General features: G+C 43.9%; 2 protein-coding genes across 5 annotated transcripts; both read left to right on the top strand.

Moving 5' to 3' along the window:
• The first annotated feature begins 2,006 nt into the window (after nucleotides 1-2,006).
• EPHX2 (epoxide hydrolase 2) lies at nucleotides 2,007-42,189 on the top strand. Of its 3 annotated transcripts, XM_051831867.2 has the most exons (20): nucleotides 2,028-2,268; nucleotides 6,771-6,885; nucleotides 7,734-7,818; nucleotides 11,154-11,313; nucleotides 13,918-14,108; nucleotides 15,504-15,626; nucleotides 18,635-18,709; nucleotides 19,850-19,945; nucleotides 20,430-20,508; nucleotides 22,091-22,125; nucleotides 26,958-26,984; nucleotides 29,515-29,600; nucleotides 30,086-30,197; nucleotides 33,952-34,023; nucleotides 36,579-36,612; nucleotides 38,506-38,608; nucleotides 39,342-39,411; nucleotides 41,177-41,257; nucleotides 41,603-41,661; nucleotides 41,789-42,189. In XM_051831867.2, the coding sequence occupies exons 4-20, from the start codon at nucleotides 11,280-11,282 to the stop codon at nucleotides 41,865-41,867; spliced, it is 1,356 nt and encodes a 451-aa protein (XP_051687827.1). In that variant the 5' UTR covers nucleotides 2,028-2,268; nucleotides 6,771-6,885; nucleotides 7,734-7,818; nucleotides 11,154-11,279; the 3' UTR covers nucleotides 41,868-42,189. The 3 variants fall into 3 exon arrangements, with proteins under 3 accessions (XP_008247510.1, XP_051687827.1, XP_069925755.1); XM_008249288.4 differs by lacking the exon at nucleotides 6,771-6,885 and having other exon boundaries at nucleotides 2,007-2,268; XM_070069654.1 differs by lacking the exons at nucleotides 2,028-2,268; nucleotides 6,771-6,885 and adding an exon at nucleotides 2,323-2,721.
• A 4,565-nt stretch (nucleotides 42,190-46,754) lies between these two features.
• On the top strand, nucleotides 46,755-116,994 carry ADAM2 (ADAM metallopeptidase domain 2). 2 transcript variants are annotated; one of them, NM_001082677.1, is given in 23 exon segments: nucleotides 46,755-46,847; nucleotides 47,410-47,486; nucleotides 50,955-51,010; nucleotides 55,043-55,121; nucleotides 59,617-59,693; nucleotides 60,018-60,186; nucleotides 65,822-65,875; nucleotides 75,065-75,136; nucleotides 76,197-76,363; nucleotides 77,845-77,926; nucleotides 85,195-85,331; nucleotides 86,951-87,134; nucleotides 89,123-89,221; nucleotides 89,335-89,530; nucleotides 95,263-95,317; nucleotides 95,319-95,324; nucleotides 95,327-95,368; nucleotides 97,539-97,722; nucleotides 105,173-105,250; nucleotides 105,470-105,653; nucleotides 113,133-113,295; nucleotides 116,184-116,258; nucleotides 116,661-116,987. In NM_001082677.1, coding segments are annotated over 22 exon segments (2,250 nt in total). In that variant the 5' UTR covers nucleotides 46,755-46,792; the 3' UTR covers nucleotides 116,218-116,258; nucleotides 116,661-116,987.
• The last annotated feature ends 4,902 nt before the right edge of the window (nucleotides 116,995-121,896 follow it).

The following is a 121,896-nucleotide window of genomic DNA, read 5'->3' as shown; positions in this document are numbered from 1 at the left end:
TACACATAGTGGAAGACCACGAGATAGGCTGAGCTCAGTGAAATGCAATTGAGACCTTCAATCTGTGTCTTAGCAATTCAGCCAGGAAGTCTTATAACTTACAATTACAGAATAATCCAGGACAGAGCTATTCGTCAGTTAACTGCTCCTGGAGGAACTAAAGAGTCTTGATAGCGTCATAGCTTCCTCTTCACAAAAGACGATTCCTACCTGAAAAGGGAGCCCCCATTTCTAAATTTCCGTTTTCTTCTCAAAAGGGGGATTTATCAAATCCTGTTCTGTAGGTTTGTCTTCACTTTGCTACTTCTATAAACATATTTATGTATTCACAAACAATACTGTATGTATCCGAATTTGCATGTAGGCACCAGAAATCATTATAGCTATTTTCAATAGAAAGAGAAGAAAGGGATTTAATAGGAGAGATTAGGAGTCAACAAAATCTTTGAGAAGAATGGAGGAGTGAGCTCCAGGCTGGGCTTTTAAGAAAGACTCCCAGTGGAAGCTGCAACCAACCTTTCCTCCAGTTAGCTGGCTGCCACGAGGTTCAAGGACATAGTGATTAGCTACCGGGAACCAGGGATCAGGAGTCAGTTCCAAGTTCTTTGGACTAAGCAACTGAACTGTGGAGATGCCACTTAGGAAGATGGGGAATGTTCTGGCAGGATTCGATTCTGGCCATGACAAATTCAAAATGCTCATTAGACATTCAGCAGACATTGGGTAAGAAATTGGGGATGCAAGTCCGGAGCTCCAAGGAAAGTCAAATCTAAGACGTTTCATGCTGTGTAAGTCAGGCCACAACTTGCTTTAAAAAAAAAAAAAAAAGGAAATTCAACTTCTTGAGCAACTACTTCACTATACTTTCCCTTCTTTTTTAGTCTTCAAACCCAGGGTGATCTGGCTTCTTCCTGCCAAATCTCCACCGACAGTGTTTCCTGAGGGGTCACTCAGTGTTAGCCAATTGCAAAATAAAGTCTTTTTTCTAGCTCTTGTTGCAACATCTGGCACTGCTGCCTACTCCCTGCTCCTTAGGAAGGACTCTCAGGAGTCACTGATGGCCATCTGACCCAGGATCCTAGAAGAGGCTAGGACAGGGACGCGCTGGCTCGCCCTCTGAGGACAATCACCCCCGAGTGAACTCATCTCTCTTGTTGATCTGGTGAGGATTGCTGGATCCAGAGACCCCGTAAACCTCGACTTCAGTAAGGCGTCTGGTACCCTCTGCAGCTAAATGGCAGGGGAGATCCTGCATAGATTCAGATAACACAGTCAAAGGCCAGATCTCCCTGTCTGTGTCCTGAGCCGCGCACTTGGCTGGTGCCCCCGGGGCTAGCAGGCCAACAGGCACGGTTTTTACATCGCGGAGGGACACTAGAAGGCGTGAGGGCGCCAAGCAGCCTCAGCAGGCACATCTGGGGCTTCCAGTCCTGAAACAGAACTGAGCCAACAGTAGGGAAATCCTCGATCGAATGCAAACCTCGCCTGCTTTCCGCAGCATCCTTACAAGCAAAATGTACACAGGGGAAACAGCCCAGATGCATTTCCTCTGGGCCTCATTTCCGCAAGAGACTGGCGACCAAGCAGCATGGCGCTGGCGCCAGGCCTGGAGCCTTCTACTTATTCTAGAAATGCTTTTGCCTGGCAACCAAGAGCTGGGGGGAGCAGGCAGCGCAGTGAGGGATCAGTAAACAAGTAGGAATCCAGCGAAGCTGTTTAGTGAGCAGGCCCACAAGACCGAATACTGAATGAAAAAGCATTTGCGCGTTCTCTGTCTCTGCCTCTGTCTCTCTCTCTTTCCTCCTGACTCGACTCAAGAGGCTGTAAAGTCTCTTCAATTGGTGTTAAGCCAGGGATTCAGGGGTGAGGAGACCTTTGCTCTGCAAATTGACGCAACCGAAGAATTTTCCTTTAGAGCGGAGTTCCAGGTCAGGGGCCTTGGGCCCGCCCAGAGGCGGGAGGCGAGGGACGCAGACCTGGAAATGCTCCCGGGCGGGCGCCAGGCCGGGGGCGGAGCGGAGGCGGGGTCCCGGGGCAGGGCCCGGACTGGGAATCAGAGCTGGGGCCTGAGCCGGCCTCCAGCCGAGAAGCCCCGCGGCGCGGAGCTCCAGTTCCCGGCAGGGCCTTGCGCTTTGCGTCTCTGCGCGAGGCTGCGGCGCAGAGCGCCATGGCGCTGCGTGCGGCCGTGTTCGACCTGGACGGGGTGCTGGCGCTGCCCTCGATCTTCAGCGCCTTCAGCAAGGCCGATGAGGCCCTGGCGCTGCCCAGGTAAGGGCCCCCGGCGCCGCGGGCCGCTCGGTGCCGCGGGGGCAGGTCCCTCTCTGGACTCCGCGCCTGGTGTCTGGTCGCTGCAGGGTGAGAACTCTGCAAAAGGTTAGAATAATTAGCTGGCCCTAAAATACCTGGGTCTGTGAGTGGAGCCGTTGTCTTCTAAATACTAAGTAATTAAACCTTGCAGAAGACTCCAAAATTGCTCTCTCAATAGCAGTATTGAAAGCTGCTCCAAAAGGGAAAGTAATTACTGAGCTGTCCGGGGCCAGTTTAATTCTGCTGGAATGAATCCTGGCGACTCACGGCGGCGGCCAGTTCGCTTGGTAGCATAGCAGCTGCAGAGACCTCCGACGCCTGATCCCTGGGAGATGGGCGCCCACCAACTACTGGGACGCGCAGAGACCCTGAGTGATGCTGCAGATGACCGTGTTAAATGCGTGCTTGAAAGAGGTAAACCCATCAGAGCGAGAGACGACGTATGCAGTGCAGTTGCAGCTCTGGGAAATACCTGGAAGAACCTTCCCCAGCCATGCTGAGATTCTGAGTGATTTCCTGTGCTTTCAATTTTGGCGGTGCCTTTGTTAGGAAATCGAGTGACTGTATTCATGTCTATTTCTGAATTCCCAGTTATGTTGATTCATAGGTCTTTGCCATGGTACCACTCTTTCCTGAGCATTATGGCTTTAAAATAAACCTTGGTTCGGCGCCGTGACTCAATAGGCTAATCCTCCGCCTTGCAGCGCCGGCACACTAGGTTCTAGTCCCAGTCGGGGCTCCAGATTCTGTCCCGGTTGCCCCTCTTCCAGGCCAGCTCTCTGCTATGGCCTGGGAGTGCAGTGGAGGGTGGCCCAAGTCTTTGGGCCCTGCACCCCATGGGAGACCAGGAAAAGCACCTGGCTCCTGGCTTCGGATCAGCGCGATGCGCTGGCTGCAGCGCACCTGCCGCGGCGGCCATTGGAGGGTGAACCAACCGCAAAAGGAAGACCTTTCTCTCTGTCTCTCTCTCTCTCTCACTGTCCACTCTGCCTGTCAAAAAAAAAAAAAAAAAAAAAAAAAAAAAAAAAAAAAAGATAAAACAAACCTTAAAGTATGTCAGTGTAAATGCTTCGAATTGTTTCAAGTGTTTTGACTATTCTGTGTCTTTGAGTTTCCAAATAAATTGTATAGACAGTGTATCAATTTACCTCCATACACAGAGAGCCTGCTGTGATTTTGATTGGGATTAAATTAAATCTTTTTTTAAAGATTTTTTTTTTTAGATTTATTTTTTATTTATTTGAAAGACAGAGTTAGAGAGAGAGGCAGAGACAGAGAGAGAGGTCTTCCATCTGTTGGTTCACTCCCCAGATGGCCACAACGGCCGGAGCTGCGACGATCAGAAGCCAGGAACCAGGAGCTTCCTCTGAGTCCCCCACGCAGGTGCAGGGGCCCAAGGACTTGGGCCATCTTCTACTGCTATCCCAGGTCATAGCAGAGAGCTGGATCAGAAAAGGAGCAGCCAGGACTAGAACTGGTACCCATATGGGATGCTGGCGCTTCAGGTCAGGGCTTTGACCCTCTGCACCACAGCGTCGGCCCCAAGGGATCAAATTAAATATTTAATCTAATTAATTGAATATTTAATTTAATTTAAGAACTTTTGCCCAAATACTATTGTCTTCCAATCCTTGAACTTGACATAAATTCCCATATGCTGACATCTTTAATTTCTCTTAGTTTTATAGTTTTCATAGTAGAGCACTTAAACATCTTTCATTAAATTTATTCCTGGTGTTTTGGGTTTTTTCTAAGCTATGGTGAATGGAATTTTTTGATACCTCATTTTCCAGCAATTTGCTGTCTTAAAACCAACTTTCCTGTTGGTAAGGTTTTTTTAACCTTTGGTCTAAGTCAACTGGGCATCTTTTTTTTTTTTTTTTTTTTTTTTTCCTAGAGAGGCATGTGATGGTAAACTGTTAGTTTTATGTGTCTTAGAATCTTTCTGCTGCCATCACACACATAAAATAAGTTGAAAGACTTTTGCTCGTTGCATTTTTATCTCAGCAGTGAAGGCGAATCTTCTGATGTTTGAAGATACAGAACAGAAGCTTAATATCAGTCTGAATTTTGGTTTTTCTTTGGTTTATAATTTGCTTTTCTTCCAGGTTGACTTTTCTACTTTTGTATCCTAGGAATTGAGACATTTCTCCAATACTTGGCGAGTGCTTTTTTTTTTGAAATATTATTTATTATTTGGAAATTAGGGAGAGAGAGAGAGACACAGAGAGCGAACTTCCATCTGCTGGGCTACTCCCCAAATGCCCACAACAGCTGGTGCTGCACCAGGCCAACATGCAGAGCCTGGAACTCCATCCAGGTCTCCGATAGAGGTGGCAAGGACCCCAGTTCTTGAGCCGTCACCTGCTGCTTCCTACGATGTGCATTTAGCAGGAAGCTGGATAGGAACCCAGGCACTCTTGTATGGAATGCCGATGTCCAAAGTGGTGTCTTAACAGCGGAACCGAATGGCCATCCCTTGGCAAGTGCTTTTAATCTAAGGACGAACTCCTTCAGTCCAGAGAGGTTTTCTGCCCTTGGCGCTGTGACCGAGTGCATCTCTGGTCTGTTCTAGAATCCTTATTGTTTGCTTATTGAAGGAATTTGCCCTTCACAGATCTTCTTTTCATTGCTTTATCATTTTACTCTTTGTTCTTAGATATTTTCTTGTGCCTTTTGATTCATCACTTTTTATTTTATTAATTTTCCTTATTTTCATTTTATTTTAAAGAGGAAGGGTGGGTTCTTCCTTTTTTTTAAAAAAAAAAAGGATTTTTAATTTATTTGAAAGGTAGAGTGTTGGGGGGCAGGGGAGAGAGATCTCCCATCCACTGCTTAATACCCTGAATAGCTGCAGCCACTGGGGCTGGTCCATGCCAAAGCCAGGAGCTCAGAGCTTCCTTGGGGCCTCCCACCTGAGCAGAAGGGACCTAACTACCTGGATAATCCTCCAGCGCCTTCCCGGGCACCTTGGCAGAGAGCCGGCTGGGCAGCAGAGCAGCTAGGATTTGAACCTGCACACTGATGATGGCATAACTAGCTTAGCTCACTGCACCACGACAGAGGGAGAGCTCTTCTTTCTATCTCCTGGTTCACTCCCCAGAAGCCTGCCACAGCATAGTAGCCATGGTGAGGCCAGGACAAATCCAGGAGCCTGGAATCCAACTTGGGTCTACCATGTGGGTGTCAGCAGCCCAGGTTCCTGAGCCATCATTTACTGCCTCCCAGGGTGCATCTTAGCAGGAAGCTGGATTGGAAGTGGCATAGCCGGGACTTGACCCAGACCCTTTGACACGGCCTGCAGGAGAACCAACTACTGTGCCAAATGCCCACCAGAGATTCACCAGTTTTTAAAAATTCTATTTACTTATTTGAGAGGCAAAGAGAGACAGAGAACAAGCTTCTTGTACTGCTTTATTCTCCCAGTGCTTCCAGGGACCAGGCCTGGGGCCTGCTGAAGCTGAGAGCCTGGCACTCAATCCAAGTGGGTGGCAGAGACGCAGCTTCCTAGGTTCAGCACCTGCTGCCTCTCAGGGTGTGCATTAGCAGGAGGCTGGAACTGGAACAGAGCCGAGACTTAAACCCAGGCAGCGTCTTCACTGCTAGGCCAAACACCTGTCCCAGATGCTCCAATTTCTCGTCCTGTAATAGCCACTTTACACTCACTGCCTTTGTGAGGCATGCAATTCCTGTTTCCCAGTGCCAAGGATGTTTTGGTTATCTCAATGTCTTCTCCTTCTCCTCCCCTCCTTTCCTTACCCCTTGCTCTTGTTTTACAGATGCAGTGGCATCTCCTTCCTCCCTCAGTTCCTCTTCTTCCCTCAGCCCTTACTCTCCAGGCAGAAAGAGTGAATTCCCTTTTGCTTTTCTATGTCAGGCAGCCAAGGCACTGTAGCTATTTGTTTGCATATTGTCTCCCTCATCCCCTGGGAGCTCCTTAAGAGTAGAATCACATTTTCCCGTTACCGTATCACAACATGGAACACAGTGCCTTGTATACCTTAGGTACTCAATGAAAGGCTGTTGAGTTGACTTGTGTAGTGCTCTTCCCTGTGTCTTCACACAGTTCTTTCTGTGTGGGTCTGTGTCAAAGGTCCTCTTAGGAGGACACTAGTTAGGGCCGGCATTTTGGCATAGGAGATTAAGCTACCACCTGTGATGCTGGCACCATATGGGCACCAGTTCGTATCCTGGCTGCTCTACTTCCAATCCAACTCTATGCTAACAGCCTGGGAAAAATCACCAGAAGATGGCCCAAGTGTTTGGGCCCCTGCTCCCCATGTGCAAGACCTGGAAGAGGCTCCTGGTTTCTGGCTTCAGCCTGGCCCACTGTTGGCCATTGTGGCCACCTCGGGGGTAAACCAGTGTGGAAGATCTCTCTCTCTCTCTCTTTCTGTAACTCTTACTTTCAGATCAATAAATAAATCTCTCTCTCTCTCTCTTTTTTTTTTTTTTTTTGACAGGCAAAGTGGACAGTGAGAGAGACAGACAGAGAGAAAGGTCTTCCTTTTGCCGTTGGTTCACCCTCCAATAGCCGCCGCGGCCAGCGCACCACGCTGATCCAAAAGCAGGAGGCAGGTGCTTATCCTGGTCTCCCATGGGGTGCAGGGCCCAAGCACTTGGGCCATCCTCCACTGCACTCCCAGGCCATAGCAGAGAGCTGGTCTGGAAGAGGGGCGACCAGGACAGAATCCGGCTCCCCGACCGGGACTAGAACCCGGTGTGCCGACGCCACTAGGCGGAGGATTAGCCTAGTGAGCCGCGGCGCCGGCCCCTAAATCTCTTTTTTTTAAAGGACACTAATCCTGGTGGATTTGAGCGCACCCGAATGACATCACTTAACTCAATAACCCCTATCTGCAAACACATAGTCCCCATCCTGAAATACTGGGGGTTAGAACTTCTACATAGGAAATTGGGGGAGTGACATTGTTGATCCCTTCTCACAGGAAGCTTTTTAAAAAACTGGAAAATGGTAAAATAGAAACTATATGTGTAGAATGAAAACCAGGGAGAAAACTGTCATTCTTTTAGAAGAATGTGAACTGATGAAAGGCCCTTTGGGACAGTGCCTTGTGCAAAGGAGAGCGGAGAACAGTCATGCGGACAGTCCAGTCTGGATCGTGTCCCTTAACTGGCAGAGCAGGGAGCACCTCCAATGGCGAGCCAGCTAGGTGGCCTCCCATGAGCCACCTCTTCTGGGAGCACTAACCATGTCGTTTTTGGCTCATGTCCTAGTCTGAGTGGCTCCTTGCAGGCAGACTCCATGGTCACAGTTGACAGCTGCGTTTGGCAGTCCCTGGCAGCATGCCTTTGTCACAGCACGCCTCTCTGACTATAAATAGTACCTGTCGCCTACCTGCAGCCCCCATGAAGTCATCAGAGAGTTCATGATGACGTCATCGTTGTTTCTTGGTGTTTTCTAGAGGCTTCCTGAATGAATCTTTCAAGGAAGGAGGCCCGGATGGGTTCAGCACCCGCCTCCTGAGAGGAGAGATCACGCGTTCCCAGGTGAGGGACTCCGCACAGCCCCCTGGGGAGGCGTGCTCTGCCTGCCTGTCCATCTCCTGCGTGACTGTGGGCTGACTGTGGGCAGGGCTGTGTCTTCTTCACCCACGTGCCCTTGGTGGCACGTCACTCACAAGACTGACCTGGGAGACCTGGAGACAGATGGGGATGAAGCTGAAGTTACCAGTGGTTTGGGTCCCCCAGAGGGAAATGTCCAGTCCTTAAAGATCTATGCCAGGAGCTACTATGGCCAGAGTGGCTATTCTAGGGCAAGGACACAGGGACCTTTAATTCAGTGATGCTATAGCTGGGTGAACTCTGCAGCCAGAGATCAGGACTGGAATCTTGGCTCCCACTTCCAGTGTGACCATAGCAAGTTACTTCACTTCGTAAAGCCTTAGCTTTGCCATTTGTAAAATGGGCATGATAATACTGTGTGTTTCATCTGTTGTGAAGCCTGCAAGGTGTTTAGTGCTGTACCTGGCACAAAGCAGGTGCTCAGCCTATTCCTGTTACCGCAGCCACAGTTATTTTTTTCTAACAGAGTAATCAGCATCTAACACTATTTGAGTTCTAATACGTTTCTCAGAAGGCGATTGATAAGAATCTACTTGCAAGCACACACATACAACATCCTATATTTAAAAACAAATTTTTTAATTTGCGGGCACTTACCACTCTAGCTGAGAACTTAGGAATCACCATGATCAAAAACAAAAGCCCAACTCTTCTGTGAAGGCAAATGTGGTATTAATGTGGTGAGCATTGCGGTCGCTTTAACACACACGTGTACACACACGCATCATGGCAGCCAGTGAATGAAAACCGGGGTGATGCTGTGGGGAAGAAGCATTACAAAAGCTTTGATTAGTAAAACAGCTTCAGAGCGCCGTATGTGTTAAAGGAACAAGGGGTGATGGAGTGGGTTTCCAGTAGTGCTGTTCTGGCTTCTGCTAGCCTGTGTGTGGCTCCCAGGAAGCTTGCATGGCTAGAGGAAGAGGTCTGAAAAACTGAAATTTGCTGTGATGAAGGCTCCTTCCATTGCTTTGTTAGCAGGAAGAGTCCCTTGGGAATGAATGTTTTCACTTTTCACTGATGTGTACTAGCCAGCCAGAAAAATACACCTGGTGTACATCCTGATGGATTTTCACAAACTGGACATCCTCGTGTCACCAGCACCAGGTGGAGAAGTGAAACATTGCCAGCATTGTAGGCACCTGCCCTATGTCCCCTCTACAAGTAACTTCATCTGGACTTCCAGCTGTAGAGATCCCTCTGCCTGCTCTGTGCTTTATGGAGGTGGAGTCGTGCAGATGCATTATTCTGTGCCTGGCTTTGGGTACTCCACACTGTACTTTAAGAAGTCATAGATGTTATTGCATGCAGTTATAGGTAGTTTTATTCTCATTGCTGCACGGTATTCCATTGTGTGTCTATATACCAGTCTGTTATCCATTATGCAGTTGATCGGTGTTTGGGTAGTGTTCCATTTGGGGATATTACAAATGGTCATGCTCTGATGATGTGTGTATACAATCCATTATGCTATTGGTTAGTGTATTAGTTTGCTAGGCCTGTGTCTTAGCTTGTACTGCTATAACAAATATATTGTAGACTGGGTGATTTAAACAACAAACATTTCTGTTTCACAGTAGAGACTGGCAAGTTGAAGATCAAGGTAGGTTCAATGTCCAGTGAGGCCCATCTTCCTGATTTCCGGATGGCATCTTCTTGCAGTAGCCTCACACGGTGCAAAGCAGAGAGAGAGAATAAAAGCAAGCTGTCTCATGTCTTCTTTACGAGGGCCCCTAATGCCATTCATAAGGGGTCTGCCTGCCCCTGGAGGCCCACCTACAAATACCATCACCTTATGGGTTAGGATTTCAACATGGAAATTTCAGAGTGACACAGGTACTTAGTCCATACCAAAAATCGTTCCCTAAGATGAGTGGCTTACACTCTAGAAATTTCTCACAGTTCAGGAAGTTGGATGTCCCACATTAAAGTGTCAGCAGGTTTATTCCTTTCCTTTACTTTTTTAAAAAATATTTATTTATTTATATATATTTGAAAGGCAGAGAGAGAGAGATACATCATATACTGTAAGAGCCAGGACTGGGCCTGGCCGAAGCCAGGAGTCAGGAACTCATCTGAGTTTCCCACATGGGTGAAGGGACCCAATTGCTTAAGCCATTGTCTGCTGCCTTCCAAGGTGTGCTTTAGCAGGAAGTTAGACTCGAGAACCCTAAAGGATGTACTTGGGTGTCCCAGTTGGCGTCTTAATTGCTATGTCTAACGGCGCCGGGTTCGGTTTCTTTTGAAACAGCCTACTGTTTCTTCTTTTGAGACAGCCTACTGTTACTGTGCCCGCACATGGTCTTCCCTTTCTGTGTCCTTAACTCTTCTTATTGGACTAAGACAGTGCCTAATGGCCTCATTTTACCCTAATGGCCCTTTAAAATATGTCTCCACATAAAGTCACATTGTGAGGTCCTGGGAGTTAAGACATTAACATGTGACTGTAGAAGGCCTACGGTTCAGCCTATAATAATAAACACTGGGTAGTTTCCAGTTTGGGGGGCTTGATGTGCTTGTGTGTGTGTCCCCCTCCCCCCACCCCCACTTCCCAAATTGATAGATTGAAACCCTAACCCACGGTGATGGTACTGGGAGGCGGAACCTTCAGGAAGTAATTAGGTCCTGAGGTAACAGTCCTGGAGTGCGAATGAGATTAACACCCTCGTAAAAGAGGCTTCAGAGCCCAGCTCGCCTCATCCACCACGTCCATCACGAGGACAGCGAGAGGACCCCAGCTAGGAGACAGAAAACGCATCCTCACCACACAGTGAGGCTGCTGGCGCCTTGAGCCACCCTTCAGAACCATGAGAAGTACATTTCTGCTGTTGTTGGCTGCCAGGATTCTGTTCTTTGGCCACAGCAGCCCGGACAGTCTAAGGACATTCAGAGATCATGCTGCTTTTATAGTGTGTACTATAGGTATACTATATACTGTAGTATATATAGTACATACATTACATAGTATACTATATATTCTATAGACTATAGTGTGTATACTATACATTGTATATACTATAGTGTATGTAGTATATAAGTGTACTATCCAGATGGTTAAGTAGTTTTTGCTTTGAGACTCTTAGGATTGGTGCAGCTATGAACACTTTTTATCCATGGTTTCTGGAGGAACATGCATTCGTATATGTGTCCAGTGATGGGACTGCGTGGTCATGGGAATGCATATGTTGGGATTCAGTAGACACTGCTAAAGCTTTTCTGAACGTTGTTCCAACTGGCAACGCCCCATCAACTCACTTTTACAGTGGGAGCCGCTCCTGGAAGGACACTGCCGGCAACGTTCCAAGGCCTCTGGACTCTGCCTGCCTGAGAATTTCTCTATACATCAGATCTTTGGCCAGGCGATCTCAGCGAGGAAGATCAACTACCCCATGCTCCAGGCGGCTGTCGCTCTCAGAAAGAGGGGTAAGGGTGCAGCACTGGCCACTCTCTGGCCTGACCACACCAGAACCCTCGAGAGGGTTAAGTTCAGGGTACAACTAAGCATGATTTGAGATCACACATCTTCTGGGTCTTGATGGAAAGCAAGCTTAAAGCCTGGCTCTAAGGCAGGATTTATCAAATGACAAGAAATAGCACTATTAGAATGGACAAACAACAGGATTTTATCTAACAAATAAGAACTTATGCCAGGGACTGCCTGGTGAACAAAATGTTCTCTTTCCAGTGGTAGCAATAATGACATGAATGCCCTGACTTCTTGTCCCAGCACTTGGAAAGCAAGGCCTTCCAAGCAGTTAGGACTTTCTCCTCCTCTGGGTTCAGAGTGGCTCATCGAGGAGTTGACTGACATGGGCTCAGATTGTGTCTACTGGTCCGAGGCCTGAGGTCACGTTCATCCGCAGTCATTGATATAGTATCGGTGCCCAGCTTTTCTTAGTGGGCATATTGTGCAGTTGTGGTTAAGCCATCAGTCTCGTTCTTTTCTGGGCTTCAGTAACAGAATAGCTGAACGTGGACGGTTTATAAAAAACAGAGGTTAATTTCTTGCAGGGCTGCAGGCTGGGAAGTCTAAGATTGACAGTCCCACGTCTGGCAAGGGCCTTTATTCTGTGTCATCCCGTGGTTGGAGGTGGAAGGACAAAGGAGGGTATGAGCCAGGGGAGAGAGTGAGAGAGAGAGAGAGAGAGAGAGAGAGCCAGATATCCAATTTACAGGCTCAAGGTCTTCTATAATCAGCAGTAATCCATTCATGAAGGCCAAACCCTCACTGCCTAACCATCTCTCATGAGGCCCCACCTCTCAACCTATCACCCTGTAGCACCACGGAAGCTTTGCTGCTTAGTTTAATCCCTTCCAGATCTCCTAGCTCAGTGCTCTTGAATTCTGCCTCCACAAAGTCCTAGGACATGCACACAATTCTGCCAAGTTCTTTGCAGCTATGTAACATGGATGGTCTTTATTCCAGTTTCCAGTACCTTCATTTCCATCTGAGACCTCATTTGAATGACCTTTATGGTCCATATTTCTATCAGCATGCTATCACTTCCCAAGAAGATTATTATTATCTTCTGAGCACTCACAGGAATTGCCCTTAATGTTCATTTCATGAAAATCTAGGCTTTTTCTACACTGCTTCTCCAAATTCTTCCACCCTCTACTCATCACTCAGTTCCAAACCTGCTTCCACATTTTCAGGCCTCACTTCTCAGTACCAGTTTTCATAGTTAATTTTGTGCTACTGTTACAGAATACCCGAGGCTGGGTAATTTATGAAGAGCAGTGATTTATTTCTCACCGTTCTGGAGGCTGGGAAATTTAAGAGTGAGAGAACTGCATCTGCCAGGGGCCTTCGTGTTGTGTCATGCCATGGAAGGTGAAAAGGCAAGAAAGGGTGCATGCATGAGAGAACAGGAGATAGATCTGCAGCCTCAAGCCTTATAAATTGGCGTTAATCTATCATGAGGGTGATGCTTACACAGCCTCATTATCTTCCATTAGGCCCTGTCTCACAACAGTGTTGCCTTGGGAATTAGGTTCACAACATATGCTTTTGGGGGATTCACATTCAAACCATACCGCATCCCAAGTCTGTAAATTCCTCCCTCATCTTACATGAAAAGGAGTCACTAGCAACTCCTCCGTGTCACATTTCCAGGATTACCTGGTTCTCGCCTTCACTGATGAGGCAAATAAAGCCGGGGATAGGGGCTGGCATTGTGGCACTGTGGGTCGAGCCATTTTTGGCTTGTGACTATGGCATCTTATATTGGAGTGCCTGGTTCAGTCCTGGCTATGCTGTTTCTAATCCAGCTCTCTGCTAATGTATTTGGAAAGGCAGCAGATGATGGCCAAATACTTGGTTCCCTACCACTCATGTGGGAGACAAGAATGGAGTTCCTAGCTCCTGAATTTAGCCTGTCCCAGACTTGGCTGTTGTAGCCATGTGGGGAGTGAACCAGCAAATGGAAGGTCTCTCTCCTTCTACCTGTGTCACTCTGCCTTTCAAATAAATAAATCTTACATTAAAAAAGCCAGGGATAATGCTACCTCTGTCTATATTTCTGGTTTCGTAATGGCAATGCAGAGCGCCAAGGCAGGTGTTTTGAAATAGGACGGAGCAGAGTTTGCAGTCACATGGACCAGAAGGAACTTTGGACCTCTGTGCGTGGCCCCGGGCAGCTTGTAACTTGTCTGCACTTTGGCTTGTTCATCTGTAATACAGGATGTACGGTCAGCCCTGCCTGGCTTGTAGTTGGGGAGGATCCAAGGAGCTGGTAAATAGTCAAACCATTCTTCTGCCATCATAAGAGACTAAGGGATAGTTGTTTCTGCATCTGGGCTTCCGAAAGCCCTTCATGTACACAGTTCACTCCCAGCTCAGTGTCAGGAGGTGCTCATAGATACAGATGGTCCTTTTCCAGCTCATCCATCCAGAGGCCATGGTAGGAAATGGCTGTGAATGAGCAGGAGCCTGCCAAGCCCTGTTATCGGGGTCCCTGGGGGTGTCCGGAGCATGGGAGGGCAGGGTTCTGCAGCTGTGCTGTTGACCTTTAACTTTTGGCTCAGGATTTATCACCTGCATCCTCACCAACAACTGGCTGGATGACAGTGCCGAGAGAGGCGGCCTGGCCCAGATGATGTGTGAGCTGAACCCGCACTTTGACTTCCTGATAGAGTCGTGTCAAATCGGAATGCTCAAGCCAGAGCCTCAGATCTACAAGTTTGTGCTGGACACACTGAAGGTCAGCCCCAGTGAGGTACGTGGATGCTTCTTTCCAGGGGAGAAGTCTCGGAGCCCTGCAGCCAGAGAGCAGAGAGGAGTGAGCGGGGGTGCATCTGGGGCCTGGCAGCACAGTCCAGGTCCACTTCTCCCAGGCGGGACTCCCCTGAAAGGACCAGTCCAGGACCTTCTACTGCAGACTCACATCTGACCTGTTGGTATGGCTCTTACAGGACTTCATTAAAACAGGCAGCAGCATCAAAAGCAATTAGGCTACTAGCCTCAGTTTACATAGGAAGAAGCAGAGACCTTGGGACACTTTGTTGAGGCCTCAAAGTTCGTCAGGATTCCCCCAAACAAAGGATGAAAATGACCCCCATTGCACTGTAGTCGGCACTAGGCACCCTCACCCCTCAAGGCCTCTCTTTTGTATTCTCTCCAGAACTGCCTGTGTTCACTGGGTACCCCTCTGTCATCTGCAGAAGGCAATTGGACCGAGACCAAATTCCTTTGCCACCCGTTTCTGACCCTCTGCTGCTAGCCCTGCCCCACTCCCAGGCTGATGAGAAGCAAGCCTGGGCTCTGGCCATGGGAATCCTGGCCAAGCTCTGCCAGGGCCACCGCCCTTCCCCACGGTGACTCGGCCTCTGCCCTTCTGTGCACCTGCGGTTGGCTTCAGAGCAGCACTGTCAGTTTGAGTGCACTCTGAATCCGTCCAGCCCCCCACTATGGCTTTTGGGGGTGCACGAGCTGCTTAGAATTCTAGGCCGCTCTGTTCAAGGTTATAAATAAACGCACCCTTGCTTTTTCTGTGATGTTTGAGGCCTTAAAAAAAAATCTTTATTTTTAAATTTCAGCCTTTGTTCCATTCAGAATTTATTTTGGGGTGAGATAGGAAGTAAGGACCTGCTTTTGTCCTGCTAACCAGGCATGCCAGCACCATTCAGCGACCTCCGTCTCCCACTGGACATGATACCTTTATTAGCACTAAATTCTCATTTGTACTTGTGTGTTTCTACACTCTTCCGTCTCACGGATGTGTCTGTTTCTTTTCTCCTTCTGTAGCTTCCTGTTTGTTTTATTATCAGTCCCTGGGATGGTTCTTTTCCAGATATTTTTGTCTGTTCATTCAGGTTGATTTTTCCCAGATGAATTTTCATGTGGTCTTGACAAGTTCGTATCCACCATCTAAAACCTTGCGGTTTTAGAATTAACTGAAACCAAGGGGCATGTGTGGGTATATTTGTTTATGTAATTAAATGTTTTTAATTTCAAGAGTAAATAGTTGTAGTGAGAGAGGAAAATTCCTTATGTGCTCATCATAACATAACCCCTGTTTGCATTTTAACGTGTTTCTTACTGGTGTTTTCCATAATGTGAGAGACTTCCTCTGGGTGAATGATGAGTGATGTTCAGGTTGTTTTGGGTCCAGGTTGTTTTCTTAGATGACTTCGGGAGTAATCTGAAGCCGGCCCGTGACTTGGGAATGGTTACCATCCTTGCCCGTGACACCGACACAGCCCTGGGAGAACTGGAGAAAGTAACCGGGGTGCAGGTAACTTTCCGTCCGAGCAGAGTCATCTGTGTTTATGCAGCGAGAGAGGAGAAGCAGGTGGGTGTGGAGTTCTTGCTCCACGCATGATACCTGGGCACCTACGGATGGGGGTCCATTAGTGTCTGACAGTGAGCATAGAGACCTTCAAGGGTGCATTGCTTCTCTCTCTGCAGTCACTGAACTTGGAGACGGTATTCGGAGAGCAAGAATCTAGACTAGCCGTGGTGCAAGGACTGGGGAGACCAAGACCAGAGCGGGGTGGCCAAGGCCACCCCAGACTTACCCTTTGGCTAAATATGGAGAATTTTTACTCTGAGGAGCGTAGATCCTACCTGGGCCACCTGGGCCTACCACTGGCACTCTTACGTGTACTGTTGAGTTCCACCTGGCTCAGGCCCTCTCGGCAGTTTCAGGAAAGTTTAAGTAAAACCCGTGTCCCACCTAGGAAGCTAGGGCAGCCTAGCCCTGGCCCTGGGGCCTGGCCAGCTCCTGCAGACCTGAGGCACCTTTGTGCTTTTGGGCTAAGATCGCTGATGTCACTGAGTCCACAAGGGACAGCTTACTGAAGGCTTTGCCGTGACGCCGTGCCCTGGCTGCTGTCAGCGTGAGGGGCAGGAAAGCAGGAGGAAGCCAGACTCTTGCCTGAGCTGCCCAGACACCCAGGGCTGCACAAAAGTCTGCTAAGGCCGCCTTAGCAAAGTGCCGCAGACTGGGTGCCTGCAGTGACAGACATGTCTCGTCTCTCCATTTCTCTGGGAGGCTGGAAGTCTGGGGTCAAGGTGGCGGCAGGCTTGGCATCCCCTGAAGCCTCTCTCCCTGCTCGTGGGTGACCACACTCTGCCTGTGTCCTCGCGTCCTCCTTCTGTGGCCATCTGGATGCTCATCTCCTCTTCATGTGAGGACACCTGTCAGATTGGAGTAGGGCCCACCCCAAGTCAGCCCACAACAGGAGAGATTCGCCCTTTTTCCTTAAACAACTTGTGCACCTAACAACTCCCAACCTTAGAGCATCTTGCCCAAGCCTAGATGTCCCGTGCAGCAGGGAGGAAGGCACCCCAGGGTGGGGATCGGAGCATGTCCGTGCTTGTTCTCTTTGCTGCGTTCCTATCTGAGGAGACAGGAGGGGCCCGACTTACCTCCCGAGTTTTGCGGGACAGGTGTCTGAGTTTACGCCCAGAAGTGGAGCTGCTGGATCCTGTGGCTATTCCGTGTGTAATTTTTTGGGGAGCACTGCCATGGCAGCTGCAGCATTTTATATGGCCACAGAAAAATCCCCCTTTTTTGAGACAAGGAAGAGCATGCCTCTTTCTCATGGGGAGACTATGGAACTCGGTCATATTGGACTTTTAAAAAAGGTGCACAAACACAGAAGAGGATCATCGCGGTAGGAAATCCCCTCCCTCCCCAACCCAGGAAGTAGTGGCACATCCTGGGGTCTACCCAGGGAGCCAGGGACACATCAGACGAGGGGCCCCAAGGGACCCTGGCCCTGGCTCCCGCGCCTTGACTCCCTCTGACCACACAAGGTCATTACCATGGGAAGGGCTCCAAGATGCCCCAACACCACCACCACCACTCTGAGTCCCTGTCTCCAACCCTGGTCCCTCTCCAGACACCACAGAAGTTGAGGACTCACCTTCTATTCCCCCTTTTGAGGACCCCCAGGTGGTCTCTTCCCTGTTGAAAAGGCAGGTGGATTCATAGTTTGCTTCTCCATTTTAGAGGCCAGAGAACGGAGCCACATAGGACGGCCACTTGTTTCTTAGGTTGCACATCTGGGCTGAAGTTGGTAAGTGGAGCAGTAGGCATCCCAGCATGTGCAGGAGCAGGGTTCAGGCACAATAGAGCATTCCCTCAGGGGAGCTCAGGGTCTCGTGCTGTGTCACTGCTGCCTCGGGGGAACTGATCCCGTAGGTTACAGAAGTCGCCTTTGAAGGCTCATCCTTCAGGAATTTTCCTGTTTACCTCAACCTTGTACAAAGCCAGGGTTAGCTGAAGGTGTGTGGGACTCCAGAGGCCAGGATGGAGACCTGCAGGCCACAGGCTGTTACGGGCAAGATTGTGTTGAAGCCTTAAGCCCTGGCACCTTCGAATGCACCTGGATTTGGATGTGGGGCCTTCAGGGAGCTGCTGAAGCTCAAAGCAGGGCATGAAGGCGGGCCCCTAATCCAGTCTGGTCGGTGCCCTTACAGGCAGAGATGGTGAGCACACAGGTAAGGCCGTGGGAAGGCACAGGGAGCTGACGGCCACCAACCAGCCAAGGGGAGCCAGCCCTGCTGGCCCTTTCACCCTGGACTTCCAGCCTCCAGTCCTGGGAGGAAACAGATATCTGCTATTGAAACATGCTGGCTGGGGGTTTGCCATGGCAGTGTGAGCTGACTTAAACAAAGGCACAGAGAGTTTGCTTTTGGCCAACGTGAGGGAGAAACCTTTCAGCAGAGGTGCCCAATGACAGAATGGCTGTGTTGCAAGTTCGCATCTCTGGTGGTATCCAGCATGAGCCTAGGTGACCACTGGAGGAACTGCTGCATTGAGTTGTATTAAAGTCCTGTGTCTCAGGGGTTTAGAACAAGTGACGTTTCTTTCCTGCTTCTGTAAACTTCCATTGGTGGCAGTCAAGGGCTTTGCTCCTGCAGTCACTTGGGGACTGCAGTTGGCAGAGAAACCGCTGTTTTCCTTTTGTGATTTGCAAGGTCACACCAGACACGCAGCTGGAAGATGGGGGAAAGTGAACAGCGAGAAGGGTGTGTGTGTGTGTGTGTGTGTGTGTGTAGGGGAGGGTGGTCCACAGGTCAGGCTGGGAGGCCATGCTGTTCTGTCTTCTTCCACTGGCTGGAACTCTGCTGGATTGGAAGGGAGGTGGGGAGGGAGTTGGGTTGCTTGGTCACCCAGAACTCAGGAGGGGGGTGGCAAAAGTGACCTCTGAGTGCTTTTCTGGGATTTGTCCACCCACCCTGAGAACTCGGGGAGGGGCCTGCGCTGTCTCACTGGACGTCTTGTGCTTCCAGCTTCTCCATGCTACAGCCCCTCTGCCAACCCCCTGCAATCTGAGTGACGTGAGCCATGGGTACGTACCTATAAAGGTGAGTCCAGACGGCCCTCGGTTTTGCCTGGCTCTGTGTCTGCAGATTCAGCCAGCCGCGTTTCACAATACCTGGATTTGGGGGTGGCAGGTATTCGGCCTCGCGGTCAAGCCACCAGTTAGGATTCCGGAGTCCTACACTGCAGTGCCGGGACTCCTTGCTCACCTTTGGCTGCCAACGCCAGCTTCCTGATTGCGCACCCTGAGAGCTGGCAGTAGCTGGGTTTCTGCCACTCACACGGGAGACCTGGGTTGAGTGTGTTTCATGTGACTTTAACAGGATGTCCCAAACTGGGTGATGAATCAGCAATAGATCCCTCAGGGTTCTGGAAGCTAACAAGTGCACCATCAAGTTGCCGGTGTCTGGCGAGGGCCCTCTTGCTATGTTACCCCATGACAGAGGCAGGAAGACAAGCAAAGGAAAGAGTGCGAGAGGGCGAGGGAGGGCCAAGCCTGCGTTTATTACAAACCTTCCACTGCAGTCGCGAGCCCGCTCCTGTAACATTGATCCATGTATGAGGATGGAGCCCTCACACCTGGATGCCGCTGCCCTGGGGATAGAGGAGCACACATTTCTCCCATTCATAAGCAACTGGCCAGAACTCAGTCACCTGTGTGCAGCAGGTGGCATCTGGCAATTGCCACCGTTGCGCCAGGGAGAGAGGAGAACACAGCCACTGAGCAGCTCTGCATGTCTCAGCCGCACCCACGCAGCCCCGGCAGTGACCTGCCCACCAAAGCCTGCATCGTTATCTTTCGGCAGTGAACAGCCTTTACTGCGATGGTCATGACATTGGGCTCGTTGCTGTGGATATTACACTCATAAAAATCAGCCCCCAGTTCAGACATCGCCACAGCCCAGACACTGACAGCACCAGGCATTTTACAGAGAAAGGCGAAGGTGCTTTTGTTTTTTTCCCAACCTCCCGATCTCTCCGGGCTTACGTCACAGGGAAAACCGCCTGGTTTCTTGGCCCCGCTTGGCCAGTGTCTGCTCTCTGCCATCTTCCTCTACCTGGGGTGTTGAGCTGAGAAGGCTGGGTCAGGGCACATCCAGCAACCCCCGCAAGCAGCCCGCCTGCAGCAGTGGGGCCAGGTTCTGGTCGGCCTCATGCTGCCCGCTCCCCTCTCTCTCCTGCAGCCGGGGCTCCGCCTGCATTTTGTGGAGCAGGGCTCAGGCCCTGCGGTGTGCCTCTGCCATGGGTTTCCTGAGAGCTGGTTCTCCTGGAGGTACCAGGTAAGGGAAACTGGGAGGTGCGGCCCAGTCAGGGCGAGCAGAGGTGGGGGGAGGGGTGCTGTGGCCCAGCCTGGAGGGCGGAAGCTGGGGCCTCACGGGGGCCGTCATCTGCACAGAGTGACTGCGAAGCCTCAGAGACATCGGGCAGCAGTTGGCTGAGACCTCGGGGCTGTGCTGGACTCCAGGGGACCTTTGCAGAGTAGGGGAGGGGGGATGCTTCTAGAGGCTCTACGCCACCTGCTGGGAAACCTTTGTAGAGGATAGAAATCTGCAAGGATTTTGCTAGATAGGTGCTGCTTGGTGGGCTTTTATGCAGTGCACCAACCTCAGGCGTGTCCAGGTGGGGGCGCTCTAGTCCCAGGCTGAGGACACCAGGTGTGTCACAGGCACTTTGGATGGAGCCATCCACAGGAGCAGGGGGCAGGGGAAGATGACCAGGGAGCAATGAGAGCACACCCAGTGCGCCTGAATGCCTCTTTTCCAGATCCCTGCTCTGGCCCAGGCGGGCTACCGGGTCCTGGCTGTGGACATGAAGGGCTATGGAGAGTCGTCTGCCCCTCCCGGTGGGTTGGCCATGCTGCAGGGGTCCTGGGTGGCCCTGCCTTGTCCTGGCTGAGCTCCCCAGCCTCTCTGTGCTTTCCCTGCCCTAGGTCAGAGTGGGCAGCCCTGCGAGGGGGTCTCACAGCACCCCCTGCTCCCCTGCAGTGTCTGGGTGGATACCTTTGGGGCCACAGTGGTCCCTGCTCCCTGCACTCTGAATGAACAAAGGGAACCCCAAGGGAGCCTCCACTGATTGCTGTGGATGCAGGACGCGGAACCATCCATCTCCAGAACTTTGTTTTCTCCAGAGCGTTTGCATCTTACAAAACTGAGAGCCTACGGTCATTGGACAGTAATTCCTCAGTTCTCCCTCACCCTCCCCTGCAATGCAACCACTGTTCTCATTTCTTTCTCTATGACTTTGGCTTCCTAGGTGCCTCATGGGAGTGGGATCTTACAGTGTTTGTTCTTCGGTAACTGGCTTCTTTCACTTAGCGTAGTATCATCAGGGTTCATCCACACTGCAGCATTTGCTATAATCTCCTTTTTCAAGGCTGAATACTATTTCACTGCCCTTGTAAGCCACAGTCTGCTTCTCCGTTCACCTTCGATGAGCCCTTCTATTGCCTCTACCTTTTGGCTGTGGTGAGCAGAGCTGCAGCGCCCCTGGTTTCAGTTCTTCTGGGCACCTGCACCCAGAAGAGTTGCTGGATCCTACGGCCTTTCGTAGGCCAGATTCTTAACCCAGCATCGTGGATGCAGTGGGGGTCTCATCAAGGATGGTGTGAGATGCCCGGGAACCTCCTGGGACCACATGTGGGCTGTCAATGGCTGGGGAGCCCCCTGAGATCACATGTGGGCTGCTGGGCATTTTCCCAGTGTGTAGACTCCTGTGTTCTCTCAGTGTCCGAGGGATCCCCAGCCCCAGTGAAGAGCCCCGGGCACCGAGGCAGGCACGTGAAGCAGCCAGGTGTGGGCAGAATCCCTGGTCCTCTGTCAGCGATGCGGTTGGCAGTGGTGGCCTCCAGGGCCAAGCTGGCTGCTCACTGTTCTGCCAAGCCGGTTCCACTGTCATCACATCCAGCACATCTTGAGAAAGAAGTGCATAGCTGGAGGGTTTTGGCATCGTACTTCCTGAATTCAAATTGTATTGCAAATCTACAGTCACTAAAACAATATGATCCAAACGTTAAGCCACACACATAGACCTGGGACAGAACAGAGAGCTCAGAGCAATCTGTGCGTGTAGGGTAAACCGATCTTATACACAATTGGGAAAGGACAGTGTCTTCAACAAATCGTGAGAAAACACGGACATGAGTGAGACTAGACTCTTACATCATGCACAAAATCGATCCAAAATGGATTAAACACGTAAGATCTGAAACTATAAAACTTCTGGAATAAGACATTAAAAACACTTTATGTTGATCCAGGCAGTGATTTTATGGGTATGACAAAAACACAGGTAACAAAAGCAAAAATAGACATGTGCCACTGCATCATTCTAAGGGTTTACAGTTTATGTGGCAAAGGGGCTCTTTTAGTTTGTTGATGGATTTAAATCATGGGAATCAAATGTGTTTTTTTGTTTTTTAATTCTAGAAATAGAAGAATATTCCATGGAGGTGTTATGCAAGGTAAGAAGGATCTTTGAGTAATATGTATAACATCCTTAGTGTCTTAGATTTCTAATATAAGCCAAAAGCCCAGGTGTGCACTGAAACCCTGGGAAAGCAGTCTTGCCCGGCACTGGGGTATGGTTGAGATGATGTTGGTAAGTGATAGTCGGCAGGTATGCAGCATCCGGTGTGTGTCAAGTCCTGTCCCACGTTTGATGGAAGAGGAATCAGGGTCACAGTAGCTCCCAGTAACTTCTGGGAGCCACACCTCGTGGCACATTTTTGAACCCTGCAGCACCCCACTCTGTCACCTGTCTATCCAGGAAATTTTAAAAATCTCCTCATTTCAGTAAATAATTTGCTAGCCAGACCTCCAGGGTTAGTGTGTGGCCTGGGGACCCTAAGAGGAGTCCCTGTTCTGAGATGGGTATAAGCATCGTCTAGGAGAAGGGACCTTCATTTGGACTTGCACGGGAAGGCGGGGACTGGGACCCACCGCTCCATTCAGCTCCAGAGCGGGTGTGAAATTTGGAGAGACCCGGGGGCAGAGAGAGCCTCTGGTGGGCCAGGAAAATGGCAATGCCACGGCTGGCACTAGAGTTACAGAAAGTCTCTGTGTCAGAGTGACAGCCTCCGGGGAAGCTCTGCCTGTGTGCGAGCCCCTAGCCCTGCACTCGGGCTCCGGCATCTCAGAAGCAGATCTCGGGTGAGAGCTGTTACTCTGCTCAGTTTCCACGTGTTGCCTTTTCTATTTGCTGCTCATTCACTCCCCAAACCCTGCTGAGATCTCAGTGGGGACCTTGCACGTTAACCTGGACCCCTGCATGTTTTTGTTAAAACCCGTTCTCAAGTCAGGTGCGCTGGATTGCTTGAGTGAATGGCTGCCTTTTAGGCAGCCGTTTTCCAAATCAAACAAGAGAAAGTATGATTGTATCCTCCACCTTTTAAACATCACTAGTACATCTACAGCTAGGTGTTTGTCCAAGGGAATTGATAAGCATGTCTACATACAAACATACCTGTACTATTCAAAATAGTCAAAAAGTGAAAGCAACCCATTAGTTGATGGATGAATAACCAAAATATGGTCTGTCTATTCAATGGAAAATTGTGGCTGAAAAGAGGCAATAAGTATTGATGCGTACTTCAACCCGCATGAACTTTGAACATGTGTGTGTATTGAATTAACATAGCAATTTGGGGGTACACTGACATTTTAATACAAATATATATAATTTTCATATCTATTGCCTCAGGCATTTGTCATTTCTTTGTGTTGCAAACATTCAAAGCCCTCTCTTTTAGCTTTTTGAAATATCCACTTGACTGTCAAGCACAGTTCTCCTACTGTGCTGTAGAACACGAGAAGTTATTCCTCCTGTCCCACTGCACCCCTGGTCCCATACGCCAGCCTCTCCGTTCTCCCTCCCTCACACCTGTCCCAGCTTTGGAACAACTTTCCCACTATTTCCTTGAAGTCACCTTTTTAGCTTCCTCATTAGAGTACTTCAAAAAGGTTGTGAAAATAGAATTAAGAGATAAATTACTTTGGTGCAAAAATTTTTGAAATCCATAATTTTTTGAAAATTTTGAAAAAATGCACAATGTTTTCATAAAAATTAATTCAGTTAATATAACATCCTCTGGTTCCATCTGTGTTGCTGTAAATGACAGAATTTTATTCCTTTTTGTGGCTGAGTAGTATTCCATTATGTATATATAGCACCTTTTCTCTAACCATTCATCTGTCAGTGGACACCTAGGTTTGTTCTGTCTTGGCCACTGTGCACAGTGCTGCAGTAGACATGGGAGTACAGAGGTCTCTCCAGCATACTGCTTTCAGTTACCTTTGGGATTATAAGGGGTCTTTAAAAAGTATATAGAAAATGGATATTATGAAAAAAGTAGGCCAAAAAAAGTGACAGACGTCAGCAGTGAAGGCACCTGGTCCTGGGCTTTTCTTTGTTGGGAGACTTTTTATTTCCTTTGCCGTGTGTCCTCACTGGGCAGAGAGAGTGAGCTCTCTGGTGTCCCTTTATGAAGACACTAAGCCTATTAGATCAGGTCCTTGGCCCTATGACCTCATTTAACCTGAATTATTTTATTCTATTCTCTTTTTTTAAAGATTTATTTATGTACTTGAGAGGCAGAGAGGGACAGACAGAGAGGTCTTCCATCCACTGGTTCACTCCCCAAAAGGCTGCAACAGCTGGAGCTAGGCCGACCAGAAGTCAGGAGCCAGGAGCTTCTTCTGGGTCCCCCACGTGGGTGCATGGGCCCAAGCACTTGGACCGTCTTCCACTGCTTTCTCAGGCCATCAGCCAGGAGCTGGATCGGAAGTGGAGCAGTCGGGACTCAAACCGGCACCCGTGTGGGATGCTGGCACTGCAGGCGGATGCTCAACCCACCATACCACAGTGCCGGTCCCACCTTAATTATTTTCATAAAGGCTCTTTTCAGATACATTCCTATTGAGGGGTAAGTCTTTAAAATGTGAATTTTGGGTGGATTAAAAAGATCACCATCCAGGGGCTGGCACTGTGGTGCAGCAGGTTTAAGCCGTGGCCTGAAGCGCTGGCATCCCATATGGGCACCGGCTCTAGTCCCGGCTGCTGCTCTTCCGATCCAGCTCTCTGCAATGGCCTGGGATAGCAATTGAAGATGGCCCAAGTCCTTGGGCCCCTGCACCTGCGTGGGAGACCTGGAGGAGGTTCCTGGCTCCTGGCTTCGGATTGGCGCAGCTCTGGCCATTGTGGCCATCTGGGGAGTGAACCAGCAGATGGAAGACCTCTCTCTCTGTCTCTACCTCTCTGTAACTCTGCCTTTCAAATAAATAAAATAAATCTTAAAAAATAAAAGATCACCATCCAGTAATTGTTCCCTTTTCTTTGAGGGAAAGAAGAAAGTAACTAATAATAATTATGCTAGTATCAGTGTCGGTCAATCTTTTAAAAAAAGATAGTGTATATTTTAAGAGACAGAACCTGTTATTCAAGCTTTCCTTTTTAATTGAGGAACAGTGAGAGGTTTACTCCTTAATCCTAAACCTGAGAGGGGCTCTTACCGTGGCCTAAACCCGAGAGGGGCTCTTACCGTGGCCTAAACCCGAGAGGGGCTCTTACCGTGGCCTAAACCCGAGAGGGGCTCTTACCGTGGCCCTTGAGACTTCGGGGCAGAAATGGGGGTGGAAGAGCAAAAGGAATGAGAGCACCTTTCCCGGGGAAGTGGTTCTGTGACTGGAGACGAAGTCCCGTGTCTTCCTCCTGCCCACAGACGCAGTGTCCCCATTGCTAATTTTCCCTGCCGGAGGACTGAAACCAGTCCGGGGGAACGTGTGAGTGTTTCATGCTTTGGGGGCAGAGAATTCAGAGACTGTGGGAAAACCCTTGACTTGTTCCTGTCTCTCAGGTCCTGGAATTTCTACCTTCTGGCTTAATTTAGAAGAACCAAAAATAGGTCTGGCCCACAGCGGGGCAATTGCCTTCGTGTAGGAAGCACCCCTGGAGGAGGCAGACGTGGAAATGCACATGTTAACTCCTCAGCTTCTTACCACCAGTAATCTCAGCAGTCCCTCGTGGAAGGAATTCATCTGGAGAAATAAAAGCCAAGTAGGATTAGTTCTCGACTGGTGCAAAGATGGGGAGGGTCCAGGGGCTGAGAATTATTTAAAATTAGATTGTTGAGCTACATGGTTAAAAAAAAAAAAAAAAAAAAAGCATGGCTTTGAATGATTGACATCAGCTAGGTCTGGATGGAGTCCCGGCTCTCCCCCTGCAAGAGGTGTGGTCCTGGCTGCCTCGCTGGTTCCACCCGCGCCCTGGTTGGCTCATCTGTAGCCTGAAGGTATCACTGCCTTCCTGCAGCTTTGTGGGAGAGCTGCCAGCAGGTGGGGAGTGCTCAGGCAGATGCAAGGCTGCTTCTCAAGGACTCCATACGTACAGCTCTGCAGGAATAAGCAGAGGCCCCTTCCCTTAGCTCAGGCACATGGGGAGGGGGCCGTCAGCAGGTGAGAGAGGAGTCTGAGAGGACTCAAGCAGGGAGACACAGCTGGCTGTGGGGAGACCCCCTGCAGGGAAGTCCTCCTGTCCTCCCCTCTGCCCTGGCCCAGCAGGATGCTTCTGCCTCCTTCTTGTACGTTGGCCGCCTGGACCCGAACTCTGCCTGACCCTTCCTTCCCAGCATCTCAGACTCCATGACTACTGGCATGTGTGGCCAGCACCTTCTACCTCAGGAACCAGGGAGCAAGGCGAGCAGCCCAAGCCCTCCCTCCAGGGCAGTTGGCTTCTCCTTCCTCCTCCAGGGAACAGCCTAGGATTCTGTTCTACGGTGGGTGTGGCCGCTAACTCACACTGACGGGTTAGGAATCTGCCTGGTTACTGAGAGGCTGCCGGAGAGGGAAGAAGGTTGCCGAAATGACGGAAGCCTGCCTTAGCTTGTTGGGGGCTGCCATAACAAAGTGAACCAATCTGAGTGGTTTCAACAGTGGAAATTTACTTTCTCCTAGTTCTGGAAGCTGCAACCCCAAGATGAAGGTGCGGGCAGAGTTGGTGTCTCCTGGGACCTCTCTCCTTGGACACCGCGTGTCCCCACATGCTTTTCCCCTGTGTGTGTCTACTAGTCTTCTAAGGAGGATGTGGTCATACTGGATTAGGGCCCACCCTGCTAACCTCACTTTACCTTAATTACCTCTTTAAAGAGTCCGTGCAAAAGTGTAGTCACCCCCTGCGGTGGTTAGAGCCTCAGGGGGCAACAACTCAGCCCATGGCAAAGCCAAGTGCACTGACGGATCTCGATGCGTCGGAGGTGGGTGGACATAGCATCTGATTTTATGTGTGTGTTTTCTTTCTCAGGATATGGTGACCTTCCTGGATAACTTGGTAAGTAATTATTTAGAACTGTTTTCTTTGGAGAAGTCCATCTTGGCCTGGGTCATTAGATAGAGGTGTAAACCTTTGAGGTTGTCAACTATGAGAGCAAAGGCACTGAGGGCAGGCGAGGGCGTGTGGAGGGTAAGGGGAGGTGAGCCTTTGCTTTCCAGCAAACAAGAGTAGATACCTCTGCAAGGAGAGCCCTGGGTACCAGGGGGAGAGGACTGGAGCATATCCAATGGGCTAATAGCTCACAACCTCTTAAGTGAACCAGTAGATGAGAGCTCTCTGTCCTCTCTCCTGCTGTCTCATCCCTGCTCTCTACCTCTCAAACAGATTTTCAACTGTATTTTTAAACAAAAATTTTAAATCTAATGCCTTCATTTGACATGGTTGGGATTGTCAAAGTTAATGAGGGGGCCGGCATGGTGGTGGGTTAAGCCACTGCCAGTGACGCAGGCATCCCATATGGGCACCAGTTCATGTCCTGGCTGCTCCACTTCCAATTCATCTCCCTTCTAATACACCTGGGAAAACAGCAGGAAGGTGGTTCAAGTACTTGGGCCTCTGCCACCCATGTAGGAGACCTGGATGGAGTTCTAGGCTCCTGGCTTCAGCCTGGCCCCACTCAGGTTGTTGCAGTCAATCAGGGAGTGAACCAGAGACTGGAAAATTCTTTCTCTCTCTCTCCCTCTGTAATTCTGCCCTTTAAGTAAAATAAAATCAATAAATAAATCTATCTTTAAAAAGAAAGCCAGCGAGAACCAATGAAAGCAGACCAGCAGCGTGGATCTGGCGTGCGCTCTCACAGAGCAGTGCACTTGCCCTGAGACTCCTCTGTGTGCTGTCGGGACAGCAGTGCCACCTCCGCCTGGCCAGTGAGCAGGGCTTGAGCTCGTCCTAGGAAGAAGGACCCAGACATGAGCTCCTCAGCAGGGAACCCCAAAACACTCCATGAAAGAGGCAAGGGCGGTAGTAGATTCAGTGTGGTGCCACAGGAGCCGGGGGGAGGACCTTTCAAAGGAAGCGCGTGTTGCTACAGGACAGAGAACAGAGGAGGAGGAAAGCACACCCGCAGCTGTTGCTGGTGACCAACAGGGGGGTTTCAGTGCATTCAGGGGTGGCGGGGAGGACACCCACCACACGCAGTGACTGAAGAAGGGCTGTTAGGTGGCGGCTGGTGTAGAGTCAGCCAGGGGTGAGGACCGTCGGGTAGGGCCCAGGAAGCCATTTGGTCTGGCCCACCAAGGCAACTGCAGGCAGGACTCCAAATTCCATACACCTACACCTACAGCAGGCTCTTTTTTTTTTTTTTTTTTTTTTTTTTTTTTTTTTTTTTTGACAGGCAGAGTAGACAGTGAGAGAGAGAGACAGAGAGAAAGGTCTTCCTTTGCCGTTGGTTCACCCTCCAATGGCCGCCGTGGCCGGCGCACCGCGCTGATCCGATGGCAGGAGCCAGGAGCCAGGTACTTATCCTGGTCTCCCATGGGGTGCAGGGCCCAAGCACCTGGGCCATCCTCCACTGCACTCCCTGGCCACAGCAGAGAGCTGGCCTGGAAGAGGGGCAACTGGGACAGAATCTGGCGCCCCAACCGGGACTAGAACCCGGTGTGCCGGCGCCGCAAGGCGGAGGATTAGCCTAGTGACAGCAGGCTCATTTTTAAGTCAGTAGTTTTGTATGGCCCACGAATGATGGCGTAAATAGCCAAGTGGCCTTTGGCAGAAGAAAGGCTCCCCATGCTGGTTGGCCACACGAGAGGCTTGACAGTGCAAAGGGGACAGTGCCGCACAGAGCTGAATCAGGGAAGTGCTTTTCCAGGTAGTGGCAAGGCTTGGAGGGACTTCAGGGCCCTCATGTGGCTCACAGGGGCTGCAGAGGGAGAGGAGAGAGCCCGCTGGTGCAGCAGGAGACCTGGCTCTGAACTGTGGCTCCATCTCTTAGCCTTGCTGTGGCCTCTGGGAGATCACCTGACCACCACGGGCCCATCTTCTCATTGGCCAAATGGGTATTGAGTGTTATTGAAAGGAACCTGGGTAATGCATGTAGAGACCTAGCACCATCCTGGGGGTTGCAGCAGGTGCTACTTAAAGGGGAGCTCTCATTGCCATTGTTAGTGAAGGGCAGGAAAGATACTTTGAGCTTTCTGTTAGGCAAGGGAGGGGAGTTCCCAAAAGAGTGGGTGGTAGAATCATAATCACTCAATGAAAGATGAACATGGGACATGGGGGAGGGGAGTCGTATTTCCTTTAAGATAAAAGGGAGAGAAAGAGGTGAAGTAAAGGTTGAGGTGAGGGAAGGAGGAAGGGACTCGTGGCCACCTGCCTCGGTCGTGTAAGAAAACTAAGAAGGCCCAGTCACTGACGTCAAGGGCATATGGGGCTGGGAACACGTGGGAAGGGAGGCTTGAAGAGAGTTTGGAGAAGGCACTGCATGGGTGATGGAGGAGTCCCTGGGCCCAGGGCTGCATGATCCAAATGGGGGCTCTCAGCCCCCAGTGCCCGAAACCCATGTACCTTCCACTCCTTCCTTCCTCCCCAGGGCATCCCGCAAGCCGTGTTCATCGGCCATGACTGGGGCGGCATGCTGGTGTGGAGCATGGCCCTCTTCCACCCAGAGAGAGTGAGGTAGGTCGGCCACCTGCAGCAAGAATTCGGGAAAGACTGGCCTCGAGTTCCTTTGGGAATCGCTCCTCAGATATTGAACCCCAGGAACCTTCTCCGAAGCAAGCAGGTAATCCAGGAGGGTAACCCCTCCGCTCTTCACCTGCTGCCAAGGATTGCCTAGTGAGCTGCTGTGTGAGGAGGCAGTACCCGCCCACGCAGCGGTAATAGGTGATACAAGGCCTTAATGGCCAGTGGCAGGTGCAGGAAAATTGTGGCTGACTCTGAAGGGTGGGGCCGAGGGGCAGGGATGTCTGTCAGCAAACGTGGCCTTCAGTTCTGCCCAAAAGTGTGTGACCAATCACTTCACGTCTAGGCCTTGGTCTCTCAGCCACGGCGCGGCAACAGGAAGCATTTTCTTGTCGCAGCTTTGATAGACAAGGACCTTTCTGGTTTTTATAGACTGTCTTTCCTCAGTTGTTCTGTCTTGGTGCCTCTTCTTTCCACAGGGCAGTGGCCAGTTTGAACACTCCCTTCATACCTGCAGATCCCAACGTGCCTGCCATGGAGAGAATCAAAGCCAACCCCGTGTTTGATTACCAACTCTACTTCCAAGAGCCAGTGAGTGTGGGGCCCTGAGAGCCGTGATGTCAGCATCGCCATTCTCTCCTTCCTGTGTCCTCCCTGCTTATTGATTTCTGTCCACTGTCATTTTCTGTGGCACTGGTTGGAATGATTTCATGAACAGGCACAGGTGAACCAGGTTTCCTGCTGACAGTATGTTTCTGTGTGCTGCTTTGGGTGGTGAGGAGGAAAAGGGGGGACGATGTGCCAGATTTTCCTGCTTCTCTGAACTGGGGAGTGGGGCCCTGAGTGCTTACCTGGAGCTGCTTCCTCTTGGTTCTCTGGCTGTGGAGTTTGTGAAACCCACCTCTCTTCTTGGTGAAAGCTCTTGGCTTCTCACCAGGGACCTGGTACCTCTGATCACTGAGAAGTGAGCTTTGTGATCATAGCAGCCAGGGCCAAAAGGCCTGCACAGGCCTCCGGGTGTGCTTTCAAGAATATGACGGGTTTCCAAGTACCAGCGCACCTGCCCGGGCTGGGGTGGGGGGGGCAGAACTCAGAATCCTGGAGGAGAGGGCGCTGAAGCCCCGGGTGCCAGGCAGCCCCACAAGCACAGAGTGTGGTCCCCGCACGTTGCCAGAGGTCGGCTTGTGTGGCCCCGTACGTGGCTCCCCACCAGGGATCTGGGTGCGCGTGCCGGCAGCGTGGAAGGAAGGGACCTGGATCGCCCACCTGGCAGGCCTGGATCTGTGGCTGTGCTTGTCTGAGGGAAGCCACGTGGGCTTGGTAAATACTCCGCCTCCTGTTTGTCAGATTCAGTGTCCCTGGGGAACCAGCCTGGCTTTCGGCCCCACAGTGAGTGCGAAAGTGAGGGACAGGCATGGTGGGAAGCCTTTAAGAGAGCTGCATGGCCCCAGTCAGCCCGCGTGTGGCCCTGGTCATTGTTATCCAGACCAGTCCATGCACAGGAGGAGTTTCTGCCCCCTGGCCGGCCCAGGGGGCGGCTCAGTGTCTGGAGGAAGCTGAAGAGGCCTGGACTGGGCTTTGCCCTCACATTGGCCTTCACAGAGCCAAAGGGTGTCAGAGGGTCACTGGGGAATCAGACTGAAAGGTAACCCGATCTGTGCCTCACTGAAGGTGCTCAGATGTGCGGGGGACAGGGACCAAGGTGAGGGCCAGCAGGGGGAGGGGACAGCAGCACTTGCTCCAGGCTTCTGTGCCAGGCCTCCCAGGCTGCCGCTCTAATCCACAGAAGCTGAGCATTGCCTACAGGCCCTGTAGTGCCAGATTTGCTATCTGCCCAGCCGTAGGTATCCCCCCCCAACCATGTGTCCCTAAGCACAGAGGTGAAGGCTGCCTCCAGGAGCCCACAAACAGCCCAGTGCCCATCCTTTTCACCTGGGCACCTCGCTTCCCTGGAGTCTCCGCTCTCTCGGGTTTTGAAGGAATTCAATGAGGCAGTGCCTGTTTCATACACTGCCTGACATAGGGACATTAAATAGTCACCATCATCATTATCATGATCCCCGTCCTATAAGTGGTCAGACTGCATCAGGACTGTCTACTTTTGGATCTGGTCCCCTCACCCACCTGTGAGCTGCTGACGAACCAACACAGAGCGTACCGTATTCCTATTTTTATTACCATCACCATAGCAAGGTAATGGTAGATGCCCACCAAAGGCTGGATGGATGGGAAGAGAGAGGATACATGGGAAGGAGAGAGGAGAGGAAGACTGGTGGGTGAGACCAGTGCGCGACAACACTGTTTGGGGCTCTTATGTCTCTGCCTTCCACTGGGGGCTCGTGTTCATCAAACAAGCCAGTCCACCCCCAAAAGATGAGCTGAGCAGTAACCTGCAAAGTCCATGAGCAAATCTGCTCTCCTGTTACCCAAAGCTGTCCTCTGGGGCAGCTGAGGGCAAGACAGCTCTGGGTTCTGCAATGAGCTCTTAGAACAAAGCCTTTGGAATTGGACTTTTGTCTTAAGCCGTTCCCTAAAGTTGTTCCAGGGTGAATTGCTAAGTGCCAGCTTAGAAACATCGTGAAGGACCTGAAGTGGGCACAGCCTTAGGATTCCTCAGCAGGGAATCCAGGGTTTCCCTCGTACTCACTGCTCCTCTGTCCTTTCCAGCCCTCTGTAAACTTGAGATCACAAAAACTCAGAGCTGTAAGGAGACTTCTGGTTCTCACCTCCTTTGGTTTCCGAGGCTTCTAGATTGGTGTCTGCAGCTTTGCCCTTACTCCTGAGACGTGTTTCCCACGGTCTGACACACATGGTCACCTGTACATCTTGTCACACTCCTCAGTGTGACAGGGAACATTAACTTAGGAATTCTTGATTCAGACCTCAGAGACATCACACTGTGTTGTAGTGAGCCTGGGACCACGAAGTTTGAGAATCCTTGCAATAAAGAAACAAGACAGCACCCTCCGTGATCCACCCCGCACAGCCCTGAGTGGCCCTCGCCGCCCAGGGCTCTCTACGCTGCTGAGAACTTGTGTGTCTGCCCCACCTGGACACCGCCTGGCTGGACGAGCCCTTTTCCTGAGGCCGCTCTTATGGTGCCTCTGAAAGGGAGGCTCAGCGCCAGCTAAGCACACCAACTTCCCACAGCTGCTTTGAAATCCGCATTCTTGGTCCCCTACTGAGTCAGGACGCTGGGAGCCAGGCCCAGGGATATGCACTGGAAGGCCATTCCCTCTATCTACCCAGGCTAAGCCACTCATCGGTCTGGCTCCCACTCCAGTGTCTGCCTCTGCTCCCCCAGAGTAGGCTGTTACTTCCATTACAGTCCATTATGCTGGCTGATTCTCCAGGTGCTTGGTACTCGCCTGTGTCCCCCAGAAGTCTTTAAATGCTTAGGAGTTATACTCCTCTCCCCTGCAGACACTGGGACACCATATAAGGTACATGAGTATTTGCTGGATGAATAAGTGAACGTTAGCTCTTCACAGAAGATGAAGGTCAAAACATTTCTGACATGTAAACTCATTTGTAACAGTCACCCCCTTACCGCATTCCGAGCCGGCTGTTTCACAGTTAGCTACAAATCCTGTGAATGTTAAATTCAAAAGTATGAGGAAGAAGAAAAGCAGCAAAAAATGAGGCAGGAGAGGAAGTAGCAGGCATGCAACCAGATGTCTTCCCCGTCTCTCTATTCTCTTCCCTGCAGCCCAGCAGCCAGGCGCCAGGGTGTTGAGGGCCTGCACAATTTACAATAGATTAAGCAACTAAATGTAATAACACCCCTTTGAGGCAGAAGGACCTGGTAGTTTGTCAGCACAGGATATGTGTCCCAGCTCTTTACCCATGGAAATCTTGCCGCCCTGTCCTTGGAAGACAATCTGTTGGCAGTTTGATGGCCCAAGTCAAAGGAGTTGTTTTTGAAGTCACTGCAGCAAAATTGAGATGCATAGATGGAACAGCTTTTGGGTAACCGCTTTTAGCTTTTACCCTTGGAGCTCTTCTCCTCTTACGGCCTGCAGCCCCCGACCTATTCCTGTACCACCCGCTGCCCCATTCCTTTCAATGCATTACTACAGATAATACATTCTCATTGCAAGGTGTTGAAATGCACTGAAGAATGCAGCATTCACAAATCCATCGTCCACTGTTAGCATCCTGTGGTTTTTTCTTAATCTGTTTTAAAATTGTATTTCAATATGAAAGTTCAAATGCATGCTACTCTGATGACCATTGAGCTGGAAAGGACAGAGGGCAGAGACTTCTTGCTTTCAAGCAGCTGGGGGAGCAGGGGGCTTCCAGGACTCCTGAGGGGCTCCTCACTCTGCTGTCTCGCTTGTTTCAGGGAGTGGCTGAGGCTGAACTGGAACAGAACCTGAGTCGGACTTTGAAAAGCTTCTTCAGAGCAAGTGACGAGGTGAGGGGTGGGGGCTTGGGGCGGTGGGAGGTCAGAGGGGCCGCTCTGCAGGAGGAGGGTTACTCCGCGTGTGCCAGGGTCTGGGAATGAGCAACTGGGCCATCTCCCCTGTGACTTGTGCAGTCAGGGGGTTGAGTCGCCGCTGCACTGGTCCCTGGTTAGTAGAGGAGAGGCACATCCGCCCTGTCATACAAGACCGAAGACTATCAGAATAATACTGTTTTTATAGGCTGGCGCTGTGGCTCAATAGGCTAATCCTCGGCCTGCGGCGCTGGCACACCAGGTTCTAGTCCCGATCCGGGCACCGGATTCTGTCCCGGTTGCCCCTCTTCCAAGCCAGCTCTCTGCTGTGGCCCGGTTGTGCAGTGGAGGATGGCCCAAGTACTTGGGCCCTGCACCCCATGGGAGACCAGGATAAGCACCTGGCTCCTGGCTTCGGATCAGCGCGGTGCGCCGGCCGCGGCGGCCATTGGAGGGTGAACCAACGGCAAAGGAAGACCTTTCTCTCTCTCTCACTGTCCACTCTGCCTGTCAAAAAATAAAAAAAAATACTGTTTTTACCATGTTAGATGCATAATTGACTTATTCAAGTCCAAATTTAGTGGATATCTCAAACTCTTTTTTGAACAATCAAGGGCGTTTAGAAAGCTTTAACTCTGAGCTGGCCCTCCTGCCCCTGTCTTGGTCATAGTTGCTCTTGTTTTATGCTCGGTCAGTGCCGGCTTGGACAACTTTCCCATGTTTTCCAGTTTCTTTGCTGATCACATCTTACGTCTCACTTATTTGTCTTGACTCCAGTTTCTTTCTTCCTAAAATACCCCCTGTAATAGTTCTCTCAATGAGTTTGTGGTAAACTCGGGATTTTTTGGTGTGAAAATATCTTTATTTTGCTGTTTATCTTGAGCACTGCCCTATCTGATTATAGAATTCCAGGTTGACAGTTATTTTCTCTTACAAGTTGCTATCATTGCTTTTTTTTTTTTTTTTTTTAGAAATCTGCCTCAGGTGTATCCTCCTGTGTATTAATTGTCTTAGACACTGTGGTATCTAATCTGCAGTTTAACTTATCTGACATCTTCTTAATTTTAATGCAAAGATTTTTTTATTTATGAAAGTTGTATTTGGATTTTCTCCAAATTATCTTGATTTCTTTTTTTATTATTTAATTTTTCAGTTTTTTAAAAACCAGATACAATATAGTCTGTAGATGCAGTTCTAAGAATATAATGATTTTCCCCTCCCTCCCTCCTCCCTTCCCTTCTTGTTTGCTTTTGAGATAATAATTTTTTTAAAGATTTTATTTATTTATTTGAAAGAGTTACAGAGAGGCAGGGGCAGAGTGAGAGAGAAAGACAGATTCATCCTCCAATTCACTCCAGATGGCTGCAATGTCCAGAGCTGCGCCAATCCGAAGCCAGGAGCCAGGAGTTCCTCCAGGTCTCCCACATGGGTGCAGGGGCCCAAGCACTTGGGCCATCTTCTACTGCTTTTCCAGGCCGTAGCAGAGAGCTGGATCATAAGTGGAGCAGCTGGGACTCAAAACGGCGCCCATGGGAGTTGCTGGCACTGCAACCCCCACTACGCCACAGCACCAGCCCCAAGATAACAGGTTTTTAATTGGTGTTGCAGTCCAGGGCTTCATTCTCCACTAAATAAAGTATTCAACAGGTAGATTCTGATTTCTTTTGATAGAATCCTGTTGTGTTAATTTTCAGAGCCTTCTTTTATGTCTTTAATAATCTTAAGCATACTCATGTTTCATTCTCTTTTTGCAAGTTCTTTTATGAATGTTTTTGGAGAGTTCCAGTTTGCTACATTTGCTTTGTCTTCTTATAGAAGCTTGTGTGCCTGTCTAGGGATGAGCTTTGTGATTTGGGGTTGTGAGCTCATCTTTAATCTGAAGCGTCTGCTTCGTTTTGGATTGAGGAAATGACCCTTCGAGTGTGTTTAGTGTTTCTCCTGCCAGGTATCATCCTCGTGGCATTACCAGCGCAGGCTCACCTTGTTGTTATCATTGTTTGCATCACATCTCAGGGCCTTCCCGCTCATGCACAGAGTTTAAGTTCAAATCCAAGAACTTGTGAAGGCAGGCCTAGAGCTATGAATTTTTAGGGCAACTTTTTTGTTGCTGTTGTTTCCTTTTAGTGCCTAGCTGAAAATGCACTCCTTTGAAATCTCTCAGTCATGGTGGGTGGGTTTTTCTGTAGTTCATTTTTAAACTGAAGATGTATTTAGCACATCTGCGCCCCCAAATTTGTGTAGGGCCAGGGAGCATCTCGTCTCTCATTTCCCACCCACCATAGGCCTGAGGTCTCGGGTCTTATTGGATAAACCCAAGTCTCTACATCACCAAGATCTGCAAGTCCTGTGGAGCAGCCCCCGCCCAGAGTCTCAGCTGGGAGCTCCGTCTTCCCCGGGACTTGCGAGGAGGTCCCCACTCCTGGAGTCACCTGTGTTTGTTGGAGTGTAGGTGGCACAGGTTTCTCAGGGCACCTGTCCCAGGGCATTGCTTTCACTTTGCTCATGACATCCTTCCTGGTTCTTTTCTCCTACAGGGTTTTCTCACCGTGCATAAAGTCCGTGAGATGGGTAAGAGACATTCCTGGGGCAGAAGGGAGACAGGTGGGCCACGTAAGGAGCCAACTGAACACGAAATGACTGTTTTCCCTCTGACTGCTGTGGGCAGAAGCCCCGAGCTTTCCCGCCCTGAGCTATGCCTTCCCCAGCAAAGACCCCCACAGAGTAAATAGTGCTCACCCTGACCCCGGGCCTGATCACATGGCCTCAACTTCCTTTGCTCTCGGGAGCTGTGCATTCAAAATCTTAAATAGAGCTGGGAGGAGTCTCAGCATTTATCTGGAACAGTCCTGCCCACCACGGGTAAGAACCCAAACCCAGGATAGAAAACTGACCTCTGCACACTCACCAGGGATCCAGGAGACAGGACGGGCCAGATCCTGGATGGAGGAAGGGGTGCACGGGCGCTTCCTCCACCCAGGCGCTGTGGTCCAGTGATTTCTAGTTTCTTACTGTGATGACCTTCCTGTTCTCATCCCTTGGGTGGGTATCAGTGAGGAGTTAGAGTTAAGATCTGATTGGAGTTCATGCCTCCAGCACCTAGATGCAGTATTCTTCCCCCCATCCCTTACTCTCGTCCCCATGGCCTTGCTATGATTCATTTGTGTCTTCATTAATAATGATGACCGCTCCCACTTGTTTGAGTACCTACTGTATACATCAACCCAGTGCAACCAAGCCTTCAGTCATATGATTTGTAATCCTCATAACATTCCTAAACTTACCAGTATTGTCTCTGTTTTACCAATAAGGAGAATGGGCCCCGGAGGGTTAAGTAACTTGTCTAGTAGAGCCGTGCTGGGGTTAAACTCCTCTGACTTAGAGAGCCATTTGCTCCAAGAATGTCTCCTCCCTTTCCTCTCTTCTTCATCCCTCAATTCATTTATTCCCTTGGTCATTCATTCTTTCATTCATTCACTGCTCAAACATTCCCAGCACACACCTGGTGTGAGGCAGGGGCCGAGTTCCAAAGGGCTGCAGGTGCAGAAAGCAATTTCTGTCCTTGGGGAGTGCATGATCGCAAGGGGAAATGGAGCAGCAGAAATGAAGTGAGGGAAGCAGGTGGCGTGCTCTCAGAGGGGCACGGAGGCCAGGCAGCAGGAGAGCCGGCCTGTCGGGCATGCTCTGGGTGGCTTCAGCACACAGAGACACCTGATCGCACACCTGATGGATATATTACACAGGAGTCTAGGGTGCTGGCTCTTGTACTTCCAAGGCTTTGTGGCTTTGTGAGTGTGAAAATGGTGAGCCAGCCCTGTTTAGGTGGCAGTATTGATACCCCCAGGGTCCCCTGTGTTGTCATCACAGACCCAGGAGTATGGACACACAGTGTGCACCTGCAGACAGGATAGGAATCCACAACAAGGGCACAGTGGCAGGGTCTGTGGCCTGAGAAAGGCAACAGGGCACCTGCTCCCTGGCCTGGATTTTCTTCCTGACCTTTGCGACCACTGATGAAAATTCCAAAAATCTCAGTGGAGATTATCTCAGAAGGGATGTGATTAGTTAAGCAGTTTAGACAAGGTTTAGTGTAGGGCTGGCTGGGTCTACACACAACTGACGCCTGCGGAGGTGGCGTCTTCCTGGAACTGGGAGCACGCGTTTGCAGGAGGGGCACGTGGGTTTGTCCCCCAGCGGGGACAGCAGCCAGGGGAGCTGAGACACCACAGTGCAGGATGCATGCAGGCTGCAGAGTGACAGTGAGGTCACGAGCCTGGAGCTGAGCAGGAAGAAGTGAGCTCAGAGTGGACCAGGAAGGGAGGCCATGATGCAGGCGAGCGGGCGTCTTGGCTCTGAGACCTGGTGAGCTGTGAGCAGCACCCGGGCGGGACCTCAGTGAGGAAACCCAGCTTAGAACGCAGACCTCGGGCCGGGGGTGGGAGAGGAAGCAAGCGGCTTTTGCAGGAGGACTCTTTGTGAAGACCCCAGCAAATCCGAGCCTGAGCAGGATCGTCACCGAGGAGGAAATCCAGTTCTACGTGCAGCAGTTCAAGAAGTCTGGTTTCAGGTAAGGAGAGAGCAGTGCCTCCAGCGCGGGGGGAAATGACCAGTGGAGGGGTCCTTTTCAGCTCCCAGGGCTGGGGCAGGTTCCCAGTTTCCCTCCTCCGCAGTCTCCGTGAGTACCCAGCTGGCCTCTGTTTGAACGCCCCCAATGACAGGAGGCTCACTACCTGCCGGTGCTCAGCCCGCTCCGGTTTGGGATGGCTTAGCTTGCTCTCCCTGGTGCCTGGGGACACCCCACGGGACAGAGGTTTTTGTAAAATCATCTCTGGGTTCAGAAAAACACAAAACCCATATAAACTTGAAAAGTGCAGGCATCATGTTTTTTTTACTGCCTGTGGATGTGCTGTCAGGAGGGGACTTTGCGCTGTGTCCTGGTGCCCCTTCCTCAGTGGAGTCCTGGGGGGCAGTGATGGTGCCTGGAGGGGGAGCTCCTGCTCCACAATTCACCAGCCTGTGGTGCACCATCCCCTGGAGGACATGTCACATCCTGCGGCAGGACCTGCTCCTGGGTGTCCCCAGAGCACTTTGGAGTCTGGCAGCCCTCAGCCAAGTTCCCTGTCTCTGCGGGAGGCCTTGCTGAGTTGGCTTGGTGGGTGTGCTGGGCGCTCAGTGCCTGCCCCTGCCGAAGGCCTTACTCGGCCCCCGTGGCAGCTATGTGCAGGGCAGGGTCCTCTTGAGGCCTGTCGCACAGTCATGTACTCAGAGCTTCCCTGTGTGTCCTCTGATCTGCTCCCCAGGGGCCCCCTGAACTGGTACCGAAACATAGAGAGGAACTGGCAGTGGGGCTGCAAGGGCGCCGGGCGGAAGGTGAGTGCCGTGTGTGGTGTTGTCTGCCTCCCTCACCCCAGTCCCAGGAGCCTCCCAGCTGGCGGGGCCCTGGGTCCCAACTGCTGCCTTCCTCCTTTCCCTCTGGGGTTTCGGAAGTGACTCCACTCAAGGATATCCTCTTAGGACCTCTCTCGCTGCTGCTTCCCCTGGAACGTTCGGGATTTTCCTTGGGGGTGGAGCAGGAGTCTGTGCAGCAGCCCCTGCGGCACTGGTCAGAATGCCCAGGTCAGGGCGGCAGGTGGCCCACGGTAGCTGCCAGAGGTGACATGCATAATGGAGCCCCTGACCATACCGGAGCTCTCGGTGTTCTTGGAGCCACGGGGTTTTGCTGTGTCACCCTGAACACACAGGTCAGACTCCGAGGCTGTGTCTTCATTGTCAAGCAGAAAATGAGCTTCTACTCTCTGCATACACACATTTCAAGTGTTTAAAACCTCAGGGAAATGTATTTGCCCCAAACAGGATCCTGCAGGTAGCCGGGCCTCCATGAGCTTGGGTAGCAACTCTGTCTCATTGCTTCCCTGTGAGCGCCAGGCAGCCTGCAGTGCCTTGGGGCCACCACGGTGAGTCAGATAGGACCCTGGCCTCCTGCAGGTAATTCATAAGGCCACAGAGCCTCCGACCTAGTGGTCGAGAGTCAAGGCAGCCACCTCTGATCGCTGTGTGATGCTGGGAAAGGCACCCAGCCTCTCTGGCTGTCCTTTACCTCTCCCTCAGTGTGGACACTACGACTCATGTCTGACGCATACGGAGGTGGTGGAGGGTGGAAAAGGAAAACGCACGTACACTGCTAAGGGCAGGCCCTGGCACTTAGGAGTTGTTCAGTTAACGGCCATCATCGTCACTCCAATCTGTGACCGACAGAAAGTACCAGACTGCAGGCTGGTAGACAAAATTGCTCAGAGTGTGGCGGGAAATGGTGAAGAGGCAGCGGGAAGGTGAACGCCAGCCATGCTTCCTCTGCGACCATCAGTGAATCTTCCTCCCCCCACACCCTGCCGCAGCCCCCCAGTCTCCTCCAGTGCCCACACTGCCCATTTACGTTTGGGCGTGGAAAATTGTGGCATCCCAAAACCCCAGGACAGCCTCAGGCTTCATTTTAGCAGGGCTTGAGGAGGGCAGGGAGGGCAAAAAGTGACCGCCCAGCGCCTTCCCCAGGGCCGGGTCGGAGCTGCCTAGAATGGATAGTCATGGTAGAGTGCGAGGAAGAAGACCTGGGGGCTGTCTCTACCTTGTTGCATTCCCTTCGCTTGTCAGCAGGCAAAAGCGAAGTCATCTTGGCTGCCTTGACTGTCACGGGGACAGCAGCGGCGGCCGCGCCCTTGCTCTCCGGAATCTTGCCTGCGCTTTCTTCAGGTGTCCATTTCATTCAAAGGGAACCTTGACCTTCACCCAAGGGCATTTTTCCTCCCCTCTGGTGCCAGCACTTCATTTCATTTCCACAAACCTCAGTTCCCAAGCTCGCGGCCACGTGTTGTTGGGCAGACTCCTCCATACGCTTGACTCAGTGCGTTGCTGAATCTGTCATTTTAAGCATCTGCAGTCACCACTCCTTCGTGCTTGGCGAAGCTGGGCAGAAACAGCCCACCCCGCAGTGGCACAGCAGGGGTCTTTGCAGGGGAGGGGGGGGGTTTGTAATGGGGGAAGCCGCACAGCATGGAATGAGGAGGCCCTCTCGTGGGGAGCTGGCAGTAGGAGCACTGAGGAGTGCTGGCCACACTTGTCGCCTGCTCTGCCTCCCCAGATCCTGATTCCGGCCCTGATGGTCACGGCGGAGAAGGACCCCGTGCTCGTTCCTCAGATGTCCAAGCACATGGAGGAGTGGGTGAGGGGATGGCCCTGCCCGGGAGTCCCTGGTGCACCCTGGGAGAGAGCACGGGCTCCCAGAGGGGAGACGGCAGCGCCAGACACAGCTGCCCTGGCAAGGGCTTTGTGGGGTTCGTCACTGCCACCTCTGCAGGCAGCAGTCCCAGCGGAGGCACTCATTCGATGGCTCCCTCCCTCCCTAAGTAGTGCAGGGCTCCTGGGGGGAGGGGTGGCGGATGGGGTGCAGAGAAGGCGACACTCCCCCACCCCCCTGCAGGTGGCATCCCCTGCTTGATTGCACTAATCTGAAACCAGAACTATTTGCATTCTGCCAATTAGCTTTCTGGGTGGGATTTTCTTTCAGATCCCACACCTGAAAAGGGGGCACATTAAAGATTGTGGACACTGGACCCAGATGGAAAAGTAAGGAGATGGGGGTCCCTGGGGTGGGGGACTCCCTGCTCCACCTCCCTTCACTTCCTGCACGTCTGGCTTCGCAGTGTTGAGTGGGGTCCCGACGCGTGTGAATTGCCTTGTATTTCCCTCCCAGGCCCTCCGAGGTGAACCAGATCCTCACTGAGTGGCTGGACACGGACGTTAGGAGCCCACAGGTGGTCTCAAAGATGTAGGGCTGGTGCCAGCACCAGCAGCACCCGCCCTTCCATCACGCACCTCCTGTAAGCAGCGGCGTTGTCCTGAATGGGCTTGCCGCCAAGAGTAGGTTTCTTTAACTGAACTCAATCCAATGTGATGAATTCATGTGCGATTAATTCTGGGTATAAATGGGTCACTTCTTTGTCTCTCTGAGGACAGTGAGTGTGTCCTGGCTGGGGACAGAATGCAGCTGCCGGGTGGTGGTTTCTCTTTGACAGATCAACTCAAAATCGGTTCGTTTGGAAGCATGTCAGTGGAGATGGGAAGCCGTTCCTCAATAAAGCTCACTCAACTGTGCTGCTGCCGCTGGTGTTCTTGGGTAGGCAGCATAATTGTGCTAAGAAGGTGCCTCTTTGGAGGGGACAGCTGCCCTGTGCTGTTGAGCCTTGCTGTGGTCCCCAAGGCACTGCAGCACCCAGGCCAGCGCCGTATAGGGGACTTCTGGGCAGGCACAGTGGTTTGTCTGGTAGAGGAGCCGCTAGCCATGGGCAGCCCACGCTTCCTCAGCACCACTGGCTCACATACACATGCATCCCTTCAATGCCGGAAATGCGCTGGCCAGCCCGAGGCAGGGACTTCTGTGTTCTGCTTAAACTCAATAGCTCCGCCGGTGCTGCGGCTCACTAGGCTAATCCTCCGCCTTGTGGCGCCGGCACACTGGGTTCTAGTCCCGGTCAGGGCGCCGGATTCTGTCCCAGTTGCCCCTCTTCCAGTCTAGCTCTCTGCTGTGGCCCGGGAGTGCAGTGGAGGATGGCCCAAGTGCTTGGGCCCTGCACCCCATGGGAGACCAGGAGAAGCACCTGGCTCCTGGCTTCAGATCAGCATGGTGCGCCAGCCACGGCGGCCACTGGAGGGTGAACCAACAGTAAAAGGAAGACCTTTCTCTCTGTCTCTCTCTCTCACTGTCCACTCTGCCTGTCAAAAAAAAAAATAGCTCCACAGGGCCAGCAGCTGCCTTGCAGCTCAGTGCACATCGACCCCATGTCCTACAGTGTTTGTCTTCCCCCTGAGACCCCATGTCTCATAACAGCAACCTCCCACCCCTGTAGGGTGGAGCCCTGAATGTTACAGAACGACCGCCCACCGTCCCCAGGCACTGCAGCCTGCCTGACCCCTGCTCACCCCCAGCTGGGTGCCTGTGACTCCCTGATTGCTGCCCAGTCTCCAGCGTCATGATCCTCAGGTGCTGCACATGCCACAGTGTGTCCTTGCCCTTGACCCTCTGCCCGTGCCATAAACCCTTTGCTGGGAACTGTCAATTTGCCAGCCCCTCCACCAGGTCCTCTGGCTGGTGCAGGCAGGATCCTGTACCGTTTTCCTGCGCCTCTCCCATGCAGCACTTCCTGCAGAGGAGGTGGTGTCCCCAAGCTGAGTTCCAAATTACAATAAGCCAGGTTGGCCAGGCCGTGAGGGTTTGTGTGAACGCCAGAGGGCCGCTCGACATGTCAGCAGCTGTCATTTCTTCAGTCCCCCGTGTGCCTGAAGTCTTACACCACATCTGATCTTCCAGACGGTCCTTCCCATTAAATGGATGGGGAAACAGGTTCAAATAACTTGCCCAGGGTCACCTGGTGAGCTGAGGACAGAGCCTGGACTCAGACACACATTGGTTCCAAAAAGACAAATATGTGACATACAGGGATGGCTGTATAAGCCAGATAACATTATTTTACTAACCGGATATGTCCAAATACATTCCCTGTAAGGGAGCAGACAGTATAATGGAATAAAGAGGAATCTTAGAACATTTTCCACCAGGAGGAGCACAAATAGGCACACTTGTTTTCCCTGCTGGATAAGGTTCAGATGTCCTATCTAGTCATCTCCAAAACCCCCAAAAATGCCTCCGAAAATCTGCTTTGGAGAATAAATTTCCAAGGAATCAAGTTCATAGCATTGCAGCAAAAATGTAACTAATGACAGAGACTGAAGGTTGTAAAGGCTTTTGGACTGGGAAGGTCTCCAGCTTGTGGATGAAAACACTAGAGCATCAGGAGCCACATTTTCTTGTCTACTGCAAGTTTGTGGTTGCTGTTGCGGCAGGCCGGGGGCGGGGGGGTTGCAGGAATAGACGGGGGAGATGCTTGGATGCTGTTCTAGATGCTAGTTCAAGTCCTAGATCCTTTGCTTCTGACCCAGCTTCCTGCTCTGTGCACCTTGGGAGGCACCTTGCGTTGGCTCAAGTGCTTGGGTCTCTGCACTCATGTGGGAAACCCAAATGAAGTTCCAGGTTCCCAGTTTCAGCCTGGCCCAGCTCTGATTGTGGGGGAGGGGGTGGCGTATTGGGGGGGGGTGAACCAGTGGCTGGAAGATACCCCTATCTCTCTCTCCCTCTTATAACTGTCACTTTCAAGTAGATGAAAATAAACATTTACAATAAATAAAAATAAATATTCACAAGATTATGTTGAGTTTTTTTTTCAAAGAATAGAGGAAGAATTAACATTTCATAATTTGTTTCATGGGGCCATCATGCTTCTGATAGAAAAATTGACAAGCTTATTATAAAAAAATTATAAAAATATTAATATAGATGCAAAAGTCCTAAGCAAATTAATAAAAATAAAAAAGTAAAATATAAAAAGTAATACAGTATGATCAAATATAGTTTATCTCAAGAATACAAGTTTGTTTCAACACTGCAAAATCAGTCACTTTAATTCATACTGTAGCAGAAAGTGGAAAAAATCATTTGTTCACCTTATTTAAGCAGAAAAAGCATTTGCTGAAATTCGATATCCATAACAAAAATGCGTCATGAAAATCCCAGCACATGTGTAATAAAATAAAGTTTATGAATTATAATTATATAAATAAAAATCAATAAAAGTGAAAAAGTCCCAGAATACAATCCCAGAGATTGCAAAATCCACGTTCAGGCTGCTTACTCATTGTTATTTTTCATCCAGATCTGTAAAAACCAAGTCACAAAACTTTAGCAAGTTACCAGGCAATTTTTGAGGCAGTGATCTTTCTAGATTCAAAAGAGAGAAATTTCTGAACATCCACTGAAAAGGTGTCCCCTTAGACTGAGCAGAGCCCACCTTCAATGGAAGGGGCAGAGACTCTGGAGACAAAGGAATAAAGGAGACAGGCAGGATAAGGGAAAGAACTTACCTCCTGGGATTATGGAAAGTGGCCACAAAACAGGAACAGAAACCAGCATATCCAGGAAAGGTCTTTCTTTAACCAGACCAAGCCTCTCGTCCTAATGCCATCGCACTCAAACAGAACAGAGACTGTACTGGTGTCTCATCAGACATGCAGTACCCAGAAGGCGCCACCAGAAAACAGGAGTCGACTTACCAGAGGACCTAAGGCCAACTGGTCAGTGAAGAGGTCGAGCCGAGCCTCCCAGATCGGTGAATCGGGACGCGGGGCCCTGGAACATCATCAGGGGGCACCTCCCCTATGGCCAGAACACCAAGCTGGAAAGATCAGAGCGAGGTCTTCCAGGAGGTGGTCTCCATATCTCGCTGGGGCCTCCAAAATGTTGTACGTGAGGGAGTGCAAACAGAGGGCCCCCACACGTTGATAAAATGTGATTGTCCCTTATTGCTGGCAACCGAGAGTGGGCTCATGCCCCAAAGAACTCTCGACCCCAAAGCCCAAAGCAACAGGGTTTATAAAGGCAAAAACCACAAAGAGGGGAGGGGGAACACATGGTTGAAAGGTCAAGCTGACCTAAGGTCTATGCAAAACTGTTAGCCATTACAATCTGGACAATAGACAAATTACAATCGTCACATTAATCCAGGTACAGCTTATCTGTTTTTAAGCTTGAGCGATCATGCCAGGGGGTTTCTATGCTCTGCCAAATGTGAGGTAGGGGACTGCCGTTGTCTGAGTTCTTTTTGATCATAGTTTCAGACCAGAGTCTCACGGTGGTGGTGGGGGGTGGGGTGGGGGTGTTTTCTCAAGATGGAGTCTCAGGAGCTCCAAAATGGAGTCCCTACTGTCAAGGTGTTACTTCATAACAAGTGCAGGCATTGACAGAGAAGAACTAGAATTTTCATGCACTTCTGGTAGAGGTATAAATTAATACCACAAATCTTAGAAAACTCTTGGTAAGTATCTATTAACACATACCCTGTTGTGATCCAGCAACTTAACCCCAGAAATATACCCAATGGAAATCCCTGCAAATACATACAAAAAGGTATGTGTAAGAACGTTCAAAGCCAAATGTCATTTCAAGAAGCTCAAACTATAAACAAAGCAAATGGTATCACCAATAAAATGGAAAAAACAAATGTTGTTCTACTCATTCAATGCATAACATAGGAAGAAAACAATGAGAAAATAACCCACCACTGTTACTATGAGTGGACCTTACAATCATCATATTGAAAGAAACCAAGCATCAAAGAACACATGGTGATTGGTTGTATTTGTAAAAAGTTCATAAACAGAAGACTAATCTCTGGCTGTGACAGGTGATGACTGTCAAGGAGCAGCTGGGGGCTGTTAGTGGTCTTGGATCTAAATCTGTAGTAATTACACTGGCTTGTTCACCACCTGTGCACCTGCGATTGACTCTCTCTACGTTCAATCACACGTCCATTTAAGAAGTGGGTATGAATTTTCCTGTTCCTTAGTTGTTTCTTTGACCTTGCATTTTGAAAATGATTTTGTCTCTTTTTCATTTTTTTCTGTTTTTTTTTTTTTTTTTTTTTTTTTTCCCCCTCCCCCTTGGGCGTCAGGTCGAGTCAAATGGAGTCCTTCACCTGCAATAACTTTAGGAGCCAAGGCTTCCCGGGTTCAGTAGCCTCTGGTCCTGCCTCTGCGCTCAGCCACCTGCCTCTCGCAGGGGGCGCGGCGAGGAGGGGTCACCTCGCGCTCCAACTGCCCTCTAGCGGCCCAACTGTCACTCCTCGGCCTGGGATCCGGACGCCAAGCCATGTTGCGAGTCCTCTTTCTGCTCTGCGGGCTCAGCGGGCTCAGGACTAAGGAGAGTAAGTGAAAACCCTTCCACTCCCGACTTTCTAAGAGCGACTTTCTAAGGGCGACGGCCGCCCTAGCCCTTTGCCTCGGTTACCCTGGAGGTCCCTGGGAAGGAGCCTGGCTGTGGGGCGCACGCTGCGCAAGCTGAGGCCCATCTGCACGTTGAAAATTCGCATTGGATGGTGCGGTGGGGTGGCGGGTTCCCACTTCTGAGCCCTGGGGAGAGGTGAGAGATTCCCTGGCTTTGGCGGACGCCCCAAGATGGGAGCTTTAGCTCCTGCAGTACATTTTTGGAGTTACTGAAGTCCAAGGCCTGTTCTGTGGTTGGAAGACCCGGATTTGGGATGATTTGTACCTTGGGCCCATCTCCCCAGCGTTACAACATCCTTCGCACCGGACAGCATTCCTAGAGCAATATACCTATTCCCCTCGTAATTCTAGAAAGAAATGCGAAAAGATAGTGAAACTGAGAGGCGGCATTTAGAACACAGGTTATGGATTTAGAGAGGAAATAATGAACGAAGCCTTTTAGGCGATGGGTTGTGTTCTGATGCAACATTTTATACTTTGCAGATTCCGAAAGGCTACACGTCCAGGTTACAGTTCCGGAGAAAATGCGCTCAGTAACAAGCGAAGGATTTGAAACAGAAGTAATGAATCATTACATTGTTCACATTTTAAAAATCACGTGACTATTTTGTTCCCAAGAGGTTAGCCATCTTTCCCCCATGTACAGTTGCTGGATTTTATATTTCTTTTCATGTTTTCTTGAAAGGGCTTTGGAAACTGAACCAGGATTAACAATGTTTCACGGAGGTGACAGGACAGTGGCACTAGCTATCTAGCTGTCCACAGCCCCAAGTCCCACCTCCCAGATGGTTTCCTCTTGGGTGTCTTCAAATACTCATTGCCTGATCCATCTATTGCTCTTCTCACTCACCAGTCTCTCTCTCTCTCTCTCTCTATATATATATATATTTTTTTTTAAAGGGAGCCTTACAGGAGACAATGATCACTTGAATTAATGATGTTATATTAATGATTTTTCCATCTTGATTGCAAAATTTTAAAGATTAAGACCATTCACAAAAATATAAAAAAATGATACAAAACAAATAACAACAATTAGCTTGTGCAGCCATTATTTAGTCAGGCAAAAAGCAATGGCCACATAGAATAAAAGAGGATTATAATAGAGATGGAGATGTGATTATGGTGAGATATGGAGGACAGATTTTTAATTGAACGATCTAAGGATTGAATGTGCCAATAAATTTGGAAACGTTGAGGAGATAGGCCATTTCATAGAAAAACAAATTCATGGAAAACAGAGAAATATGAAATGTCCAAGATTTTAAAAATTTGAAGCTATTATAAAAGCCTCTTCTCCTTCTTCAAAAATACAGAAATATTTAAAGCTAAGAAAAGCATAAGGTAAATAGTTTTACAAATAAAATATTTTATAAATGAAGAATTTTGTAAAAGTTCTTGTGGGAGGAGATAATGCCTAATAAATATGATAAGAGAAATATGTAACCTGATACCCAAAAGAAACTGGGACAACATGAAAAAATTCAAGCCAAATTTATTCATGATTGTATCTGCCAAACATAAACTAATACAGCAAAGTAATCTAATACAATGAAGTATTGATAATGGCCAATGATAAAATGTAATTTATACCTAAATTGATCCAATGATTGAGTCTTGGAATAACAATGAAGTTTACTTAAAAAAAAATCACATGAGAAACTGAATATTTACATAGCAATGAAGCAGATAAATCCCAAAGGTTGAGGGTGGGGGGTTTGAGGAAGGATAGACCAAAGGAAGATGTGTTGACTGAAAGATAGAAAGTTTTAATTAGACTTAAAGAAAAAATTTTAGTGATCTATTGCACTGCACAGTGACCAGAGTTAATGTAAATGTTTATTTCAAAGTTGATAGAATAGATTTCTGAGCTTGTCACCACACACACACACACACACGCACACACACAGTAAGTTGGTAGACAAAACATCACATTGTATAGTCTTGTAAAAACAATGAAAAACAACTAATTAAAAATACTCAAAAGGAAACATAATTGTGCAAGATCCTGTCATAAGACAGAATAAATCTTTACAAATTCATCTTTGCAAAGGCTCCTGGGTACTAACACTGTATGGGAAAAATATCCTGTGGAACAACCTATGAAATCAAAATTGCTGAATTTAAAATGAGCTTGAAGCAAATTTAGAACCTCTTTTATAATTAAAAAGGCCTCCACCTTGAGGAAGTGCTTGATCATCCTACCAACAGAAGGAATGGAATAGAACAGATTAGGAGAGGTGGAAGGGAGTCAATTTAAGAACCTGAATCTAAAAATCTGAAACAGACCAAGCAGGAAAAATTCTTTCAACTAGAGCTGTCTGTTTCCTTAGAGGAGAAAATAAAATGCTAGTCTGAAAATCAATCCTATTCTATATTTCAGTTGTCTGTCTACAGAACAACCATAGTAAATTATATGTAGTTCTATATCTGTAACTATGTTAACTTTTTCACGATGGATCTTTTAGCTGTTAATAAAACACCATTGAGAGTAGGACTGAGTTACCTACTGTGGGTCCTGCTGCACTATGGGCTATGGGTGTATTAGGCGAGTAGTCCTACCTTACAGAATGATGTCTTAACGGTTATTCCAAGGCAACAGTACTTTGATGCCTGATTATATTCCTTCCTTGAAAAACATCCACTGAGCACCTACTGTGTGCACTGCCTTATGAGAAAAGCAAAAATGAGGATTAAGTAATTCATGGGTGGGTAAGAAAGTTGGGAAGGCATAGGAGTAAATGCCAAATGCATGATAGATCCAACATCTCCAGACACCCTGGAAGTCACTAGCTGTTGCTTCCACACATTTCTGTTATGAGTCACTTGGCATGTTCAAGCTGATCTTCCGAGAGTATTCCAAATATGATGGGTGCTTTGGAGAATGCTTTTGAAATGAATTATTGAATTTAGAGGATGGGTACTTTCAGTTCATGTGATGTGGAAAGACTCCAAGAAGAAAGCAACTCGGTAGATCTCACAGAACAAAGGAATTGTGATGCAAAGAATTAGTCGGGGGAAGACACTTATAGGAAAATTTAAAGTCTGGGAAATGGAGCTGGAAGTTTTACATCCTGTCTCCTACTTCACAGTGCCCTTCCTCTATGCTTTTCCTTCTAAATTGGTTTTCAATATGTAACACCTACAATAAAAAGAAAAAATTACTTAAGATAAATACAGCATATTGATTTTTATTTTAAATATTTTTTCCAAGTAAAGTTCAGTGTAGAACGTTGGCTTAAGTTGTCCACACTGTTACAGCTACAGATACAACTGCACTTGTCTGCAGAGTCCTATTGCAATAGAATAGTTTATGTATTGTATACTAGTACTATGTGCTGAATTATCTCCCTCCTTGCCCAAAATTCACATCGAACCCTAATCCCATCATTCCTTAGTGAAACTATATTGGGAGATAGGGCACTTAGAGAGATATGTAAATTAAAATAAATTAGTTAGGGTGGGCCTTAATCCACTATGACTGATGTCCTTATAAGAAAAGGATCCACAAACCTGTAGAGACAAAATTGCCCATTGGTTGGACACCATTTCTTAATCTTCATATTAATAAAATAGATCAATGGGTATTACAATCCAACTTGACAAAAATTTATAAAATGTATACATAGTCAACATGATGTACAGGTAGTTCTTTGTTCTCTTATGTATTTTCCATTGAATAATTTAGTTATATTCTATTTCAAACATGGCCTTTTCAGCGTCCTCAGTCTTTATTAAGTTGTCACAAATGATGGATGAGAGATAATTCAACTTTTAAATTCTATTTTGTTAATAAATTTAAAAATCAGCAAGTAAGAAATTCCACAAATTATCTTATTCTAGCTATTATTCTTACTGTGAAAGCTAGTGACATCAGTTTCCATTGAAATAAACCAACATTAGATTCTAAATTTTCTCCTTTTTTGATATTAGTGTGTTTTAGGATGCAATTCATGTTAAACAGTGGCTTTTCTTCCTAACTTCTTTTTCCTCACTTCCTTTGCCTTTTCAATGTACTCTCCTGCCAGGTGGTCTACAACATTGTCATTGAAGGGAAGACATACACTTTGAACCTAATGCAAAAGTAGGTGGTCTTCACTATTTGATTAGCTGTCTTTATTCAGTTTATAATTATTGTTTGTCATTATCCAGAATGTGATTATTTTGCATTTGAAAATGTTTCTAGCTACTAACTGTTCATTTTTCTCTTATTTGATGCTTTGAAAGACACTTTTAAGTCTATGGAATATATATCCAGAACTTGAACCATAGTGTATGCTCCACCCCATCCCCCTCAGTCCTGGTAGCAGCAGATTGCTATTGGCTATCCAAGAGACTTTATGGAGGATACATTGTAATACTCTTCTATCTGCTTGAAGACACAAATGTGGTTTGCTTTCAAGTTCACTTATTATCAACTTATATTTGAAAGATCATAGCTGATTCTTTGATGATCTGAACCATAGCAATAGTTTTATTAGTGTGCATACCCTGTCACAGAGTATTAAGGACTTAGATTACAGTTGAAATTAGCCATACTCAGTCTCATGCCATCTGATGAAGTCGGAAAAAGCAAGCACAATATATACTAAAGAATAAAGAAAAAGAAAATTGAAATAGTCCCTTTTTAAATGTTAAGAATAGTCTTGTAGAAACAATGGGTCAGGCTGAAACCATGAGCCAGGAGTTCCATCCAGGTCTCCCATGTGGGTGGCAGGGGTCCAAACATTTGGGTCATCTCCTACTGCTTTTCTAAGGCCATTAGCAGGGAGTTGGATTGGAAGTGGAGCAGCCAGGACTTGAACTGGTGCCCACATGGGATGCTGGAATCACAGGTGGTGGTTTTAACTGCTATACCACAACACTGGTCCTTCTCTTCTTTTTCATACATTATAGTTATGTACATTTCTTTAAAAAAAGATTTATTTATTTATTTATTTGAAAAGTGGAGTTACAGAGAGAGGCAGAGGCAGAGGCAGAGCAAGAGAAGTCTTCCATCCACTGGTTCACTCCCCAGATGGCTATGACTGCCAGGGCTGGCTCAGACCAAAGCCAGGAACCAGGAGCTTCATCCAAGTCTCCCACCTGGATGCAGGGGCCCAAGAACTTGGGACACTCTCTGCTGCTTTCCCAGGCACATTATCATGGAGCTGGATCAGAAGTGGAGCAGCTGGGACTTGAGCCGGCACCCATATAGGATGCTGGCACTGCAGGCCTCAGCTTAACCCACTGTGCCACAGTGACAGCCCCAGTTCTGTGTATTTCTAAACCCCAATAATGTATTAGTATTAATTTTCATATGGTCAATATTTCTTAACCAGAACACTTATCACTCTGGTGCTATTCATTTCTCCCTACATTTGTATATTTCTATCTGAAGTTAGTTTTCGTATGACTTGGGAATTCCCTACATAATTCTGTTGTAAAATTACTAGTTTTTAATTATATGTCTTTGCCTGCTATTAAATCTTCTTGTTATTTTTGCCCCAGCTTTATAATGGTATAATTCACAAGGATTGCATGTACTCAGGGTTTATAAAACTATATTTTGAGACTTGCATGCAGTGTGAAATGACTAAATCAAGCTGATTAGCCTATCCATCACCTCAAATATCTATCTTTTGGTGATGAGACTATTTAAGTTCTCATCCCTTGGACACTTCTTAGGAATATTACATTATTATTGATATCACCATGCTGTTCAGTAGATCTCCAAACTTTTTTATCTTGTGTATCTGAAACTTTGTATCCTTTTTTCTTTCTAAAAGATTTATTTATTTATTTATTTGAAAGGCAGAGTTATAAAGAGGCAGAGGAAGTGGAGAGGGAGAGGTCTCTTCCAGATGGCCACAATGGCCAGAGCTGAGCTGATCTGAAGCCAGGAGCCAGGAGCTTCTTCCAGGTCTCCCACATGGGTTCAGGGGCCCAAGGACTTGGGCTATTTTCTACTGCTTTCCCAGGCCATAGCAGAGAGCTGGATTGGAAGAGGATCAGATGTGTCTTGGGGCCAGCGCGGTGTCATAGTGGGTTAATGCTCTGGCCTGAAGCACTGGCATCCCATATGGACTCCGGTTCTAGTCCCAGCTGCTCCACTTCCGATCTGGCTCTCTGCTATGGCCTGGGAAAACAGTGAAAGATGGCCCAAGTCCTTGGGCCCCTGTACCTTTGGGGGAGACCCAGAAGACGCTCCTGGCTTTGGATCGGTGCAGCTCTGGTCATTGCAGCCATCTGTGGGGTGAACCTCTCTCTCTGTCTCTACCTCTCTCTGTAACTCTTTCAAATAAATAAAATAAATCTTAAACAAACAAATAAATAAATGTGCTGATAAGATAAAATGTAACAAAAAAAAAAAAAAAAAAAAGGAGAATCAGCCAGGACTCTAACAAGTGCTCATATGGGACCCCGCACTGCAGGTTGTGGCTTTAACCACTATGCCACAGTGCCAGCCCTGAAACTTTACATCCTTTAACCATCATCTCATCATTCCTCTGCTCCAGCCCCTAGAAGTCACCATTTTGCTCTCACCTTCTATGAGTCTGAAATGTTTAGATTCTGCTTATAAGTGATATCATGCAGTGGTTTTCTTTCTGTGCCTTGTTTATTTCTTTTAACTTAATTTCCTCCACTTTAATTCATGTTCTCCCAAATAACAGTATTTCCTCTTTTTAAAGGCTCAATATTATATGTGTGTATGTGATGTGCGTATATATACATGTGTGTGCATATATGTGTGTGTGTGTATATTTATATATCTCCTTTATTCATTCATTGGCAGATGCATTTGTCTTGACTATTGTGAGTATAGCTACAATGAACATGAAATGTAGATGTCTCTTTGATATATTATTTCCCTTGAATATATACCCAGAAGTGGAGTTGCTGGATTATATGTAGTTCTATTTTTAATTTTTGAGGATCTTCTTTTTTACATAATGACCATATTAATTTATATCCCCACTAACAGTGTGCAAGTGTTTCCTAGTCTCCATGTCTATGTCAACACTTGTTATCTTTGGTCTTTTTGATAACCACCATCTTTAACAGGTATGAGATAATATATCACTGTAGATTTAACTTGCATTTATGTAATGACCAGTGATATTGGGCATTTTTATATTTATATTTATATTTATATTTATATTTATATTTATATTTATATTTCTTTTGAGAAATGTCTATTTAGATCCTTTGCCCATTGCTTCATTGGGTTATTTGTTTTCTTGCCATTGGGTTATTTGAACTCCTTATATATTTTAGATATTAACTCCTTATCAGATGCATGATTTACATATATTTCCATGTTTTCTGTAGCTTATGTCTTCACACTTTTGACTGCTTCCTTTGTTGTTTACAAACTTTTAGAGTTTGTCTACTTCTGCTTTTATTGCAAGTGCTTTTGACTCATATTAAAAAATCATTGAACAGACCAATGTCAAGAAATTTTTCCCTTGTGTTTTCTGTAGAAGTTTCAGTTTCAAGTCTTATGTTTAAGTCTTGAACTTTTGTTTGTATTTTTGTTTGTTTATTTTGTTTTTGTATTTTGTATTTTGTTTATTTTGTTTGTATTTTGTTTGCTTTTGTTTGTATATGATGTGAGATAAGGGTCTAGTTTTAGTCTTCTGCATGTAGATATCATTTTCAAAACACGATTTTATGAAGAGAGACTGTTCATTCCCCATTATGTGTTAATGGCAACAGAGTAGTTGACTGTGAATGTAGGGAGTTGTTTCTCTGATATCTATTCTGTTCCCTTGGTCTATGTGCCTGTTTTTTACACTTGTACCAACACCATTTTGATTACTATAGCTTTGAAGTGTATTTGAATCAGGTAATCTGATGATGCATCCAGTTGTGTTCTTTTGCTCAAGATTTTTTCAACTATTCAGAGAAATAGGTCACCAAGGAGGTAACAAATTCTGTACACTAAAAATTCTCTCTCTGCCAACCTACACACACACACACACACACACACAAATATAATATATATATTTATATAAATAATAAATAATATATTTTATATATATAAATAAAATATATAAATATAATAAACCTTTCTCAAAACCAAAGTTTAGGAAACAAATTTTTCCAATAAATACCTTTTATCTTCATTTTACAGAACTTTTTTGCCTCGTGATTTTAGAGTTTATGGTTATGATAGCACAGGAATTATGAAAGACCTTGAACAACAATTTCAGGTATGTTCATATTGTCTGTTTAACCTTTGTCATATGAGTTTCTATGAACACCTTATTTAGGACCCACATGTTACTGGAGTACAAAGAGTTGATGCTATTTTTTTTTTTTTTGGCCATGAATTTAATCATTTGCTTTTGCTGATGTGTACTGAGTTAATAATGTTAAACAGATGATTAACCAAATCAACTGTGATTTTGATGTTTCTAAACCATTTGTTTCATGATGATGTACATATATATGTGTGTGTGTGTACTGTGGCAGTATGGGACTGGATATGTCATGAAACTCTCAAAATTGGAAATTATGATTTGAGTCAGTAGAGCTCATCCCAGCCATCTCTTTCCCACAAACCAGACAGCTAGAGTGAACCCTATGTATTCACTAAATCTGTAGGTTTCCTACTAATGCTTCTCCTCTCCCCCCACCCACCCCAACCTCCACCATTTTTGAATGTGCCCTTGGGCTTGAACTTCTCTGTGTTGTGTTTCAAATGAAATCCGTTCACCTGGGAAGAAATTAGGTATGTGATAGCCTCTCACACCAGGCAACATCTCTGGGCCAAGGCTGTGGAGTTTGGCTATGCATGGAATGTTTCCATGTATCCCCCCTAAAATTCATACACTGAAGCACTAGTCCTCAAGGCGATGGTATTTAGAAGTGGGGCCTTTGCAGGATGATGAAGTCGTGAAGTAAAGGCACACATGGGAGTGGAATTAGTGCCCTCACGTGGAGAGAGAAACCAGGTATGACCTGCGGGCACGGGGAAGTGTGGGAGAGATGGCCAGAAGCACAGCATTCTGTGGGATTGGCTAGGGGAGCATAGTTTACTTTCTCTGATTGCTCCTAAATTGGAAGCTGAGATAAAAATTATGAAAGCTGGGGACCAGTGTTGTGGTGCAGTGGATTAGGCTGCCACTTGCGACACTGGCATCCCATATCCGAATGTTGATTTGAGTCCCAGCTCCTCTGCTTCCGATCTACCTTCCTGCTAATGCACCTGGGAAGGCAGTGGAAGATGGCCAAGTAATTAGGCCCTTGTCACTCACATGGGAGACTCAGATGAAGCTCCTGGCCCCTGGCTTCAGCCTGGAAAAGACCTGGCTGTTGTGATCATTTGAGGAGTGAACAAACAGATGAAAGATCTCTCCCTCCCTCTCTCTCTCTCTCTTTCTGTCTCTCTCTCTCTCTCTCTCTCTCTCTCACACACACACACACACACACACACATTCTGCCTTTTGTGTAAATAATTAAGTAGATAACTAAATCTTAATTTTTTTTTCAAATTAGAGAAACTGTCAGTTATTCGTCAAGTCTTGGCCACTTTGAATGATTGCTATAGAAATTCTTGTTGAATTGCTTGGACTGTGCCTGGAGATAGCAATCTGGTTTCCTGCAAAGTCTGGCTTCAAACAGGTCGGCTCTCCAGGTCATTCACTGTAGTGAGGGGGTTCATTTCCTGGACAGCTTGCTGCAGGTTGTAGATCAGAGTTCTTCTTTTTGGTTTGGCCTGGCTATCAATAACTTTTTTTAAAAAAGAAAGTTTTTTTTTTTAATTTATTTATTTGAGAGGTAGAGTTACAGACAGCAAGAGAGAGAGACAGAAGAAAGGTTTTCCATCCACTGGTTCACTCCACAAATGGCCACAACAGCCAGAGCTGAGCTGAGCTGAAGCCAGGAGCTTCTTCCAGGTCTCCCAAGCAGATGCAGGGGCCCAAGCACTTGGGCCATCTTCCACTGCTGTCCCTGGCCACTAGCAGAGAGCTGGATTGGAAAAAGAGTAGGCGGGACTCGAACTGGAGCCCATATGGGATGCCGGCGCTGCAGCTGGAGGATTAACCTAGTGTGCCACAGTGCCGGCTCCTCAATCACTTTTATATTCAGTGCTGTGTTCCATATATTGTTTCTCACTAATTGAAGAAAAATGTTAGCCACTATGCTTTCAAATATTGTATACCCCTTTTCCCTTTCCATTTTTATGAAATTCCAATCAAATGTTTGTTAATTAATGTTTCCTCACCTCACAGATTGCTGAAGCTATGTTTGATATTTAAATCTTTTCACTCTGCTTCCTTTCACAGTTGATAATTTTTAAAGCTCTATCTTCTAGTTTATTTTGAAGATTTTAGTTTTATTTATTTTATTTTTTATTTATATTTTTATATATTTATATTTTATTTTATATATTTATTTTTATTTATTTATTTGAAGGGTAGAGACACAGATAGGGAGAGACAGAGAGAGAGGTCTTCCATCCGCTGGTTTGCTCCCCAAATGGCCACAGCAGCAGGAGCTGAGCTGATCCAAAATCAGGAACCAAGTGATTTTTCTAGGTCTCCCCTGTGTGTGCAGGGGTCCAAGCGCTTGGGCCATCTTCCACTGCTTTCCCAGGCCATTAGCAGGGAGCTGGATTGGAAGAGGAGCAGCTGGGACATGAACCAGCACCCATATGGGATGCCAGTGCCACAGGTGGAGACTTCGCCTACTACGCCATAGTGCTGGCACCCTCATTTATTTTGACACTCTCTTTTGTCATCTTCAGTGTGCATTCAAACCTACCCACCCACTGTATTTCACTGTAAATATATGTCATTCCAGTTGGTTTTTTATAATCTATATTTCTCTGCTGAATGTCCTAGTTGATTCCCTTGGAACAAATATCCCTTTAGGTTCTTGGTCACATTTTAATTATCTGCTTTAGAGTAATTTTTTATTAATTTCAACATCTTATTATTAGGAGTTATTTCAGAGTAAATTATCTTTCTGATTTTTCTCTCAACCATGGGCAACACTTTCCTTTTATATATCCAGTATATTTCTAATCTCATAGTGGCCATGTTTAATGATACAATGTAGAACTTGTGAATCTTTCTCTACAGAGTTTCCTTCTTGTTCTAGCAGGCAGTTAACTGGATGGAGCCACCTTCTAAGCTGTGCTCTCCCATGTTGGGAGATGGACAAACACAGGGTTATTCTCATCACTTCTTCAGCTTTTCTGATCTCGATTTCTGCTGGCCTTCTTCAGATTTCCCCACCTTCATGGTTCCAGTGGAAGTAAAGCGGTTACACCTCTGGGGCCTCACGTGGTGCCTCTCTCCTTTCTTGGATAGTGCATGTCACTTTCTGGGCACTTTTGAAACCATGGCCCCTACCGTTAAGCCGTAAGATTGGACTTTCTGTTGGAACATTAGCCACTTGTGATATCATGCTTGGGAGAGTGCTTTCGGATAAAAACTTATAATTAAAGTCACAGCAAATGCCATTGTCTTCTTTAGTCAGTTGCATTCTCTTTTATTTTGCAGTTTGCCTATGTGTCAGTCCTTTTTTAAAAAGATTTATTTATTTATTTGAAAGGCAGACATACAGAGAGAAGGAAAGAGAGAGAGAGATAGAGAGAAGATAAATATCTTCCTTCCTCTGGTTCACTCCCCAAATAGCCACAGCTGCTGGGGCTGGACCAGGCAGAAGTCAGGAGCCAGAAGCTTCCCCTGGGTCTCCCACATGGTGCATCGGCCCAAGTACTTGGGCCATCCTCCGCTGCTTTCCCAGGTGCATTAACAGGGAGCTGGATCGCAAGTGGAGCAGCTGGGACTTGAATCAGCGCCCATATGGGATTCCGGCACCACAGGTGGAAGCTTAACCTTCTACGCCATGGCACTAACCACCCCGTGTTAAAGTTTTTTCCCCCCCCAAAGAAACCGTTTATTTAATGAATACAAATTTCATAAGTACAACTTTAGGAATATAGTGACTCTTCCCATCACGTCTGCCCTCCCACCCCACCTCCAAGTGGTATCTGTGAGAGAGTTAATACTATAATATAAGCTACTCTGCCATTACATTCAAATAATTTTGAAAAAAAATTTCTCCTTTGGATTAATTTTTTCTACCATACAAATTTAAGCCAGAAGAGACTGAAAAAAAAATGGTTTTTGATGCTTTTTACCTTTTCCTAATGACTTAGAATGTCATGATTTACTTATATAGGAAAAAATATAAAAATGTACTAGGGCCGGCACTGTGGCACAGCAGGTTAAAGCCCTGGCCTAAAGTGTCGGCATCCCATATGGGTGCCAGTTCTAGTTCCAGCTGCTCCTCTTACGATCCAGCTCTCTGCCATGGCCCAAGTCTGTGGGCCCCTGCACCTGCGGGGGAGACCCAGAAGAAGCTCCTGGCTCCTGGCTTCGGATCGGTGCAGCTCCAGCCATTGTGGCCATCTGGGGAGGGAACCAGTGGATGGAAGACCTCTCTCTCTGTAACTCTGTCTTTCAAATAAATAAAATAAATCTTTAAAAAAAGAAAATGTGCTTAGTTATTATGAGCCTGTGGGGAACGCTTTGGAAATTTGAGCCATATGCTCATTTAATAATCTTAATTGGAAACAATGAGTATTTGATTCATTCACACACTCAGATAAATGTTTCAGATATTTGAAAATACCATCTTTAACAAGAATAATTCTAGCAGAGATAAATGTGTTTTATCTTTATCTTTCAGAACTTTTGCTACTACCAAGGGTTTGTTGAAGGTTATCCAAATTCTATGGTGATCGTCAGTACATGTACTGGACTCAGGTTGTAATAGATATGTATCATTTTATGGGCTGGAAGGTGGAATATTTACTTGGAAATTATTTTTGGTAATGGCTCCTACCTTCATACTGAATTAAGATTTTTGATGAATTTGGTGACGATGAAATAGGAATAGCTAGGCAGACGGTGGGAGTATGGCTTTTCTGTGTCGCCGAGTGAGTGTGGGTGTTCTGTGACCTTTTCCAACTTTAGCACCTACAGTTAAGGCTGATAGTAATTTTCAGGCCATTACAAAATGAAGTGACATTTAACTGACTTTTAAACTGTGTTATTTCATTTCTTCACTTTTTTTTTTTTAATTTGTAGGGGCTTACTACAGTTTGAAAATGTTACTTATGGAATTGAGCCCCTGGAGTCTTCGATTGGTTTTGAGCATGTGATTTATCAAGTAAAGAATAAGAATGAAAGCATTTCTCTCTATGCTGAGAAGGAGGTGGAATTCAGAGATTTGCCCTATAAAGTACAGAGTGTGCAGGTAGGTGACTAAGTAAGCTGTGTGGTTGTTACAGCAATGTAAACACAAGTTTCTCTGATACATTATTTACATACCTACACACACATATCATGAGCTTCAAACTAGTTGCACAACTTTGCTATATTATCCCAGCCGTGGAGTCTTCAACTGGCATGCGTCTCCAGTTCTGGATAGTCACATATGTGAGTGCTCCGCACAGTGATGGTATTGACTACTTACTCCTAATGTTTCTGGAATAAGTAAGGAAAGAAAAGAGTAAACTCAAATATGTGAATTTCCAGCTCAAGTGCTATATAGATGGCCTGGAAGCTATGAAGGGAAAGAGGGAGACCAAAAGGCAGGGAAGGGGTGGGAGGAGGCACAGAGAGAGAGAGAGAGAGAGAGAGAGACCTGCCATCTAACTGTTCACTCCCCAAAGGTTTTCAACAACCACGGTTGGGCCACACCAATGCCAGGAACCCTGAACCCCAGCTGGGTCTCCTACCTGAGGGGCAGGGCCCAAGCATTGGGGCCATCATCTGCTGCTCCCCAGGATGCATTAACAGGAAGCAGGACTGGAAGAAGCAGTGCTGGTACCAGGATGGGATGCAGCTATTCCAAGCAGTGTCTTAACTGCTGCACCACAATGCCTGCCCCTAAAAATAAATGTAGGATAAAATAAGCAGAACTCTTCATTATGCACTCACAATGCTACTCTCCTTCGTATTCAGGCTTCACGCTGGAATAAGAGGAACTGTCTTTCTTACTGTCTCACACTTCCTTAACTTTTCATTTCACTAGAACTTGATTTCCCTTTCCAAAAATAATCAGTGGTAATACGCTGCTAAATCAGCTATTTGAAATATTAGATGCATTTTTAAAGAGTGAAATTAAATAAAAACTTAATAGAGTTTTGGACTTGATTTACCTCCTCCTTCTTATTCTCACTTTTTTCTGGTTTTGTCCTATGCAAGGGGACTTCAAAAAATTCATCAAAAACCTGGAAGTATATTTTGGTGCAAAAGTAATTGAAATTCTTGCATAGTGTTTTCCTCATAAGCATTTTCCGTGAACATTTTGAGGACCCCTTGCACATCCACATTGTACCTACTGCTACTGCCTGTGTTAATCTCACGTTTTTCTTTGTCTTATTATACATGCCTTCCATGACTTGACCTACAATGCCTTACACATCACCCACTTCCCACTCCACATTTTCTCCTGAGTTACTGATCCCATATGGGACATATTTGTTACCCAGGTTTACAAAAACATACAGACACAAAGACTATCTGTCTATCCTCATGTTTCTTTTCACTCCCTGAATATTCTCACCACTGACCTTGGACATATTTAAATCTTTAATCCATCAACATTGCAACCAGCTGAACCCAGTAGCGTGTTCTCTGATTTTCTTTTCTTTCTCTCCCTACAATTCTTTACTATTTATCTGGTCAGGACAGTCTTCATCCTGCGTTTAGAATTAGCTTTATTATACATCTAAGTACTTTTCTCTCTTCCTATGGCAATTTTCTCTTCCTAAATAAAAGGAGTTTTGAAGTCTTGAGATCTGACACCTGTCCATCTTTCCAACACACACTTGTCCTAGCATTCTCTAATGCACCCTTGTACTGAATTTGTATTTGTTTGACTGAAGTGGACTGCTTATTTGTTCTCCAAACAAGATTGTTTTAAGGAAATAAGTGGACAAATCATTAAAGTAAATATAGGGGCTGGCGCTGTGGCTCACTTGGTTAATCCTCCGCCTGCAGTACCGGCATCCCGTGTGGGCACCTGGTTCTGGTCCCAGTTGCTCCTCTTCCAGTCCAGCTCTCTGCTGTGGCCCGGGAAGGCAGTGGAGGATGGCCCAGGTGCTTAGGCCCTTGCACCCACATGGGGGACCAGGAGGAGGCGCCTGGCTCCTGGCTTTGGATTGGCATAGCACTGGCCATGGAGGCCATTTGGGGGGTGAAACAACGGAAGGAAGACCTTTATCTCTACTCTCTCTCACTGTCTAACTCTGCCTGTCAAATAATAATAATAAAAAAAAAAAAGTAAATACAACCAGTCTCAATCCCAAACATGAAAATAAGCAGAGATTACTTCAAGGAATGTTAGACAATTGACAGATAGTGTTGGTTAGAATAAAGAAATAGAGCTGGCACTGTGGCTCACTTGGTTAATCTGCCACCTGTGGTGCCGGCATCTCATGTGGGTGCCGGGTTCTAGTCCTGTTTGCTCCTCTTCCAGTCTAGCTCTCTGTTGTGGCCCAGGAAGGCAATGGAGGATGGCCCAGGTCCTTGGACCCTGCACCCGCATGGGAGACCAGGAGGAAGCACCTGGCTCCTGGCTTCGGATCGGTGCAGTGCTGGCCATAGCAGCCATTTGGGGCGTGAACCAATGGAAAAGGAAGACCTTTCTCTCTCTCTCTCTCTCTCTCTCTCTCTCTCTCTCTCTTACTCTCTCACTGTCTGTAACTCTACCTGTCAAATTAAAAAAAAAAAAGAATGAAGAAATAGTTTTGAATTTTCCAACCCATTAATATAATATTTCCTGTCAATTATTTATAGTCAGTGAAGTAGTCTTATTTAGAGATGAAGTGCGTGCAAAGGACTTTCCCACAAAAACTACCACACACTAGGTACCTATTGTTGGCTAGAAATGATGAGAAAGGGGCTGGCATTGCGGCGCAGTGAGTTAAGCTGTGCCTGCACTGCTGGCATTCCGTAATGGAGCACCAGTTCACATCCCAGCTCACTGCAAATGTGTCTGGAAAAGCTGTGCAAGATGGCCCAAGTAACTCGGGTCCCTGCCATCCATGTGGGAAGACCCGGTTGGAGCTCTGGGCTCCAGGTTTTAGTCCCATTAAGGGAGTTAAACTGGGGATGGAAAATATTTTCTCCTACCTCCCTTCAAATAAATTTTAAAACAACGCCGGCGCCGTGGCTCACTAGTCTAATCCTCCGCCTTGTGGCGCCAGCAACCTGGGTTCTAGTCCCGGTCAGGGCGCCGGATTCTGTCCCGGTTGCCCCTCTTCCAGGCCAGCTCTCTGCTGTGGCCCGGGAGTGCAGTGGAGGATGGCCCAAGTGCTTGGGCCCTGCACCCCATGGGAGACCAGGATAAGTACCTGGCTCCTGCCATCGGATCAGCATGGTGCGCCGGCTGCAGCAGCCATTGGAGGGTGAACCAACAGCAAAGGAAGACCTTTCTCTCTGTCTCTCTCTCTCACTGTCCACTCTGCCTGTCAAAAAAAAATTTTTTTTTTAAACAAAATAAATCTTAAAAAAAAAAAAAGAAAAGAAATTATGAGAATCCAGCTTGACCATGAGGGGATTTCATCTCTTTTAAAATAAAATCCTAAATCTCTAAGCTTTGAGCCAGTGAAGAGACCCTTAAACTTGTATAAAATATGTCAGCAATAAACCCTAATTTTTCCCTACTGACCTTTCTTACAGTTTTTTCTCCTTTAAGTTGCTGTAATTATCACTCTTCTGATCTACACTTAAACCCCAGATTTGTTACTCCCCATTTAATGTGTCTTTTTGTGTGTTAAGGAAGACATTTTAGCTAAGATAAGATTGTTTTGAATAATCAAAAGGTCAAGTACCAGTATGAAAAAGCAAAACTGCAAATAAATGTAGTGAAACTTTCCTCAAATTCTGAAGCTTTACCTTCCTATCTGCACTGGGATACTGGTCTGGTGCACTCACTTATGTGATATTGCTATGTTAGTGACAAAATATTTTGAGTTAATTGACACTATAGTCTCAAAGTGCTTGCAAAGTGTCTCTTCTAATTTTTCAAGTAATTTCTCCTTGGTTGCCTTCATGTAATGAAAATGATGAAAATAGATGATTTTTTTCATGAATAATGACTATAAAAATGATTATTCCCATTTTTTAACAGAGCCTAACTGATAGAAAAGTTAAGCCAGAGTTGAAACTCAGGGGGCTGACGCTATGGCGTAGTGGGTAAAGCTGCTGCCTGCAGTGCTCGCATTCCATATGGGCGCTTGTTCGAGACCCGGCTGCTCCACTTCCAATCCAGCTCTCTGGTATGGCCTGGGAAAGCAGTAGAAAATGGCCCAAGTCCTTGGCCCCCTGCATGCACGAGGGAGACCCACAAGAAGCTCCTGGCTTTGGATTTGCACGGCTCCAGCCAGTGCAGCCGATTGGGGAGTGAACCAGTGGATGGAAGACCTCTCTCTTTGCCTCTCCTTCTCTCTCTGTGGAACTCTGACTTTCAAATAAATAAATATTTAAAAAAAGAAAGAAAGAAAGAAAAGAAACTCAGTGAGGCCTAGCATATGGGTCTAGTGTAATCACTGTGGTCCAAGTGATTGGTATCACACTCAGAATCCCCATCTTGAAATATCTGTGATCTAGGTCAGGTCCATCCTTTCTTTCTTTCTTTCATTTTTATTTTATTTTTTTTTTAAATTTTTTTTTTGATAGGCAGAGTGGACAGTGAGAGAGAGAGACAGAGAGAAAGGTCTTCCTTTGCCGTTGGTTCACCCTCCAATGGCCGCTGCGGCCGGTGCACCGCGCTGATCCGATGGCAGGAGCCAGGAGCCAGGTGCTTTTCCTGGTCTCCCATGGGGTGCAGGGCCCAAGCACCTGGGCCATCCTCCACTGCACTCCCGGGCCACAGCAGAGAGCTAGCCTGGAAGAGGGGCAACCGGGACAGAATCCGGCACCCCAGCAGGGACTAGAACCCGGTGTGCCGGCGCCGCAAGGCAGAGGATTAGCCTAGTGAGCCGCGGCGCCGGCTCTTTCTTTTCTTTTCTTTTCTTTTCTTTTCTTTTCTTTCTTTCTTTCTTTTCTTTCTTTCTTTCTTTCTTTCTTTCTTTCTTTCTTTCTCTCTCTCTCTCTCTCTCTCTCTCCTTCCTTCCTTCCTTCCTTCCTTCCTTCCTTCCTTCCCTCCCTCCCTCCCTCCCTCTCTCTCTCTCTCTCTCTCTCTTTCTTTCTTTCTTTCTTTCTTTCTTTCTTTCTTTCTTTCTTTCTCTCTCTCTCTCTCTCTTTCTTTTTCTTTCTTTCTTTCTTTCTTCTTTCATATGTATTTTATGTATTTGAAGGACAGAGTTACACACTCACACGGGGAGGGAGAGGGAGAGGGAGAGGGAGAGGGAGAGGGAGAGGGAGAGGGAGAGGGAGAGGGAGACTTTCCCATCCAGGAGCCAGGAGCTTCATCTGGGTCTCCCGGGGTCCAAGAACTTGGGCCATCTTCTGCTGCTTTTCCCAGGCCGTTAGCAGGGAGCTGGACGGGCAGTGGAGCAGCTGCGACATGAGCCTATATGGGATGCTGGCGCCACAGGCAGTGGATCTTATCCCCTGTGCCACAACAGCAGCCCTCCCCTGTCCTTTCTTAGTGTTTACTCTCTGTTGCTCAGCTTCTTCTGACGTGACTCATGGGAGAATTAATTCTATCCGGGAGATGAAATCCCATCCCCAAAACACAGAACTCCCCTTACTCTTTCAGGATCATACTCAAATTCATATCACATAGTAATTAATAACAGTACCATTGGGCTAGTGGAATTCCACATATTTCTCCATATAAAATCATATATTACAACATTGAGTTCATTGATAGTAGTGATATTCCCTGAAAATAGTTTAGTAATTCTGTTTTGACTTAAAGTTTGGATTTTTTTCAGCCACGTGAATTCTCTCAGTATATAGAAATGCATGTTGTAGTCGAAAAGAATTTGGTAAGTATATTACTTGTCTTATATCACTTAACATTTGCAATAAAGTTTTATGGAAGTAATTTGGAATGAATTTTTGACCGAGGAAAATTAATGCTAGTTATGCCTTTGCTATGCTGTGATGCATTTTAAATTATTAAGTATCATTAATGAATTGGGGAATCACATTTCTATAAATGTTTATTTATTTTATAAATAATAATATAAATACAAATGTATGCTACCCTTCAATAGTTTTTAGATGGCCTTACAATCGTTATAAAAACTTATTATATGTACTTAATAAGTTTTAAGATTTTTAAAAACAATGCCTCCCACTATATTATTTAAAGAGAAAATAAGAGTTTCTCAATGATAAAATTTTCTGTTATGCAGGAAAACAGTGGTTTATATTGGGGACAGAGGAGAAGGTTAGCATTTCCTGGTACTACAATTATATGACATGTAGAACTCATGAAATAGTCTTATTATTTTGACCCATAGTTTTTTTTCTGTAGCTTCTGGGCAAATTCCTAACTTTATCATTGAAAATATATAAAGTTTTCGTACCATATTTTGGAATTTCACAGTGTGCACATGGATACTCATATTCAGAGCTTCCTGTTTCATTGATGCAAAATCTTCTTTGACTCTGTGCTAATGATATTAAAATTTTATTTCAATATTTCAACTCTCTATTTCTGTTCTTAACAGCAGTATATGAGAGTCACAATCACTTTACTTCCTTGCTAGCACCTGTTTTTGTGTGTGTTCTTCTGAAAATGATTTGATGGTAAAGTGGTCTCTTGTCTGTCTGGGATCGATAGGTGAATTTCTAATTGTTTGGGCAGGGCCTAGAGTTCTGTGAAGCAGCTCCGAACAGAGTCTAGTATTAAGTTGTTAACTGTAAAGGTCATCATTGAATTCTGGATCTTGTTACTCGGGGTCTTGGGTCACCAGCCTGACCCTTACACTACTCCTTTAATATAATGAGTTAATCTTTAATAAGGAGTCTCCCATCAGGGAAAGTTCCAGGACCAGATGGCTTTACAGTTGGATTCTACAAAACATTTAAAGAGGAAACTAACTCCGATATTTTTCGCACCATTCCAAAATACTGAATAGGATGGAACTCTGCCAAACACTTTTGACTAGGCCAGCATTACTCTCATCCACAACTGTAACAAATAAACAACACAAAAAGAAAACCACAGACCTATATTCTTGATGAACACAGATGCAAAAATTTTCAGCAAAATACTAGCAAACTGAATCCAAAAAGATCATATATCAAGATCAAGTGGGGTTTATCCCAGAGATACAAGGGTGGCTCAACATTTGCAAATCAATAAATGTCATAAATCACATCAACAGAATGAAGAACAAAAACCATATGACCATCTCGAAAGGTGTTGAGAAAGCATTTTATAAGACATAACTTCCCTTCATGATAAAAATCCTCCACAAATTAGGTGTAGAAGGAACATTTCTCAAAATTGTAGGGACTATATATCACAAACCAACAGTCAATATTGTACTGACTGAGGAAAAGCTGCAAGCATTTCCCCTCAGATCTAGAAAAACAGAAGGGTGTCTACTTTCTCCACTCTTATTCACTATAGTATGGAAGTATTAGAAAAAATTGGGAGGAGAAAGAAATAAAGACATCAAAATTATAAAGGAGGAAATAAAAATATCCATGTTTGCAGATGACATGATGTTGTACATGGAAAAAACTAAACACTCCGCCAAAAAGCTGTTAAAACTGAAAAACCACTTCAGTAAAGTTGCAGGTTAAAAGTAAACATACAGAAACCGTAGCTTTTTTATATGCTAGTGATTAACTAGTTGGGAGAGAAATCAAGAAAGAAACCCCATTCACAATAACCACCAAAAAATCAGATATGTAGGAAAAATTTAATCAAACAAGTGAACGATCTCTACAATGAAATGTATAAAACATTGATGAAAAAAATCTTCAAGGACACAAAAAAATGGAGATGTATTCCTTGTTCATGGATTGGAAGAATTAATATCATTAAAATATCTGCACTGCCTAAAGCCATCTATGGATTCAATGCAATCCCTGTCAAAATAACAGTGACAGTCTTCACAGAATTTTTTTTAAAAAATCATAAAATTTGTATGAAAGCAAAAAGACTCAGAATGGCCTAAATGCTCCAGAGCAAAAAAAAAAAAATTACAAAGTTGTAGTAATTAAAACAGCATGGTAGGGGTCAGCACTGTGGCGTAGTAGGCTAAGCCTCCACCTGTGGTGCTGGCATCCCATATGGGCACTGGTTTGTGTCCCGGCTGCTCCTCTTTCAATTCAGTTCTCCGCTATGGCCTAGAATAGCAGTGAAAGATTGCCCAAGTGTTTGGGCCCCTGCACCCATATGGGAGACCTGGAAGAAACTCCTGGCTCCTGGCTTCAGATCAGCTCAGTTCCAGGCCTTGTGGCCATTTGGGGAGTGAGCTAGCAGATGGAAGACCTTTCTCTCTCTCCTTCTCTTCGTAACTCTACCTCTCAAAAATAAATAAAATCTTAAAAAAAAAAATCAGCATGGTACTAGCATGAAAAACTGATATATGGATAATTAGAATACAGAAGAAATCCCAGAAATTAATCTACCTATAGACAACTAATTGACTTTGACAAAACTGCCCAGACCATACATTAGAGAAAGGATAGTCTTTTAGTAAATGATGCTAGCAAAACTGGATGCATGTATGTGGAAGAATGACATTAGATCCCTACCTCTCACTGTGTACAAAAGTCAACTCAAGATGGATCAAAGATCTAAATTTAAGACCTGAGACTATGAAGTTGCTGAGAAACAATGTAGGGGAAATACTCTAAGATATTGGTATTGATGATGACTTCTGGGATAAGACCCTCAAAACACAGGCAACAAAAGCAAAACTTGACAAATGGGATTATATCAAACTCAGAAGTTTCTGCACATCAAAGGCAACAATCAATAGAATGAAGAAACATCCAAAAGATGGGAAAAAATACTTGCAAGATACCTATGTGACAAATGATTGATATCTAAGATATATCAGTGGGGCCGGCGCTGTGGCATAGCAGGTAAAGCTGCCACCTGCAGGGCTGGCATCCCATATGGGCACCGGTTCAAGTCCCAGCCGCTCTACTTCCAATCTAACTCTCTGCTATGGCCTGGGAAAGCAGTGGAAGATGGCTCAAGTCCTTGGGCCCCTGCACCCACATGGGAGACCTGGAGGATGCTCCTGGCTCCTGGTTTTGGATCAGTGCAGCTCCAGCCGTTGTGGCCATCTGGGGAGTGAACCAGCAAATGGAAGATATCTCTCTCTCTCTCTCTCTCTCTCTCTCTCTGCCTCTCTGTAACTCTGCCTTTCAAATAAAACAAATAAATCTTTAAAAAATAAAATAAAATATATCAGTAACTCAAAACCTCAACAGCAACAACAACCACCAATCCAGTTAGGAAACTGGTAAAGGACCTCAATAGACAGTACTGAAAATAAGAAACACAAATGACCAACAAATATATGAACAACTACACAACATTACTAGCCATCAGGGAAATGCAAATCAAAACCACAATGAAGTATCAACTCACCCCTGTCAGAATGGCTATTATCCAAAAGATAGAGTAACAAACACTGGCGAGGATGTGGTAAGAATATAAATTAGTACAGCCACTGTGGAAAACAGTCTGGAGATTTCTTTAAACACTAGAAATAGACTTAGCATCCAGCAATCACAGTACTGGGTATAAACCCAAAAGAATGAACAGATGGTATTAAAGGGGTGCTTGGACCACCATGTTTATAGTAGCACTTTTCACAATAGCCAAAATATGGAATCAACCAATTTGTCCATCATCAGATGAATGGATAAAGAAAAAGTAGTATGTATCTACAAGGGAATATTACTCAGCCAAAAAAAATGAAATTCTAGTGGCCAGTGCTGTGGCATAGTGGGTAAAGCCGTTGCCTGCATTGTGGGCATCCCATATAGGTGCCGGTTCAAGTTCTGGCCGCTCCTCTTCCAATCCAACTCTCTGCTGTGGCATGGGAGAGTGGTAGAAGATGGCCCAAGTCCCAGGGCCCCTGCACCTGCGTGGGAGACCTGGAAGAAGCTCCTGGCTCCTGGCTTCAGATCGTCTCAGCTCTGGGGAGTGAAGCAGCTGTTGGAAGACCTCTCTATCTCTCTCCGCCTCTGCCTCTATGTAACTCTGCCTTTCAAATAAATAAATCTTTAAAAAGTGAAATTCTATTGTTTGCATGAAAATGGTTACAACTAGAAGACAAGATGTTGAGTGAAATAAGCCAGACACAGAAAGACAAATTCTGCATGTTCTTCCTTATATGTGGGAGCTAAAATTTAAAAAATAAAATAAAAAGAAAAGAAAAAAGTACCTGTGTGTATCAGTTTTGAGTAAATATTGTGTTTTGTCAAACTTCATTTTGAATCTGTTTTGGGCAAATTGTCAGGATTAAATACTGCTGTATTTTCTATTTTTATTTGATTTTATATCTATATCCTATATTCAGGCTAATATCATTTATTAGCTTTAATAGCTTTTAGTGGATCTCTTGGGATTTTCTACATGCGAATCTGTTTGTTGACAAAGAATTTAATTTACTTTGTTTACTGAATGGATTCATAATATCTTTTTTCCTTGAGTAAATGCTTTGACTAGAACCAGAAAGGCAGAATTGATGCAATGAGAACATCTTGTCATTATCTAACTCCTGAGAAAAGGGAAAAATGTTTGTCCTTTTGCTATTAAGAAGGAGTTGCCAGTGTGTTTTTCATAGATGCCCTTTATCAGGCTGAGGAAGTTATTCATTATCCCTGGTTCATTGAATGCTTTGTCATGGATAGGTGTTATATTTCGGCAGGTGCTTTTTCTGTTCCTATTGGCAGGATTAGGTGGCTTTGGTACTTTGCGACATGTTGTATTGTATTAATTGGTTTCCAGATGTTAAGGCAGCTTTGTATTCCTGGGGCAAATCTCACTTAGTCAGGATGTATAGCCTTCTTTTATATGTCACATAATTTGGATTATTAGTATTTTGCAGAGTTTTTAGCACTTATATTAATGAGACATAACATGTTGGAATTCTATTTTATTTTGATGTCTTTTCTAACTCTTCATTGAATTAGTTAGAAACTGTGTCATGCTGTTTTCTAGAAAAATTTTGAAAATTTTTCTGAAAAATATGAAGAATCGGTGTTATTCTTTACATGTTTGCTAGAACTGACCAATCATATAATATTTCTTTGTGAGGATTTTCTAAATTACAACCTCAATCTAGTTTCAAAAATTGCTTCATCTACTTGAAAGTGAGAGAGAGAAATAAAGTGAGAGGGGGAGGGGAAGGGAAGGAGAGAGCAAGATATCTTTCATCCATTGGTTCATTCCCCAAATGTCCACAACAGCCAGGGCTGCACCAGGCTGAAGCCCAGAGCCTGGAGCTCCGTCTGGGTCTCCCATGTGGGTAGCCAGGACCCAAGCACTTAGGTCATCATCGTGTGCCTCCGGGGTACATTCAACATGAAGCTGAATCCTCCCGTTTTTCCTATTTTTATGTCTTTTTACTGTGGCAAAATATAAAGAACGAAGTTTACTATTTTAACCATTTGTAATAAATCTGTTTGCATGAAGTGCAGTCACATCATTGTACAAACATCGCTACCATCCACCTAGACAACTTTTTCATCTTCCCAAATGGAGACTCCATCCCCATTAAATAATAATTCCCTTTCCCTCACCATCCCACTTCCTAGGGAGACAGCCATTCTACTTTCTCTACCTATGAAGTTGACTGCTCTAACTATCTCATATAAGTGTAATCAATCAATATAGTATTTTGTGTACATGTGACTATTTTGTTTTTCTTAGCACTAAGTTCTCAAGTTTTATCTGCGTTGTAGCAGACGTCTGAATTTTCTTTTTTGGGTCAAATGCTTCATTGTATGGATATAATAACATTCTGTTTATCCATCCATTCATCGATAATCAATAGACACTTTTTTTTAACACTTTTTGGCTGTTATCATACAAATATGTCTTTGGTCCTTGTGTGTTGTTCTTTTGCATCTATGCCCAGAAGTGGGAAAACTAGGTTATATGGCAATTCTATTTCTAATTTTTTGAAAGGAATTACCATACTGTTTTCCACAGTGGTTAGACCATTTTTCATTCCTACCAGCTGTGCACAAAGGTTCCCGTTTCTCTACATCCCTACCAACACTAGCTGTTTTTCTCACGGTCTTTGAGAACACTGCATAGTACATTTAGAATCCTGCCCTGCCTGGCACTATGTCAGAAAGCGCCTGGCCCTAGTTCTGAGCAGGCGCCCAGGGCCACAGTGGAACCCACCCACCCGGTCCGCCCCAAGGACTGTTCTGCTTGTAGTTGAAGAGAAAGGAAGCCGCCTTCTTTGGGTTTAATTTGCTCTTTCACACCAGTTGTCTGAAGGGTCAGATTAGGTTAATGACTTCGGATGCTTCTTGTTTTTAAAATATTTTTACTTCCTGTTATAAATTTCCCACTCTACCTGAGTGACATTATTTGTATCACATTGTGTTTTGATTAATTGTACTTCCTAAGGCCTCCTATGATTCATTCTTTGGTTGCTGGTTGTTTATAATTAGCTCTCCAATTCCACATATGTGGAATTTCCTAAAGTGTTCTTGGGTGTTGATTGTAGCTTAATTCCACTGTGGTCAGAAGGCATACTTTGTAATTTTTTTAAAAGATTTTATTTATTTATTTGAGAGGTAGAATTACAGACAGTGTGAGAAAGAGAGAGAGAGAAAGGTTCACTCCCCAAATGGCCGCAACAGCCAGAATTGTGCTGATCCAAAGCCTGGAGCCAGGAGCTTCCTCCTGGTCTCCCATGCGGGTGAGGGCCCAAGCACTTGGGCCATCCTCCATTGCCTTCCTGGGCCACAGCAGAGAGCTGGACTGGAAGAGGAGCAACCAGGACTAGAACTCGGTGCCCATATGGGATGCCAGTGCCACAGGCAGAGAATTAACCTAGTGCGCCACAGTACCAGCCCCTAATTTGTACTTTTAAAAATGATTTTAACTGGGGTTTAGTGTTGTGGTGTAGTGAGTAAAACTGCCACCTGCGACACCAGCGTCCTGTAAGGGTGCCAGTTTGTGTCCTGGTTGTTCCACCTCCCATCCAGCTCTTTGCTAATGGCCTGGGAAAAGCAGTGGAAGATGGCCCATGTGGTTCACCCATGTGGGATGGATACCCAGTTGAAACTCCTGGCTCCTGACCTGCTTCTGAGGCCATCTGGGGAGTGAACCAGCAGATGGACAGAAGATCTCTCTCTCTCTGTCCCTCCTTCTCTAACTTTCAAAATAAATAAATACATATTTAAAAAGTGATTTGAACTGGATTTAAGCTTATCCTATGACCTACTTTATGCTGTATTTCTGGGTCATGTTCCATGGTCGTTTGCCTATCATTCTGTTTGGTTGTTAAATATCCAGTAGATATCTATTGGCTTAAAGTTTTGTTTTAGTCTTTAATATCTGTGTTGATTTTTTGGTCCAAGTACTCTATTATTGAAAATTGTATATATAAATCTCTAACTTACTAAGTTTTCTATTTGTCCCTTCAATTCTGTCCTTTTTCCTTTGTGAAACGTTTGGCTCTGTTCTTAGATACACGTGTCATTATAATTGTCACATCTTCCTCACAGACCTCTCAGTTCTCTTATTGTTGTTGTTAGTGTACTATATCTTTCCCATCATTTTATTTCGAAGAAATTTGTATCTTTGAATAGTATGGTCCCTGCAATTTATTCTTCTTGTCTGCTACATCAAGTCTGACAATCCCTGACATTTACTCGGATTATTTAATCCATTCTTATTTAACTCATTGCTTATATGTTTGTATTTATGTCTGCCATTTTGATTTGTTCTATGCTTTATGAACAAATTATTTTGTTCCTCTTCTTTGTCACACATGGAAATTTTCTAGTTCCTTATTTTTTAACTTAACTTTTATTTGAAGACAATTTATATTTATATGCAACTGTGAGAGTAGGAAGAAACCCTGCATACCCTTTAAAAAAAAGATTTGTTTATTTATTTGAAAGTCAGAGTTACACAGAGAGAGATGGAGAGGCAAAGAGGTCTTCCATTCACTGGTTCACTCCCCAATCGATTGCAACAGCGGAGCTGTGCTGATCCGAAGCCAGGAGCCAGGAGCTTCCTCCAGGTTTTCCCATGTGGGTGCAGGGGCACAAGGACATGGGCCATCTTCTACTGCTTTCCCAGGCCATACAGAGAGTTAGATCGGAAGTGGAGCAGCCAGGACCCGAACTGGCACCCATATGGGATGCTGGCACTGCAGGTGGCGGCTTTACCTGTTGTGCCACAGTGCAGGCCCCCCTGCATAGAGGCTTTAAACAAATTTCTCCAAGTCGCAATTCCCTAAAATACTACAGTACAATGTGATAGCCAGAAGACGGACATCGACAGTCAAGACCCAGAATCATTCCTTCACATTTGAGATCTATTGTGTTGCTTTGTAAAGCCACACCCACTTCCTCCTCAGTCCCCTTTCCCTGATCTCTGAAAACCACTATTCTGCTCTCCATTTGCATTTTTCTCATGTCCACCTTGTTACATAAATGGAGACACTTATATGCAGCATTTGGCGATCATCTGTTTTCACATAGTCATTCTAGACATTATTCAGCCTTAATTATTTGTTAAACAAAATTAAAGCAAATCCACCTGCCAACTTCTCTTGCTTCCAGAGAAACTGATGTAGTTGATTGGAGTATTTTAGGTTTTCAAGGTGATTGATATTGCTTCACTGGTTCTTGATTCACATCTCCTGTTATGCTAATCATGTATCGTCTGTCCTCTTTTTCAACATCCAAATTTTATCTTTGCAACTCACATGTAAGCACACATGTAAGCACACATGCACACACTTCTTACGAACCTTTATCCTTCAGTTATACAATTACTTGATTGTGGAATTATATCTTGATTTTAGTCTTTAATTTTTATATTTTCCATTTGTAATAGTGAATATCATATTTGTGTTGTAATAATAAAACGGTGTTTAAGAACTAAACTGCTAGAAATTTAAGCATTTCTTACTTGTTATATTACATTTTAAATACAATAACAATCATTAAATGTTAATGTTTATTTAGTTCTGAAAGGCAATTGTATTTTACAGTATAAACACATGGGTTCTGATACGGCTGTCGTCAGTCAAAAAATTTTCCAGTTGATTGGATTGACAAATGCTGTAAGTGTTTGCTTTTGTAGTACCTTTTTACTTGGTTGTGGTTCTGGAATAATTTCTGTACCTCATTTTCTTAAAAAAAAAAAAAAACAATTATTTTATTTGATAAAGCACTTCTTTTTTTCTTTTTTTTAAAATATTTATTTATTTATTTGAAAGTCAGAGTTACACAGAGAGAGGAGAGGCAGAGAGAGAGAGAGAGAGAGAGAGGTCTTCCATCCCCTGGTTCACTTCCCAATTGGCTGCAACAGCTGGAGCTACACCAATCTGAAACCAGGAACCAGGAGCTTTCTCTGGGTCTCCCATGCAGGTACAGGAGCCCAAGGACTTGGGCCATCCTCTACTGCTTTCCCAGGCCATAGCAGAGAGCTGGATTGGACGTGGAGCAGCTGGAACTAGAATCAGCACCGATATTGGGTGCTGGCGCTTCAGGCCAGGGCGTTAACCTGCTGCACCACATCACCAGCCCCACAGAGCACTTCCATCTACTGGTTTACTCCCAGAATGTCTTCAACAGCCAGGAACTAAATCCAGGTCTCCCATACGGGTGGACCCAATGGCTGGAGCCATCACCTGCTTTTCCCAGGGTGCACATTTGCAGGAAGCTGGGTTGGAAGCAGAGGCGGGACTCTGGATTGCAACCCTCCCATATGGGGTGCAGGCATCCCAGGCAGCACCTAGCCAGTGTGCCGAGTGCCTGCCCTGATCTTTCATGGATGCTCCGTCAATCACATGTTGGGTAATCTAGGGAAAACTGTTTCATTGTAAGTTTCAGTTTTCTTACCTGGAAATACAAATAATAATTATATACCCGTAGTTAAGTTATTTTAGGGATTCAATTAAATAAAGGATTTGCCATATAGCTGATTATGTACCAGCATTCAAAAATATTATATATTGCTTATACAGCTAGCAGCATTTATTACTTATTAATATACTTTAAAATACCCAATCCAAATTTACAGTTTAGTTAATATTTGTATAAATTCATTTTCATAGGTATATTATCAAATCTACTTAAAACCATGTTTGAACATTATTTTCTGTATGTGGTCTATTTTAGGTTTTCACTTCATTTAATATTACAATAATTCTATCTTCATTGGAGCTTTGGATAGATGAAAATAAAATTTCAACCACTGGAGATGCTAATGAATTACTATACAGATTTTTAAAATGGAAAAAATCTTATCTTGTTTTGCGTCCGCACGACGTGGCATTTTTACTTGTGTAAGCATAACTTGGCTCTCTTTCTCTCCGTCTCCTGATCTCTCTCTCTCTCTCTCTCTCTCTCACGCTCTCCTTCTCCCTCTTTTCCTTCTTCACCCCTTCCCTCCAGTCTGTCGGGTTTCCCCCAACACTTTGCCTTAAAAAAAGAAAGCGTAACTTGGAATTACTAAAGCTTATACAGAGAGCACATTCCAATCTGACCCAATGTCTGACAGCTAACAGGCATCTAGGGGGGAAAATGGCATTTTTTCTGACATACATCACGTGAATATTATTTTTCAAAACATCATTTATATCATTATTTATTGGCTTGTAGTTAAAGCTCACCCCTTCAATCTTATTGCTGTATGGCTTCTCTTCTTAGAGGATACACAACTCATTATATGTCCCTAACTATGCTTAAACATTGACAACATCTATTTGAGGAAGCCTATCTGAATTGTATGAATAGAGGAATTTAGCCTTCTTACTATGCTATTTATCATAAAACTTAAAAAAAAGAAATGGAAATTGTTTATTTTGATACCTCTAACATGATTTGGCCACACCATGCTGAAATTTTCAGTATGTAAGCTTACCCCTTTTAATAGGCTCTTTGTTTTTTCTTTTACTAATATTCAGAACTTATACATTCTACATGATAAAAATATTCATATATATAACTTAAATTTTAAAAAACATTTTTTGAGATAACATTTTTGAGATAGGATGTAAACTTGCATTATAATCAAAGAATATTGGCTCCATTAAATAAAAAATTCAACAAAGGAAAAGTGAAAAAAACCACAGTTCGGAAGGAAAATAGGCAAGGACCGTGCCCGACCATCTTAGGAAAAGATGGCTAACTTCTTTCCTATCAAGTAAGTTTTAAAATAGTCACAAAATCATTAAAACTACAGTAACATGTAGTTCCTGCATTTTTGCTGGAATATTTATTCAAAACCAAGTTTGACAACACACTGTATTTGCAGCAAAACTGGTACATTCAGGTATTTTTTTAAACTCCCACAACTTTTGGATTTTTTATGATTTGTATCCTCTGTCCCACACGCTTGCCCTTTCTTGCACAGCTTTGGCAGGCTGACTCTGGCTAGGGGGAACTTGAATCCACAACATTGGCTGCACTGCCTGAGCTTCCTGACTTCCAGGGGTTTTATTTATTTATATCATTTTTATCTGTGGGGCTTTACTCATTTTAGTTTTTGAAAAACTACATAAAACACCATATAAAATGAATCTCTGTTATGTTACAGAAGTCAAGATAAAAATCTACTGTCTATTATTTGTTTCTTACATTTCTTTTTATTATTTTCAAAAGAAGTGGGAACATTTAGTTACAACCTATGCTATGTTACACTAATACTAGGTGGAAATAGCTGTGAATTTAATAAGAACCAAACCAAAATCTGTTATGAAAATTCAGTACTGATTGTACTTTGTTTTATAAAATTGTATGATTCTGATCTGCTATTAAATTTCAGTTACAGAGAAATAGCAAAATATGTCGGTGCCACCTTCCAAGGGAAGATGTGTGATATCAACTATAGTGGTGGTGTTGCTCTGGTATGGTATGTTTTAGTTTACTTGACTAAAATGTGTAGCTAGAATGCATACAGTTAAATATGTCCTTATTTTATTGTATTAATAGATTTTAAAATCTGCATTATGTTAGGAACCTTTGTCTCTGCTACTTACAGAAGTGTTTCCTTTTTTTTTTTTTTTTTTTTTTTTTTTTTTTAAGATTTATTTGAAAGTCATGGTTGCAGAGGCAGAAGCAGAAAGAAAGGTCTTCCATCCACTGGTTCTCTCCCCAGATGGCTGCAATGGCTGGAGCTGGGCCGATCAGAAGCCAGGAGGCAGAAGCAGCTTCTTGGTTTCCCATGTGGGTGCAGGGTTCTAAGGACTTGGGCCATCTTCTGCTACTTTCCCAGGCACATTAGCAGGGAGCTGAATTGGAAGCAGAGCAACCGAGACTTGAACCAGCACCCATATGGGATGCTGACACTGCAAGCGGCAGATTTAACTGCTACGCCACAGCAATGGCCCTATACTGGCAGAAATGTTTAAACCCTAAGAAATCCTCACTGAGCTCAATATATATAAGATTTTACAATTCAACTTAGCCGTTTTAGGAAGTTATTAAGGTAGTGATTGATGTTTATCTTATTGGTCAAAACTCATCAATTTGTCATAGTCTAAACATTTAGTCATTTACTTATTTTAATTTAAAGTTTATATTTTATATAATAATTATGTACCTAACATAATTATGAACCAGGTTAAAATAAAACATTTGAAACCATACATTAAGTGCCTTAAGATGCTTTGTAGGATATAGGTGGAGAATACCAGAGTTAAATGTCCTTATTGACATTATTGACTTTAGCAGAAAATCTTACTGTATTTAAAACTAGTATGTTTTTGTTACAAGTAGTGACATATATATTATACTTCTGTATTATATACATATTATATATATTAACTTGTATATTACAAGTAGTGACTTGTAATGCTGTGATTATTCTGGCAAATAGAACTTGCTTTTTTTTTGCATAATTTGTGTGTGTGTACAGTACCTGCTGGTGTTTCAGAGAGGTAATACATGGTAAGCCTATTTCAATGAACAATGAACAAGTAAAGCCAAGCAAAGATATAAGGGGGATGAATCAATCGAATGAAGCAAAAATTTACCTTTAAAATTCATCAAGTCATCACTTGGGAAATGTGGCTTGTATCTGTGGGCAAGTGACTTACCTAGTCTCAAAAGGCAGAATTTGGTTGACTTAAACAATAACGAGCAACACTAAGAAACCGCAAGATTCTCACATGGAGTGTGACCTCCCCTGTTTACCAATCTTACGGTTTCTTAGTGTTTCTCATAAATTTTTGCTCCACAAAACCACCCCTCGCTGAAAGTTGGAATGTGAAACCACAGCCCAAGCAGTTTTAATTGAATAGAAGCAAGGTCTCATATGATTGACATATGATTTTTAAATTTTAAAATATTTAAATGAATGATAAAAATTGGATCTGCTCGAGGTATATACCAAAATGATTTTATATTATATAATATATATAGTGTAATGATTACCACAATCTAATTAAGACATCTCATTTGTGTGTGTGTGTGTGTGTGTGTGTGGTGAGAGCACTTAAAATCTGTTCTCTTGTCCAAATTCAAATAAGCAGTACAGTATGATCAACTATAGTCATTATAGCATACATTAAATCACCAGAACTTACTCATCTTACAACTGAAGAGTTGTGCCTCTCAACCAATATTTCCCTGATCTCTCAGCACCGGCCACCATAGTTCTACACTTAGCTTGTCTGAGTTTAGCTGTTTAGACTCTACAAATAAGCGAGATCCCACAGTATTTGTCCTTCTGTATTTGGCTTATTTAATTTAGCATAGCAAATGATTTTTGATGTCTGCACCTCTTCGCCCTGAGGCTCATCCACTCAAGTCTCCTTAAACTCACGAGGAACAACACATTAAGGCTGGGTCTTAATGATTTTAATGCATCACGTATTTATCTGTTGACCTCATCTACTTGGATATACGTTCATGAATGGAACTCTTTAGGCTAAGTAGTAAACATCCTCAAGAAAATTTCTCCAAAATAAAACATACTAAGTGACCCATCTACTTTAAGCAGAAGTATTAGTAGTTATAAAGCAGAAATTTCAAACAAAATAAAGTGTATGCTAACATAGAAAAAGACTGGTTGGAAACAGGCATGGAAATTATAATGATCATGCTGAATTTTCAAATACAGGATTGATACATTAATGTATAAATTATGGAATAGGAAAATCAGAATTAAGACCTCTCCCAGAAGACAGCAGAAAAGATTATGGGAAAGACAAAAGAAAAATTAAAAGAAATACATGATTGAAATAGAAATGGCAATGCAATGTCTAGGTATTAGAAGTAATGGAAATAAATATTTAAATGCCCAAGAAAATTGCTAAAAAAAAAAAAAAAAAAAAAAAAAGATAAATTTCACAGCATGACTTACCCAGACACTAACTCCAGCCGCCACCAGGTGAGCAAAGTGCTTATGCTAGGAAGCCCCTAGTGGAGTTTCACCTGGCCACCCAAGTGCTTCAGCATGTGAGGGGAGCTCAGAAGGGTGCGTAGAAAGTCAAAAAGAAGAGCTAAAGCTGCCATGAAACAATGAAATGAAAGTATCTCGTACAAAGAAAACTTGCTATGTTTCCAGGAAGGAAAAAGTAGGATAAGGAAGAAGTTTCTTAGCCAGAAAAGTCAGATTGGATACAAAAAGACTTTATCGTTCATATATAAAAGAAAAGTACTGTGAAGTTATAATTCATGTCTTCAAAAATTTAATTTGAATATGATACAATAAAAATATTTTCCAGCATATGAGATCTCATAAGCTTTGTCAAATACATTACTCACATTGAGAACACATTTATAGAAATCCCTTAAATCCATGAAAATCTATAAAGATTATACAAAGAAGAATGAATAAATTAATTTTGTCTTGATATGAAAAGTAGCTGGAACTAGATTAGGGGGAGGGAAGATAGATCAATATCAAACAAGAACTCGTATTCTGTGCTGATATGGAGAGAATTATGGGGGAGAGCGAAATGTCATGAAACAGGCCATGGGAATTGTCTTCTTAAGAAAAAAGTGATGCTCTTGGCAACCTCTAGAAAGATGTTGAAGCAAATGATAAGTATTGTATCCAACCCTGAAATCCTGTCGTAACCTTTCTTTATTAATGCATGCCTAGTCTCTCAAATGCTCTTTCAATTTCTTTTAACTTCTTATGGGTTCTCTCATTAATTAATGAGTAGAATAAACTGCAGAACGAAGAAGCACCTATTAAAATCTGACTCCTGAAATGAGAGACTAAAAGTTTTTCCAAAACTTAGACACATTTATAAAAATGTAATTACAAAATATAAAATGTAACTATAAAATCTAAAAATATAATGACAAAGGTAATCATGTGTTATACACCTTTATAAAAAGTAATCATTTGTTTCCTCAACAAATACCTACTTGTTTGTCACCTTCTGGTGTTTGGCACACAGGGAGCCTTGATAAATGCTACCTGCTCTATTTGACAGCTATTTTCTTCATCATGTGTAGTGCTCCAGAAGAAATTTGTCTTCTGTGCTATAATTCTTGCCATGACATAATTTTTTCACAACAATCCAGTGTTGGATGGCATTTGATGCAGTAGTTAAGAAAGACAGTCCTTTGGTGGCCTGCGTCCCATATATCAGAGCGCCTGGATTCAAGTCTTGGCTCTGCTTCTGTTCCAGATTCCCACCAATGTAAACCCTGGCAGGCAACTGTGATGGTTCAAGTCCTTGAGCCCCTGCCACCCACATGGGAAACCGGGATGGAGTTCTGGGCTCCTGGCTTCACACTGGCTAGGTGCCATTTTGGGGACTGAACCAACAGATGGGAGATAGTTCTCTCTCTCCCTCCCTGTCTCTCTTGAATATGAAAATAAAGATATTTTAAAGTCTTGGCTCTTACTAAAATTTAATTAAAAATCCAGTGTGAAATATAATTCTGCTTTTGGCTCACTTTTCAAGATTACTTCAAAAAGTTCATAAAAATTAGAATTAAAAGTTTTCTTTATTTTTTTTTGAAAGGCAGGGAGAGAGAGAGAGAGAGAGAGAGAGAGAGAGAGAGAGAAATCTCCCATCTGCTGCTTCATGCTTCATTTCCCAAATTCCTACAACAGCTGGGTCTGTGCCAGGTTAGAGACAGGAGCCAGGAACTCCATCTGGATGTCTCATGTAGATGACAGGGTCTCAGCTACTTCACCCATCACCAGCTGTCTCCCAGAATCTGCGTTAACAGGAACTAGAATCAGGAGGAGAGCCAGGACTCAAACCTATGTACTCCAAATATAGGCTGTGGTTATTCCAAGCAACATTTTTAATCACTACACAAAATGCTCACTCCATAAAAAGTTTGATAAGTTTATTTTGGTCCAAAGCGTTCTTGAAATGCGTGCATTGTTTTTTTAACACCCATTTTCCATGAACTTTTTAAGAGCCTTCATATTTTCACAGCAGACCGTAATAACAATATCTTGTAGGAAATTCTCATATTCCAGCCCAAATCTTTTTCAAACTCAACTGCTATGGAGAGAACCAGGACTCAAACTCATGCACTTCAGTATAGGATGTGGTGTCACAGGCAGCCATGGACAGAATTGTCTCCCCCAAGACACTGGAGACAGCACTTTCCATGTGCACACAGAAAAAAGTTATGGGAGCAGCACATAAAATAGGTAGTCTTCTACAATTTAGAAAGGAACCACCTCACCAGAAACCAACCTTTCTGACGTCTCCACTTTGGACTTACAGAACTGTGAGAAGATAAATTTCTGTTCCTTAAGCCACTAGTCTTTGGGGTCTTATATATAGGCAGCCCAAGATGGCAAATAGAAATGCAAAGCGAGACTGTCACAAATAGAATGTAGAGAAATGGTATCTCAGATATAAAACTGTTTTTTGATCCTATCATGCAATGAAAGGAAGGATCAGAACACATGTAAGTTCTAGTAAGAAGATAGGAAATATAGGAGAAAATGCACTTGAGGGGAAAAATATCTGCTTTTACACAAATGCCTGAAATGAAACTTATTGGATGCTTTATTTCCATCTTGCTAAGCTATAGATAGTAACAGGAAACAGGAGAGAGAGAGAGAGAGAGAGAGAGAGAGAGAGAGAGGAAAATGAACATGGTACACTGATTGGGGTGGGCATTGTGGTGCAGCAGGTTAAGTTGCCACTTGGGATGCCCATATCAGAGTACCTGCTTTGAGTCCCAGCTACTTTGCTTCAGATTCAGCTTCCTGCCTGTGTGCACACTGGGAAGTAGTAGGTGATGGCTCAAATACTTGGGTCACTATCACCCATGTGGCATTCTGGGCTCCTGGCCTTGGCCTTGCCTAGTCCAGGCTGTCAGAGGAATTTGGGCAGAGGATCTCTCTGTCTCTGTCTGTCTGTCTGTCTGTCTCTCTCTCTCTCTGCCTTTAAATTCAATGAAAATAGAAAAACCATCTAAACATTTTCTATAATAATATCACTTTCACAAAAAGAAATGATATAGGTATTTTAGTTTTGAAAAATGTAGTTCAAACAACTGTAGAAAGTCAGCATTTATTTATTTATTTATTTGAAAGGCAGAGTTACACAGAGAGAGATCAGTCTTCCATCCACTGGTTCACTCCCCAAATGGCTGCAATGGCCAGGCTGAAGCAGGAACCAGGAGCTTCCTCCAGGTTTTCCATATGGGTGCCAAGGTCCAAGCACTTGATCCATCTTCTGCTCTTCTCTCAGGTCCGTTAGCAGGCAGCTGGATTGGAAGTGGAGCAACCAGGACTTGAACTGGTACCCATAAGGGATGCCAGCATTGCAGGTGGCAGCTTTACCAGCTATGCCACAGAGCCAGCCATAGCATTCTTTTCTTTTTTAAAAAATTTAAATATTTATTTTGAAAGAGTTACAGAGAGAGGAAGAGAGATCTCCATCCACTGGCTCATTCCCCAGGTGGCCAAAATGGCCAGGGCTGGACCAAGCTGAAGCCAGGAGCTAGGAGCTTCTTCCAGTTTTTTCATGTGGATGCAAGGGCCCAGGCACTTGGACCATCTTCCACTGCTTTCCTAAGCCATGAGCAGGGAGCTGGATCAGAAGTGGAGCAGCTGGGACAAGAGCTGGAGCCCATACGGGATGCCAGTGTCATATACAACACTACCCACTACACCCCACCACTAACCCTGAAGTCGGCATTCTTATTATCAGACAATTATTACCATAATGTAAATAAATTCAGTGGGCTAATGTATGAATTTAAAAACCGTTTATTCATACAGACCTTGGCTATAGCAGTAAAGATACCACTTGTGAGCCTGTACCTGGGTTCAAGTCTCAACCCTGCTCCCAGTTCAACTGTTGTTATATATACATATTGTTAACAAGTTACTAGCACAACTTTTTGTTGGTGTGAAGCTACTAAATGAGTCATCCATTTATATTTTAGTAAAATTTCATTTTCTTTTTTAAAAAATTTTATTTAAGTTATACAAGTTTCATGTATTTTGTACATACAGTTTTAGGGTCATAGTTGATACTTCCTTCCCTCCCACCCATGCTTCAACCCTTCTTCCTGCCCCCTCTCCGATTCCCACTCTTAATTTTTACAGAGATCTACCTTCAGTTTGCTTAATGATCATAAGGTTAACCCTATACTAAGTAAAAGAGTTCAACACATAGTATGAAGAAAACAACACTGTTCCTCAACAGAAGAGACAAGGGCTGTAAACAATCATCAAATCTCAATATGTCCATTTCACTCTAATACATTACATTTTAGGTACTCTACTGGATGCCCCAGATCAGGGAAAGCATATAATATCTGTCTCGTTGGGAATGGCTTATTGCATCCATATTTTTGGATTTTTTAACAGCTGAGTGCTACTCCATAGTGTATGTATGCCGTAATTTATTTATCCAGTTTTCAGTTGCTGGACATCTGGGTTGATTCCATATCTTAGCTATTGTGAATTGACTGCAATGGACATGGGGGCACAGATAACTACCATACGATCCGGCCATCCTACTCCTGGGAATTTAAAACTTGAGTTTCTATTTTTCTTGTATTTGTAATAATACCTATAACAAATTAAGTTAGGTAACATAGATGACATTTCTGTGGATAACAGATGCCTCTATTCCATTTTATTATATACCATTTTATTAATTACTTTGTTCTCCCAGTAAATAAAATGCCTCCCATAATGTGTGCACGTCCATTTGTTTTGTTTCAGCATCCTAAAACCATAAGTCTGGAATCACTTGCAATTATTTTAGCTCAGTTACTGAGCCTTAGTATGGGGATAGCCTATGATGACATTAACAAGTGCAAGTGCCCAGGATCTGTCTGCATAATGAACCCAGAAGCAATGTAAGATGCTTGATTTTTATACTTATGCAGTTTATATTGAGATAATTTTGGTATATTTATTTTAAGAAAGTTTCAGCTGTTAAATAATGGCCAAATATCTATTACAACTGATGACCTCAGACCAAAATCTAAATTCCAGTGACCATGCTTCATTTCTATGTAAATATCGCTTGTTATCAAATGTCACGCCTGGAGTAGATGTGGCCTCGCATGTAAGATGCCTGCACCCACATCAGAGTACCTAGCTTCGACTCCCACTCCCACTTCTGACTCCAACTTTCCACCAGTGAAGACTCTGGGAGGCAGCAGTGTTGGTCCAAGGAAGTGAGCTCCTACCACCAACATGGGAGGTCTAGATTGTGTTCCTGTCTTCTGGCTTCAGCCCCAGCCCGGCTCTGGCCATTTCATGTCTTTGGGGAGTGAATCAGCAGATGGGAGTGCTCTGTTTCTCTCTCTCTTTCCCTCCCTCTCAAATTAAAAAAAAAAAAAAAAAAAAGAAGTCACATTCGCTCTCTCATATGGAAACTACATCTACCACTGAAATCTGTGTGTGAATATATATATATATACACATATGATATAATACTTTTTAAAAATATTTATTTATTTATTTGAAAGAATTACACAGAGAGGAGAGGTAGAGAGAGAGAGAGAGAGAGAGAGAGAGAGAGAGAGGGCTTCCATCTGTTGGTTCACTCCCCAATTGGCTGCAACAGCCGGAGCTATGCTGATCCAAAGCCAGGAGCCAGGAGCTTCTTCTGGGTCTCCCACGTGGGTGCAGGGGCCCCAGGACTTGGGCCATCTTCTACTGCTTTCCCAGGCCACAGCAGAGAGCTGGATTGGAAGAGGAGCAGCCAGGACTAGAACCGGTGTCCATATGGGATGCTGGTGCTTCAGGCCAGGGCGTTAACCCACTGCACCACAGCACTGGCCCTATGATATAATACTTTTAACAAGGAAATGTAACCTGTAAGTACAGAACCCAAACTGGTACTCATTTGATTTGATTGTCCAGAATCCACATTCTAAAATACCATGCTATCTTTTGTGGTGGCCAGGGTTTGGGGGAGAGGCATTAAGAGTTTAGGGAATTTAAAGTTAAGGCATCTAGGAGATGAGTCCACAAAGAAACACAAAGTAAAAGATCAGATATTAGATTCTGGAGTCAGATGATAAGTTTGAATTTGAGATACAGACATCTGAGCTGTCAGATGTGATATTTAAAACTTGAGAGCTGAATAAAATTGTCTATGAATAAATAAAGAAAGAAAGGAAAAGCCTGGTCCCTTTTATTAATATAGGGGTATTCCAACATTTAGAAGTGATAACAGGAAAAGGAAGGACCAAATGAAGCCCTTTTAAGGGAGGGGCTAACACGAGAGCAGTGTCATGAATAAGCACAGTGTAAGAGTTAATGACTGGTACTGCGTAGTTATGCCTATGAAATATTCAATATAAACGCTTGCAAGGTGGACTTTCTGTGCCCATGGAATGAACATCTTGACAGTGGGGAAACTGAGCAGTAGTTTTGTTATGGATTGCAACTACATAGTTTTATTCTGAACATAGGCCATTTATGGAAATACATATATAAAAATTGAAGTTTGATGTGTTTTTAGTCACTCCAGCGGCGTGAAGATCTTTAGTAACTGCAGCATCGAAGATTTTTCACGTTTTATTTCAAAGCAGAAGTCCCAGTGTCTTCAAAATCTGCCACGCTTAGAGCCATTTTACAAGCAGGATGCCGTTTGTGGTAACTCAATAGTGGAAGCAGGAGAAATGTGTGACTGTGGGACAGCAGAGGTTCGTGCTAATTTGAAGGAATATTTGCCACAATTGCATCAGAAATTGTTAGTCTTTGTCGTGTTGTACTTTCCTTGCTTTTCATTTGTCAAATTCACTTTCCTGTGAGGGATATAGGTATCACAACAAACCAATTGCCATTCTATATTGTACAGACTCCGTGATTTGTAAATTACAAGTAATTTGATTTTTCACTCCAGCTTTATTGTATGTATTTATTGTGTACAACTTGATGAATTAATGAATGTATATGTTGCTCAATATTTGCCACCATCAGGGTAAGTAACATATCTGTAAACTCAGTGCCTTCTTTCTAAATTTTCTTGGTGAGAACACTTCGTATCTTGGCAAATTTCAAGAATACACCAAGTATCATTAACTCTAGTGACATTATTGTACCAGGTCTCCAGAACTTCTTCATCCTGCACAACTTGCATAATTCCCACTTAGTGCTCTGAGTGGTCACGCTCCCATTTCTTCCTCCTTCCTGGACCCGATAACGAACGACCTTCTACCCTGTCATATGGGTAGACTTCAAGGTCATTAATCCTATAACTGAGTTGGCCAAGGTTTGCTCTCTTCCACTTAGTGTTTTGCTTCATGGTATTTCTTTTTAACTTAAAAATCTTCTGGCAGTCAGAAAAATAGATGAAAAGCTTTCACTGTGCCCCAAGAAAATATAGGAAACACACTTTAATTCGGGTCAGTATTTAAGTCAGAAATATTTGGAACATATGCAATGAAGCTTGTTTTTGCAAACAGCAGAAATTTTAAATAAAGCTGATGTACCAAAGGAATCTGAGTGAATAGAGATGAAGGTAATGAAATGAGAAATGGAGTGGGGGGGGGGCACTCGCAGTGGGTGCTGGAGGCCAGGAGAATCAAGATGTGAGCAGAGTTCAATCAGTCAATATTTTCTACTGCAGGGGCAAGGTCACAGGTGACTACCCTCCTGATTTAAAAGTGGGTTCTTAGATCGTAATAGGTGATAAATTTTTAAGAAATTCCCCACCATCTTGCTTGCTTTGTCTTGAATACAAACAGCATCTAAATCTCTACTAAATTTTGACAGTAGTGTGTCTTGTCTTAGCTCCATTAAATGTCATCTAATTGAACACTAAACCACTGTGATACAACTTTCTCCTCTAAGATTCCATATAGTTAGCAGTAGCAATGAATTTTACTCGGTGAAATAGCTGTGAAAAGTACTGAAAATTTAGTATTTCCTAGTGAATGTCTTGCTGGAACTCATATTGAGACTACTAAAATTCATGATTTATTTTTATGCAAATTAGTGACATTTTCCCCCAACTAATCCTACCTTAAATCTTGGGAATGAAGAAAAGCATGTGTGTCTGAACGCACTATCTATCCAGGCTTCTCCCTCCTTCCCTATCATAGTTCTATGACTATGATCACAGAACTTTTTAAAGCACCTTCACCTGACATAGAAGAATTATAGTATAAAATGGGGCAAAATAAAATATGAGCAAGTGATGTAAAGATGATCATTTCAATCTCCTTCAGAAATAATATCATATCTAGCCCTTCAGTAGAGAATTAAAGAAGCCTACAATATCCCATAAAATGTTGAGGTTTATAGTAGATTCAGAAGGATCAAGAAAGAGCAAGTCACTGCAATGAAATATTTAAAACATCATTTCTGTCTATTCCACATCATGTATTTAAGCATTTATTTGTCTGCAAGAACCAGAAATCTTCTCAATGTCTTAGCAATATTGAATTCCAGGGCTTCAGGGAATCCTATTACTGACACAGCCAGATCTCTAGGAATAGAGAAAACACTTCAAGAAGTGTCACTTGGAAGGCAGTCAGTTAATGTATGGTAAGTATGTAAGTGGCTCTGTTTTTCTGTTTGCTAGCACGTGAGTTAGGCATCTATAATTAATATGTTTCCATCTGTGAAATGCCTACCCAACACCTCTAAGAGTTGGCAGGTCCTTCAGGGAATTTCATTTACTTTTCAGGAGTGTGGCCGTGCAGTACCAATATGCTGTAATTCCGCCACGTGCAGGCTAGAAGTAGGTTCACAGTGTGCAGAAGGCGAGTGCTGTGAAAATTGCACTGTAAGTGCTTTTTAAAGCCTTTCTGTTGTCTGCAGCAGAAAAATTATGATTCTTTATGATGCTTATATGTTCACATCCTGCTTTATTCAATACCATCTGCCTCCCCTCACCAGTTTAAGGAAAGAGGACAATCGTGTAGGCCTCCTGTGGGCGAATGTGATCTCTTTGAATATTGCAATGGAACATCCGCCTTATGTCCGGACGACATCGTTATTCAGAATGGGCATCCATGTGGTGAAAATCAATGGATCTGTGTTGATGGATCATGCATTAGTCCACCTGAACAATGTAAAAGTATATTTGGTGAAGGTATTTATTACCAGTTGATTTCACATCCATGCGTTTTTCTTGAAGCTGGAAATAAATTGATAACGATATAAAATCGTGCTATACATTTAGTATACATATTTTAAAGAATTATAGAAAAAAAAAAAAGAGAGGACTCTTGTAAGGGAAAAAAATGCAAGTAGTTTGGAATTTTTATTCTGAATTGTTTCCACAAAGTAATGGAGGAGGAGGCTCAAATGTCTCTGGCACTCCCGAATGCCAGCAGTAAAAGCAACTTAATATATTCAAGATGATGACTACAAGCCACCTGGTTCCCAGGGCTGTTTGCAGATCCTTGAAGTTGAAGATCAGACTTGCCTTAGGCAGAGAACCTCTCCAGAAAAGATACAGCAGAGACTTGTTAATCGTTGGGATTATAAGGGGAGGCTGTCAAAAAACACGGTACACTTTTTGCATTGAGCACTTTTAGAGCTCAAAAGTCTGATTAATCAGGTCAAATACAGTGAAAAGGCCTTGGAAGTTTCCCTGCAGTCAAAGGCAATGTAAAAGAATGCTGCCTCCTAATCTTTTAAAAAACTTTGGCTCAGTTTTGAAGTGCCTGTGGTAATAGGCAAGGAAGCTATTCCTTTATATTGCTAAAATAGTCTATTGTGTGGATGAACAACTGTTACTTATTTTCTAAAACGTTGTGCTCAGAATTTGTCAATTATGAAAAAAGACACTAAAACCTTTGCACACAAGTTTGCCTGTGCACGTATTTTAAAATTTCCTTTTGTAAACATTTTAGGAATGGGGATGGTTGGGTGGGATGTTCAATATATGTTTAGCCAGATAAACTGCCCAACTGTTCTTCAAAGTGACCATACCATTTGCATTGATGATAATAATAGAGGTCCATTGTTTGTGAGCTATAGCTCCTGATAATATCAGTCTTAAATTAAAATGAACTATAGGGTTTTAAAAGATTTTTGTGCATTCTGAAAGGTTATGTGGCATGATTTCACTGTGGGATCATTTCTGCTGCTCTGACTGCGATGGTCTTGACTATCTGGTTACACTTTAATTGCCTAGCTGCAGGTGTTGGTTAGAAGAGCATCTACTCAAATCCTTTGTCCCATTTTCACTGTTGTTTGTTTCATTATTTAAGAGATGTTCAAATATTCCAGCTGAAAATATTTTCTCAGATATGGAATTTATAAATGTTTTCTCCCAGTCTGTACTTATATTTTTAATTCTGTTCACCTAAAATTTGAAGAATAGAGGTTCTTTAGCTCAAATGCAATTTATCAGATATTGTCCTATGTAGATCATGCTTTCAGTATCATAGACAGAAAATCTTTGCCTAAACACAATCATAAGAATTTCATCTGATTTTTGTCTTTTAACTGTTGTATAGCTTTGGGTTTCACTTGTAGGCTACTGATTCATTTAGAGTTAGTTTTCTCTAGGGACCAAGATAATGATCCAGGTTTTTTTTGGTAATTTTTAAGCATATTTTCATTTAGTTTTCCACAAATGCTTATATCTTTTCCATCACAACACTGTATAATTGCCTGTGTAGTTTAGTAGAAAATAAATGTGTGTGAGTCTATTTCATAGGACTCCCCTTTCTATCACATTTCTGTTATCCTTTCTCCAATACTACTTTCCCTTTGAAGTACAAGTTTGCTTTATTTCAAAATTGTTTTGGTTATTCTAGTCCATCTAAATTTCCATCTAAATGATAAAGTCAGTTTATTAAGGTCTTCAACAAATGCTCCTGTAGCTGGCATCTGGCATAGTGGTTAAGATGTCACTTGGGTTGCTCACATCCCATGTTGGAGTGCCTGGCTTAGAGCCTCAGCTCCACTTTCAGTACCCACTTCCTGCTTGTGTGCACCCTGGCTTGCAACAGATGATGGTTAAAGTACTTGGGTCCCTGCCAGCCATGTTGGAGGCTTGACTGAGTTCTGAACTCTTGGCTTTCAGCCTGCCTCAGCCCCAGCTATTGTAGGCATTTGGGAAGTGAACAAGTTCATGGTAAAAACTCTCTTTTTCTCTCTCCCTTCTTTCAAATAAAAAGAAAATAAAGGTTTTAAATAAATAAATTAAAATCCTCCTGAGATTTTATTGGAATTGCCTGCAAGGATAGATCAATTTTAGAACTGACAACTGATAACAATGTTGAGTGTTCCGGTTATTGAACCCTATGTGTCTCTCCACCTGTTTATGTCTTCCACATTTATCTGAATTTCATATATATATATGTGTGTGTGTATGTGTGTGTGTGTGCCTTGCATATAATTTTTAAGACTTACACTAAGTATCTTTCTTACTGGTGTCATGGAAAATAGATGATTTCTATTGGTGTGTGATTTTTAAAATTTTCTGCTAGTAACCTGAAACCTTGCTAAATTCATTTACTGGATCTTAGAATTTTTTCTTGAATGTATTTCAGGATTTTCTACATAGACAATCCTGTCATACACAAAGAGACAGTTTTGTGTCTTCCTTTCCAAACTCAATTCTTTCTAGTTCTTTGCCATCATTGTAATATTTTCTATTTCCAATATGATGTTGAATTGGAATGAAGAGAGTAGACATTGTTGTTCTGTGTGTGTAGTGAGAAAGCATTGTCTTTCACCATAAATTTTATATTAGTTTGAGGCTTGCTTTGCTTGTTTTTAGGTTTTTGTTCCAGTGGAAGATTTTATCCCAAATTGAGGATGAAATCTGTTAGAATTTTTCTATATGTATATAGATTATCATATTTTTACTTAGTCCATTAATGTGGTGAGTTACACCAATAGATTTTTGACTGTTCAACTTTTTATTATCATTCCTTTTACATTTTATAGGGTTCTATTTACTGATTTTTTTTCCAAGGATCATTGCCCCTATGTTCACAAGAAACACAGTCTGTAGATTTATTTCTTGAATGTCTTTTCTGATTTAAGTGTATGGCTGGTCTCAAAAAAGACGTCTTGGAAATGCCTCTCCTCTACGATAACCCATAAACATGCATGTAGCCCTGAAATGATCTCTTCCTGGGATGTTTGGTAAAAGTTGCCTGTGAAGGTGGATGGCTCCGGAGTTGTCTGTTGGGAAGTTGCAGACAGCGGCTGGCACTGTGGTATAGTAGTCTGAGGCTCCGCCTGCAGCCCCAGCACCCCATAGGAGCACCAGTTCAAGTCCCGGATGTAGAGTTTCCACTGCAGTTTTCTCTCTCACTCTCCCCTGAGACTACACTTCCTCCACATTTTTTTTTCTTTTGCTATTTTCCCCTAGCTGAGAGCAGTACATCTTCCCCCTATTCTGCCATCTTGGAATCCTCTATTTGATGTTGAGCTGAGTTTTTGCACAAGTTTGGACCTTTCTAGGAATTTGTCCTCCATTTCACCTAAATTGTCAAATCTGTTGCAGTTTTTTTTTTAGTACCAATGATGATTATTTTGATGTTGTAAGATATGTAGTATTTGTGGTGAATAAACCCACCTGAGACCACCTTTCCACAAAACAATGGGCTCAGACACACGAGGAATGCAAGAAGCAAGGCTCTGTCCATGACCTTGCAGGGTGGGTGTCTGGTGGCAGACACCCCTGAGACAGGAACCAAGCACTCTGCTACCTTCCAGGGCTCAGGTCCCTTCCCTCAGTTCCTCATTGGCTGAGTACTTTGGAAGTCACAATCCTCTTGATGTTGCCTGAGACTGGGCAGGTGATTTGGTGCCCAGACCAGTTGCTGGGCAAGCAGGAAGGGGATGAGGATTGCTTGGGACTGTGGCACAGGCCTTGTATGAGAATATCTGTTACAGTCCCGCTGTGTTTTAAAACTACAGGACTATAAGCTGGAGGTCTATGTTATGACCGGACTCAGGCTGGTCATGCTGTTTGAAAAAAACCATAAGCATTTTCTTACAATAATCTCTCCTCTTTTCCAATCCTTGTAGTTATAATATGTGTCTTTCATTTTATCTTGTTAGTCTGACTAAAGATTTTTACACTGAATTATTTTTTTTCAAAAATCCAGTTTTTTTATTTCATCAATTTTCTTATTGTTTTTCTGTTCTTGTTTTTACTAATGTCTACTCTTACATTCATTATTTCATTTTTTCTTTATTTCTCAAGCAGTGAGCTGGATGGAAAGTAGAGCAGCCAGGACTCAAACAGGTGCTCATATGTGATGCTGAAGGCAGCAGCTAACCCACTCTGCCACAGAATTTTATTGTTTAAGGTTCAAGCATTTGGGAATTTTTTGATGTATCTTTCTGTGATCAATAACCTTGATTTTGTTATGGTCTAAATATATTGATTAATACAGTATTTTTAAATTTGTTGAGGTGTATTTTATGTCCTGAAAGACAAACTTTCTGAATGTTTTCTATACACTTGAAAAGGGTATATGTGTTGCCATTGTTACTTTTAGTGTTCCATAAAATAAATGTCATTTAGATCAAGTTGGCTAATAATTTATTCAGGTATTTTAAGAAAAGCCATGTTGAAAACACCAACTATAATTGTAGATTGGTATGTTTTCAGTGTTGTCAAATGGTTTCCATCTTCTCTGAAGAAAAATCTGCCACACTTATCTCCTGTTCCTTCCATTAGGAACTCCTCTTTCTTTAACTTCTGTCCATTGTCATATGATATGCTCCCTGGTATATGTGTGTGCACATAGTATTCTCTGAGTTTCTTGGAACTGTGGCTTAAATATATTACTGCACAGATTTTTAAAAATTCAAATATATATTTATATTTAATTATCTCTCCATAAATATTTGAATTCTTTAATGCCTTTCCTTCTTGCAGATTTATATCATATGGAATCTGGTTTATTCTATGTTTACCATGATACTCTTCATTATTTTAACATAGCTATATGCTTGTTTGTGTCTTATTTGTTCTTACATGATATTTTAGATGGAGACATATTTCTAGTTCAAAATTGTTCTGCTGTTTTTCGTTTTTAGCTGTTACCTTTGAAAAGTCCTGTCTTTAGTCTAAATGTTCTTCTTGTATAGATACTGCCATCAAAGTTTTTCTTCTGCTAGTCATTAGAAATGAGAAACTAATCATCTCAGTTAGGTCCAAAACTGACATTTGTTGAGGGTTGGTTGAAGTTTAGGTAAGGTTCAGCTCACCCTTGTTTCTAGGGCATAATTCTCCAGGGCTTTCTGGACAGCTCAATGCATCTACTCACTGAGACTCCTCGTCCTGGCAGGTGGATAGCCCTAACACAGAAACGGCTGGCCAGTGCGGGGGCTCACTAGGCTAATCCTCCGCCTGCGGTGCCGGCACCCCGGGTTCTAGTCCCGGTTGGGGTGCCGGATTCTGTCCCGGTTGCCCCTCTTCCAGGCCAGCTCTCTGCTGTGGCCCGGGAGGGCAGTGGAGGATGGCCCAAGTGCTTGGGCCCTGCACCCACATGGGAGACCAGGAAGAAGTACCCGGCTCCTGGCTTCGGATCGGCGTAGTGCGCCAGCCGTGGCAGCCATTTGCGGGGGTGGACCAACGGAAAAGGAAGGCCTTTCTCTCTGTCTCTCTCTCACTGTCTAACTCTGCCTATAAAAAAATAAAAGAAAGAAAGAAAGAAATGGCAAGACAAAGCAGTGCTACCTCGTGGAAGTCATCGTCTTAGATTTGCCTCTCCTTCCCTGCACATTATAGTCTTATTTTGTTCAAAATATTTTAAAACATCCCAGTTTTTTAATGTAGGTGTTAATCATTTTAATGTAAATTAATACACATTTAATAGGACTAATTGTACTGTTTTTCAGAAGTAGAAGGTGGCACTCCAGAATGTTATGAAGAACTGAATGCTATGGCTGATATATCTGGGAACTGTGGCATAACTCATGACGGGTACAAAAAGTGTGAATCTGGGTATGCTCCAACAAATCTATCTGAGAACCTCTGTTTATTAAAGCCTTCCATTTGAAAGTAGCACCAGCCAATAAATCTTATATGAAAGCAAAATAGCACCTGCTGTAAAGGGGTCATGGATGGATAAGCATTTTTCTTTCTTGTATACCCAAATTATGCTTTGTATTTTCCCCCTACCAAGTGTTTAATTTACATTTAGAAACATTACTCACCATTAATCCATTTTTTCAAAAAAATTTTAGATGCTATCACCTTAATTTTATCCAGGATGATGATGTATAGAGGGTTGAAGTGTGAACAAATGCTACAGTCAGACTTCTGTTTTCAAAGCCCAACTCCAGTGTTGAGCTGTTTGTGTGGCATCAGGCATATACTTCAGTTTCTCATACATGAACTATGAGTATCGCTGACATCACTGGAGTGATACAGATCCTGGATGAAAAACATGTAGACTGGTGTGACTGACACAGGGTGTGCACTATGTGAGGGTCAACTATTAGCTATTCTCATAGTAGATGAAGTAGAACTAGAGGGTTCCTTAACCCCACTCACTTCTTAAAAATTTTATTTTGATATTATTTCAAAAGTAAAAGTAAAAATTCTGTAAAAGTTTCTAGTTTGTCTGAGCAGCACAAAGAATCACCATTTACCTTTTGTCCTGATTCACCAATTATTTCCATTTTGCCTATTTGCTTTAACCCTTTTTCTAACTCTTCTTCCCTGTCCTCTCTTCATAATTATTCTTCTGACCCATATGAGTATAAATTGGAGACTATGCTTTTTTACCCCTGAATAAATCAGTGCATCTTTCTTTAGGATAAATATATTTTCTTGCATAAATGTATTCTAGCTATCCAGCATGGTTCATACTGAAACCTCACTGATTGTCTCAATGAAGTATTTATAGATATTTTCCCTTGCTCAGGAACAAATCTGTAGTCACCTACTTGCATGTACTCATACTTTGTTTTTACAGTTTTTTAGTCTGGAACTTTTCATTTGCATTTTTTAGATCTTTTCTTTAAAAATGCTACGGTTAATTATTTTGTAGAATTTCCTGAAAAGTTGCATTTTTTTGATAGTTATCATAATTATATTCAGGTTATACATTTTGCCCATTCAACACTGAAGTGATGTTGTGTCCTCCACTGCAGTTTTCACAAAGACACATATCATTTTATTTCCATATTGGAAATTTTAATTACATATTTTGGTAAGCTTCTTTTTCATTAAGTTTCTCAACTGTATAGTTAATATTTTTCCTCACATATTTAATGTGTAATTTTATGGGGCATTATAAGATGGTGGGAATATTCTGTTTCTCTTTAAATTTTTGCCTACTTGTTCTAAAACCTATTGATGATTTTCTAATTCCGTTATCTGCCTTTGCTTTATTAGCGAGGACCGTGTTATGGGAAAAAGTATTCCTTTCCTTGTATTTGTTTTATTTACTTGGCCATACATTCTTTCAATTAGAAGAACCTAGGTTACATTTTCCTTAATCCAGGATTCATGATGACAAATTTTTAAAATCATTGTCCTGTTGCCTGATTTGGGGGAAAATTTCTTCTGCATGTAGAGTGGGAAGCTTGCCCACATTGACCTTTGATATCTGTCATTCAACAGTCTACTGTTTTGTTTTGTTATTTTTACTGTTGGAAAGTTAATCCTCCAGTGTATTAGGGCTTTTTGGTTGGTAATGTTTCTTTATTTTCTAGTTACTTTTATGATTTTTCTCTGTGGCTTACAGCACTACCATTATGAAGTATGCTAATGGTTTTATTTTAGTACTGATTGTCTCAGTATCTTTCAGTATCTCTTCTGTTGGAGATCCATAATGCTAAACTGAAAAGGGAATACAGGAAGCCTGATACTTAAACAAATTTACCAATTTTTTAAGGTTGGATTTCAGGATGTTTGAGTATCAAATGAGTGTGAAGGATTCACAAGCAAAGTAAGCAGGCTAACTAGGAAGTAGCTCATAATTATTACAATGTTCATTTCTCAGTAGCAATTCAGATAAGCCCCTCCTGTTTTTTGAAGTCCCAAAATTAATTACATATATTCTTTTGCAAATATTGGCTCTGTAAAAATATATAAGCTTTATATATGATATTCTAATATTTCCATATATTAAAATTAATGATTTTCATTTATGGAAAAATTATAGTAATCGGAAGTGTGGAAAATTAATGTGTAAACATACAACTGAGAATATAATTGACATTAAAAATGCTACTATTATATATGCCAACGTAAGTGGATCAATCTGCCTTTCCCTGGAATATAAACCAGATCATCTAGATGCTGCAAAGATGTGGGTACCAAATGGAGCTGTGTGTGGTAGCAATAAGGTAGGTTGGTCAATAGTATTTTCTTACCAAATAATTTTCTAATATTTTATACTCTTTTATTGAATGCTACATATTTTGTGTTTGCCATCATAAATTAAGTGTATTTTCATTGAAGAAAATTTGGAATATCAGAAAAATTTTTTAAAAATAAAATATAATCTGGACACAGTGATAGAATATATTGTTATCAGCAATTCATTGGCTATTTTGTGTTTTTAATGTAAATTGTGTATATTGATGGGATTGAGAGTCACAGTGTTCAGGATATTTCATTAAATTATGAATTATCTTTGGATACATTATATTGTTATAGTAAGATCTTACCATTGTAGTGATGAAAATAATCATGATTTCATAGAGTGAAACAAACACCCATCCACATCACATACCTGAAATATAATTATACTTGCCATTTTCAGTAACTACTTATGTCCATACTTAGGTGGGGTTCTTTAAAAGTTCACGGAAAATGCATATTACCAAAAAAATGCATGGATTTTAGTATTTCTCTGTACCAAAAGAAACTTATCTTTCAATTCCATATTCCATAAAATTTTTGAAGCACCCTTGTATAAGTTAAATCTAATTATTCTTTCACATCTTCATTGCATATCATTATGAATATACACATATTTAAAATAGTTTACCTAATAGTTAAGGAAATACTTTTTACACAATTTGAATGTCTTCTTCAGTCTAGCTTTACTAATATTCATTTAGAAAATAAAGAAGTAGAAAAAGTGTACAAAATGAAAACATTACCCCAAATTGTCACACAAAACACAGTTATTTTTAAAGCTTTGTAATATATTTGCTTTCATGAAATTTACTTTGAAGAATATTTTCCAAATTAATGCCCCAGACTGTCTTTAATTTTAAATTATCCATTATTTCTCAACAGCCTAACATAGGCTATATCATTGAAGAACAGCACAGTAAAAAAGAATTAGCAAGAGTGGCTCAAACAGCTAGCACTTTATTTGTCCCGCTAATGGAAAGTGAGTTTGGAGGTTGCCCATCCAATATAGTTATGTGGCTCCACTATTGTCATCAGTCTGGTTTTCAGCTATGTATCCTATACTGTGTTCCTCCTCCTGTACTTTCAAGGTGATTAACTGAAGCTCTGGCTAGCCCCACATTGCAGGATGGGTGGTAGGAAAGAGCTAATAAAAAAGAATGTGCCATCTTTGTTCACCATGGTTGGTGAGGGGTAAAAGAGTGTTCGTGACCAAAGAGGTGTCCCGCCAAGTTGACACCTATTTAAGCAGCTTTAAAACGCTCTTGTTAAAGATTTAAGTACCAATGCATATTGATGCTGGAGAAGTTTCTGCTCCACAGCAGGGAGAGAGGAGGGCTAGGTAGACATCTTGGGGAGGTTACACAAGTAGTAGCCCCGAAACTTTGCCTTCATGTGTATATCTCTGTCTATTCACTAACAGTGATCAAGCTAGCTGCATGTTGAATATTCTAATGATTTCTATGAATTCTACACATTAGAGTGTCACCATTTTTAAAATACTTCTAAGAGTAAGAGTGAACATATCATTATAAGAAATTCCAAAATTATTTTTGTCAACAAAGAGCAAGTAAGAGTGGCTGCTATAAATATAGTTTCAATTCTCAGGTATTGGTGACTAAATATCTATATCTATATCTATATCTATATCTACATATATACCTAACCACTACCACTCCTTGTACCAAGTTATTCCTAGAAGGAATCCAACAAAGGATTTGAAGAAATCTGTATTTTAAAGTCTTGATCCAGAAATCCAAGTAGAAATCATAAGCAGCTTCATCTGGGTCTCCCCAATGGGTGGCTGGGGCCCAAGCATTTGGGTCATCCTCAGGTGCCTTCCTAGGCATATTAACAGGGAGCCAGATCAGAAGCGTAGAAGCCAGGACTTGAACCGGCACCCATATGGGATGCCAGGATCACAGGCAGTGGCTCAACTGGTTGCACCACAGCTCCAAAGAAGAAAATTTTATGCTAATATTTCTAGTTATATGTTCTTTGGTTTACCATCAGTGGCTTGGCGCTTCTCCAGAGGTGCATTAAGCATATTGGAAATTGAAGCATAGCATCATTTGATATGATAGGCTGAAAGAGGCCTCTGAAAACATTGGAATACTTGTGAGTATCAAGCTTGGCTTCCACCATCTCAGTTAACTGTGTCACCACCAATGGAGTGAAACAAGCCAGAATCCTTAATGTCATTGACCTAACTCTTTTCATCCTCCATTTATAATCCAAAGTGATCCAGCCCAGGCTGTTTTAAACTTTTTAACTGTGTCTCAAATACATCTACTGATCTGTGTCTCCACCGCCACTCAATTTCACTCGATGGTTACCATTTTTGTGGGCTACCATAATGGCATTCTAATATTCTATCTCCAATTTCTTTTTGCCCTTTCCATTCTTTTTTTTTGTTTTTTGTTTTTTGTTTTTTTTTAGATTTATTTTATTTATTTGAAAGACAGAGTTACAGAGAGTGGTAGAGACAGAGAGAGAGGTCTTCCATCCGCTGGTTCACTCCCCAGATGGCCGCAATGGCCAGAGCTGTGCCAATCTGAAGCCAAGAGCCAGGAGCTTCTTCCAGGTCTCCCACATGGGTATAGGGGCCCAAGGACTTGGGCCATCTTCTACTGCTATCCCAGGCCATAGCAGAGAGCTGGATTGGAAGAGGAGCAGCTGGGACTAGAACCGGTGCCCATATGGGATGCCGGCGCTTCAGGCCAGGGCTTTAACCCGCTGTGCCACAGCGCCGGCCCCTCCATTCTCTTTTTCTGAAACAAGCTTTTATCACATTTCCTTCTCTCCAAGTAAATTTCTTAAGTCTAGCAAACTGCTTGTAGGTTGAAGGTCAGCTCCCTTGGTAGAGACTGTAAGATTCTCTGCAATCCCACTCTAATAGTCAGCTTTTATAACTGCAACTAAAATCCTTCAGAGAGATAAGTTAACTTATAAAGAAATAAGGTTTATTTGGGCTCATGGTTTTGGAGGTTCACGGTCTAAGTTTGGGCAGCCACTGTAGCCTGGCATCTGATGCCAGTGAAAGCTGGTGATGGCGGAGTACCTGTCGAGCAAGGGCCACATGGACAGCCAGAATATTTGTCCTCCTTGTCCATGTGTCTCTCTATACGATGCTGCCATGACTCAATCATGGGCTATACCCCAGCTACTTAATCCAATCTAATTGTTTTCAAATTGTGCCACCTTCAGACACCATAACTGAATCAAGCCTCCACCCTTAATTCATCAACCACTTACATCAATCAATTAGCTATTACCATAAAATGTTGGGGGCTTAGTCTCCAACAAAAGGCCTTCTCTCACATTATATCTAACATGTTTATTTGTTTTTTTTTTAACTTTTATTTAATGAATATAAATTTACAAAGTACAGCTTATGGATTACAATGGCTTTTCCCCCATAACGTCCCTCCCACCCGCAACCCTCCCCTTTCCCACTCCCTCTCCCTTTCCATTCACATCATGATTCATTTTTAATTCTCTTTATATACAGAAGATCAGTTTAGCATACATTAAGTAAAGATTTCAACAGTTTGCTCCCACACAGAAACACAAAGTGAAAAATACTGTTTGAGTACTAGTTATAGCATTAAATCTCAATGTACAGCACACTAAGGACAAAGATCCTACATGAGGAGTAAGTGCACAGTGACTCCTGTTGTTGACTTAACAAATTGACACTCTTGTTTATGGCCTCAGTAATCACCCTAGGCTCTTGTCATAAGCTGCCAAGGCTATGGAAGCCCCCTGAGTTCACCGACTCTGATCATATTTAGACAAGGCCATGGTCAAAGTGGAAGTTCTCTCCTCCCTTCAGAGAAAGGTACCTCCTTCTTTGATGACCCGTTCTTTCCACTGGGCTCTCACTTGCGGAGATCTTTCATTTAGCTTTTTTTTTTTTTTCCCCAGAGTGTCTTGGCTTTCCATGCCTGAAATACTCTCATGAGCTTTTCAGCCGGATCCGCATGCCTTAAGGGCTGATTCTGAGGCCAGAGTGCTGTTTAGGACATCTGCCATTCTATGGGTCTGCTGTGTATCTCACTTCCCATGTTGGATCATTCTCTCCCTTTTTTTTTTTTTTTTATCTTTTTTACTGCAACCTAAACAGGTGAGATTTGAGTTGCTTGCTGGTATCTTCCTGGGGCCAAACACACTATAAGACCTAAGTATTTATTTCATGAATGATAGATTGGCTATTCTTTTTTTTTTTTTTTTTTTTTTTGACAGGCAGAGTGGACAGTGAGAGAGAGAGAGAAAGGTCTTCCTTTTGCCGTTGGTTCACCCTCCAATGGCCACCGCGGCCGGCGTGCTGCGGCTGGCACATCGCGCTGATCCGAAGCCAGGAGCCAGGTGCTTTTCCTGGTCTCCCATGCAGGTGCAGGGCCCAAGGACTTGGGCCATCCTCCACTGCACTCCCTGGCCACAGCAGAGAGCTGGCCTGGAAGAGGGACAACCGGGACAGAATCCAGCGCCCTGACCGGGACTAGAACCGGGTGTGCCAGCACCGCAAGGTGGAGGATTAGCCTATTGAGCCACGGCACCGGCCAGATTGGCTATTCTCTTTCTGATGTCCACACTACCCTTTATATCTTCTTAGTTTCCCAACTGTCTTCCTCTGGAGGATCATTTTAAATATCACATTTTTGTCTCTCTGGGTCTGGTTTATTTTACTTAGTATAATGATCTCCAATTCCATCCATTTTTTTTCCCAAATGTCAGGAGTTCATTCTTTTTTTATGCCTGAGTAGTATTCCATTGTGTATACATATTACATTGTGTATAGATACCACAATCATCAGTTGGTGGACATCTACATTGACTCCATATCTGTGCTACTGTGAATTGAGCTGCTATAAACATGGGAGTGCACTGGCCTCAGAATCAGCCCTTAAAGCATTCGGATCTGGCTGATGAGCCCATGAGAGTATTTTAGGCATGGAAAGCCAAGACACGCTGGCAAAACAAACAAACAAACAAACAAACCTAAATGAAAGATCTCTGCGAGTGAGATCCCAGTGGAAAGAAAGGGCCATAAAAGAAGGAGGTACCTTTCTCTGAAGGGAGGAGAGAACTTCCACTTTGACCATGACCTAGTCTAAATAAGATTGAAGTCAGCGAACTCAAAAGGCTTCCATAGCCTTGGCAACTCGCGACTAGAGCCTAGGGATTACTGACGCCATAAACAAGAGTGTCAAATTGTTAAGTCAACAACAGGAGACACTGTGCACTTATTCCCCATGTAGGATCTCTGTCCTTAATGTGTTGTACTATGTGAATTAATGCTATAACTAGTACTCAAACAGTGCTTTACACTTTGTGTTTCTGTGTGGGTGCAAACTGTTGAAATCTTTACTTAATATATGCTAAATTGATCTTCTGTATATAAAGAGAATTAAAAATGAATCTTGATGTGATTGGAATGGGAGAGGGAGCAGGAGATGGGAGGGATGCAGGTGGGAGGGAAGTTATGGGGGGGAAGCCATTGTAATCCATAAGCTGTACTTTGGAAATTTATATTTATTAAATAAAAATTTAAAAAATAAACATGGGAGTGCAGATATCTCTTTCGTATGCTGATTTCATTTCCTTTGGCTACATTCCCAGGAGTGGGAAAGCTGGGTCAGATGGTAGGTCTTTTTAAATTTTCTGAGGAATTTCCATACTGGACATTTTCTCTTATTTGTAGAAGTTAATATATATAGAGAGAAAAAATTGTGTGGATGTCATCATTGGGTATTTAGTTACAAATAGTGCTTCACTGAGTTGTACCACGTGACAATATACTTTATTTTCTCCACTTTACCATTGTTGCCATGAATCTTTCACTCTGTTATTAAATATCTCTGTTTAGAAGAAAATAGTATATGTATTAAATAATGCTTATATTTGAAGTGAATGTTACAAAATGCCTTTTTAAAAAAATACGTTTATTGGGGCTGATGCTGGGGCGCAGCGGGTTAACACCCTGGCCTGAAGCACCAGCATCCCATATGGACGCCGGATCAAGACCCGGCTGCTCCACTTCCCATCCAGCTCTCTGCTATGGCCTGGGATAGCAGTAGAAGATGGCCCAAGTCCTTGGTCCCCTGCACCCATGTGGGAGACCCAGGATAGCAGTAGAAGATGGCCTAGGTCCTTGGGCCCTTGCATCCGCATGGTAGACCTGGAAGAAGCTTCTGGCTCCTGGCTTCGGATCAGCTCAGCTCTGGCTGTTGGGGTTATTTGGGGAGTGAACCAGTGGATGGAAGACCTCTCTCTCTCTTTCTCTCTCTCTCTCTCTAACTCTCCTCTCTCTGTGTAACTCTGACTTTCAAATAAGTAAATAGATCTTTAAAAATGTTTATTTATTTGAAAGGCATAGGTACAGAGAGAGAGGGGGAGAGACAGAGAGAGAGAGATCTATCTTCCATCAGTTGTTCAATTCCCAAATGGCTGCAACGGCCACAGCTGGGCCAAAGCCTGGAGCCAGGAGCTTTTTCTGGATCTCCCACATGGGTTCAGGGGCCCAAAGCACTTGGGCCATCTTCAGCCACTTTCCCAGGCACATAGGCAGGGAGCTGGATAGGAAGTGGAGCAGCCAGGAATCGAACCAGAGTCCATATGGGATGCTGGTGTCCCAGGTGGAAGTTTTACCTGCTATGGAATATAGCAAAATGTTTTTAAACAATTGTAAGATAAAAAAGAAAAATATATTTTATTTCTTTTTGCATAGCTGAAAAGCAAATTTGATGAAGGGACAAATGTACTGCTTGATTCTTCTCCTTCATGTTATAATAATCCTGCATGATAATTGCAAGAGTTGTCTCAAGAAAATTTACTATGTTGTTTGGGCCATTGAATGGAAATTCTTATTTTTCTTTTTAAGTGGAATTATGGAGGATAAGGGATGGAATATTAAAATTGCTGCAAGAAGTGTTTTGACCACAAGTTGTACTGTTTTGCTTTACAACAATGAATCATATGTATTGACCCAAATCCTACTGAAATACAGTAGATATTCACACTACCACCACAACAGAATATTGTGTTTTTTTCTTATATGGAGTCTGACTTTCATGTCCAGGCAGATTAGGTCCCATTCCCCTTCAGGGTTCAGTGAGGAGGTTTCCCTATTCCAGGAACACTTCCCTGACACTGTTGCACTTACCACCTACTTAACTGCTCTCTGTCCTCTCACCTCTACCACTGTCCCTGCGGAAACAAACAAAACACAGTGCTATTATTCTCTTTCTTCCCCCCGGATAACCAGTGCCTCACTCAATGCAGGAACACAGTAGCACCATAAATTAGCCATTCATTTCTAGTTGAACAATATCCATTGTTGAATGAGTACCTTTTATGTTAGTATAGTATGGAATTTTGTAATTAAATGTCAAATCTAGGTAGCATACAACTTCTTTTGGCTTACCTTTTCAGATCTGCCGAGATAAGGCCTGTGTGGAGACCACATATGTGAATCTTGGCTGTACTTTACAAAATTGCAACAACCAAGGGGTAAGTTCCAGGGTTATGAGGTGAGAATAGAAATTCCTGCAAGTAATCCCAGAAGGCAAACTCTCAGCTGCACACGCACTCACACACATATACATTTGTATTCCCATAAGCCCGCATGGGCAAATCAGCCTTCTGGGACCTAGATATCATTTGCTAATTCTAGTTGAACACTTAAAATTCTTAAATTATCTTAAAAAGTGCTGTTTCTCCTGCTTTCAGATATGCAACAGCCTACAGCACTGTCACTGTAACCCTACATTTTTACCTCCAAATTGCTCAGCTGTGGATGAGAGATGGGCTGGTGGGAGCGTCGACAGCGGCAATTTCCAAGGTGGCGGTGTTCCCGGCATTGGCGGTCTTACCAGCGTTGGCACTCCCCCTTTCATTCCCGGTGTTCCCGGTGGTAAGTATTGATAACAAATTTTAAACATAATTTAAATTCCATTTTATTCGTTAAATTTAATAAACAGTATTTGAATACCGATTTATATTTATATTCTGTATTGACATCACATAATAAACCACACATGTCTCTATTACTCCAGAGAGTAAATATAGCATATGTAATATATGTTACCTATAAGATATGTCTGTCAGAGAGCCATGGCAGGAAAGGAGGAACTCACTTTAGCCCTTCAAACAGAAAGAATTCAGCATAAGGCATCAAGTCACATTTGATGGCAGAGATGAAAATCTAATCAGAGAATGGTTTGACAACCTTAATATTACCAATGGTAGGAGTAGGTCAGAGCTGTGGCCTAGTGAGTAAAGCTGTCACCTGCGGTGCCAGCATCTCATATGGGCGCTGGTTCGAGTCCTGGCTGTTCCACTTCTCATCTAACTCTCTGCTATGGCCTGGGAAAGCAGTGGAAGATGGCCCAAGTCCTTGGACCCTTGCACCCACGTGGGAGACATGGAAGAAGATTCAGATCAGCCCAGCTCCAGCCGTTAAAACACGGCTGGGGAGTTAAAACATCAGATGGAAGACCTCTCTCTCTCTTTGTAACTCTGCCTTTCAAATAAATAAAAAAACAATGATAGGAAACTACTACCACTTTTTAGGGCTAGAGGGACAATAAATGGAGGTATTATTAAAACCAGAGGCTAAGCTAGCTTGGCACGTAACTGTGATTAGGGCTGAATAGCCAGATATGGACCACAAGGAGAGGTATAACACAGCATGGAGCCGCGCTGTGGAGGGTACACAGCCACTGCTGGAGGTGCTGAGGGGTGGGGGAAATACCATGGCTATCTCACTCTTCTGATCCTCCACATTTTCATCCTGTGACTCCAATTGATTAAACACAGCTAGAAGATAGCCAGTCAAAGGACTTGGGGATGTAGCTCCCTGCGATACTGCTGCAAGCAGAGGAAAGGAGGTGTTGGATTTCAGGACGATCCAGCAGTTAAGCAGTGCATCCAACAACACTTAGAGCGGCGAGTTTTCTTTTATACAGAAACTTAAATTTATAGACAGTCAGAGTTATTTTTCCAGATTTTGAGCCAAAGTAAGGCTTAGTATTTTCACATTCATTCCGATATGTGGAAATACTATATAGTAATAGGTTGGAAAGTTTGAAACATTATTTTTAAAATGCAATGTCCTAGGGGACTTCAAAGAGTTTGTGGAAAATTGAATTAAAAACAAGTTAATTTTTGGTGAAAAAGAATTTTTGAAATCTAATAGTTTTGTTTTTTTTTTTTCATTTTCCATAAATTTTTTTGGAGACCCCCTGATATGATCAAGCAACTTCCAATCTAGTAAAAGCAATTAGCTTACTATGGTTTGTATTCAAGTTGGGTGCAGTTAATTTCTCCTGGCCGTGTGCACAAATACCATTTCCCCAATGAGCAATGGATCCTACCTGGATCAAGCTGGACTTAGAGGTGTGGTGGATCAAATAAAATGTGAAGAACTGACATTCCAGGGTTCCCATGGTCTTACTGCAAATTCTAACTGGGTCTTTTCTCTTATTCTTTTTCTTTTGGAGGTAGGGGTGGTGGCGGTGGTGATGGAATACTTATTCTTAGACCTATCATTCCTAGAGCAACTCATTTTGTTGAATACCAGGTGCAATGTATTAAATTTGGATACACTGAGACGCGAAAATTCCCTCTCCCAACTAAATCCCTCCCCAAGTTCATGACCCACACAATCGTGAGCTAAATTGAATAATATTTTTAAGCTACAAAGCTTTACTTTCCTACACTGCAGTATATAATAGAAAAAAGTTAGTAACCAGTGTAGTGTATTTCTCTAATAAGAATCTGAAACATCCAGCATTAGCTTTGGACTTGAGTGGTAGATGGAAAAGCCACAGGCCTGCAGCAGACTGTTGGAGATATTAGTGCCTGTGGACATTGTCTTGGGAAAACAGTTGCTGAGCAATTCAAGGATAGTTTAAAAGCATGTGATTAGAAAGCCAAGTACTTACTATCAAGTGATAAATAGCTCGGTGTCACTGCTGCCTACAGAGCTGTGGAAAATAGAACTCAAGCTTCTGGTCGGTGAGAAGTCGAATACAAAGCAAGTATAAAAGAGCTTGTATTTCTTTTCTGAAAATACTAATAATTATTCCTGGTTTCTCCCAGCAAAAAATATAAATAAATAAATGGATAAAATAGCTAAAGGCCAGATTTGAAATTTTGAGTAATAAAATTTAATACCAGATAAAAATTAAGTCAAACACTTGACTATACAGCCCTCTGTCCAAAATGTAGGAGAACCTAAGTTGATTCCTCCTAGAGGCCTTTCCATCTATACAGAGTATTTTGTGAAGAGGCCTCATGAGTCCTCCAACAATAAGGCTACAAAGGATGTTAGGTAGATCATTTCACAACAGTCCCACCAGGGTCCAATATAAAGGTTTATGTCAAAAAGCGTTGCAAGTATGGTCTTTGGTTAAACGAGTGCATCTTTAATTTGACATACAAAAATTCCCAGAAGAAACCAGGGGCCGGCGCTGTGGTGCAGCAGGTTAAAGCCCTGGCCTGAAGCACCGGCATCCCATATGGGTGCCAGCTCTAGTCCCCCCTGTTCCACTTCCGATCCAGCTCTCTGGAAGGAGCTCCTGGCTCTTGGCTTCGGATCAGCGCGGCTCTGGCCATTGCAGCCAACCGGGGAGTGGGGAGTGAACCAGCGGATGGAAGACCTCTCTCTCTCTCTCTCTCTCTCTCTCTCTGCCTCTCCTCTCTCTGTGTAACTCTTTCAAGTAAAATAAATAAATCTTTAAAAAAAAAAAAAAGAACTAAAAAACCAGAAGCCAAAGCTTCTTGGGTTTGTGAGTTGATAGGAAAAAACAATCACAACAAAAATAAACAACAGCAATAACAAAATTACAGACCCATAAAGGTAAATTAACCAAAGTTTTGCAAGGAAGAAACTCCATTGTAGGTCTTGGTGGTGGAGAAAGCCCTATCGACTCTTTGTATGAGGAAAACAGCCTGAATGCCAAATTCAGACTAGGAGATTAACAAAGAAAAAAAAATAGTCTCTTTTCATGAATGTAGATGTAAAAACCAATGAAATATTAACTCATGGTATGTAGCTATCTATACCAGGGGTTTGCATAAAGTACATGGGAAATGCATACTGTGGAAAAACTATATGGATTTCAAAAAATTTTGCTGCAAGATAAACCTATATTTTCATCCTATTTTTCATTAACTTGTTGAGGTACTCATATTAAAAGAATAATAGTCCAGGGGCCGGTGCTGTGGTTCACTAGGTTAATCCTCCACCTGCGGCGCTGGCATTCCATAAGGGCACCGGGTTCTAGTCCCGGTTGCTCCTCTTCCAGCCCAGCTCTCGGCTGTAGCCTGGGATAGCAGTGGACAATGGTCCAGGTGCTTGGGCCCCTGCACCCATATGGGAGACCCGGAGGAAGCTCCTGGCTCCTGCCTTTGGATCAGCACAGTTCCAGCTGTTGTGGCCATTTGGGGAGTGAACCAACGGAAGGAAGACCTTCCTCTCTGTCCTTTTCTCTCACTGTAATTCTGTCAAATAAATAAATAAAATCTTTAAAAAAGAATAGTCCAGATTCATTGGGGTTTATCTCATGAATGCAGAACTGTTTCTCATTTGAAAAATCAGTTCATGCAATTCACCATTAGGTGCAAAATAAAACTTGATACAGTTGTCTCATCTGCTACAGAAAATCATTTGACAAAATTTAAAGCTTATTTATGGGGGCTGGCGCTGTGGCACAGTGGGTTAAAGCCCTGGCCTAAAGTGCTGGCATCCCATATGGACTCTGGTTCTAGTCCCAGGGGCTGCTCTTCCCATCCAGCTCTCTGTTATGGCCTGGGAAAGCAGTAGAAGATGGTCCAAGTCCTTGGGCTCCTGCGCTCACGTGGGAGACCCGGAAGAAGCTCCTGGCTCCTGGCTTCGGATCAGCACTGCTCTGGCCATTGCGGCCATCTGGGGAGTGAGCCAGCAGATGGAAGATCTCTCTCTCTGACTTTACTTCTCTCTGTAACTCTGTCTTTCAAATAAATAAAATAATTCTTTTTTAAAAAAGCTTATTTATGAATTGTAAAAAAAAAAAAAACAGCAAATTACTGAGAGAAGACAATTTCCACTCTGATAAAGAACAGCAACAAAACACTTGTACTAATATATCTTGTGATAATGTGCATTTAGTTTTTCATAAAATTGGGAGCAACGCAACCAAGTCTTCACTCGCCTTGTCTATTCAACGTTTTACTGTCAAGTCCTAGCCAGTGTATTAAGGAAACAACAAAAAATAAGGGGCAAACAGGTGGAAAAGGATGAAATGAGACTGCCTATGTACACAGATGATAGCATCAATTGCTTAGAAAATACTAAGAAATCTACATTTCCTTGACAGTAACACTTGTAGACGCAATAAATAACTTTTTTAAGATGTTATTTTACCAAACTTTTATTTGGGAAAAAATTTCAAACTTACAAAAAAGTTGCAACAGACACAATACTGCAAAAGACCAGATCCCCTTTATCCGGATCTAGCTCTCATGAAGATCTAACTCATTGATTTGGCATTTGCTTGCTTTCTATGTGTATTGATTTTTTAAAATTTTGTATTAATATAAAGAGAATAGATTTCATGCCTCCCATAGGTACAGTTCTAAGAAGACAACCACACTTCCCTCACTGCCCTCCTCTCCTGAAATCCCCCTTCCTCCCCTCTCTTCCTTAGTCTTTGTGAAGACATAATTTCAATCCACTCTATGTTCACAGACTTAATTCACCACTAATTATAATATTCAAAAAGCTTTGATAGGGCAGCAGAAATAATCAACATAGAAAAATAGTTGTATTATTATATAACAGCAATAGTGAATATAAACAACCTAAAATTAATGCTGTTATTATCAAAACATAAAATACTAGAATAAGTTTAACAAAAGATGTGCAAAATCTTTACACTGAAAACTAAAAAGGGCAAATAGGTATAGCATATTGAGATAAATGTAGAAAAATATACCATGTCCACCTGCTGAAAGGCTTATTACTTCTAAGGTCTTAGTTCTTACCAAAATAAATCTAGAATTAAATTAATCTATAAAACAGGTTTTTGCTACATAATCTATCTTATACATCAATTGCAATTACAATTTTAGATTTCTGTAATTTCAACTCATTGATTTAAGACATACCTACCATAATAACATGCATATTTTTTTAGAAATTGACACTCTGATTCTGAACTGTATACAAAAGCCATAGAAGGGCCAGGTAATCCTGAAAATAAAAGAAAAATATGACTTAGTCTATTTATCTTATATTAACTATATTACCTTATATTTACTCAATCATTTCATATAAAGTATAGTATAGCTTCAGTATGTATTTGCATTCATTAATCAAGAGCATATGGCCCTGGAAAAGGATAGATGCACAAATATAACAGCAGAATGAAATAGACAGTTCAGAAATATGTGCATTAAAGTATAGCTACTCTTTTGTTCAGTAAATCTATAAAGATGATTGAAAGGTAAAGAAAAATAAATTCAAAAAACTGTAAAAATACAACTGGATATTCACAGAAGATCAAATGAGCCTCAAAATCCCAACATAATTAGTAATTAATAGGAGATTGAACACAAATCTAAATGTAGATGCTAAAACTGTAACTATTCTAGAAGGTAACATGGAAAAGCAGCAATTTCTTAGGTAAAACACATATTAATGCAATTAGAGCAGTCAATCTGTACTGAATCAAACTGCTGCTTATTGTATGTATAGTGTTTCTTATGAAAATTAAAAATATTAAGAATAAACTCAGGGTGTGTGAGGTTTACACTGTAATTGTTTTCACCTCTATTGTCAGTCCTGAAAAGAGACTATCAAGAATAGAAAGTTCTCTCAATTGAAAAACCAGAGATGTGACTATTATTGTTAAGAGTTAGAAGACAGTTAACTACTTCATATAAAAACATGTTAATTTAACAGCGATCACTTTTCAGTTAAGTTTCAACACTTGAGAATAACTGTGTATTGATTACAGTATTCAACCAAAAGTATTGAGTAGAACAAATAAACAAAAGAAATACCAAGAGGGATAACGTATTAAGTTGTTCATCAACAGTCAGGGCAAGGGCTGATCAAGTCACTGTTTCTCATAGTGTTCATTTCACTTTAACAGGTTTCCTTTTTGGTGCTCAGTTAGTTGTCACCGATCAGGGAGAACATAAGGTATTTGTCCCTTTGGGACTGGCTTATTTCACTCAGCATAAAAGTGATTGCTGTTAAATATAAGAGTGGGAGTAAGAGAGGGAAGAGATGTGCAATTCGGGACATGCTCAAGCTGACTTAACCTCAAACGGTAGAGTTAGAAACATACCAGGGGATTCCAATTCAATCCCATCAAGGTGGCATGTCATGTACCAATGCCATCTCACTAGTCCCAGTGATCAATTTCTGTTCACAACTGATCATAATGATAGGACTAAGAGTCAAAGGGAGCACATAAACAAGACTAGTGTCTGCAAATACTAGCTGATAGAATAAAAAAGGGAGAGAACGATCCAACATGGGAAGCGAGATACACAGCAGACCCATAGATTGGCAGATGTCCTGAATGGCACTCTGGCCTCAGAATCAGCCCTTAAGGCATGCGGATCTGGCTGAAAAGCCCATGAGAGTATTACAGGCATGGAAAGCCAAAACACTCTGGCCAAAAAAAAAAAAAAAAAAAAAAAAAAAAACCAACCACCCTACATGAAAGATCTCCGTGAGTGAGATCCCAGTGGAAAGAACGGGTCATCAAAGAAGGAGGTACCTTTGTCTGAAGGGAGGAGAGAACTTCCACTTTGACTACGACCTTGTCTAAATATGATCAGAGTTGGTGAACTCAAAAGGCTTCCATAGCCTTGGCAACTCATGACAAGAGCCTAGGGTGATTACTGATGCCATAAACAAGAGTGTCAATTTGTTAAGTCAACAACAGGAGTCACTGTGCACTTACTCCTCATGTAGGATCTCTGTCCTTAATGTGCTGTACATTGTGATTTAATGCTATAACTAGTACTCAAACAGTATTTTTCACTTTGTGTTTCTATGTGGGTGCAAACTGTTGAAATCTTTACTTAATATATGCTAAACTGATCTTCTGCATATAAAGAGAATTAAAAATGAATCTTGATGTGAATGGAAGGGGGGAAGGAGAGGGAAAGGGGAGGGTTGCGGGTGGGAGGGAAGTTATGGGGGGGAAGCCATTGTAATCCATAAGCTGTACTTTGGAAATTTATATTCATTAAATAAAAGTTAAAAAAAACATGTTAATTATAAAATTGTTAAATAGTTGAAAATTTTTATTCTCATAGTCAAATAAGGAAATATTTTTACTACGATGTTCCTGATGAGTGCTTTCTAATCACGGGTGTTTCTCTCTCCTAGTTAGGCGTTACATGGAGGATGTTTACCAAACTGCTAAACCTACAAGATGGCCATTTTTCTTACTCATTCCCTTTTTCATTATTCTCGGTGCACTGATTGCTATACTGGTGAAAGTTCAATTCCAAAGAAAAAAATGGAAAACTGAGGACTATACAAGTGATGAGTATGTTGATTTCCTACTTAATATTCATGATTTGTATAATTTATTGGCACATAAGTCATTGATAACATCATGGTATGTAACTAAAAATAATTCAGATTTAATTTCTGTCTTTATATAGCATAATAATGATTAATATCATGAATAATCAATAGAATTGTTTTCAAAGGCCAGTTGTTTAAATTTTATAAAAGCTTGGAGTCCTTTAGGAGTCAAATTAAATGGAAATCACTTTTAGTTAAATTTTTTATAAAGATTTATTTATTTATTTGAAAGTCAGAGTTATACGGACAAAGGGGAGGCAGAGAGAGAAAAGTCTTCCATCCCCTAGTTCACTCCCCAAATGACTGCAATGGCCAGAGCTGAGCTGATCCAAAGCCAGGAGCCGGAGCTTCCTCTGGGTCTCCCATGTGGGTGCAGGGGCCCAAGGACTTGGGCCATTTTCCACTGCTTTCCCAGGCCATAGCAGAGAGCTGGAAGGGAAGTGGAACAGCCGGGACTTGAACCGACACTCATGTGGGATGTGGGCACTGCAGGCAGAAACTACACCATAGCACCAGCCCCTTTTAATTAAAAACTTATCTACATGGGGCCGGCACTGGGGCGCAGTAGGTTAAGCCACCGCCTGCATTGTCAGCAGTCTATGTGGGTGCCTGTTTTAGTCCCAGCTGCTTCTAATCCAGATCCTTTGACAGAGGAGGATGGACCAAGAGCTTGGGCCCTTGCCACCCACATAGGAGACCTGGATGGAGTTCCACACTCTTGGCCATTTGGGGAGTGAACCAACAGATGAAAGATTCTCTCTCTCTCTCTCTCTCTCTCTCTCTCTCTCTCTCTCTCTCTCTCTCATTCTGCTTGTCAAATAAATAAATCTTTTTTAAAAATCTTTTTAAAAACTTATCTATATTCATTTATTATTTGGTCTTTATCTTTAAATTTCTATTAAGCATTACCTTTTTTTAAAAGATTTATTTATTTATTTGAAAGTCAGAGTTACACAGAGGGAGAGGGAGAAGGAGAGGCAGAGAGAGAGAGAGAGGTCTTCCATCCACTGGTTCACTCCCCAGTTGGCCACAATGGCCAGAGCTGTGCTGATCCGAAGCCAGGAGCCAGGAGTTTCTTCCAGGTCTCCTACATGTGAGCAGGGGCCCAAGGACTCGGGCCATCTTCCACTGCTTTCCCAGGCCATAGCAGAGAGCTGAATTGGAAGTGGAGCAGCCAGGACTCAAATCGGCATCCATATGGGATGCCAGCACTGCAGGTGGTGGCTTTACCCATTATGCCACAGTGCTGGCCCCTAAGGATTACTTTTAATATTTACATATTTCAAAAAATTGCATGTACTATTTTAACGAAAGGTAACAGGGAAACCCAGGAAAATATTTAAGCTTCTTTTTTTACAGGTCCTTAAATCGAGATACAGGCAGTCAAAGGTAGAAAAGGTTAAAACGTAACATGTAATAATACTGAAGAAGCCAGGATACAGCCATAGGTAATCTACAGGGGAAAAAAATTATACTTGTGTATTAAAAAATAAATATCTGAAAGTATGTTATAAGAATAAACAGATATTAAAATCAGTTTCTATATCTTCAGAGAAATTGCTAAAAATAATTTCTGCTTTTGAGTTTTATACCTATGCTCTTCATTTTACTTTAACTGTTATTAGATTAATAAAACAATGTAAATAAAAAGGGCGTATATCTCAGAGACACCGTTTCAGAAGTTAATATGAATTTCTGAAATAATATGCAGCATATAAAATACTTTAATTCTGCTAACTCTTCAAATATTAAATTTGTTTTCTTATATTGGATAAGTTTATTGTGGCTGAAACTGATTTATCAAATATATTTGGAAAAAAAGTAGCCAGTAAAATTAATGGAAATAAATAGAGCTAATAATAAATGATTTTTAAAAACCCTAAAGATATTTAACCAACAGTATGATGAATGTGCAAATTCTCTCTGAGTTTATTTTCAGGCAATCTTATACCACTGTGCCTTTTTCTCATGTTTGGGTATGCAAAGAGGTAGGGTGTTCATCTAATGACCATGTTAGAGGTATCCTCCATCTTAGGGTTATGTTTTTTTAAGAAAAAAAAAGATTTATTTTATTTACTTGAAAGGTAGAGTTATGGAGAGAGAGGAAGAGATGAAGAGAGAGGGGGAGAGAGAGAGATCTTCTATTCACTGGTTCACTCCTCACATGGTTGCCACGGCTGGAGCTGGGCCAGACCAAAGCCATGTTCAGCAGCCTAGAACATCTGAGTCTCCCACATGGGTGGCAGGGGCCCAGGGTGCATTAGAAGGGAGTTGGGTCAGAAGCAGAACAGCCAGAACTTGAACCAACGCTGGCATCTCAGGCAAAGGCTTAACCCACTGAGCCACAACGTTGGCCCCAAGATAAGTGCTAAAATGATTGCAGCCAGATCTCATGTGGAGATTCAGAACGAAATATTTCAATGGACAGTTAGAGCAGAGTTTTGCAAGTGATATTAAAAGTATAATTTTAGGGCCGGCGCCGCGGCTCAATAGGCTAATCCTCCGCCTAATGGCGCCGGCACACTGGGTTCTAGTCCCAGTCGGGGCGCTGGATTCTGTCCCGGTTGCCCCTCTTCCAGGCCAGCTCTCTGCTGTGGCCCGGGAAGGCAGTGGAGGATGGCCAAAGTGCTTGGGCCCTGCACCCCATGGGAGACCAGGAGAAGCACCTGGCTCCTGCCTTTGGATCAGCACGGTGCACCAGCCATAGCACGCCAGCTGCGGCGGCCATTGGAGGGTGAACCAGTGGCAAAGGAAGACCTTTATCTCTGTCTCTCTCTCTCACTATCCACTCTGCTTGTCAAAAAAAAAAAGTATAATTTTAGGTAATTATTATTTTTGTACACATAGGCAATTTGAAAGTGACAGTGAACTCAAAGAGTAGTCCGGACAACAGAGATTTCATGAAATCACAGAGAATCCCAGGTATTTTAAAGGAGTGAAATGGGACAAGGGAAAGGGAGGATGGAGAATGCAATATATTAAAGATAAATAATATGATCTATATGAAATAGTCATGCAGCTGTATGTGATTTAAAAATTGGAGAGTATTTTTCAGTATTGTGTGTTACGTTGTAGACATGGTAGCCAGAAACCACATTGTAATTAGTCATTTAAGCTTTTCCTGCAGTGTTATCTTTTAAATTATTTTCTCTAATTAGGTTTAATCCTTTAACATGTGTGTGTTCAAAATTTTGGCTAAAAACAAATTGCATGATAGATATCGACCTTATAATAAAGGTGTTGTCACTGCTATGTGTCGGATTAGCCACCATTTCAACTTGTTTGGTCATACAGGTGACTTTTCTCCTTTATTCATTCTTCCAGAGTAATTATCTGTAATGGATGGAACAAGAGAAAAAGAAAAAGAACATGTATCACCTGATTCTCTGGGATTCAAGCTGCATAATATGTTTTAACCTGACCAGAAAATATAGCATAGTATATATGTATGTATACATATATATATATATATAACTCCACATTTAACTTGCAAGAACCATGATTACAAGTTTTATATCACATAGTTCTTGTTTGTAAGGTTTTCTCATCACTATTTTTGTTAGCCAGTAGGCACTAATTCTGTTAGTAGGCACGACAAAGAAGGTTTATACTACAATAAATGTGGTGCCATGATTAAAAGCTGCTGTTACAATTTAAATTGCAATGGTATGTTGTTATGTTGTAGTCTGATGGTCTATAACCAATGAGAAGACAGTGATTCTGAGATCCGGACAAATTTCTCTACCACATGCTGCTTACAAAAGACACATTTTCAGAGTAGGAGTTTCACCTAGCAGTTAAGGTGCCTGCGTCCTATAGAGGAGTTCTACCTGCGTTTGATGGCTCTGGCCGATAACTCCAGCTTCTCCTGAGAGACTACAATGATGGCTCGAGTCACTGGGTTCCTGCCATTCAGAGGAGACACTTGGTTTGAGTTCCAGGCTCTTAATGTCAGCCTGGCCTTTCCTGGGCCCTTGTAGGCATTTGGGGAATGAACCAGCAGATGGGAGCATTCTCTGTCTCTGAATCAGTCTCTCTGCTTTTCAAAGAAAAATGTAAACACTTTAACATATGTAAAGGTTCAAAGTAAAAGATACAAAAATATACAAAAATATATACCACAAGAACCTTATTTAAAAAAAGAAAGCTGGTAGAATATACAAGTAAAACATTTGTAGAGAATCTCTCTCTTTTTTTTTTAAAGATTTATTTTATTTTATTTGAAAAAGTTAGAGAGAGAGGTAGAGACAGAGAGAGAGATCTTCCATCCGCTGGTTCACTCCCCAGATGGCTGCAGTGGCCAGAGCTGTGCCAATCCGAAGCCAGGAGCCAGGAGCCAGGAGCTTCTTCCAGGTCTCCCACATGGGTGCAGGGTCCCAAGGACTTGGGCCATCTTCTACTGCTATTCCAGGCCACAGCAGAGAGCTGGATTGGAAGAGGAGCAGCCAGGACTAGAACTGGTGCCTATCTGGGATGCCGGCAAGACACAAGACAGTCCCATGCAGAACATGCAGAGGGGCTGCTGGTTGTCCCCTGAGTGGCCAAGAGCCCTGGGCTGTGTCAGCAGACTTCAAACACCACAGTCAGATGTGCTGGAAGTAATTATAGGGGAAGCAGCTCAGTCCAGGACGCCACCACTGCCAACCGCATCGCTGACAGAGGACCAGGGATTCTGCCCACGCCTGGCTGCTTCACGTGCCTGCCTCGGTGCCCGGGGCTCTTCACTGGGGCTGGGGATCCCTCGGACACTGAGAGAACACAGGAGTCTACACACTGGGAAAACACCCAGCAGCCCACATGTGGTCTCAGGGGGCTCCCCAGCCGTCAACAGCCCACATGTGGTCCCAGGGGGTTCCCCAGCCATTGACAGCCCACATGTGGTCCCAGGAGGTTCTGGGGCATCTCACACCATCCTTGATGAGACCCCCACTGCATCCACGATGCTGGGTTAAGAATCTGGCATACGAATGGCCGTAGGATCCAGCAACTCTTCTGGGTGCAGGTGCCCAGAAGAACTGAAACCAGGGGCGCTGCAGCTCTGCTCACCACAGCCAAAAGGTAGAGGCAACAGAAGGGCTCATCGAAGGTGAATGGAGAAGCAGACTGTGGCTTACAAGGGCAGTGAAATAGTATTCAGCCTTGAAAAAGGAGATTATAGCAAATGCTGCAGTGTGGATGAACCCTGACGATACTACGCTAAGTGAAAGAAGCCAGTTACCAAAGAACAAACACTGTAAGATCCCACTCCCATGAGGCACCTAGGAAGTCAAAGTCATAGAGAAAGAAATGAGAACAGTGGTTGCATTGCAGGGGAGGGTGAGGGAGAACTGAGGAATTACTGTCCAATGACCGTAGGCTCTCAGTTTTGTAAGATGCAAACGCTCTGGAGAAAACAAAGTTCTGGAGATGGATGGTTCCGTGTCCTGCATCCACAGCGATCAGTGGAGGCTCCCTTGGGGTTCCCTTTGTTCATTCAGAGTGCAGGGAGCAGGGACCACTGTGGCCCCAAAGTATCCACCCGGGACACTGCAGGGGAGCAGGGGGTGCTGTGAGACCCCCTTGCAGGGCTGCCCACTCTGACCTAGGGCAGGGAAAGCACAGAGAGGCTGGGGAGCTCAGCCAGGACAAGGCAGGGCCACCCAGGACCCCTGCAGCATGGCCAACCCACCGGGAGGGGCAGACGACTCTCCATAGCCCTTCATGTCCACAGCCAGGACCCGGTAGCCCGCCTGGGCCAGAGCAGGGATCTGGAAAAGAGGCATTCAGGCGCACTGGGTGTGCTCTCATTGCTCCCTGGTCATCTTCCCCTGCCCCCTGCTCCTGTGGATGGCTCCATCCAAAGTGCCTGTGACACTGTGACACACCTGGTGTCCTCAGCCTGGGACTAGAGCGCCCCCACCTGGACACGCCTGCCACAGACGGCGGTGAGGTTGGTACACTGCATAAAGGCCCCACCAAGCAGCACCTATCTAGCAAAATCCTTGCAGATTTCTATCCTCTACAAAGGTTTCCCAGCAGGTGGCGTAGAGCCTCTAGAAGCATCCCCCCTCCCCTACTCTGCAAAGGTCCCCTGGAGTCCAGCACAGCCCTGAGGTCTCAGCCATCTGCTGCCTGATGTCGCTGAGGCTTCGCAGTCACTCTGTGCAGATGACGGCCCCCGTGAGGCCCCAGCTTCCGCCCTCCAGGCTGGGCCACAGCACCGGCTTCCCCTCCGCTCGCCCTGACTGGGCCGCACCTCCCACAGTTCCCTTACCTAGTACCTCCAGGAGAACCAGCTCTCAGGAAACCCATGGCAGAGGCACACCGCGGGGCCTGAGCCCTGCTCCACAAAATGCAGGCGGAGCCCCGGCTGCAGGAGAGAGAGGGGAGCGGGCAGCATGAGGCCGACCAGAACCTGGCCCCACTTCTGCAGGCGGGCTGCTCGCGGGGGTTGTTGGATCTGCCCTGACCCAGCCTTCTCAGCTCAAGACCCCAGTGGTAGAAGATGGCAAAGAGCAGACACTGGCCAAGCGGGGCCAAGAAACCAGGCGGTTTTCCCTGTGACGTAAGCCCGGAGAGATCGGGAGGTTGGGAAAAAAACAAAAGCACCTTCGCCTTTCTCTGTAAAATGCCTGGTGCTGTCAGTGTCTGGGCTGTGGCGATGTCTGAACTGGGGGCTGATTTTTATGAGTGTAATATCCACAGCAATGAGCCCATTATCATGACCATCATAGTAAAAGGTGTTCACTGCTGAAAGATAACGATGCAGGCTTTGGTTGGCGGGGCGCTGCCAGGGCTACGTGGGTTCAGGGCTCCTCAGTGGCTGTGTTCTCTCTCTCTGGCACAACGGTGGCATTATCCAGACACTGCCTTCCTTCCTCACAGTTCCTGTGGCCATGTGAATGAGTCTGGCCAATGGCTTACTATGACAGAGAGGGCTAAGCAAATGAACTCAGTGTGTAATCCAACGGCCCTGTTTCCAGCATGCCAATGCAAATGCACGAGAATAGAATCACATGACAGAAATGTACCAGGGCCGTGCCTCTTGGCTATGTGTCACACTGAGCTGAACAACTCCTTTATTCGAAAAAACATTGGGAGGGCACTCCACAGAGCCTTTCACGGGCTACAGTATGATTGGCAGAGTATGTGCTACATTTGTCTTAGCTTCCCATTGCTGCAACAAAATACATGAGGCTGGGCGCAGTGCTATGGCATAGCGGGTTAAGCCACTGTTTGCAACGCCAGCATCCCGTATGGGCGCTGGTTCAAGTACCAGATGCTCCACTTCTGATTAGCTCCCTGCTAATTCACCTGCAAAAGCAGCAGAAGATGGTCCAAGACCTTGGATACCTTCACCCACGTGGGAAATCTGGATGGAGTTCTTGGCTTCTGGCTTTGGTCTGGCCCACTCCTGGCCATTGCCACTATTTGGGGAGTGAACCAGTGTGGTGGTAGATACTTATTCAAAGGTTGTATTTGCAACAGCCCAATCCAGAGAAAAGGCTAGTAATGCGATAAAGGTGGTTAAATCATTCATGCTGGTCCTTGATGTCCCCTGGACCATAAAGACTGATAACGGGCCAGCATATACATCATAGGAATTTAATTCCTTCCTGAAATCCTGGAACATACAGTCTACCACAGGTATCCTATACAACCCACAGAGACAGGCAATCATTGAAAGAACTCATAGGACAATTAAAGGTCTCTTACAAAGACAGAAAAACAATCATATGCCCCCAGACCCACAGCTTGCTTTGACTGAGGTCCTTTTCACTATCAATTTTCTTAGTTTTGATTCCCAAGGGATCATCCCAGCTTATAAACACTGGGGATCCTTTCCATCCTAGACCCCAGCCCCTATGGTTAGGTGGAAAGACCCCCTGACAGGAGAATGGAAGGGACCACACCCTCTGCTAACCAAGGGTCTAGGATATGCTTGTGTCTTTCTAGAGAATGCAGAACAGCCCATTTGGGTACCAGCCAGAAACATAAAGCCTGCAACTGACAGCCAACCAGAACCAGCTGAACAAGAGTGAGTCTCCCTTGTTAGCGAATGCACCTGCCCTATCATCCTACCCTTGAGGAACTGCCCATAGCCACATCCATTACTGTTTTATACCCCACTAGCTCTGGTCAGCTACTCAAATGGCCCACAGCCTGGGTGCAGTCAAGCCATTCCTGATTAACATTGTTCCTCATTCCTACCCCCATCTGAGCAAGCACTCCTGTGGTCTGCTGTTTTGAGCGCTGGTTAGTTAACAACGGGTAAGATCCCCTGGGGACAACCTAAGACAGGCACAGCTGCGTACAGAGACCACATGGAAACAGGGTCAACAATGGTATGGCCAAGAATCATGCCTCCCGTTGCTAAAAATAAACCAAAAGGGGGAAATGTGGTGGAATGAGAAGGCCATGCCAAGATGGCCACTGGCAACAGAAACTGCCTGGCAACAGGCTGTGATTGGATGGCTTCAGAGACTGCCTGGCAACAGGCTGTGATTGGTTAGGGCATAGACTGCCCCTTGACCGGATTGGCTGCCTTGGCTATATAAGCTGTTGTAGCAACTGAAATAAA

This window comes from Oryctolagus cuniculus, chromosome 2, assembly GCF_964237555.1.
Source record: "Oryctolagus cuniculus chromosome 2, mOryCun1.1, whole genome shotgun sequence".
Classification (NCBI taxonomy): Eukaryota; Metazoa; Chordata; class Mammalia; order Lagomorpha; family Leporidae; genus Oryctolagus; species Oryctolagus cuniculus.
Note: the sequence above shows the minus strand (reverse complement) of the source record. Positions and strands in the feature narration are given on the sequence as shown.

Coding starts and splice junctions, on each gene's coding strand:
- EPHX2 (XM_008249288.4), top strand. CDS start 2,168: ATGGCGCTGCGTGCGGCCGTGTTCGACCTGGACGGGGTGCTGGCGCTG. Junction 14,109..15,503: donor TGAAGGTCAGCCCCAGTGAG/GTACGTGGATGC, acceptor TTTTGGGTCCAG/GTTGTTTTCTTAGATGACTT. Junction 30,198..33,951: donor AACTCTACTTCCAAGAGCCA/GTGAGTGTGGGG, acceptor CGCTTGTTTCAG/GGAGTGGCTGAGGCTGAACT.
- ADAM2 (XM_051828834.2), top strand. Junction 85,332..86,950: donor ATAATGAACCCAGAAGCAAT/GTAAGATGCTTG, acceptor ATGTGTTTTTAG/TCACTCCAGCGGCGTGAAGA. Junction 89,531..95,262: donor TAAAAGTATATTTGGTGAAG/GTATTTATTACC, acceptor ACTGTTTTTCAG/AAGTAGAAGGTGGCACTCCA.